At 38.4% G+C, this 144,179-nt stretch overlaps 1 long non-coding RNA gene across 1 annotated transcript; it reads right to left on the bottom strand.

Moving 5' to 3' along the window:
* Positions 1–27,713: 27,713 nt before the first annotated feature.
* Positions 27,714–111,928, bottom strand: LOC111094075. The gene is made up of 3 exons (XR_005384364.1): positions 111,715–111,928; positions 28,660–28,811; positions 27,714–27,867 (listed from the first exon to the last, which is right to left on the bottom strand). It is a non-coding gene; the product is annotated as an uncharacterized LOC111094075 (long non-coding RNA).
* Positions 111,929–144,179: the final 32,251 nt, after the last annotated feature.

The following is a 144,179-nucleotide window of genomic DNA, read 5'->3' as shown; positions in this document are numbered from 1 at the left end:
AAAGCATGAATAGTGGGAAGTGGCAGGAAATAAGGTGGACAGGAGATATCCTTGATACCATATTATAAAGAGCATTATATGGCAAAATCAGAACCTTGAGTTCAATCATGTATGACATAGAACATTACTGAGACAAAATAAAGAATGACCGAATAATGGAAGGAACAGTCCATATTTACAGATTAGGAGGCACAATGTTTTGTTTTTTTTTTTCACAATGGTTTTTAAATAATCATTCTTCCTAAATTTAACTATAAAGGCAAAGCAATCAAAATTGAAAGCCACAAAGTTTTAAAATCTCAGTAAGCCTATTTTAATATTTGTGTACAAATGCTAAAATCCAAGAATAACCAATATAAGTTTGAAGAAGCAGAGAAAATAGAGGTCTTACTCAAGATTTATTATAAAGTTGTAATAACTCATGGTGTGGTATTATCATAAAGATAACTAAATAGACCAATAAAATAGAATAGAAATTTTAGAAACAAATCCACAATTACAATATCACTTGATTTATAAAAAACACACCACTATACCACAGTGTGGAAAAGGTGGTCTTCTCAATAAATGGTACCAGGCCAACTGAATATCTGTATAGAAAAATGTAAATTTTACCCATAACTCATCCCTTGAATAAAAATTAATTCCAGATGGTCCTTAGATCAAAAAGTTAAAGATAAAATAATAAACATTCTACAAAACAACATCTTGTAAGCAGAGATTTTTTTTGCAAAACATAACCAAAACCTTGATAAATTGCAACACATTATAATTAAAAACCTACATTTACCAAAAGACCCTGTTATATGAATGATAAGACAGGCCACAGAGTAGAAAATGCTTGCTACATATATATCTGACAAAGGAATCATGTACCAAATACATAAAGAATTTCTATAAAAAACTAAGCAATAGCAAACAACCAAGTTTTTAAAAATGTTTAAGATGTTTCAACAGATATCCAAATTGTCAATAAGTATATGAAAATGTGGCCAATCTCCCTATTCAGTAAAAATTAAAGCCATAATAAATACAATTATATGCTCACTAAATGGCTAAGATTGAAGATACTAACAATACTAAGTGATACAAGATTTGGATAACATACTGGATCATATACTGCTGGAAATACAAATTGGTATAACCATTCAGGAAGTGTTTGGTAATATTTATAAAGACAAACGGTCCTACAATCTATTAATTGCATTCCTAAGGAATATACTCAACACAATTGCATCCATATTTGTACCAAAAGACATATTAAAAATGTCCATAATAGCCACTCTTTAAAATAGCCCAAAACTGAAAATTTCAAATGACAACCGACAGCAGATTGGATAAGTAAATTGTGATATATCCAGACAAAGGAATATCATACAACAATGAGAATAAGCAAATTACTGTTATATACAACAATATAAACAAATGTCAACTTTATAGTTGAGCAACAGAAGAAAGATACAAAAGTATATCATATTATAATTCCATTTAGATAAAGTTCAAAATACTCAAAATTAATTGATCATATAGAAATCCTGTAAGTGGTTACTTTTGAGTAGGGAGCATGAAAGAGTTTTGGGATTCCTAGAATTTTTTTTTCACATGTGGTGGCTACTCAAATGGGTTCACTGTTTGAAAATTTATTGAATTGAACATTGCACACTTCTGTATTTATGCTATAATTTAATATAAATTTTAACTTTAAACATTTTCACAGGAATTCAATTAAAATGGAGTACTATGCTATTTTCCAAAATGGGCCATAGCCTTTTCTAGGATTACATTGAAAGAAAACATTTTTCTGGACTCTTGTTTCCTCTTGGACAGCATTTTTAATAACAAATAACAAAGCCGTTTGCCTTAAAACAGAAAGAAGAGATGATTGTGTAAATGCAGGAAACAGACAAGGAGAGTCTAAATTGTGTGGAAATACAGACACTAGGCAGAAAAGAAGCAATGTAACACAGGAGGAAATCATAGGACTTGAAATTATCTCTAGGATGAGGGAAATGGAAGATAAAAATGACCCTAAGGTTTCTAGCTTGATATATTTGAATGATTATGTAGTTGAATATAATGAACCTCCTTTTTTATTTGAATATGTTTGTTTGGAGGTTTAGAGGATTATCTAAATGGATACAGTTTTGGGATCCCTGGGTGGCGCAGCGGTTTGGCGCCTGCCTTTGGACCAGGGCGCGATCCTGGAGACCCGGGATCGAGTCCCACGTCGGGCTCCCGGTGCATGGGGCCTGCTTCTCCCTCTGCCTGTGTCTCTGCCTCTCTATCTCTCTCTCTCTCTCTGTGACTATCATAAATAAATAAAATAAAATAAAATAAATGGATACAGTTTTATGTAATTGAAAATATGGGTCTGAAATAGTAAAAAGGTCAAGAGTAGAAATGGAATGGCTCTCTTCCAATGCATGTGTGTTCAAGATTTTGTTTATTTACTTATTTTTAGAGAGAGGGACAGAGCAGGGGGAAGGGCAGAGGCGAAGGGAGAGAGAGAAAGAGAATCTCAAGCAGACTACAAGTTGAACACTGAGCCCAATGAGGGGCATGATCCCACAATCCTGACATGATGACCTGAGCCTAAACTGAGAATCAGGTGCTCAACTGACTGAGACACCCAAGGTGCCCCTCTTCTAATGTATGTGTTATGTTTCAAATTTCTGTCTTATGAGTAAATCCCTTAGAATAGATGCAATGCCTCAATCCTGAGCAAAGATGTAATGAAGGGAAGGGAGAAAGAATAGCAGAAGTTGGGAGCATGATTCAGGAGGAGGTTTCAAGCAAGGAGCCCATTTGCTATTTAACTGTTTTTAAGCATCCCTGATGTATGTAGCTACACACCCAGAATGACTTAAGTCATTCTTTTACTCTTCATCCATAATTCTTACACTCTTCATTCTCCTTTAATATCTATTTTTTAAGTATAAGAATGATTTCAGATGCATCAGAAATAGTAGCTGGTATTCCACAAAACTTCATTTGTCACGCAGGTCTGAGCATAGTATTACCAGAAAACAATATTAGATTGTTATTATGACAGTTATTTCAGAAATACCTTACAACTAAAATAAAACGGATGTTGACATATCATGTCTGTAGCCTCCCAAGTGAATTGCAGACGTCTGAATCAGATATTCATAATAATCTCTGTAAAATTACTTTTGAGGAGACCCGCAGTTTTAAATCAACATGGAACATGAAATATTCCCAGGTTTGTATAAGATCAAAAAAATACTTATAAAATTATCCCAGTTGTTAAAAATATTATAGTTTTCTTCTGAAGTCTAGTCATCCATCATAGTTTAATGGAGCTCACAAACTATCTGCCGAATCTATACTAACAATACCCACTTAGGAGAGAAACACATTCTACATCCCTGTTTGTAAATTCATCGTTCCAGCAATCTATTGTTATGTAACAGATTACCCACAAAATTTAGTGGCTTAAAACAATCCCCATTTTATTAGATCTCACAGTTTTGGGCATCAGGAATGCTGACAGCACTGAGCTGGCAAATCTTCTTCTCCATGTGGCATTGATGGAGGTTACTAATGGTATTCAGCTGGCGGATGGACTGGGCAGAGGGTTGGAGAGAGATTTCTCTCACAGGTTTTCAGTCTTGGTAGTGATGACTGGAAGGCTGGGCTCAATTGTGACTCACTGGAGTACCTGCAAGTGACTTCCCTAACATGGTGGTCTGTGGTAGTCAGACCAGTGTAATGTCTCAGGGTTCCTGGAGACAGTGTGCTAACACAGAGGAAGTAGATGTGGCTAGTTTCTTAAGCCTCAGCCTAAAAAAGGGCATGACATTACTTCTGCTGTCATCACTTTGTCAAGCAGCCACAAACGCTACTCAGGTCAAGGAGAGGAAGCATAGACCTCTAATTCTTGAGGGGAGAAGTGTCAAACATTCTGAGGTTTTCATTTAATCCTTGTAATAATAATCCATGTAATAATAATACATCATTTATGATGCTGCATATTAAATATTTGTGTGTACCAACTTAGGCCCCAAATAAAATAAAAGCAAATCTGAAAATAGTTAAATTTCATGAGGTGTATTAATGTTCCTTCAAAATAGTAGATGATTGTATCTAGATGTGGACCAAGTCGCACCTGGAATTAAAATTTGAGAATAAAAATGAAATAGAAGTTTCTAGATACTTGTAGATGGCATAAAAATAAGTGACTGGGAAGAGCAGAGAGAGACTAGAAATAAACTCAATTATTTTTGATGACTTGATGTGCTGATAACCAATTTGGCCTCTTCCACTTAGAAAAACAAACATGATTCTTGATCTTTCTCTACTAATCATTGAAAAATATGCATTCACAATTTTTTTACATGTGTAATTTCCTGTGTATTTGGCTTTAATGCTTAAGTATTCTGGAAAGGAAACTCACTGCAATCGCATCCCTCCTATATGCTTAGCCTGCGTCAAGCACGCTTAACCTTCAGAACCAATCTTTTAATTGAGCATCACAGTCCTCATTGTATAGATGAGGAGACTGAGATTCAAAAAAGTATATATGTGGGGATCCCTGGGTGGCGCAGCGGTTTGGCGCCTGCCTTTGGCCCAGGGCGCGATCCTGGAGACCCGGGATCGAATCCCACGTCGGGCTCCCAGTGTATGGAGCCTGCTTCTCCCTCTGCCTGTGTCTCTGCCTCTCTCTCTCTCTCTGTGTGACTATCATAAAAAAAAAAAGTATATATGTATTATACATATGCATAAGTATAATACAATACTTGTATGTAATATATAATATGTCTGTATGCATTATACATGTATATTCATAATGTATATATGTGTATATTTATTATTATACACATTGTATACATATATGCATAGATACTTATTGAGTTATAATATATATCTTTTTATATATGTATATATAAAAATAATATATATAATATATATCCTTATATATGTATATTTAAGGGCATTTTAAAAATTAGTCACCCTCCTTCTGTTTCTTAGAATAGAAATGATTATTATGTAGTCTCTTGGATGTGTCATCTCACTCTGCCTAGTGTAGCATGCCAAAATAGCTTTTAAATTATGAAATACGTTTTCACATACATTACAGGTAAAATTTCTGGCTATCTCTTTTCTTCAAGCACAACAAAAATTGAATGAATATTAATTACTATCAGCAGCTTTTGATGTCAATACAACACAATGTAGTTCCAACCTGAGGTTTCACAAATAAATCTGTGCCATGGCACAGTTTGAGTTGCAATACTCTCTTTTCTTCAGATGATCAGCTCTGCTAAGCTGACAGCTGAGAGAAGCAGAGAAGATCACCATGACGTGATTGGCCAGGTCAAGACTAGTGTTGGCACGACACACAGGCCTGGTTTTCAATCATCTTAATAGCACTGTACAGAGCCAGAGCACAAAGAACCTGATTGGTATTTGTCTGATACTGATTAGAGATATTTGTGCAAGACCTTCGGTGACATTGTTTCTAAGGAGAAGTGACCTACCTAAAAGTAGCAGGTCGGGGGGTTCCAGATTCAGACACATTTTGATATATTGGGCAAGAATGTCATCTTGTATTCTACTTAAAGCATTTCACGGGCCCCATGATACCCCGAGGATTAAGTCCAAATTCCCTTCTCGGTATCCTAAGCACCTGGTCGGCACCTGCCTCTTCTGCAGCCCCATCCCTCACCAGTCTCCACACCCTTCCTCTGTGGCATGCTGTACCACAGCTGAAATGAAATTTCTCAGATATATTTGAGTGAGAAATTTTCACTTGCTTCTCACTGCAGGTATTCCCATTTAGTTGGGCAACTTGGGTGGTTCCTGGGAAGCCCAAAATAGCAAGTAGGTGTAAAGATGCCACAGACAGTGTTGAATCATATATAATGTATGCACAAGATTAGCCCCAGGCCTCAAGGTGATGGGTAGAAATAGTTACTACCCACTATACGGCCTGTGAGGGAGACTCTAGCCCCTACCTGAGTCCAGCCAGAAGAAGCTAGAGAAAGGAAGAGAACAGCAGTGCAGACACTATCCAGGAGATCCTACTGAAACCTTTGAGAGAAGGGAGTTGGGCATGAAGTAGGCATTTGATTAGGCTGCTGCCATAGCATGTGAGTTAGTCTGTATCTTCCCTTACTTCTGATTCTAAGACAACATTGTTCGAGCCTATAGAACACCTCTGAGAAGTCTCAGATCAGGAGGGATATTTTGGGGTAAAAGGTGTGTGTGTGCTTCTTGGGTAGGAGATGTCATGATCATACATCCTAAAACCATGAGATTCACCCCATAATATTGTCTGTATATGGTGAACCAGGTGTATCTATAAGGCTAGACGCTGCCTGCCCTGTATGAGAATCTAAACTAAACTATTGAAGTAAGATCTTGAATCAAAACAATTTAATTGAAACTGGTACATTCAGAAATACCTTACAACTAAAATAAAGCCACACCTGGGTGGCTCAGTTAGTTAACCATCTGCCCTCAGCCCGGGTCATGATCTCAGTGTCCTGGGATCGAGCCCTGCATCGGGCTCCCTGTTTAGCGGTGAGTCTGCTTCTCCCTCTCCCTCTGCCTGCTGCTTTCCCCTGCTTGTGCTCTCTTGCCCTCTATCCAGTAAATAAATAAAATCGTAAGAAAAAAAAAAACTGATACATCAGAGATGGCAAGCATGTCTCAAATGGGGGGAGAAAAAGGTAAATGATTTTCAACTCTGTAATTCAGGGGAGGATAAAGAAATGTTACCATCATTCACCAATACGTGATTAGATAGTTCTGTCCTTGAGAAAAATTGTTTATCTTTGTGAGCTGTTTTTATTTTATAAGTGACTACATTATAAAAGCAGAGCGTCCCACTTGGAGAGATGAAATACTGGACTGACATTTATGGGCTCACCTGATCTGCACACACTGGGCTTTTGGGGGTCTGAGAGGACCATATATAGAAGGAAAAATTAATATACAGACAGCCTAGGCCTGAGGGCTGCTAGACTCTTCAAGAGCCACAAGAAAGCCACGAGGGTTAGACATCTTCTAGAACAAGGGAGATGGGGGTTCTTAAGGAAAGTGCTAAGGTTATCAGATGGGGAAATTTGATAGAGAACTGCCTGCAGATAGTGGAATACCAGAAGAAAGACAGAAAACGTATCAGTGAACAAAGCATCTAAGAAGAAAATCCTGTCTATAAAGGCTTTAATTGGTAAGAGCTTTTCTCTCTCAGGCCCAAGCAATGTCTAGTTAGCCAGACCTTCAATCTTCAGAGCTTCTGGAGAGAAGTGGACTAGACATCATTGGCTGCTTTGGGTAGATTATTATGTAAGACCACTCCAGGTTATTGGCAAAGAAAAAAGTATCCGCTACTCAGGAAGCAATGCAGAAGACCCCATAATTAGACTGAACTCTTTAATTCTAGCATGTGGGTTAGGAAAAGTCACTCCTTGAGATCAAAGATTTCAGTTTTTAATGAAGAAAGGGGGCTTATTTTTAGTACTAAACTTAGTCCTCCTTGGGGAAACCACGTTTATTTTCTAAATTAATATTCATTTAAATGAATGTAACAAATCAAAGCTTGAAATTGCCTCGTCATCTACAACACTATCCAGAATCGTCAGTTGTGAGGTCTTGGTTTTCCTTTGTGCTATAGGCCTTACCATTATCATCATCATTATTATTATTAATCTAAGAAATAAATGAAATGAGAAATCTAACAAATAAATATCAAATGAGATGATATTTAAGAGTATCAGTAACTCAGTACCCTAGAAATCCCTGGACCACCCCCTCTCTAGCAAAAGGACCCTACAAATATAAGTGAGCTTTAATACATTTTTTTTCAGAAAATTGGATCAGTGAGCTCAGTGTAGAGGTATGAATTATTTGATAAAGGTAATGGCCATCACCCAAACTGAAGAAACAGTCACCAAATAGAAGAAGAGGAAGAAAAAGGAGAAACAAGGAATGAAGAAGTTCTCTGAAGAATTATGAGCTTCACTTCTTCCATCACTGTAGAAATGTTCCAAGGGCTGTAAAAATCCACAGATAAGAATAAAATTTTGCTTTATTACTCATTTCAGTTGGATAGAAGCCAAGCTTGGACTGAGAAACAGAAAATATTTCCATGTACGGAGAGCTGCCTCCTGAGAGCATCAGTAAAGAAAGGATGGATTCGGACCCCGGCATCTCGACTTTGGACTCCTTGTTATTCTAAAACCATCTTAGTTTATTTTGCCAACAGAGAAGTTTTCATTCTAGTCTCCCTAAAAGTAGGCCCTATGACAATGATTCAGGGCTCTAGTGGGTCGAATGATATCCCCTTAAAAGATAGGTCCATCCAGAACCTATGAATGTGACCTTATTTAGAAAAAGGACTCTTACAAATGTAAGTCTAGGCTCTTGAAATGAGATCATCCTGGATGAGAGTGGGCCTGAAATCCGATGACAAATGCTCTTAAAAGGGAGAGACGGAATGTTTTCTCCAGAAGAGAAGGTAACGTGATGACAGAGGGAAAGATCAGAATTATCCTGCCACCATCCCTGTAATACCCGGAGGCCCCCAAAAACCCAAGAGGTAAGCAAGGGTTCCCTGAATAGAAGGCTCCCCTAAAGTTGTTGGAGGCAGTATGGCCATATCAACACCTTCATTTCAGACTTCTGGACTCCAGAACTATGGGCGAATGAATTTCTGTTCTGATGATTTTTATAGCAGCTGCAGAAAACTTCAGTGATGTCCAGGTAGTTTACTTGGGCCATAAAAGAAAATATGACTGGGGATCCGGGAGAGGGAGAAGCCAGTCAAAAAAAAAAAAAAAAAAAAAAAAAAGACTGTTTAGGTATCAGTGTGAGCAACTGGAGCTTAATATTGTCGGGAGAGCCTGAGACCCTGCACAAAACCCATGCCTCAGAGCTCGTGGATCAGGGGAAACGGAGGGGGTCCTGGTATATCTACTCCAACTAGCTATTGACTGAGGGTTACTCTCAGAGGGCATTAGTCCCCCCAGTGCTTCCAGCTCCCATCTGAAAGACAAAGTCCGCACCAGATGCCAAAGAATGATCCCAAGCCAAGAAGTTGTAAGTCCTGTTAGCTGGAGGTCTGGCCACTACGTTCCTATCCTAACTAGACTATCTTGGGGAAGGTCTGGTGAAGCCAGGCAGAGATCAAGAAAGAGAAAGAGAAGAGAAAGAGAAAGAGAAAGAGAAAGAGAAAGAGAAAGAGAAAGAGAAAGAGAAAGAGAAAGAGAAAGAGAAAGAGAAAGAGATAGAGAAGAGAAAGAGAAAGAGAAAGAGAAAGAGTCTTCCTTTTTATTATGCTCACCCCTCCCTGCAGAGAACACAGCAGGGCATTCAGAGCTACTCACAAGGCAGATGGGAGAAGTGGACAACCACCTTCATGGTGGTTTCCGGGGAGTGGGGGGAGGAAATGGGCCAGGCAGGATGAAGAGCTCAGGATCGGCTATCTCTAGCTGTCTGCTACCTGGCCCTCAGGTGGTGATTAGGGCAGGTGGAATGGAGCCCCAGATGCAAGAGCCCAGTCAAGGAGGCACTTAGGAGAGGGGGCTTAATTGGCAGGACCAGAAAAGGAACTGACCGGCTTCCAACCAGGACCTCATAACTGGGTGAAGATAACATTAAAAAAAAACGTATTAGAGGTAAGGACTAGAAGGTGTGGGTAAAATGCCAACAAGACCATCATCACAAGAGAATCTCATCTGAGCATCCTGCAATAAACATGAGATCCAAATTTCAGTTACAAATTACTCGAAGCCCAAAGAAGCACTTGTACTTGGCCATTCATTCAGAGTCCCCTCAAATAGGAACTTGGGAAATTGGTAAATATTATTCCTTTTTGTCTTTTGTCCCCTTATCAAACTTTGAAAGAAATCTTTCTTTATAGATTCATTTTTTCAGTCCACGAATGTGTAACTAGAGTTAACTCTATGCTGAGGACCCACTGCTGAGGATGCCATGGGCAGAGCAGACAGGGGAGGATTTCCTCCTAGCACTTGGCATATTTCACAATGCAGGAGGGAGATGACCACGGGCAACTAAGTAACGATAGATGGCATGGCACATGATAATTCTTTGGTGATTTAAAGGTCTTTCCATATGGTATAATAAGAGCAGCACATTAAATGATGGGGAAAAGCATATTTCTTTTTTAAAATATTTTTTATTTATTTATTCATGAAAGACACAGAGAGAGGCAGAGACATAGGCAGGGGGAGAAGCAGACTCCCTGTGGGGAACCTGATGTAGATCCCCGGACCCTGGAATCACAACCTGAGCCAAAGGCAGACGCTCAACTACTGAGTCACCCATGTCTCCAGAAAAAGCATATTTCAACGTCAAATCACAAAGTCAGAACTTCCAAGACCTCTCAATCCACCAGGGTTTAGGCAAGTCCCACCTGACACCTGTCTTTAGAAACCTGCTGCATTCTACATGCCTCTACAAAGCCCATGTCTCAGAGAAGGTTATATAGCTTTAAACCCAGAGAGCAGAGGTAACAGATCCCATTTTAAATGGCTGCTAAGAGACCATTCTATATAAATTAATTAGTCAACATAACTCTCGTTTCAAAGGGTTAGGAAGGTCTCTCATCAGAGAAGGAAGGTTACTCCCTGTGATTGGGAAAAGACCATCCTAGGGTTTTTCCATGCACACCAGTACCATCATACCACAGAACATTTCTTCTTCTTTTTGTCTAGAGGCTTTCTTTTCTCCTCATCCTTTATTGTTTCCCATAGTTTAATTTATTCCTTCTTGGATTTTTTTTCTGTTTCTCTTTTTGGAAAAGAGGAAGGGGAATAGCTGAGTAATGCAGAAGGGTGAGCAGGTCTTCTTATCTTTTGAGAGGCAAGCTAAAGACAGGCATGTCTTTCCCACTAGAGGACCAACAGGCTGAAGGGACACAGTGTGTAAGAGTTTTCAACATTAACTTAAAAATGCCTGAAAAATGTGACTGGAGCCACACACCAGCCCAGGAAAGTTTCATCAGAGACTCCAAGATTAAAGATGATTTCTACAAAATCTCTGTGGAAAACAAGGGTTAGTTTAGAGAGCTAAATATATCTGCTGATATTTTTTAAGTATTGCTCTAATTCATTTTGATTTTATAAAGAGTCTAAAATGATGTTTAGATATCTTCATTTTTTTTCATAAGAAAACACATAACTTATTAGAAAATCAGGTAAAACTTTGACTGAGATGACTCATAGGAAGTCTAGCTATTGAGGGCAAAAAGACCAGGATAACATAATTGTTCATCTGATGACAGGTTAATTGAATTTCATGAATAATTATGAGAAAGAAAAAAAAAGCTTCTAGTATTCAAGTCTTGTAAACATTGCAGACATTAAAAGAAAAGCAAGGGAAAGGTAGGAAAAAAAAGTAAAGCCAATTTGTGCTCCCTCCCAAATGTATATTCTAATGCTGCCACATTGCTACGTGAGAAGAAATGACTGTATTTCTAAAAGTAAATGCAGGCAAGGCATTTTTACTCTCCGTATATTTTCTTCATAAACTAACTCAAAAATAAAAGAGGATGAGCGAGCATAGTCCTTTTCTAATTAAATATCAGGAAGATATGGTTCTTTTTATCCTTCCTTAAAGCTAATTCTCGGACGAGATGGAAAAGAGAGGGAAGATTTCCTAATATGTCAAGTGAAGTTCAATCTATTCAGTCATAAGGCAAGACTTGCAAACTCCAAATTCAAGTCAGTTTTGCACTTCAGATCTCTATTTTGTTTCTTTAATAAAGAATGGGTAAACATCATCTTCATGTCCTTCTCTCCTGCTGTCTACAAAATTCACCCTCACTCTCCTGACATGGTTTTGGTAATTTAATAGAGAGGTAGTCCGATGGGATCCCGAGAACAAGGCAGGGGAGACAACTGGACTGTTTCCTTCCCTCTATGCCAGTAATTACTGAAGGAAGGGAAGAAGCTAGCACTTAAGAGAGTTATTCTTCAAAAGAGTGAAGGATGCCCACTCACTGCTATTCAAAATGTATCTAATCAGGTACAAAATCAGGTTATGTGTACTTGTCTTAGGTTCAAAGGTTAGACTTTCACTCATTAAGATGCAGTCTAGAACATTAGCATGTGTAGTGAGACTTCTGAAACCAAAGGATAATATTGGGTATTTTCCTAGAACAAACTGGCACTAGATATTGGGAAAAAACATACATGAGCATTGTTGTCAGATTAATAACACAGTGCTGTGATGTTCCCACTCTACCTGGTTCTTTCTACTGGCTTTTGTGAAACTGGATGTTTACAAGTACAAACACTGGACTCCTGGCTTGTATTTTCAAGTGTATTTACCTTAATTCCAGTTCAATGGGTGATATCTCTGAAACTATTGACTATTGTCCTGGCCTATGCCAGAAGCGTCTCTGGTACTTAAGAAGAATAAATTAATGTCTAAAAAATAAAACCAAAAAGGTAGGAGGAGACCAAAGTAATAAGACTCTTCCCATCACTAAACTTTGCCGTGAACTTGGCTTGGTACCAGGTACATTTCTTGGTTTCTTCCTTTCCAAACTTTTTAGTCAATGGAGACCATTGTAAATTGCTGTTAAGTCACTGGATGAGTTCACCTGGAGGAAGGGTAGGTACTTTCCTACTCCAACCCTCAGGCCTTCCCTTCTCACTGAATTTAAGCTGCATCCACACAGGTGTGGGGACAGCTTGCTCCTGAACTGATGTTCATGGGTAAAAAATATATTAGGAGAGCCAGGGAAATGTTGGGCCACTAGCAGGGAGACAGGGAGACACATTTTCCTTTACTAAGTTGCCTTCCATGTACACAGAAGGTCATGTTCAGCTTTTGCTTCTCAAAGTAGAAACTCTCAGTTATTGGCTGCCTCCTTCTACTTTGTGCACGTTGCTTCCATGAGAGAACTTTGATGGTAGGGACATATGTCCATCTGCAAAATATCATAGGTCTTACAGCTTTACAGTGGAGAAAATGATTACACATTCATTTCAACAAACGAATACCCAGGGTTTAAAAAAATCCAACTGAAAATGAACAGGCATTTTTTCATTGCAAAATCGAATTTTTGCAGATGGATTATGATTATCAGACAGGTAAGAGTTCAATTTGCCCTGATCTGAAGAGAACTGTTTGCAGATACTGGCCTTCTATTTGCTTTAGACTTCAAAACCTAAGGAAAGTCCCCAGTCACCCGTGAGCAGTGAGCTATGCCTTGGCGCGGGAGGCCTGCAACACCAATTTATTAAATGCATACCTGCCTCAAAACAATCTTTTTCTAGCAGATGCTCTAATTGTGCTCTGTGTGGAGAGAGCCAGCCTGCCTTCCCAGGACGAGGGAGCTCAAACACGGGCGGTCCTTGGAGGCTGATAGATGATGGGCTCCCCCTAGGGGCAGATGAGCCTTCCAGAGGGAAGGCTCTGTGGCAGGTTGCCAGGAAACTAACCCCCTGGTGCTGCTAACAGCAAAACACAGGAGCAGAGGGTCCCCGTCACGCACTGTGCATGGGGAGGCGGTGTCATCTCTCTCTCACACACCTGGTGAGCATAGATCCTTTCTTAACTCTCTGAAACCAAGCAGTTCATCTCCATGAATCTCAGTGGAGGAACTTCACTATAACACTTTTTCCTTCTCAGAGGTGGGCTCCCCCCATTTCCTCCTATTCCCCAAGTTGGTTTGTCACTGTTGCCCTTGCAAACACAAGACGGAGCTGGCGGAGTGTGTTTGCAAGAAGCAATGGCTGAGCTCCAGTGGTCAGCACAGCAATGTGACTTAACAAGGATATTTTATCCTAATGGCTTCATACCTACAGAGCTCTTTTCCTTCTAAAAGCTCACAAAACAATTCTGGCCTTGATTTTGTCTCAGCAAGATGCCATAAGGTTTAAGAAAATAAAACTTCAAAAGAAGGCTCTAAAGAAAAATCATAGAGTACTTTTTGTGATTACTATATTTATGCAGTATTATAAGATACTGAGTTGTCAGTGTCTCTGAGCCAAATCTTCTATTATTCTGATTATCCTCTGAATAGTGTCCACGTGCTTCAGAAAATATTTCACAATTATTTTCTTTATCACCTTGGGTCTATGCTCCAGTGTCTCCTTCTTGGTGAGAACTTCCCGGATTATATATTTTAAAGTGCCATGCACGCCCCACCAGCATTCCCTCTGCCCTTATCTCACTTCACTTTCCCATAGTGCTCCCATGTTCCCACAATGCTCCTATGCACCAGGGTTCATAGGAAGCAGCACCGCCAACAATAGTATGGAATATGAATGCATTATAGGGCTAAGACCTTACATGAATGTGGGAGAAGCTGGGAAGCAAGGGAGCTGACAACAGAACTGGGAGATCAGAAGAGAGTCCTGTCCCAACCCTTCTGAAGCACGGTTGCAGACGGACAAGTAGGAGCTCCCAAGAGAATATGTCCAGCTGGAGCAGAGCACAGCAACACAGAAGAGCTGGTGGAAAAGCCAGCAGGAATCTCTTGCCTCTGCTTTGTTGGTCAACTTGAGGCTGCTGAGGCCATCAGAGCAGTAACTACTAGGGTTGGACACACAGCAGGAGAGGAGAGGAGCCAAGCAGAATCCGCTGGCTCCTCTGCATCTCTCACGGCATCGAACCATAGTGATCTTCAGATAGAATGGCTGCTGCTCAATGTCCACAATAGCCAAACTGTGGAAGGAGCCTCGGTGTCCATCGAAAGATGAATGGATATAGAAGATGTGGTTTACGTATATAATGGAATATTACTCAGCCATTAAAAACGACAAATACCCACCATGTTCTTCGACGTGGATGGAACTGGAGGGTATTATGCTGAGTGAAATAAGTCAATCAGAGAAGGACAAACAATATATGGTCTCATGCATTTGGGGAATATAAAAAATAGTGAAAAGGAATAAAGGGGAAAGGAGAAAAAACAAGTAGGAAATATCAGAAAGGGAGACAGAACATGAGAAACTCCTAACTCTGGGAAACGAACTAGGGGTGGTAGAAAGTGAGGTGGGAGGAAGGTGGGGGTGACTGGGTGATGGGCACTTGATAGGATGAGCACTGGGTGTTATTCTATATGTTGGCAAATTGAACACCAATAAAAAATAAATATATTAAAAATAAAAAAATAAAAAATAAGAATGGCTGCTGCTGCTTCACTTCTTGTTTCCCAACTTTGTATAAATTTCATTTCTGGCCAACTTTGACTGAGAACCATGCAAGGAAAGGGATTCTGGTAATGATGGTTCCACTTTAACCAACTGGACATAGTACAAAACTACCACAGTCTTTAACTTCTTTGACATACTTTAAACTTTAATTACATATTCCTTTTTTATCTCTGTATGCAAGTGCACACACACACACATGCACAATCCTCTCCTCTTATAAGATTTTATTTATTTATTTTTGAGAGAGACAAAGACAGAGAATGCACAAGTTGGGGGAGGAGCAGGGGGAGAAGGAGAAATAGGCTACCCACTGAGTAGGGAACCCAACACAAGGCTCAGTGCCAGGACCCTAGGATCATGATCTGAGCCAAAGGCAGACACTTAACCAACTGAGCTACCCAGGAACCCTGAACAATCCTATTTTTATGGGACTTAAACGTATTTGTGTCTAGAACAATGACTGACATAGTAAATATTCAATGAATAATGGTTGATTGAACTTTTTATATCTAGCCTTTGATCTATACCTGAGGTCAAAACCTGAGTCAGAATCATTCATTTATGATTGACAAAATCTAGGTTCAAGAAGTGAATAAGTGACCAGTACCAAGAAACAAAGTAAGTCACCAAGTCATCACTGGAGACCTCACAGTCTGCCGATGCATAAGATGGCCTGCTAGCATGCCACTGTCCTTTAAGAAATTGACTCAATTTACCACCAACGGTAGCCTTATTTCTGTCTTTAGGTTCAAGAAAGCTTGCAAGTGGTTCAGGGTATGAAAATAAGAGGGACTAATGTGGAGGAACCTAGTTTTGTCAGATGTTTACCCATGGAAACCCAGGAATTAAGCTGCAGGAATATGTGTTTTTAGCACATGGTGTCAATGTCTTGAGAATTCATTTGTTAAATGCCACACTTTCTCTTATGTTTCTACAGTTAGATTTTCTTTATAGTTGGCTAACCCTTAATAGACCTGAGTCCCACCCCAAAATATGTCCATCATGAAATGGTCTGGTAGCCTTATATTTTATTTTATTTATTTTATTTTTTTAATAATAAATTTATTTTTTATTGGTGTTCAATTTGCCAACATACAGAATAACACTGGTAGCCTTATATTTTAGCATTAGAAATTCCCTAGGTTGCTGCACGCACATCTGCTTTTGAGAGTCTTCTTACTCATGGAAAGGATCACACTTTGAAGCCTATCACTTAATCACTTATTTATAAGTGATACAAAAATCTAGCTAACGAAAAGCCCTAGAGAACCACGATTTGGGGTACACATTCTGATATAGGAGGCGATAGAGAGGAATAGTGACATGCAAACTGAATTTATTGCTCAGGAACTCCAGAGATTAAACAGATACACAATAATCTGGACACTAAGACCTACCCGAGAACCCCTTGATTGGGACTGAACCTTGATTCACGTATAATATGCTCCATGTTTGAGTTAGAATGGCTTTCATTGAAAATAGAGGCTGACACTACAGTGTTAGTAAACAAGGAGGCTCATTAGTTCATGTAATCGAAAGGCACAGCCTTAAGGCATGGATTGATCAGAGCTCCAAATGCATTTGTTTTGTGTTTTTCTTGTTCCTCTCTCATCCTTCAATTGTCCTCGCAAGATCGCTGCCCCTGGCGACTAAAGCTGTGTTTCCTCAGCCACATGCATCAGGAATAAAAGGTCCCTTTTCAAACACTGTTAGACAAAGTTCCAAGTATTAGGCTTAGGTGAGTACTCCTGAACTCATCCCTGTGTCCAGGGAAACATCCTAAGATCGTCTGGCTTAGGTGAAGGTTATCTGAAACTTTGTTGTGGAGAGGTAATGGGGTGGACTGCCCTGATACTCTAGGACAGGGACAGTGGGTGCTATACGAGTTTGCTAGGGCCTCCATAATGAAATACCAGAAGTGGGGTGGCTTAAACTACTGAAACTGATTTTCTCACAGTTTTGGAAGCTGGAATTCCAAGACCAAAGTGCCAGCAGGTTTGGTCTCTCCTGAAGCTTCCTTCCCTGGCTTACAGATGGCCATCTTCTCACTGCGGCCTTCATCTGGCTTCTCCCCTGTGCACATGTGTATTCTTGGCATCTCTTTGTTCAAATTTCCTCTTCTTAAAAGACACCGGTCAATTACATTAGGGGCCCCCCATATGATCTTATTTAACCTTAATTACCTTATTGATGGAACTATGTGCAAATACAGTCCTATTAGGGGTTAGGCTGCCAATGTATGGATTCGGAGACAGACACAATTTAGTCCATAACAGGTGCTAAGCATGGGGATGGTCCCTCTCAAGGAGAACCATGACAATATTGGGAAGGAAAAGAGATGTTGGAGAGTTAGCCAAAATGTCCATTACAATCTGCAAAACACCTTAAAGTCAATTTGTCCCTAATTTAAAAACAAAAAACACCGTTCGCAGAGTGTTGAGCTTCCCTAGGGCAGACTGCAGGCTAGATTTGGATCTCTTGGGCCTTATTGTTTTGTCTAAGCAAACATTTCCAAAAGTGTAGTCCAAGGAGTACTTGTCTGGTGACATGTTCTACAAAAAAAGTATATCTTGGTTCAATAAATAGTGGGAAGTCCTGCATAACATATTTATAAAGATTTTTACTTACAAATTAGCATATTTAAATGCCCCCATCCAAATCCCAGAGTTTAACACAATGTTTACCTTTATTTAGCATTGGACTTCTTTGGGGCACCTGGGTGGCTCAGTGGTTGAATGTGGGCCTTTGGCTCAGGGCATGATCCTGGGGTGGATGGGATGGAGTCTCACATCAGACTCCCTGTGAGGAGGGAGCTTCTCCCTCTATTTCTCTGCCTCTCTCTGGTGTCTAGCTTGAATAAATAAATAAAGTCTTAAAAAAAAAAAACCCACCGATTTCTTACACTCCTTGTCAGTACAGGATTTTCCCAAATATTACCTAAAAATCCCATGGGATACAGTCTAGGAAATGCAGTTCTGAGAACATGTTTCTTTTTATTGAAAGTAGGAAGAGAGAGACTGCAGGAGGGCAAACATAGCAGGTTGAGCGATGTCACAGGCATTGACATTAGTCTAATTTAGTTTTGTTTTGCTTTTCTCACAGAGGACAAAAGCCTCACGCTCTGAGAAGGGAGGCTGACCAATATCTGTGCCGCTCGCTTCACAGAAGCTGCTGGAGCCGAACACCTGAAGCATGTGGTCATTGCCTGTTGGCATTCATCGCCACCACAGGCTGGGAGGGACTGAAACAAGAACAATGAACGGTAAGGCTCAGGAATTACAGAGTGTCTGTGCCAAAACCATCGTACAACAAGAACTCCGCAAAGCAGGAAAGTGAGGATCCAGTGGCCAGAGAAAATAATCGGTGACAGCAGCGTAGAGACAAAGAAGAGGTCAGAGCCTCAATTTGCAAGGACGGCAGAGGCTCCTGTGCCAAAAGCTGAACTCCACCCCCTTGCTCATGGGACCCTCTTTCCAATTTTAAACACTTGGACACCATAAGGAGTGGATACTTCCACATATAACCCAAGACATCTGTTCAAGCAAAGTAAAAACTGAAAAACCTGAAGGTAATTTGGAGCCTTCCAAACACCTGTGAGTCAGATAACGCACACTCCTCCCCTTCTTTAAAAGCACAGATGAGCTTGAACCTTCTGGGCATTTTAGCAGTTTACCATCTGTACCGATAACCCTTTTCTGCAGTACAGAGAGTCTTCTAGGAGGATGTAAAACCCAGGAACCAAGATAAGGAAACATGTTTACACCTGCTACATCTGTTCAGTTGTTTACAGGCTCCACCTCACACTGGACTTTCTGAACAGGCACTTTTGAAATCATTCCTGTCTGCTTAAATTTCACATATGCTCCATAAAAGCAGGCAAAAAATAGGAAAACCAGCTTTAAAAGCTCCAGGGCCTGGGTTTGTGTTTCCAGGGAATACTATCTCCATTTTCCTCTTATCTTAAACAGTCATGGAATCGAAGCCATCGTTAATAAGGTTAAGTACTTCTCTAGAGGTAGGCAATGTACTCACAAAAGGCGGGAAGGAGGTGAAATCAGTTCTACCGGAAAGGAAAACCCAGAGACAAGCTAGCTGCAGTAAAGCAGTTCATAAAAGGAGAGGGTAAGAGAAAGAACAATAATAACCAAACCAGCTAGACAAAGAACACAGTCATCTGTCTTTCCTGCAGGAAGAATATAGCTCCAACCGGCTGTTTACTGTGTTGCCAGCAGAGCCAGACACGCTGGAATGCGCGGTGGAAAGACAATCAAGCCTAGGGAAAGAAACAGTGTGACCCGGACAAACCACTCTGTAACAGGGATTCCTTTACTGTGCTAAATGGCTGAGGAAAGAATAGCACAGGTGAAGGACCATAAAGAATCCAAGGGGTTTCCTATAAGACTCACATCAAAGAAAGTGAGGTGTATGCCACAGTGTGCTTTGAAAACCTTTGAAGGTGGGTTGGATGGCATAGGCCAAATCAGATAATGATTTTATAACAACATTCACTACCTCTGACCTGTTCAGAGCACTTAGACCATGACATTTGAGGACATTGACTGATACTTACACTAAAGGGACCTATTTCATATTATAAGAACCAAAGGGGTATTCATTATGAGAAGTTTTAGAGGTCCAGAGTCAACAGATGGCATGTAAGTTGGTAATGGACCCCACTCTAAGAGCAACCATAATTGTGTTAAAGCCTCTTTATGAGGCTCTATTTCTTCGCCCATCCCAAAATGGAATCGCCTCTAAAGCAGAAAGTGTTAAAGCTAGATCACCTAGCCCGGTGTGCACCCCCTCCTTCAATTTTAAAATAAAAACAACAAAGACAGAGAGGATTGGTCCAGGGTGTTAGAGACCATGGCAGAGTCTGAACGAGAAACCAGTTTTCTGCCTTTAGGTCCCAAGCTTATTCTGAGAATCCTTCTGGTTATGGTCCTAAATGGACCTAGTCTTCTCTACCCACACAAGTGACAGGTCTTTTCTCTGGAAGACTCTCAATTCCTAAAATTAACAATTCCAAAGGTTAATATTTTCTTTACATCCACTAAGAGATACATAGCTCAGGATCTATGGTATTATTTGGCCTAATAAAACTTAAAACTTGTGTTTCCCTCTTTCTCTGAAATGAAAGTTGTCCAACTAAATACAAAAAGGAAGAGGCAGCTTATCCTGTATCAGCCATCAGTATATCTGTACAAAACACTCTGTAACATGCTTTCCCGGACCCTAGAGAAAATATAGAGACATGATGCCTAATGACAACTCTTCGTATCCATATGTCTCCAAACATACTAGGATTTCAAATTTGTTATCAACCTATAATGATAATGCAGTATAGCATATACAGACCCAAGAGCAGACTTGAATTAGCTTCCCCAAAATGGTAGCACTAGAAGGTCTCCTACTTTAGGTCAATTCAACTCAGGTGGCTCTGATCCCCACTGCCAGTGCCACAGAGACCCCATGATGCATCCATGACAGAGGCAGGATAAGAACCTACATCACCCCCCTTCAAAGCTAGTACTCATTTTACCACATCTGGCTTTTTATCAACATCCTCTCCTAGTGGGTCAAGAGAGCAGCATTCTTTGGTACTGACTGCTGATCCGGGACCAGGCTTGGTCATATTCATATTATCTTTAAACTGATTTATAAAAGAACCATTTCAGCCTCGGAGGAACTGGAGAATGGAAAGGTAAAGATCAGGACCCCTGGAGTGACAGCTTCGAACAGACAACTCTTCTTGTAACTCATTAGCTGCTGCCACTACCCATGGTGGTGATACCAACATGACACTCCACATCTATACACATCTTTGCCTGTTATATGGTGGGCCACCATGTTATAATCCATTTAAGAAAGTTTACATCAGGCTGTACGTATTTGCAGTTAGACCTTCCTTTCCAAGATGTGAGTTTAAGGCTCCAAAAAGTCCAAACATCCAAGACTATCCGCTCCTCCCCCTATGATCATCCTGGCTTTGGGATGATGTCTCCGAAGAAGTCATTGTTAAAATGCAGATATCTTAATCTGGGTGGAGTAAAAAAAGATTAAGTAAATCTTGCTTTCATCTTTCCAAAACTTTGTTTTAAACACTAACAAATAAAGCTGACTTCAGCTTCTCCCATGGGCCATCCCTAACCCAACTCCATTCTGCTCACTAGAGTGAAAGGTCAAGCTTAAAGCTCCTATGGCTTATAGATTCTAACTTTCATCCTCTGATGAGGATTTTTTTACTCCAGGTCAACCACATCTCCCCATCCTTCCACAAACACTCATTCTTCTGAACACTCCTTTCTACATTCATGATGTTCTTCCTTCTTGCCCAATTGGTTCCCATCATCTCTACCTCTAAGGCTTGGCTTGACTTCTTCTGGCCACCTTACCTGTCAATAATTTTTGTTATATTCTGTATCATGCATTGGAGAATAAAACCACAATTTGTTTCTATTGTTCTTTGAAATTTCATTTTACGAGTAGGCTCCCTCTGTAGCTCCTTTCCATTTCCCCACACCCAACATACAGTAAAAGGCCTGAGTGTCTACAGGGCAATGGCCTTGAGTATTATGAGGGGGAGGAAAGAGAAACAGTGATTTCTTTAGCAGCCTTCACTAAGCACCTGTTATGAACAAACCATTTGTTATGTCCAAAAATGCTGGAGCTGGAGTAGGTTATCCGTGCGCTTTATCCTCCAAGGAACTCATTGACCACCAAAGGAGGCAGGAGAAGCCAAGGTGCCATAGCTAAGAACAATGGGACCCCCCCTGCCCCAGCCCTTCTTCTAGGCTTCCCTTCCCTGTGCAGCCACCATAGCTTTCACACTGAATTGGATTTTAGTCACTGAAATTTCTAACATGAGTGGCAATGGAAGTCCAGTGACATTATCATCCTCAGACACTTTTGCTGATGAAAACCTCGGAACTCACTTGGTACAATTTGGTGACGATGTGACTCAAGTGCTTGTTTTGTGCCAGTCATGGTGCTGGTGCTCTTGTTATAGATTTATTTGTTAAACCAAAACTGATATACTACATAGTGGCTTCATATAGTTTAGAAGATCAAACAAATAAAACAGCTCAATTAGAAATTTTTTCTTCACCCTTTATCCACTCCCAAATCTCAAAGTTGGATAATGTTTTATCTAAAAAAGAGAAGTTATGAAGAATTTTCCATTTTTCCTTCTTTTTTTTTTAAGATTTTATTTATTTATTCATGAAAGACACAGAGAGAGAGAGGCAGAGACACAGGCAGGGGGGGAAGCAGGCCCCATGCAGGGAGCCCAACGTGGGACTCCAACCCAGGTCTCTAGGATCAGGCTCTGGGCTGAAGGCAGCACTAAACTGCTGAGCCACTCAGGCTGCCCAGAATTTTCCATTTTTCTCTTTATTGTGTTAACTCTTGATATTCAGAACATCCAGCCCTTTTATTGTGAAATGGGCACCAGCTACTCATAACTTATTCTGATTGCATCTTCATAATAGGAGAGGCTTCAAGACATCGTGGAAAAAACCTGATTTTTGCTTCTCATATTGTGGATTAAAGTTTTAATCCCATAACTCAGTGAGACAGGTAGCCTCTGGGGAAATTAGGGAAAGGCATCCTCTTTCTCTGGGATGATATTACCCTTCATTAAGGTACATCATTGGGCAGCAGAACATAGAATGTGTATCAGTCCCAATTTGTTCCTTTCTTATACCAGATGCTGTTGTGCAGCACACAAACTGTATAACCATACATGGCAGCCCTGAGAACTTTCTTTGGTCATCACTTAAACTAGTTAAGGTTCAGCTTCCTAATCTGTAAAATAGGGGTAACAGATAGTGCCCTTCAAGACGGTGAGTAGTAAAGGGATAATTTACTGAAAATGATACTTGGTAGGCACACAACAAATATTTATCAAACTTTTTTATTCATTTAACTGTCTAGCTCATGCCTAAACCTGATTTTCTGAGGTTGCTTACTTTGTCTCTGATTCTCAGAACAAATATATATATTTTTTAATTCAGTTTTTCACCTATGGAATGGGATTTCTTTTTCTATTAAAATATTTTGAGACTTAATTTTGAATGCCATGGACAGCTGTAGCATACATACACAGAGACACTTCTATATACACACATCTATATAATTATACATACCCTTTAAATCAATCAAGCTGATATTAGCTAGTATTAATTGTCTCATTAAGATTCCTGTTAGCCAGAGCTAAAGTCAGGGATCCTTGAGAAATCTAATTGACTCAAGTTAATTGTAATTTTTCCTGGGGGTTTTATTATGATAACTCCTAAGTTGATTGTAATAGTCTACATTTTGCACAGTATTGAGCTTCTGGAAATGAATTCTATGTTGATGAAAGTCTTGATACTAAAGACAAAGCCTGTTGTAGTTCATTTGGATGGCTCTCCCCGGCTCCACCCCAATCTCTTCCCATTGCCAATGTTTGCTTCACATCTTTTCATTTTGTCTTTCTTTAGTTTTCTGTGGTTTATGTTTTGAATATATTTCTTACACTATCTCTTTGTTAACCAGATCTGTGTTATAAGGTTCTCATCCTCTAAAAATGTCTTGATGAGAGGTAGGGTAGCCAGGTAGAAAGGATGAATGTTCTAGAATCAGAAGGACCTAAGTACAAACTCTAGGTCTTTCATTTACTGTATAATTTTGGGAAAAATATCACTTGTGTTAATTTCTGTTTTCTCAGTTGTAGTGGTACAATAATCCTAGTGTAAAACTCAACACATACATGAAAGTAACTAATATAACAGATATAAATATGACCATTTAACATCCAGTAAGTTCTTTGGGGATATATGTATTCATACAACATTCAGTATGGATTTAATAGACTTTGAAAAAGATCTTTATGTAATAATTGTGATTTTTAATTTAATTTTGGTGAAAGCTGTCTTCTTACCTTTATTTGCTCTTTTAATGGCAAATGTGGACTTGAAAGAGTGCTCATCAAGGGGAGATCATGCAAGCTCTGTCTCTTAGCCAAGTGACATTAAACAAACCATTTACTGTCCTGAATGTGTTTCCTTACTTGTGAAACTTGTGAAATCAGAGTCAGAAAAGATCATCTCTATGGTATGAAAACTCTGAAAACTCTCATTGTAATTTTTCTTTACTGGGATAAAATACTAATTGGTCCTAATGATAAGGTGTTCAAATTGAGCTATGTTACAGCTTGTCCACAAATTCAATTTGATAACACATATTTAGAAAAAAAAAAACCCACTCCAATTACACCAATAAGCATCTTTAGTTATTCCTGATTTGGGGTTGGTTACTCAGTATTTTCTGCTTAGGCTGCTATGTATGTGTCTGATGCATACAGGTATCATTTCAAGGGCTGTCAACACGATAACTGCCCAATGGATATGTAATATTCCACAGCCAGAGCCCAGAGAAAATCCTTAGTGATAGATATTCCACAAACACAGTGAGGAGTATGCCTATTTTAATTTTTACTCATTTTTTTTTGCCAGACTCTAAATTCTGTTGTCTCACTTGATGTCTCCCTAATTTAGAAACAAACAGAAAGGAGCAGAGATAGAGTTTGTAACTATACTCTTGCCTCAATTATCAAAATTGACTTCACAAAATGGGCCAAAGTCCTCCATGCTTCTCTCTCCCCAGCTTCTCCAAAGCCTTAATATCTGAAATAATTTCATATTTCACATTCCATTTGGATAATTGTTGGATGGTAATGACGTGTCATATGTTTAATGTGTTTTCCAGATTGAAAATCATTTAAATATCTATATCTTAGGGCCAGCAATTTCCAAAGGTGATCACCCTAGTTTAATCTGTTACATTTTCCTTGTGTCTATTGCAGACAGAAGGAGACACTTGTTTGAAAATTTGGTATTAGGGATCCCTGGGTGGCGCAGCGGTTTGGCGCCCGCCTTTGGCCCAGGGCGCGATTCTGGAGACCCGGGATCGAATCCCACATCGGGCTCCCAGTGCATGGAGCCTGCTTCTCCCTCTGCCTATGTCTCTGCCTCTCTCTCTCTCTCTGTGACTATCATAAATAAATAAAATTTTTTTAAAAAAAAGAAAATTTGGTATTAAAGAGTATAAGTATTATTTTACATGTGCCATTCCTAATTTCCTAACCAAAAATGCATATGGGAGTATAGATACACATTGCATGCATGCTGTGTATGGTCTATAGTTTTTTGATTTGATACTGAAAAAAGCTACATTTATTAACATCCATGAAGATGCATAAGGCTCATGAAAATTGAGCAATTAATTGGAAAACTAGTATGCTTATCAGCGTGCTAAAAGACTGTCTGACTTCCCCATAGGTGACATGATGCAGCGAAAACATTGTGAGTGGGTGAGCAAACAGATGTCAGCTAGAATCTCAGTTTCTAATGTGGTAAATTTTGGAAAATTATTTAACCAGCTTAATTGTTTGTTCACATTCAAAATGTATAAAAAACAATGTCTCTAAGACAATTGTTAAACATGGTTAAATTCAAATGGATTGAGCAACATAAGTAGTATATGGTAGGTGCTCGATATATTAAGTGAATCCTTTTAAACCCATGCACTTATCTCTACCTTCTACTTGCTGGTATAAACTCAGCCTTAGATACATTAGCATGCCCCAATTAGAAATCATATAAAATCTCCATATGTTAATGTTATTGTGTCTTCTATATTGAAGATCTGAAGGAAAGAGAAAAACATCTTGTTAACAACCCTGCCATTTCAGGGTTTGCTCCATCAAGAAAGATGTCATAATGATTGGGGTGGATTGATTTACAGTCTGATGTTTGTTAATGCTTTTTGCCACCATCATTAAATCATGTTTGGGGAAACTAGTCATACGTTGTTTCTAATCAATGGGAAAGAGGAATAAAATGGTTTAATTATGAGAAATACAAAGTGCCCTCAGATAAGTGACTTCCATTTCATGTCACATGACTTGCCATGTACATCCATATCCCCCTGGCCCAAATAAGCGTCACATGCTCACCTAATTCCAAGTGGTCAGAGAAATGGGAATTCTATCATGTTCCCCAAAGAAGGGAACTGAAGTATCTGCAAACGATCCTAGTAAATACAGTGATTTCTGGATTTTTAGTGTGCTTAAAATTCTCAGAGGAACTTATTTAAAAGACAGCTGTGTGGTTGGACTCCACTACTAAAGACTTTCATTAAGTTTGGAGTGGAACAAATTACCAACAAATAGGTAATTTTAGAAGCCCTTCTGGTAATGCTGAGGCAAGGTGGCCCAAGGATATCCCAATGAGGACCACTTCTGTTAAAATTTGAGTTCCCAAATTATGTCTTAGAAATTTAAGGGTCATCCCAGTTAATTCACCAAATAACTGTGTCCTGATATAAATATCTACTACCACAATGGGTGTGAGGCGTCATAAACTCTGAGGCAACACAGGGAAGCAAACAAGGACTCAGTTGGACTGGGTTTGGAGAATTAGCTGCAGGGGCAGATCCTAAAGAAATAATCTGCAAGTGTTTTCAGACTTACTCATCTTTATAATCACACTATCGTGGAGGGAAAACTGGCATTATTATTATTATATTCCCCACTGCCATGCTCTACAGATGAAAAGATTAAGGTTCAGAAAGGTTATGCAATTGCCTGAAGACAGATAGTCCATGGTGGGACTGAGATTTTGTCATTTCAAAATGATATTGGTAAATGATAAAGAGAAAACCAGAAGTAAATATATTCACACGTTGAAATGTCTATAATGTACTAGTAGATATCTAGCCTGAGTTCATCCAGGGGCCATGCCTTATTTTTCATACTTATCACAGGATCCAGAACACATATGGTACTCAAGAAACACTTCTTGACTGAAGAACTATATCCTTCCTTATAATGCAAAATAGGGATAATAGACCCAGTTGGCTTTTTTACATAAAGAATGGGCAGCGAATAGTGATTGGTTTCTTTTCTTTTTCGGTAGAACTCAAACAACCAGAGAAATACTATTTTAGTAAAATGTTGATCTCTTTCCATTCTCTTTCCCCCCAGAAGTTCTCTGAAATCTGTCAATGGAGTTTGTTTACTCCAAATTACATCTTTGTTGCCTTTAAGTATTGGCATGTTTGAATGTTTACCACTCAAATTCAGCATAAAAGTGTTTTCTTTTTTAGGTAAGATCAGGCAAAGAGGTACTGAATGAATAACACTTGATTGGGAATGGTAAATAACCATGTAATTAAACTGTAAACACTGTGTGTGGTGATTTTAATGTAATTTGAGGACTTGTAAATTACATGGTCATAAAATGGCACTTGGGCTTATGCTTTACAAAAATATCCATGTTTGTATGAGATTAATTAGTGCAGTTTGCATAAAGACATTGACTAAAACACTTTCAGAACATTCTCATTTTTAAGGTTTTCTTATTTATATAAGGCCTTCTCAAGGTTTTTTGCTTTGTTTTGTTTTTTTCTTCTCTCTGTTCTTCCAGAAATTATTATTGTCCACAGATTCTGTAGCTGCAAATTGATCTGGACACAGTAAATAGTTGATAGGCTTAAGTTATGCTTATGAATAAATTTTATTTTAGTTCTTGAAATGGGTTGGTCATTTCACAAACTGATTACATGGTTACTTCTTTGGTTCAATTTATAGATGATGCCCACATGGGGCTTCTTTGCTGTTGGAGTGGTTCATGTGCATGATTCTGTAAATTGCAGACTCCATGCCCTAGGAAAATAACCATAGTAGAGTAGCCATTAGGTGCCCTTCCCCCACAATGGAAAGTTCTGCTCAGCAAGTGGCTTCTTTTGGTGTTTGTGATGGCAACTGTAGGAAACCCAAGATAACCCTTCCATCCCAGGCAGCCCTTATGCTTTTCCATCTCCAAGAAACGCTTTCACTTTGTAAATTCAGAGTCAGGCTACCAGGGTGCTATTAGGAATTCTCATAGGTTCATGTCCTGGTAAAACAGTGATAGTGATGATGATGTTGTATAATTTTTATTGATGACTATATTCCATATGCTCTGCTAAGTGCTTCATAAGCATTACCTCATTTAATCCTTACAACGATGTTAGTAAATTGATATTATTCTCTCTTTACACACGAGCAAACTGAAATGTAAAGAGCTTAAGTAACTTGTCCAAGATCCAACAGCTATGTAGTGACAGGGTTGAAGATCAACCCTGGTTTGTCTGATTCCAAAGACCTCGATCTTAACCTCTTTGTCACACTGTTTTAGTAGATTAGGGCTAACAATCCCTTGAAACCATATGTCTAGCCCAGTTCTAGGATTCTTTACATTAGATGCCTCACATCTTAAGTAGATTAATTTCTTAGCCAGAATTTGAGTTATCTAAGAGACGGGAAGTCATGGCTACTGAATTGTACAACTCACACACAGAGAGGCTAACATTCCTGATTTGGAGGATAGTTATGCAGCCAGTCTATTTGTATGTGACATAGATTTGGGCTCCTTTAGAGATATTCCAAGCTGTTGCAAGACATGTAGTTACTTACCTTCGGAAGAGATGGGAATGGCATATGAGATGGTCTAGTATATGCCACTTCCAGAAATCCAGGAAATACGGAAAGGCTTTCAATAGGAGAGGAAGGCATATGCAGTGGAGTGGTGGCTGAAACGCCTGCTCATATCATCCGGCAACATGATCCTAAATTATCATGTGGTCAAGAAACAAAAGGTAAGGAGAGGTAGGATTGGCTGCGGTCCCTGCTTTGGCATACTGAATATCTGGTCATTTCACCAAAACATTCCAGTTCTCATCATGACTACCTTGTAAGCTAATCTGAAACAGATATTAATTTCTAAATGCCTGGCTATTGATGCATTGCAAAGAAATATGACATACAGTGCCAGATTTCGATAAACAAAATTAATCATCCAACTCATTAAAGCAAACAAATAATTGAGCCTAGCCAGATATGTTTTAAAGGAAAATCAGAATTTAAGCAGGCCACAGATTTGCCATTTTCTCCATGTGTTCAGCATTTGAACATCATCTAGATGTCAGGCATCATGTTAGTTACTGAGAGCACAAACATGAATAAAATATAAACCCCAGTTTTGTCAGTAGAGAACTGCATATTGGTTCAGTAGTGACTATTACTCACATAACATATTGCATGGTCATAAATTTCAATAAATTGGGAAGAGTATATGAGCATAATTTTTTAGCACAGGTGGAGCTAATTATAGAGGGTTATTTTGACTTGGACAGCAACATTGCCTGCCCTTTCTCTGATCATCAAACTTCTGTACAAGATTCAACATACTTTCACCTCCCACATAGTGTTAGTTATTAAGTCCAGCTGCTTCCTTCTCTGTAACACACTTAAAAATATCCTTCCTTTTTAAGGCTTTACAACCACATCCTTTTCCTAGGCCCCACTGACCTCATTCTATCAAACTATAGCTGATAAAATAATATCATGGTGAGCAAAATTCCAGAGTTTTCTCCAACTTCAGAATTGTGAATATGCCGAACAAAAGTTTTGTTCTTTCCTTTTGCTTTAAAACCATGAACCTGTCACCCCCCGCCCCTGTTTTTATACTTTAAATTCTGAAGAAAACTATCACTTTTCAATATGGTATAAACACTTAGCTTCTGCTCACTGAAGCAAAATTTTCAAGTATTTGATGCTTTCTCAGATTATTGTACTCCTAGGTAAATTAAATGTCAGTGTGAGGGATAGCTTCACCCACTTCTGTAGCTGGCTTTATTCAATCCAAAGAAGTCATCAGAGAACAGCCAGCACAGCAAAGTGAGCACGATGAGGTAGGCTTTTTATCACATGCCAAAGCCTTTCCACCAGCATTAAGGCTGGTTTGCAGGCTTTCTCCCCCTGTGTGTGTCCTGTCCAACTAGAAATTCCAAAAAGAAGCCTAAAAATATACAATGGATTTCAGAAACAGGATTGAGCAAAATCCTACCTCCAGGTATTACATAGAAGAAACCACCCATTTTGGATGACACCAAGTGAAGCAAATAGCTCATTCTTTGAAAACCTTCATTCATTACACAATAAAGTTAAGTGCCACAATTTCATGGACTCTTAAAAATTAAAGAGAAGAGTGAAAGGACCAGAAATCTGGAGACCAGATGGGATATAATGAAAAAAATAGGAAAAGAAAAGTGGAATGCTCTGTTCCTTAAAATTCTCCCATGGGGCTCCCTTTCCAAATTATCATCCCTTTCCTACCATACTCCCCATCCCACCCACATAAGACTGGTTGCCAATTTGGGGAGATCCCAGCTGGTTCTCCATGAGAATCCAGGTAGGACACCTGCACATTCCAGCTAAACTGAAGTCTGAGCTCAGTTTGTACTTGTTAGCACCAGAGCCAACGCCAAGATCCCTTTGTGTGGGCAAGAACTCAGATCACATCCAGGTGTGTGTGAGATTAGCCCATCAGTAGAACATAAATAGAGCTGCTCATCAATCCTCCCCATCCTCCTCCTGCAGCCTCACACTCCCAGGCTATGTATTACAGGGACAGATATATCATCTGCAGTTTTCCGGGTTCATTTTTAGGAAACTTGGGTTTTCAGTGGAAAACGGTCTGCTTGGAGCAAAGTTCCTGGATTTGTCATTGCTACAGGCAGTTGTGTGAGGGAACACATGCTGGGAGGAAAGGGCTTCTTATTCAGAGAGGGACCCAGCCCCGCCCACCTCCCCATGAGGCTGCAAATCCTTCCCCAAGTCACTCTCCAACCCCGTCTCCTTCATGGCTCATTACTTAGGACCAGAGAGTTTGAAACTAAGTGAATTAGAAATAGGTAATGGGCCCTCCGTTGGAAATACCGTCAAAGAAAAAAAAATACTGATGAAGTAATAAGCTCTTTCGCATATTGCTTTTTCCTGAAGAAAAAAAGGAACATAAACAAGAAAATATCAGAAGTCCCTTCATTGAAAGCGAAAAACACAAAATACCCAAATTGGGGATATTTTTGGACAGAAAGAGCCTAATATTTTTAAGCCCTGGTTTGTACATCAATTGCACACATACTTTTGCATAAATTTCAGAATATTGAAGCATCTACGACTCCCCATAAAAATACTCAACTGTTAAATCCTGAAGGGTACTTCGGGTTTACCTATTCAGGCTGAAGAAGCTGACAACTAAAGCTGAAGTGACTTGTACTGGCAGGATATTCTCTTCCTACAAACACGAGCTCTTGGAACTTTGGTATGAAGAGAAATTCCAAGGTTTGGGTAGAAAGCAGCATGTATTGAAATTGACTTTGTTCAAAACACTTAGCGTAATTCAATGATCCATGAAGGAGAGCCATATCTGGGAACCGAACCAAGTTCCCCCATCAAACAAACTGGAGATGCAATCTGGTCTGTTGACACTAAAGGAATATACCACTTTTTCCACTGTGAGCAAAATTAGACCATTTTTAAAGCAAAATTAGACTCTCAGGCAGCATGATCTAGTCAGAATAGACTCAGATTCTTACCAGCTGCTCCTTGTGTTATTGCCATCCCTGGGCCAATAAGAGAGCATACTGCTGAATTTGAAATGCTCCTTGTCCGTCTCTGGACTGCTATTTTGGCCACTCTGAGGATAGATAGCTGATTTTGAAAACGCTTTACATCAAAATGAATCTCACATTAGTATGCACTTCATGTTCATAACTATGTTACCCTAAGTAGATTTTTAATATTTTATTATAATTAGTATATGTAGCTTTGTGCCCCTCTCAAAACTAAACTTTTCTTTTATTAACCCCAGCTGTTCTCTGATTCTGCAACAAAACTAACTCGCCAGGGGAAGTAATAGACTAATCAACCAGCCAATACTTATTGAGTATTTCTGCTGGTCATGCCACAGCTGTCCAAGATCAGGCCCAATGGTGCTTCTAAGCAGCTTTCTTCCGCCACTACCCCAGTGAGTTACAAGTGTGGATACATGAGCTCTATGAGACCAGATACTAGGTATTCCCAAGCGTTGGCACCTTGTAGCCACTCAGTGAATATCTGATCAATGAATGGAAGACCTGATGCCCAGTTAGAATTAATATATTAACCTCAAAGTCCCTCTAGCTCCAAACTTTGATTAGAAACAAGATGGAATATCCAGCTGTGTGACACATTCTCCTGGGCCCCATTCTGGTCCTCATTCATTCTCCCATCTTACCATTTAATGGGTGAAGGAAGATAAAATGGATTTCCTTTATTTCTGTGAGGTTATTTATCTCCCCTTATTACAGAAATCCCATACTCGCCCTTGAAGCCTTATTTTGGACTATTAGCAGCCCCCAACCTTCCATTGGCATCATGGGAACATGGATTAAGTATAAAGACTTTGAGTTGTCAGTAATCTTTACCCTAGAGTCCATAAATGGGTTTTAGGGAGTACAGGTGCTTCTGAGATCCTAAGTGCATTTTTTTTTTTTTTTTTTGGTTAACTGTGTCTTTGTTTTTTTTTTTTTTATTTTTATTTTTATTTTTTTTTTTATTGGTGTTCAATTTACTAACATACAGAATAACACCCAGTGCCCGTCACCCATTCACTCCCACCCCCTGCCCTCCTCCCCTTCTACCACCCCTAGTTCGTTTCCCAGAGTTAGCAGTCTTTACGTTCTGTGCATTTTTTTTTGCGTTTTTTGTGTTTGTTTTTTTTTCTGCAATGAGACCCACAGTTTCCACTAGATTTATACACATGACACTAAAGTCTACTGTCCTCCAAGTTATAGTGTGTGATCAACAGCAATTCTGTGCCTGAAAGACCTCTAGAACCTGTAAATGAAAATCTAAGACACTGTGTCCTGACACCCTGTGCTCTCTGTCTAGCTGGAAACAAGATTAATTTTATAAAAACTAGTTCATACACATCACTTTAAAAGGGGAGTCTTCCCCTTACCAAAAGAGTCACCAAGCTTCTCTTTACATTGTGATCTTTTAAATCTGGAATATGACCAAAATTGTAGGAAGATTTTCCAGTACACTTCTGAGAAAGCCATCTGATAAAGGGACAGTGTCTGTCTTGATCTCTGCTTGATACATAAGATGCACTTAATAATTATTTGTTGATAAAAACAAGGCATTGCTGCTTAAAAAATATTATTATTTGTTGACTGAATGAATGTGACAAAAAAGATGCATCTGCATTTCTATAATTGCTTCCAACATGCTGTAAAGATGCCATTACAAATAAAGTTTTGGGACTCGCTTTCATATTTTCTGCAAAGATATAACGTTGAAAGAAGGAGCTTGTCCACTAAATTTCACAATTCTAGAGCTGTTTGCATTATATGTGATTTTCCAAAAGCAATGGTTCTGAGTGTCTTTTAGTAATTTTGGAATAAATACACATAAAAATAGAAGACAAAAAATGAAATATGAGGAATTGTCAATGATTGAAAAAAATAGCACCACAGCAAAGCGGGGGTTTGGAAGCCATTAGAATGATATCTACCCTAACCAGTGTTGTTCTGTTGTTTAAAAATATCTAAAGTACATTGAAACTAGATTTTTAGCATTCCACTAAACTCAAGTCTAATTTTAAATGTCACAATAAAGACACAGAAGCCAGACAGCCAACATAAAGCAAGCCATGAAAACGATTAAAATTTTCAAAACCAACAGTAAAAAGTAAGAGTTATTGGACCAGAAGAAGAAAAGTGAATAGGGAATTAATAACAAATCTTCAAATACATCAAGATTCTCACTTAGAGATTGGTGCAAGCCTACCCTCTACCTCTAATAATCAGAAAAGAATAGATGAGCTAAATAGCAGGGGGAACTGAGATGAGACATACATAAGGATTAATAGACTTTGGGCTATGTCCTGAAATACCACATCACAAAGGAAATTGGACAAATTCCCATTCTAAAGCATGTAAGAAACCTAGACCCAATCTTAGCAAGACTGAATTGGTGATCTTTTGTCTCTTCCTTCATCCCAATGGATTTTTAATCTAAAAGAAACAAACAAGGAATAAAATTCTCTCTGGTAAATTTTTTTTTTTTTTACCTCATTGCTGTGTTCCTTCAGAATACATGAATACATGGCAAGAGTTGAAAGTATTTAATAAAAAAACAATCTACTGGTCACTCAAAGAGAGATCCCATATGCATTGGTAGTGAAAACCTGATTTCTTATTTCTAAAATGTGACCCAAATCGCTTATCTGGTTTTCTATGTGTATGATCGTTGCATTTCCGAGATTAGAGGTTCACTGTAGCAAAAGGCAATTAATTGAATGATGAGTCTGTGCTAATGTGCCTGCATGTGTGGACAGCAGAGATAACTTAATATGCATCTAATGTCACTATTAATTTATTTATCATCTCCTCCATTTAATTTTTGAAATACAATGATTTCTTAATGGCCAAATGCTCGAGAAAATATTTTCTAACAGTTTTATGAAAGAACAAGTTAATTATACCTAAAACTAATCAGTTAGAGTAACTTCATTCAATATACTTTTAATGTACTTTGGCCACTTAAGGACCACGTTTGCAATTGTTTCCTATATAAAGTCCATTTAAAGTCTATTTATCCATTTATTTTTAAAGATTTTATTTATTTATTTGTTTGTTTGTTTATTTATTTATCTATTATAGAGAGCACATGCAGAGGGAGAGGGAGAGAGAAAATCTCAAGCCGACTCCCCACTGAGCCTGGAGCCTGACTCAGGGCTCCATTTTATGACCCTGAGATTATGACCTGCACTGAAATCACCAGTCAGATGCTTAAGGACAAGCCACCCAAGCGCCTAATTTGTAGTCTATTTATGTTAGTCCATTTGCTACTATGACCGTACCTTGGCTTTTTCATTTAAAGTGAGGTAAGAGTTTCACAGAATGTAGCACTGAGAGCCCTTGTTATGCAAGATGTTTAAACCAGCCTCACTGTACATGTAAAACAAGCTCACCTTTAATTTCTCAAAAAAGGGAAAAAGCACATATAGTGTTCGTCAAAACTGCTATGTATGCTACTCACCAAGGAACTGTGGAGTTCGATAATCACATGACTCTGGTAGACCTTCTAAATGTAAGAAAAATTATTATGATCCATGTCTCTATCTTATGGATAGAGCAATTAGAACTGCTGCTCCTAACCAGTGTGCATATCTTCATACTTTACGTTCCTAACAGTTGTAATAGATGGGCTCACCATTCTCCTACCTCCTTCTCCTGGTCTCACAAGAGAGGGGTGGTGGGGAAGGTGTCAAAGTGCTTCTCCTCTAGCATAAGCATAGCTTCCTCTTTCAAGATCATTGCCTCCCTTGCTATTCCTGAATAAAATTATATTGTTTTTCCAATTTGGGTACCAATAAATTGTGTGACCTTTGTAACCCCAAAAGTAAATTTTTTAAAAATGCTTCTTTTTTAACTTATGTATTGTCTACTTTATGACTCTTCATTTTTTGATCTAGAGGAAGTGACTTTGGATTTAACATAATTGTATTTAACTAATACTGATTATCTAAATAGAAGCCTAGCACTGTTTTCTTTCTTCAGGAGATGAAGAAAATTGCTTAAAAAAAAAAAAAAAAAAAAAACTAGTCTCATGGAGAATTATGTTAAGTCTTAACATTTAAAAAATTAATAGTTTTTTTATCCTTTCATTTTTTACATTTTTCTATTTTATTTAAATTCAGTTAATTAACATATATCATTGGTTTCAGAGGTAGAGGTAGAGGTCAGTGATTCATCAGTCATAATATCTAGTGTTCATTCCATCACGTGCCCTCCTTAATGCACATCACCCAGTTATCCCGTCCCCCACTCTCCTCCCCTCCAGCAACCCTGTTTATTTCCTATGATTAAGAGTCTCTTATAGTTTGTCTCCCTCTCTGATTTTTGTCTCGTTTTATTTTTTCCTCTACTTAGCCATCAAAAAAAAAAAAAATGAAATCTTGCCATTTACAATGACGTGGACGGAACTAGAAGATATTATGCTAAGCAAAATAAGTCAATCAGAGAAAGACAATTATCATATGATCTCATTCATATGTGGATTTTAAGAAACAAAACAGAGGAGCATAGGAGAGGAGAGATTAGTAGCTTTTTTCTTAAAGCACTATAGATTTAGAGAAGAAAATGGAGTAAAAATTGCAGAGTTCCTATACAGCCACTTACACACAGCCCATCCCACCACCCAAGTTTTGCTGTTATTAATACCTCGCATAATTGTGGTCTGTTGTAATTGATGAACCAATATTAAGGCATTATTATTAACCAAAATCCATAGTTTCATTAGAGTTCACTTTGGGGGATGCACATTCTAGGGTTTTAACAAATATATAGTGTCATGTATCCACCATTGCTATATCAAAGTGAAGAGTTTCAATCCCCTGTATTCATCCCTTCCTCCCTCAACCCAGATCCTTGGCAACCATTGACCTCTTCACTGTCTCATCCTTAGTCTTGCTAGTCACCCCTTTTTTATTATCTGATTTTCCCATCCCCTTCACCCACTCCCCTCTTGCTATCTTCACTTACTTCCTTATTCCATTTAAATTCCTTAGCCACATCTCATCATCAGTTCCTTGCACACACCCTGCATGCCCTCATCCACGCTCACTGCATCACACTCACGTTGAGAAATGGTACCCTCTGCCCAGGCATGCTGACGTCCTGTGGTGGACCACATCCACCATTCTGATGTGAATTCATGATCATGAACCTCAGGTGAGCATCCATGCAACCACGCTAGCACAGAATATGGCCTGATCCATTCACTTGGTCACCCTCTAACTGGACTACTTCAGACCACTTCCTCATTCTCAGTCTCCCATATATCATCCTCTCTTCCCTCTCTAGGAGGGTGATGTTGCCCCTCCTTCGTTAGAGATCAGTGAAGCAACTGGAACTGCTGGACCTAACCAGCATGCCTATCTTCATATTGTATGTTCCTGCCAGTTATGATAGATGGACTCTGTTCTCCTACCTATGCTCCCTGCATTGTGCTCTAGATCCCAGCCTTCTCACCTGCTCCTAGGTGTATCAGTGCAAGGCAGCTGCACTGGCTGCCAGATGGGGCTCTTGAGAAGGGTGCAGCCAGCTGGGGGTGTGTTTGCACTGGCCAGAAGAGAGACTCTGGGTCCTCACCTACTCTACTTCCTCCTACTCTATTTTCTTTCTTCTGGAGGAGGGGGCGGAGGCGGTGGGGCAGTGGTGCGGAGGGGCTTTCCGGGGTGGGAGTGGGTGGGGCTTTGCTTTATTTCGGAGTCTTTCTTCTTCTTTCTTTTTCTTTCTTCTCCCTTCCTTCCTTCCTTCCTTCCTTCCTTCCTTCCTTTCTTTCTTTCTTTCTTTCTTTCTTTCTTTCTTTCTTTCTTTCTTTCTTTCTTCTTCTTTCTTTCTTTCCAACATAGTCCTGGATGCCTGGGTGGCTCAGTGATTGAGCATCTGCCTTTGGCTCAGAGAATGATCCTGGAGTCCTGGGATCGAGTTCTGCCTCGGACTCCCTTTAAGGAGCCTGCTTCTCCCTCTGCTTATGTCTTTGCCTCTTTCTCTATATCTTCTCAAAAATAAATAAATAAAATCTTAAAAAATTAAAAAAACAGTCCTTATCTCCTTTATATTATGTTTGCTAATTATGCATCACATTTTATCTCTACTGACTGTCTCTCCCACCAGCCTCTGACCTCCATGGGGTCAAAGATCTTTGTTTTGCTCATTGATATTCCCCAAGCTTCTAGCACAAAGCATGATACATAGTAGGTATTGAATGAATATTTGTCCGATAAAACCTAACTTTGCTCATCATATAGCAGTTCTACATGTTTCTCTATATTCTGTTTCCCTTAATTCTGCTTATCTCAAAAGAACCAGCTGCAATGGTGTCTCCCTTTCCTGCATTTTCAGAGCACTGGGGCTATATTATGTCTATTGTATCTGCATGTACCCATATATGCCAGAAAACCAAAGTGCTAGCTGACCACATAACTCTGTTTGGTGGGATGAAGACATTGCTGTGGAGTTTGACAAAGATCCATGATATAGGCCTCTGCTTTTCAGACCTAGAAATGACATTTTATCCGAGTTGATTGACCTAGAAATGCTAACTCAGGCTGGCAAAATTCATATAAGATATATCACATGTAAACTCCAGTGCTACTCGTTAACTTATAATAGGTGTACTTTCTCCAGAGCTTGTGCAAAGCCAGGTGAATTTGCTTGGCACATCGGTTGGGATTAGGTTCAGCTATAAGAAACCTAATATGGGGCAGTCTGGGTGGCTTAGTGGTTTAGCGCTGCCTTCAGCCCAGGGTGTGATCCTGGAGACCTGGGATTGAGTCCCATGTCGGGCTCCCTGTATAGAGCCTTCTTCTCCCTCTGCCTGTGTCTCTGCCTCTCTCTCTCTCTCGTCTCTCATGAATAAATAAAATATTTTTAAAAAAGAAACCTAATATGAAGGCTACACAAGATAATTTATTTTCTCTCCCACTTAAAATGTATACTGTCACAGGATAGGTAGTTCAAGTTCTGGCCAGAAGCTCTGCCCCATGAAGTCCTGGGACTCCAGCTCTTTCAACACATCCCCCCACTATCCTGGGTGGTCTGTGTTTTACTGGTCTAAGAAGTTGTTGGTCCACCCATAGCCCAGGCCACATACAGGAAGATGGGAAGGAGAACAGAGGACATGAACAGCATGCATGGCTCTGCTTTAAGGAATGTGCCTGGAAGCTGCTATATGAACATTCTCATTCACCTCCCAATGACCACCACTTAGTCACATGGTCCCATGGGGTTGCATGCACAGGAGCTGAGAAAATGTCACCTTTATTCTAGATGACCATCTGTGGCAGCAAAAAATACTGTAAATATACGGGAAAAAGAGAATGGATATTTAAAACAATTAGCAATTTCTTCTAAAACGTGTGTGTAATCTGAGGGAGGACCACCTCACCCAGGTCTTGGTGAAGGAGAAAGAAAAACACTTGCCCATGACTGATCCCATCCCTTTAGTGTCCTAAATATCAACCTCACTGTCCTCTGATCAGTGCTGGGAAACACTGCCCATGTTTATTTTCTAACTGCCTTTCTTTCTAGGTTCCTTGCAAACACCACCCTCTTCAACTCCTCTCTTTGCCAGGCTGGACACAGTACAATGGAGTAGGTTTCAACAAGTCAGTAGGGAGACACCAGGGCAGTCATACAGAGACCCCCGCACTAGGAAGGGTCACACTTGGTGTGTAATGCTCTGCAGTCATCATCTTGAAACTCTTGATAATGTTAATTTTGAATCTGTGTTTTGTAACTGAAGCCCAGTAGGACACTAAAACATGTCCCACAGCTTGAAGCCTCCCCTCATAGACAGTCCCTCCTTATGCTGCCTCCAGGAAAAAGATTCCCTGCCACCTACCTACTCTCCTGCCTCTTGGTGCCAACTTGTCTTGCTTTCCTGTTTCTGACCAGTGGCCACTGCCACTCCCATTTCCTGACACCCAGGGTCCCACCCAGATTTTTCCTCCTGGCCCTCACCCAACTTCTCATTTAACTCCATCCAGGTACTGAGTATGTTCCAGCACAGCAGCTGCAATCCTTTGAGATTGCACATGCACAGGGCGGCTGGCCTACGGGACCCAGCTGGAGCAGCATGCATCAGTCAGGTGGCTGGTACAACCAGGTACCCGGCAGGGGCCATGTGTTCACACGCTGAGCCATGGGACAGGACCCTAAGTGTCTGTGAGGAGTATAGTCACCCAGCTGGTATCCCTGGACCCCAGGAACAGGACATTGAAACAAAGACAGGACAAGAAAGAGAACATGGAAGAAAGAAACATGTCCACATTTTTAGTATTTAGTATGAAGTAAGGGCACGCTTTTTCCTGATTTTTGAACAAGAAGTCCTGCCTTTTCATTTTGTACCGGGCCAGGCAAATTATGTAGCAGGCTGTGGTTTCACGGTCCTTTAGTACCTTACATTCCAAGTTCCAATCAGGGCTTGTTCACACTGTTCCCTGTATGATGTCCCCCATGTCACCTGATGGACACACTGGATTATTATATAAACTCTTTCAAAACTTTACAGTCTCGGGTTGCTTCCACAGCTGAGGAATGGAAGACATTCTATTTCCTTCCTTTATATTCAGATAATAACTTCTCTCTCCCCCCCACGTACCTCTCTTGTGTTCTAATCATTCATGCATGTGCCTTTGAATCTCCCGGGCACCTGATCAGAACCTTCACGCAAAGTAGGTCTGCAATAAATGCTGAACGCACGAATGAATAGTTAATATTTCATGCATGAGTCAATCAAGAAATCCTTGAAAGTTTTCTGGTGTGTGTGTGTGTGTGTGTGTGTGTGTGTGTGTGTGTGTTGGGGGTTTTTCTTTGTTTGTTCATTTTTTGCCTTTATCCAGGCAGGAATTGGCTTCAGAAGTGTCTTTCTGCAGTTCACACGACCATACCAGAAGTAGGACGACTCCTGAGGAGTTCCATTCTGTGGTCCCAGAGTGGCTGCTTTGTCATCACCCACACACCATGCCCTCCGATCTCTCACCAGCTCCCAATCAATGGGCATCACACGGGAACACACAGCAAGCCCAAAGAGACTGGGCACTGTATCTCCTTGAGAAAGAAAGCTCTTGTTTATTCACCCAGGCACTTTCCTTTTGCATTCAAAAGATAAAGCAGCAAGCAGGGGCTTGCTGGGAGAAGAATAAGAGCTGCCAGAAGTAAGGGGAGGATGGGGCTCATTCTGTTGTCACTTGCAGCCCATCTTGGGTCTGAAGCATCTTTAGCCTCCTAATTGTCCCCCTCCCCTTTCTGTGTCTGCCTTGCACACACTGAACACTCCCAGACAGCTTTACAAATTGGCTCTGGAAACATTAGGCAGTAAAAATTCCATTGAGTCTGAAAAAGACACACTTCTCCTCCCCATGTTTATGAATCAGTTGCTATTTTATGCCCTGTCCTCATCCACCTTATTACGTTTCACGCTGCCCTGGGCGATATTGAGAAGTAGGCAAGTTCATCTTTGTCCTTTACGCTCTACATCCCAGTTCTATAGTCCTTCCCTTATCTGAAAAGCCTCCTCCTGCTGTCCGTTTCAGGGGTCTCTGTTCTCCTGAGTCCCTATCAGATTTATATCCTCTTTCCAACCAGGTTATGATTGACATAGTGTGTCATTCTTCCTGGGACTGTTTGCATTTTAAAATGCCTTACCCAGAGATGGTAATATCCAACCTAAAGGAATAAAATCTCCATTTGTATAATTTTAGATCCTACAGAAGGTAGATGAGGATGGTGTTTCAGGACAAAGGGATCCTTCAGAAGCCCTCCGATCATACTCAGAAGCTCCAGACTTTCCCACCTCCCCAAGCCCCCTTTTCTTCTAATCATTCTTTCTTCCCCTCCCATGGTCTCCTTTCTGGAAGGCCTGCGGTGACACTCAAATGCTCAAGAGATGCTTTTAAATTCCCTTACCTTGTGATCTCAAATGCCTATGCGTCCATTATAACATCAAATATATCACAGTGTAGTTGTTCGCCCTTCTGCTAGACTATTCACAAGACTGTGAGTTACTTGGGGTTTTTTGTTTGTTTTGATGCTTTGATATTCTGTACCCAGCACAGAGTCTGGCACATAATGGGTATTAAAATTTTAATAGGTGTTGAAAGTTGATGAGTTATTGAATAAACAAAGTTAAAACTGTTTGGGATTACCACATGCCTAGTTTCATCTTATAAGTGCAATGGGAACTTCTTTTTTAGATCTTAGAACCAGGGTCAGCAAACTGCAGCCTGTGGAGCAAATGTGGCACACCGCTTGTTTTTATAAATAAAGTTTTCTTGGAACACAGCCACACCCATTCATTTACGTATAGTATATGGCTGCTTTTGCACTAAAACAGCAGAGTCTTGAGGGAGATCCCATGGACCACAAAGTCTAAAATATTTACTATCTGTACTGTCTGACCCTTTAAAGAAAAAGTTTGGCAACCTTTGCCCAAAGGAAAAGGAGTAATGGAGAGTAGGGGAGATGTACATGATGTGGAGGAAGGGAAGAAGCATCCAGGAGAGGAGATGAGCAATAAAATGTGCTTACATCCTTCAATTCACACTTGGAAGAGAGGTCCAATTTTTAAATGCCCTCACAGAGTAGAAGCTCAGAACTCCTGAGCAAAGACAGGGAAAGTGAGAACAAATTCTCCACAGGAGCCTGGAACACAAGGGCATTGTTGTCAACTGTTTACCAAGGCAGAGAGAAGGGCAAAGCTGATCCCAAGAAGTTAGTAACAGCACTAATGCCTAATAATGATTGCAGCAGAGAGCATTTCAGGTGCCCCATTAAAAAGAGTGCTTTGTCCTAATAAATACCAGAATAAGAGTCTGTTTCTCAGAGCCCCCTTCCTGCACTTTATTCTTAATGAGTCTTCTAATGAGTGTGCCGTATTTATTTCCTTGAGAGACTCATCACTTCCCATCTCAGCCTGTTATTTAAATATATGGCATGGTGTGAAAAGCTGGGGGGAAAGTCTAAGGAGTCTTCTCTGTGCCTTTTCCAATGGCCTACATCACCCACGTGGGACAGAGGAGAGCATATGAACTGGATTCATAAAATAATGGGTCCCTGTACTTTTAACAAGGCAAAAATTGCAAAAGCTGAGAAGTTCTGCTGAACCCAGGATTGTTTGATAGATATGTTTGTAAAAGGAAAGGTAAGGCAAGGCAAGGCATGGCAAGGCAAGGCAAAACCAAGGGAAGGGAAGGGAAGCAAAAAAAGGAGTTTAGAGACTAATGGTTCCTTGCTTTGTTATTTAATTCTGAAAAAGACAATGGCGCTTTGCCCCTGAAAACAGAAGTAATCTGGAGTCAGTGGGTTTACCTTTGAGTTCAGGATTTACTTATCTTATTTCACTTCCCTTTTGTAACATTTTCTCTTTTTGTTTTTCAAAAAATAAAAATTGCCACAAGAAGGGAGTTACCCAGAACTCCTAAGTTATGAATCATTCTGAGTTACCAAAGTTTCCAGTTAGATAAGATTTACTCTTGTTTTTTGTGGCAAACAATTAAAAAAAATTCTTCCCATAATCACTATACCATTATCGTAGCTGCTTTAAGACAAAAAGAGAAAGGAAAGAACAAAAAAGAAAGCAGTAATTCTTTAATATCACTTATTATCATCAAATATCAATGTAGTGTTTAAATTTCCCCAATTATCTCCTAATTGTTAGTTAGAATCAAAGTGTGTCTTAGTCTCTCTCAATTTAAGGTTATCCATAATCCTATTTTATCCTTTGCAATTTTTTTCTTTTAAATACAAACAAAAACTGAGTGTTTATCCAGTAGAGTTTCCAACATTCGGAATCTTGCCAATGATACCCATGTGGCATCTGTTAATATGCTCTCCTATATTTTCTATAGTCACAACTAGAAGCTCATGATGTTAAAAAACAAAGTGTCCTTATCCTTTGAAGATGAATTCTGATGAAATATGTCTGAGATTTGCATCAAATGAGTACAGTGAGAGGTAGGACTATAAAGGGAAGGGCTCTAGATGAAACAAGATTAAGTACATGGATCATTGTTGAAGCTGGGTGGTGGGTACATAAGTATCTCATTCTTCTACTTTGGCATATGTTTAAAACTTCATATAGTTAAAAAGTTAAATATATTTTTAATAGTTTTAGATGAAAATCTGTGAAACACATCTCATACTTTCTTTCCTAAACATCTGATCTTAATATTATTGTTCAGTTTATGGAAGAAATTGTGCTAAATTCTTGGGTTTCATTTGAAATCCAGGTTTCTACATATTGAAGATAATTTTAAATGTCTACATTTTTGGTGAGTTAAGAATAAAAATTTTAAACCACCAATCTAGAAAAATATTTCTCAAATAGGGATCACAATTCCTAAGACAGGTGAGATTTGTATGAAAATCTACTAGAAAAGGATCTACTTCCACTAGACCCAATGTAACACTTGATATTGATTGGCTAGACCTACCTTTTTTTTTTTTTTTTTGCTTTGTTTTTATTAGTAACATGATAAATGGAGGGCCAGCAAAAGGTAGTAGAAAAGAGTCTGAGACTTACTGGTTGGCAGGAGTTGAGTTATGGTTGAACTTTCTATCTCAGCCCATGACTGAGATGAATTGGGGTCACAACTATCTAGTCATGGAGTCTTCCACCTCTAATTTTGATTCAGAATAGGGAAGATATCAGAGTTGGAGCAAGAAATAGGGCTTATAATAATTTAGGGGACAAAGGTTCACAATTCTAGCTATGTCTCTTGTAGGAATCCACTAAAAATGGTTCCAATAGAGTGGAATCTCTTTATAAATAAGTCTTAGAATTAACCATTGTTTTCATTCAACCATGTCAGCTCTAAGAAAGCCAAGAGAGCCCATTTGCTAAGAGGCACAGTTGCTCATACTTTTAATTTTTTTTTAAGATTTATTTATTTATTTTAGAGAGAATGTGCAAGTGAGAGGGAAGGACAGAGGGAGAGAGAGAATCTCAAGCAGACTCCCTGCTGAGCACAGAGCCCAACAAGGGGCTGGATCTCAGGACACTGAGATCATGATCTGAGACAAAACCAAGAGTCAGCCACTTAACCTATGGAGCCACCCAGGTGCTCTGCTCATACTTTTATTTTTAAATTCTGACTATAGCATTATTTCTCTCTGTTGTCAGTAAATCTTCTTAAGCTTATGTCAAATTACTTAAGCTTTTACATGTATTACTGAAGGCATTGTGAAAAAGTATCACTAATTCAATTTGCAACTGGACAATATTTTGCTTTCTTCCATAATTTCCTTTTTAGTTCAGGCCTATCTTTTGGGGACTCTGGAATAACCTATGTAGCTAAATTAACCTTTCACTTCCAATTTTCTTCAGCTCAAATCCTGCCTCCATCTCCTTTGTCACTAGCAATGCCCTTGCTGACCAACATCAGCACTAATTTTCACTTTCTTTTCAAATAATTTGGGGAAACACACTAGTCATGAATTGTCTATAACAGCACTGGCCAATAGATCATTCTCTGATGATGAGAACATACAGTATAGTAGCCACTAGTCACATATGGCTATTGAGTACTTAAATACTTAAATGTAAGTGTGAAAGAAGAAGTGAAATCTAAATTTAAATTTTAGTTAACTTTATTCTACTGTAATTTTAATTTAAATTAATTACATGTGGCTAGTGGTTACAGTTTTGAATAAGGCAGCTTTAGAATCTTCTACTCACCTCACAATTTGTATATGTTACTGTCACTGCTAAAACACCACCAAACACTATGCCAGATTGAAACTGATTTTCTAGTGGCTAATAGTTGCTTGAGTTTTGAAATTTTATACACATACACACACACTATTGTCAGATACACTATTTAAATATATATATATTTATAAAATAATATAATATATATATATTTCATGGGATCCTGGAGAAAAAAATGATTTTGACATCATTGAATACCTGTTCTTATTAGTGAAATGACCTTGGATTATTTCTGTAACCTTACAAGCTTCAATTCCCCCTTCTAGAAAACAGAGAAGATGCTATCTTTCCAAATTGTTGAGAAAATTAAATTAAATACATTAATTACATGGAATTAAATAGCATACATGAAGTGCCTAACATGCTGGGACCTATAAGTGGTAGACATTCAACTAGAGGAGGCAATTATAGACTAAGATGAGACATCACAAGGTCATGTTAGTTTAATTCCTTTACTGAATGATCTGGAGGGTAACCAAAGAAGACTTAAATTTCAGGAAGGGAGAGCTCAGGACATTTACTGTGTTAATAGACTATCAAGAGAGGCTAAAAATTTGTTTTTCTTGTGTTGTTTGAAAAATGGACCATATACAATTTTCCACATAAGATGTAAGAAAAAGGTAGTTAGAAATTACACATAGGATATGAGTTTAATCAATCAAGTCCATGGTGATAGAATTACCTTACACAGGAAAATCTCTTCTTAGGAAGAAATTAGGCTATGAAAATGTTACTAGAAGAAAGAATGACATTTTAGGCATGTTAAGCAGGAATTGTCTACTACACATCCATGTGGATTTAAAAAGTAAACAATAGGGACCCCTGAGTGGCTCAGTGGTTGAGCATCTGCTTTTGGCTCCAGGCCTGATCCCCAGGTCCCAGAATTGAGTCCCACATCGGGCTCCCTGCATGGAGCCTGCTTCTCCCTCTGCCTATGTCTCTGCCTCTCTCTGTGTGTCTCTCATGAATAAATAGATAAATAAAATCTTTTTTAAAAAAGTAAACAATTGGATATATAAATCTGGGGCTTTTTTGGAATAAAGATATAAATGTGCTAGCCTTCAGCAGATTTGTTACACCTAGAAGCCTGGGATTAAATTATTTTCTCTGCTAAGGAGAAGCTATAGCAATACGGAAGGAATGGACATAAGACATTGAACACTCTTAAATCTAGAAGTTAAGTAGAAGAAGAAAAGCCACAAAGGAGACTGAAAAAGAAGACACAGAGATGAGAGAAGACTAGAAGAATGTTAAAAAAAAAAAAAAAAAAAAAGAATGTAGTACTCTGGGGGTCAAGAGAATGTTTCAGAAGGAACAAATCGTTAGTTGTACAAAACGATTTGTTTTCAAGAAAGATGGAGCCTCAGCAGCACCCACTGCATTAAAACTAAGGAGACCAGTTGTGGTCTACACAATTTCCATGGACTTAGAGATGGGGGTTGGTGGGTGGGTAGATACCTGTTTGGAATGGATTAAATTGTAAATGAGAGAGAGTGGATCCAAAGTTAGAGGTAGCCAAATGGCACCCCACCTGCTGTACTTCATAAACTTTTCTGCACCATTCTCTTTGGAGGCCTAATGAACTGAAGTCAGATCCCATTTTTTTATCTATAAAGAAACACATACTATGGATAAAAGAGATGACATCAACACATTACTTTTGCTGCTTTGAATGTTTAAAATGTTTAAAAGAACAAGAATGTATTCTTTTGGGAGCACAGAAAACTATTCCCAAGGACAATCTTTAAATTTCATGATTTTAAGAATAGATCTTGTTCCAAAACCAAGAAGCATGGCTCTCCCCCAACTTGAAAATAAATGGCTAACAATAAATGGTGGCACCCCAGTAGAAAAAGGTAGGCTCACCCAGAGTTTTCTGACAGAGCCTTCATTGACTGTGTCTTTCTATTAATAACATATTCCAAAAATGGGATAACTTTCAAAGCATTTTTAAGCTTTTCAAGAATTTTCCAAGATTACAAACACCATTGGAATCAATCCTCATAGGAATAGTTTATCTTTAGCCTTATAATATCACTCAATGATTTCTGAAAGAATTCATAGATAAATTGAGTAAGAGAATAGAGAAAATCACCAACTAGTTTCAATACCATTACTTTTTAAGGCAAATCATTCACAGGCATGTCAGTTGGGAATCTCCCTATCAATTCAAGTCACAAGCCATGCACTGACTCCATGATAAACTGCACTTTGTTAACTCAAGTTTATTGGAGCAAATGCATAGATAATAAAATGCTCCCAATTGAAGTGTATACATCTGTTTCAACAAATACATATGCCTAAGTAACCAAAACTGATCAAAATATAGGACATTTCCATCACCCCCAAAATTATATATGTGCATGCCCCTTCCCAATTACCCTGACCTTAAACAAATCTATCATGGTAAATTTGGTCTGTCTATTCTAGAAGTTTCTATGAATGGAATCTATGTCTGAATTCTTTCACTCTGTTTTACGGTTGTTATTGTTTTAGTTGTGTTTTTAGAATTATCCATGTTACTGGCTATATTTTATTAATATTTACTAATATAATTGTCTATTTTTATCACATGCACAAATTTTATTATAAAATATTATGTACTTCTGTATTATAAACAAAATTAAATCTGTTTATTGATTTACCTGTTGATGGATATTGACTTATATATGCCTTAAGGCTGTTATGAGTCAAACTGCTCTGAACATTCATGCAAAAGTCTTTTGTAGACACACATGTTCATTTCTTTTAGTACTTAGGAGAGAATTACTGGGTGATATGGTACGTGTATCCTTAAGTTTAAAAGAAATTGCAGGGATCCCTGGGTGGCGCAGCGGTTTGGCGCCTGCCTTTGGCCCAGGGCCCGATCCTGGAGACCCGGGATCGAATCCCACGTCGGGCCCCCGGTGCATGGAGCCTGTTTCTCCCTCTGCCTATGTCTCTGCCTCTCTCTCTTTCTCTCTCTGTGACTATCATAAATAAATAAAAATTAAAAAAAAAAAAAAAGAAATTGCAGGGGATCCCTGGTGGCTCAGTGGTTTAGCACCTGCCTTTGGCACAGGGTGTGATCCTGGAGTCCCAGAATCAAGTCCTGCATAGGGCTCCCCACATGGAGCTTGCTTCTCTCTCTCTCTCCCTCTCTCTCCATCTATCATGAATAAAAATAAAAGAAATTGAACATTTTTTCACTAGCAGTTGTGAAGCTTTTCATTCCCACAAACAAGATATGAAAGTTCCAGTTGCTCTTTCAAGAGCTTATTGCAAATCTGTATTCATTTCTGTCAAATAATGTCAAATATTTCTGCGTATATTGAGATACGTGTGGGCTTTATAGTTTATTCTGTTAACATAGTTAATGATGAAACTGATTTTAAAATGTTAAATCAAAAAAATAATAAATAAATAAATAAATAAATAAATAAATAAATAAATAAAATAAAATGTTAAATCAACTGGATGTTATGCTATATGTTGGCAAATTGAACTCCAATAAAAAAATATACAAAAATAATAATAAAAATAAAATGTCGAAGGAAGGAATGTTGTAGGAAGTGTAGTGTTTTCCTCCTTTCAAACTCCTAATATGGGTAAAGTGTGTCTTCTTTTTTCTTTCATCAATCTACCTAGAGTTTTATCAATTTGAATTATCATTCCAAAGAGCCAACTTTGGATTCCATTTCTCTTGTGATTTCTTCTTTGACCTATGGATTATTTAAAGAGTGTTATTTAATGTGAAGTATTTGAAATTTTTTCTGGTATCTTTCTATTTTTGATTTATAATTTAATTTATTGTGTAAGAGAACATACTTTGATTATTTCAATCATTTAAAATTTTTTGAACCACTACATGGTCTCTCTTGGTGACTGTTTCACATACTCTTGAAAGGAATTTGTGTTCTGCTGGTTTTGGTGGGAGCATTCTATATCGGTCAACAGGTCAGGTTAGTTGGCAGTGTTGTTTGATCTTCTATATACTCTTAGATCTATTTACCTGTTATACACAAATACTGAGAAAAGAGTATAGATATTTCTAACTCTATGAACTTGTGTATTTCTCCTTTACATTCTATCAGTTTGTTTCACATACTCTTAACTTCTTTTATAACAGGTATAAGCATTTAGGAATATTATATCCTCTTGATGAGGTGACTCCTTTGTCATTATAAAGTTCCTATCTTTATTCTTTTTTTTTTTTTTTTTTAGTGAATCTTAAGATTTTTTTTTATTGGTGTTCAATTTACCAACATACAGAATAACTCCCAGTGCCCGTCACCCAATCACTCCCACCCCTCGCCCTCCTCCCCTTCTACCCCACCTAATTCGTTTCCCAGAGTTAGCAGTCTTTACGTTCTGTCTCCCTTTCTGATATTTCCCACACATTTCTTCTCCCTTCCCTTATATTCCCTTTCACTATTATTTATATTCCCCACATGAATGAGAACATATAATGTTTGTCCTTCTCCAACTGACTTACTTGAATATACTCCTTTGCAAAAATCTACCTTACCCAACATTTCATTTTTTTTTAAGATTTATGTATTTATTTGAGAGAGAGAGAGAGTGTGTGCAACAGGGGGAAGGAACAGAGGGAGAAGGATGGAGACGGGGAGAGAAGTTGACGTCTCATTGAGCACAGAGCTCAATGTGGGGCTCAGTCCCACAACCCTGAGATAATGACCCTTAGATCATGACCTGAGCTGAAGTCAAGAGTCAGATGCTTAACCTTCTGAGACACCCAGGCACCACTACCTGGCATTTTAATAGTCATCTCAGCATCCAGCATATTCTAATGTTTAGAAATCACAGGCTATATTTTCCCATTATTCTACTTCAGACTCACCTGAATATTTATATTTAATGTGAATTTTTATAAATAGTATATAGTTGGGTCTTATTTGTCATCTAGTGTGACAACTTCTACCTTTAAAGGATGCATTCTCACCTATTCCTTCACACTTACAGCATATTTGCTGATTACAGTGGAACTAAAAAAAAGAAGAGAGAGAAAGAAAGAAAGCTGAAGTATGATGAATGGTTTGTCTCTTGAAATGTTCTATAGTATAAAGGCATTAGTAGGCCATAAGCTCTTAGACCTCCCATATGCTAGTCTTTCCAGCTACACAACTCTCTAGATAATTGAACTATGACAGTTCTGCAGAAGTCATGTCCATTTTCTGGATTTTTTTGCATATGTATGATAATGGCAATGAAAACTATTAAATTAGAGTTGTTAGGGAACATTAGAGCCCCTCTGGTTCAAGCCCCCTTAGTTTTATAGACATAGAAGGTAAAACCAGAAAGGTTAAGTGACTTACCCAGGAGCATATAGAAGCAACATTTCTGAGCCAAGATGAGAGTGATGACTATATCTCAGTATATGTTGGGTAAACATTTGTCATTTTTGAGCTACCTAGCAATAAACACCAGTCCTCACTGTGTGAGTCTTGGTGAGAGGCAAGAGAGTCTATCTCCTAGTCTGGAATTGCATGGGTCATATCATCTTCCTCGCTCTCTAATTCAGCAACTTGCATGTGGGCATTTTACCATGACTCTATCAACTGGATGCTCCATCCTGAGACTAAAACTATTGAGGAAAGAATGGACCACAGAGGGAGGTAAAAATCCTGGCATTCAGAGTTCACAGACAGCAGCAGCACCATCAGGAGGCCAGAGGAGGTGACTCCGTCTGTGTTGTGACTACGGCCATGTTCTATCTTTCTGATCGCCCCTGGGTTTTGCATTTTCCATGCCTTATTCTCTAGCCTGCCCATGGATTCTCCAAATTTCCAGATACGGCTTTCAAAACTAACCTTGTCAGATTTGACTTCTGTTATTTGTAACCAAAAGGAGACAGTGAAAGCTGGGACAACCTTTCTCTGGACATTTGATAATGTGGCAACATAGCTGCCAATAGGCTGAATTTACCTTAAAGATGTGGTGGGGATATTTTTGGTCTGCACAGCCAATTTTAAAAAATGAAATACATTCAAAAAAATAAATAGAACTCATTTCAAATCCTGATCTCTGGCTTATCTTGAAGTAAGATTATATGGCACACCACATGACATGGTAACAACCTAGCTAGAAACTAGCAGCAAGCCCTGCCCTCTACAGATAACACAGCGGACAGGTCACCAACATCTCCACGTAGAGCCCTTACTTCATTTACACGACATGCTGGCCTGGTGAGTATCTGACCTGGTGACTTCTGCCCTAGCCAAACAGGACTCCTCTGAGTTCTTTATACACATCTTGCGATTTCCTAACTTCATGGCTATATACATGATATACTTTTGTCCCAGGCCCCTTCTAGGCCTGCTAAGTAATTAATCCGTATTATCATCCTTCCTAATTGTGACCAAACATCTTGTCCACTTTGAAATTTTTCCTGATTTTTCCAAGTAGGCGTGACATTTTCTCCCTCGACTCAGGGCTGCATCCTGTATATATCTTCTATTTTATCATAATGACTTCTTTATACACATGCTTCTTTCCATCTGGTGGCTTCACAGAAGTCAGAGCCCACAGTATGTGTGTGTGTGTTTACACACACACACACACACACACACACACACTTTCATTCCAGAGTCTCAGGCATCAACAAATGACTGTGAACTTGGTAAATCCCTCATCTATTACTTTCTTTATAAAATATTAGTAACAATTTTCACCTGCCTCACAGGGGTGTCTTAAGATTTGATTCACATTTACAAAGCACTTGGAAATCCTTGGATTTGAGATGCTGGAGAAGTGAACATATTATTATTATTATCAACTTGAGGCGGATAAATTGTAAAGAGAAGGCAGGGAACTGGGATTGCTTGATATTTACAATAATATAGGTCTCTTTGCTGGGAATGCTACTTCCTCAAAAATGCATATTATGAATTACATTTTCTTTCCCCAGAAAATAGTTCTTAAACTCAAGTCAGACCTCTGTGCTTGGTTATATTTTGCTTCATCTTTGGATTTATATAGCTCAGAGCAACAAATTATACAGCCTGCTCAGAAACACTTTGGATACCCTCAAGGTATATATAAGCATAGACAAATAGGAAAGGTAATTTCCTATTTTTATGAAGTAGCTCAATGAAATGTCATCCTTTTATACTAAATCATATAAAGCAAGCCTTCTGGATATTTAAAGTGAGAAATCAGAATTTGTTACACAGGTTTTCTTTTTTATCTCAGTCAAATTGTAGAGAGAAATGTGTCTGTGTCTCCAACACTTTCTCAGCCCTCTTTGAAGCTACTTGACTTAAAGGGAAAGAGCTCCACACCCCACATCTCTCTTTTTAGCAACATCCTCAAACTTCTCTCCTCTAGCAGTTTTCCAACATTCCACCACTGCTTCTTGCTCTGTTTCACCATTGAGGAGGCTTGCATTCTGGTAAACTCATGCGCAGGAAATCCTCCCCTTGTAGTTGCCAATCTATCCCTTGCACTTCCTGCATGGACAGTCTTCTTGAAATGGGTCTCCATTTCTGACCTCTCCACTCATATTCCATTTCAATGAAATCGGGCCTCCATCCCCCCAACTCCATTAAAACTTCTCTGGCAAATGTAGCTGGTGACCTCTGAATGAGCCAGACTATCAGGCTTCTGAGCCTTTGTTCATTCTTTTTTTTCTGCCCTTCCTTGATAAATCCTGGCTTTTTTCAAAAGTCATTATGAGGGGCACTTTCTTATAATGATGCCAATCAGGGCTTATGCCTCCAGCTTTTGCCCAGACTTGGCCAAACATCCCTTGTGTCTCCATATCTAATTCCATTGGAATACTTTACTGTTCTCATAGTTTATACTTTGGTCTCCTCCTATACCATAAACTCCTTTAGGTAAAGTATTACTAATTTCATCTCTGTATCTATAGGTTCTAACCAATTTCTCACACTGGAGAGAGGAAGAAACTGTTGATCAGAGTGACCCAAGTCAAACACCCAGTGGGTTATTGACATTAAAACTGGGTCTTCCAATTTTTTGCCTAGGATTCATTCCATTCAAAGGTGATGATAGAATTCTCAACTCTTTGGGTGACTATTTGTTCTTGGAATTAGATGTAAAAAAAAAAATTAAAAAAGGAGAATTTAAGAGAATTCATGGCCTAACAGACAAGACATAAGTGATAAGGACAATATGTGGTAAGTGTTATAATACAGAGAGATGATGATTGTGGTGAGGTACTGAAGGTGATGGTAGGAACCAAGCCATGGAGCACAGGTGACCAATTGTCTACAGCATTGTGAGGTGCTGTCCTACTGAAGTGGGGCATTCCTGGGTGCCAAACTTGGGAAGAGGAAGACTCCTGCGACCTACACCAAAAGCCCCGATTGACTCTACCTCTGAGTAAGGGTGCCTCGTTACCTATTTAATGAGAAACCAATGTATATTTATCCTGGTGAGATTCAGAAGGAGATTTGGACACTCCCTTGGAGCTGTTTAAAATTAAGACAGAAAACTGAGGAAACAGATATATATACAGAATCTATGTTTATACAATAAAAAAATGTGTGATGGAATTTCAAACTCCCAACTCATCACAGCTTTCTATTGCTGATTTAAGAGTCTTAAGTGTTCAAATATCCATTCTGAATAGTGAGTTCTACATATTTTTAAATATAATGGGTTGTAAGCTTGGTTTTCTCAAAGTTGGCCTATAAAAATGTTTCCTTTTCTTATTCCATTCCTACTCAGCTTGGACTTACCTTAGAACCTTTGGATAAAATCACTGCTTCCTACACCAGCTGTTAGTTTTCCTTCCTTGAGTATAATTCAGAAGGAATCAGAGGGCAGAGTCCAGGTGAAACTAATTTAGGTATTAGCTGGAGGGAACTACTTGTAGATCAATTTTACTCTGACAGATAAATTTGCCTTTAGAGATCCAATTATATACAATATTAAGACTAGCATGAATCACCTATCACACTTGGAAACAGCTGCTAATTAAAGCACAGAAATACTAGAACATCCAGAGTTTTAAAGAATTCAAAATAAAAAAAAAAGAGAGATTATTATTTATTTCTAGAATATCAATGCCAGCAACCATGTTTGTAGAAACTATTTGTGGGTTCAGTGAGCCACGGTGAAATTCATTTTTACAATTCTTGTTTTCTCTTTGATTTTTTTTCATTCTCATCCTTGCCATACAATATCAAAATTGTAATCTTCCAGCCAAGGAACCCATAAAAGTATTATTTTCCTAATATAAAGAGAGTATATGGGTGCCTGGGTGGTAGGCTCTGCACTCAATGGGGAGTCTGGTTAGGATTCTCTCTCCCTCTCGCCTTGGCCCTCCTGCTCATGCTCCTCTGTCTCTCTCTAAAATAAATAAATAAGTCTTAAAAGAGAGAGAAAGTATAGTAGAGTAGCTGAAAGCTTGGCTCCTAGCATCAGACTGGCTTAAAAACTCAGCTCTACCACTGACCCGTTATATGATTCTGTGTAAGTTACTTAAACGATCCCAGTCTCAGGTTTCTGTAAAAAACTGTAAAATGTAAGAACAGTAACTGCCTCATAGTGTCATAGAGAACATTAAATGTGTTATGTTTGTATAACATTCAACATAGTGCTTGAAAGAGAGTGCACATATACAGAAACACACCAAAAATACACACATAATTTGTTTTATTTCTTCTTTTTCTCTTGGCTTTCAGGGAAGAAATGAAGACTTGCCACTGCATTATGTATGTTGCTTTTTTTGACCCATCAAAAATTACACGATTTGCTTAGAGGTATCTGAAAATCATCAATTTCTATGGGATTTAAAATCACATGAATAATATGGATGGCAGTATTTTATTTTTAGGAAGAACAATGAAGAGGTAAGAATCTAAACTAATGAAAATATATCTGTACTGATTCTAACTACCTTGTTGTGTCTGGCATCCTTCACATCCCTCACCATCAATGCCACACATGAATCTTTTGGGCAAACATTCATTTATCTGCTCTACCAATAAATATTGACTTTTTCTAGGAGTCTGGCACTTACCTAGGCACTGGGTTTCAAAAATAAATAAAATATGATTCCTTCCTTGAGAATCTGTATCTTGTGACTCATACATATAACCCACTGTTTTCTCCACGTTCTAATTATACTAACGGTTGGTTCTATGACTTCTCAGTTCAAAGCAATGCTTGTCTCTCTCTCTTTTCTAATAGGAAAGTAATTAATTGAACAGATTTTCTCCCTTCAGCTTACTAGGAGCTCCTAATATCATGCATATTTGCAGACCAGAGTTTTTATGGAAATGTAATTATCAGGAGATGGGATCACGAGGGGTTTACTTCCTAAGAAGTACAAAATACAAAGCAAGTAATCAAAATGAGACATTCTTGATGCAGTCTGTGGTAGTTCTGGGGTCAGAGGAGAATGTGAAGGAGACAAAGATAGTTTCTTTCCGGGGAAACGATAAAAAGAAATGTCAATATTTTTACATATCTCATGATAAATACATTTGAATTAAATTATTTAGGCATATGACTTAGGAAGAAGGATAAAAAATTCGCAACATGTAATAAGGCTCAAAGTCTTCCTCATTGTTAAACCATCAAGATGAGTGAACTTGATAGAAACAGCAAGTCTAGCTTAGCTCCCAAGTTAGAAATCCTTGTCTTGGGGCGGAGGGATTGTCTGTGACTCAGGTGGTTAAATCTTCATTAAAAACGGATCACAACCAGGCATTGGTATTTACATCATTCTTCATGAATGAAATGAACCTTGCTTAAGGATTAGGACATGATCGTGCATGGTTCTTAGGACATTGGTGAGAAGGTTTTTATCACAGATGCTTTTGAAAGTCTGCTGAAAGAAGAACATATATACAAAGTTTTGCACAGGAGCTTCATAGGATCTCTTCAAAACCAGATCCAGGGCAGCCTGGGTGGCTCAGCGGTTTAGTGTCGCTTTCAGCCCAGGGCATGATCCTAGAGACCTGGGATCTAGTCCCACATCGGGCTCCCTGCATGGAGCCTGCTTCTTCCTCTGCCTGTGTCTCTGCCTCTCTCTCTCTCTCTCTCTCTCTCTGCGTCTCTCATGAATAAATAAGTAAAACTTAAACACACACACACACACACACACACACCCAGAGAAACTAAAAAGACCCATGGATACTTACAGAAGGAAAGCTATTCAGACTTTTTGTGAGTGTGTATGACTGTAATTGCTTAGCCTACAGTCCATTTGTGTTAAAAAATTCAATTTTGGTGTGTATGTTAACATCACAAATTAGTCAAAAATCTTTGGTTAAGACACATAAAGACAAATACTGTAATCGCACTTATTATATGTAGAATCTAAAAAAGTCAAACTCGTAGAACCAGAGTAGAACAGTTATTGCTAGGAGTTGGTGGGATGAGGGAAACGGGGAGATGTTGGTCAAAGTGTACAAACTTTCAGTGAAAAGATGCATATGCTCTGGGGAGCTAATGTACAACATGGTCATTATAGTTAATAATACTATATTGTGGACTTGAAATTGTCTAAGAAAGTAGATTTTCAATGTTCTCAGCATACACACAGATAAATGATAACTATGTGAGGTGATGGGTGTGTTAAACTACTTTGTGTTAATTTTGCAATGTATTCATGTATTAAATCATCACATTGTACATCTTAAGAATTCATGTTGTACCATCTAAATATACACAATTTTTATTTGTTACTCATTTCTCAATAAAGCTAAAAAATTAATATCTTAATAAAAAGCTAATCAAACAACAAAACAAAAGTTTGGGTTAGCCTCCTAACTCTGCCACTGCAATTATCTTGCACTAACACAGCTCCTGTTTTGTTAGTTTTTTAAAATTTTATTTGAGAGAGAGCAAGCATGAACAGGGGAAAGGGACAGAGGGCAAAGGAGTAGCAGACTCCCTGCTGAGAAGGGAGCCTGATGACATGGGACTCGATCCCAGGACCCCTGGGATCACGACCGGAGCCCAAGACAGATGCCCAACCAACTGAGCCACCCAGGCATCCCACACAGCTCCTGTCTACACCTAGTCTCCCCTCAGATACAAACACGCAAACTAAGTCCTATACTTCCTAGAAGAGCCAGCAGAGCCAACCACTGCTCAGTTGCTCAGCTAGTAATTCATCAAGGTCTCTCAGGGTTGTAGCTTCAGGGTTACAGTTGGGGTTGGGATCCATGAAAAGGGTATAAGCAGAAGTGGCACTCCTCTACACCACATTCACTATCTACCTGAGCTCTTTGAAATCCAGGAAGATTTACATGGGGAGTGGCACAGGAAAGCTCAGGAGAGAGGGAGAGACACCGCCGAAATCCTAGGTACATTCATCTAGGACCTGTCAGTGCAGTGGGGAATTTCTTTTAGGATCAATGTCTGACATTAGGGTGGGAATGAGGGAGGAAACAGCATGGTTAGCACAGAGGAGATGGCAATAGAAAGTGGCTATTATTTTTATTTTCTAAAGGGGCACTTGATGCGGCTCAGTTAGGTGACTGACTCGATTTCATTTCAGGTCATGATTTTAGGGTTTTGAGATCAAGCGCCACATTGGGCTTCATGCTGGGCATGGAGTCTGCTTAAGATTCTCTCTCACTGTCTCCATTTTCCCCCTCCTACTGTCTCTCTGTACATTTTTTTTTAATTACGCTATCATCATAGGGTGATTCAAAGAATTTATAACAATTATCTTAAATTGCATAATATTCCATATAGTGAGTAATTTATTATTTTGTTCTTTATATATTTGGGTGATATTTTCTTTTTTTTTTTTTTGAAATAGATAATGCTGAAATAAATCGATGATGCTCTTTACACAAATTGCCTTTTTTTGCCCAAATCATGAAATAGTGATTTCTTACAAACTGCAGTGTAGGCATGAACAAAAAATGTAAGGCTGGCATTCTCTCTACAAATAGGCCATTCAAACCAATCCCCTAAAATAAAACAAAACAAAACAAAAATCAAACAAACAAGCAAACAAGAAACAAGATAATTTCCTCTCTCTATGTAATTGATTATGGACATAACATGAAATCAAAAAGTTCATATGTCATATGATTTCCTCCTTGACACTACTTGGTCACCACATCAAGTGTATTCTTGTACATAATATATTTTGGTTATAAAATGTAGATTGCCTTTTCAAAGAGTTCTATGTCTGTAATACATAATATTTACCCTAATCTGTTAATACCACTGTTAATTTTTTAAAAGAGATAGAACTCTGTTTTTGGAATTTGCAGAAAACTGTATCCAAGTCTTCCAATTATAAATATGTTACAGGTATTCTAATAAATATTGGTTTCAAGTAAAAAAAAATCCAATATATGGATGGGAGACCAGACCTAGAAAAATGTGCCAATATGAAGCATGAATTCTTTTTAAGGCCACTTGGTTACTTAAGTATTTTGCCAACACTTAAGCTATAAAAATTAGACTTCCATGCTATAAGTATTTATTTGAAAACTGGAGAGACGCAATCTGTAGGATAAAAAACTTCTGTAGGAATCTGCCAGAGGAGCTCACAAAGTCAATGGTGATCTTGCAGAAGAATGGAAGAACCAGGAATTTATAACAAATACCTTGTTTATTTAGGTAAATAGACGCTGTCTAGAATTTCTACCTACTTAATTTTGAGAATAATTATATAATGAATGCTGTATGATCTTTATTCCTACCCCATTAATTTTAATCAAATTGTGACCTTATCTAAGTAGTTTTTTGGGGTGGCAGCCTTTCATGAATGTTACCTGAGATGACTGATCGAGGATAACTACATTTCTTTGAGTTAGGTTCCCAGAGGTGGGATTAATGAGGTTATAAGCATTTTATGACTCTTGACATATTGGTAGCAATGCTGTACCAGCAAAGCTTTTGATACTTTTTGCTGGATTGTTTTCCCAAAGGACTATACTAATTTATAATGCTGCCAGAAGTGCATGAGATGAGTGATTTCCTTTCACCTTCAAATGTTTGGACTTTGCCTTTAATTTTTTTATATATAAAAGTAGATGGAAATCTGCATAAAAAATTATTAAGAAGTGCCCTTGTCCCCCTGAAACCACAAAGGAAGACTCAAAAATTCTATCTCAAATTCTATCACATTACATTTTTAAATGTCTAGAGTGCCAATACCAAATACAGGTCTAATTCATGCACCCTTGGCCTGTCCTACCTACCCAGGCAATTTTAGGGTCTTTTCTGGCTGAATGTTAACATATCCTTAGATAACATAAGATTGTTTTACTAAAGAAAATGACCTTTAAAAAGTGACTGTCATATAGATATTTTAGTTATATATATAAAATATTTACTATTTTAATTAAAGGCAAAGATAGTTTTATTATCTAACTGTTCTTATTATATGTATTTTTGTTCTTTGAGGAAAAGCTACACACCACATGCCCATGACAAAATCCCCAATAATGTTGAACTACCTATTACTGCAAACATCTAAGAAGACTGAGAGAAAGCTCTTCATTCATTCATCAAATTCTATTTCCTATTCCTCCTTCCTGATTTATGGAAAACCATACTTCCCAATCCCTTTGCAGGCAGGCAAGGCCATGTCACCAGTTCTGGTCAATGAAATTTGGGAAGGAACACATGTGTCATTTCTGAGCTATGACAAAGAAAATTCTCTTTGTGCATCTCCAAGCTTCTTTCTCTTGTCTTAGCAAAACTCGAGTGGCAATGTTGGTGCCTGTGTCGGCCTGGATCCTGAGGGACCATGTCGAGGAGAGTATCTCTGCCTCCCCATTCCTGTACCTCCACAACCTGCATTAGCATGTGTAAGCAAGAAATAAACAACACTGGACTTATCATGAGATCTAGCAGTTAACTTGTTTTTATAGCTTCCTGAACAATGCCTCAGATGTAGTCACAGACTCTACTATTAAATCCATTCCCCCAACCCCATGGCTTGAATAGGTGGCATGAGGATTTCTATGGAGCCTAACAAGGGAAGTTTATACTGCCTTGACATGCCCAGTTCTAAGGGGACCCTCTGGCTGGTCTCTTGCACTTCATAAGCACCAAATACAAATAGAGATATTAAAATGTATGTAGAAGAAAAGAATCCTCAGAACAACAGTTTAGATTTATAATAACAAACTTCAGAAAACTCATAAAAGCCCATCTGTTCTGTGAAGCATTCCAACAAAATGACCACTTGGCGCTCACTCATCTGTGCCACTGCTTATATCGTATTTGTGTGTGTGTGTGTGTGTGTCACATTCCCCAGTGTGCCTCAAATTCAGGGCACTGTAAGGCAAGGTAATTCATTGTGTTTTTTTTGCCCAGTGCTTCACCTAAGATAAGTGAATGGGGGGGGAGGGAGCAAATAGAAAAAAAAAATAGATGTGTGTGTACTGGAATTTGAAGTTTACAAATAAATCAAAAGCAAAATAGTACATTTTCTTTGTCCTACGAAATTGCTTTTTTATAGGGCTTTTTACCCTTTCTATGCCAAGAAATGCTTTCTGATGGCAGACATAAAGAAATAAAGAAATAGTCATATAGCCAACCTCCTGACCCTTCTAGTCCAGAAATGTACGGCTTTGCCAACTGCTCTGTCCTAGGGGCTGTGGTTTAAAGGGGAAAGAGCCTGTTTTGAGGAGTGAAAAGGATTGTTGATGGAGACTAGATGTGTTACCTGAAGCAAGACAAAGGAAATGTGGGGCCACCTACCATGCTCCAACCTCTTGCTAAAACACTTCACATAAATTACTTCATTTAGCCTTCCCTAAATCCCTAAATTTTCCTCATCTATAATGGGGAGATGATAACAGAATCTGGGAGGATTAAATGAGATTAGGCACGTGGGAATTCTTTGTAAACTGTACAGGAGCACCACAGAAATGAAAATTATTATTTTCAAAAAGTTGGCTGTTTCCAAAAGATTACCCATTTTTTCTCTTGGGCACAGGAAAGGTGTTGCTTGCCTTGCAATGCTTAGTAAGTAGCAGCTACAGGTAAAAGAATATTCCTTTTCAAATGTTGCCAGATTTTAAATGATGTCTTCATGTGCTAAGAGAGAGGGAGGAAGAGAACCATGTAGGAGAGAGAGAGAGAAAGACAGAAACAGAACAGATGGACAACCACAGGGGAATAGAGGAAGGAAGGAAGGAAGGAAGGAAGGAAATAAAACATCTTAGAGGAAAAGCCAGTATATATATATATATCTTGCCTGTGTTAGCTTGAAAGATCCTGGCTATCATCTTCCATTAAACCTCCAACAGTTTAAGATGTCCTACTTAAGAAGTGACAAATAATATTCCTTTATACCTGCTGGGAGGAAGAAGTCTGGACCCTCTGGCTGGTCTAGGATTGGTCTGATCTGTGTGTACCTTTATATCTAGCAGCTTTTTTCAGCTTGTGCAGTGAATGGACAATACACAAAGGTCTCACATTGGGCAGGGGAAAGAATGGCCAGACATCCCCTGATGGTGACTGAGTGCTCAATGCCCCATCACTACTTCCCAGCACAGTCTGAGCCCCACAAGTCCTCCTCACAGGTGCCCTGACCAATCCCTGCCACAGTTCTGTGTCCTGAGAGCCATGCTGTAGTCCAGCCATGTGACACATCTACAGAAGCCCTTGCCCATGACGAGATCTAGGAGCATGCAGCTCAAAATCAGCGGCCTTCCCAGGATCCAGCTGCTCTGCGCTTACTTTGAAACCTATGAAATTGCTTCACTAAAAAGCCAAGGCTTCTTCTGGACCCCATCGTGGGCAAGGTTGACAATGCAGGCAAAACAGATGTAAGGCAAAACACCAGCTGTGTGTCAGGCCCGAGGCTCTATGCTTCCCAGGCTCATCCACTCTTCCCAAATATCCCAAGAGGGAGGTGCGATTACTCTTACTTTTCAGGTGAAGAAGCTAAGCTCAGAGAGTTGAACTTCCCTAGGCTACAAGCCTAGGTAGGTGCAAAACCCTGAGGTCAAAGCAGACACTCACTGCCTTTGGAGGCCCATTTTTATGAGGGAAGGGAGGACAGAGGAGACCATTCTTGTTCTTACCTTGCTACACAGTCACTGGTCACTGGTAACATAATGTGCACAAGCTCATATTTGTCGCTCTATATTTCATGATCTGGCATCAAAAGAGAAAGGGAACACTTTCAGGTGTTCAACCCATTGAGCATTGGGTGTCTGACTTTTGGTTTCCACTCAGGTCATGATCTCAGGGTCCTGGGATCTATCCCTGCATCAGCTCCTGGCTCAGCAAGGAGTCTGCTTGGATTCTCTCTCTCCCTCTCCCTCTGTCCCTCCCCCTTTTCACTCTCTCTTTCTCTCAAATAAAAAAAAAATCTTTTTAAAAGGAGAGAGAGAGAAAAGGGAGCACCTTTAGAAATATGTTTATTGGGGAAAAAAGACACCAGTAACAACCATTTTTCTGAATTCATATAAATGTTTTAAATGCCTGGGGTTTTTTATTTTGTTTTTTTTTTTAAGTAATAAAAAATGGCTCTGGCAACAAGTTCCCAAGGCCTAGGATGAAAATGAAAGATGAAATAAAGACAAGCTGTAACAGGGTAGTGACCAGAGAGGTTAAACACATGATACCTCCATTTACACAGAGTGTTGACATGACCCTCAAGACAGAAGGCTCATATTTAGAGATAAGTTGAGTCATGGAAAAGTTTCTACTTTCTGTGCCAACAGAGACTGGAGAAAGGCAGCAGAGGATGTTGAAGCAGCCGCAGGCACAGGAGACCAGCTTTGGGAAGTCTCCACCTAAGAAAGGTGTGTCCACTAAAAAGCCACTAGGACTCTCTACGCCCCTCTCCCCACACATGCCTCCAAGTGAAGGCAAGAAAGTTGGTGGTGGCTAAGACAGCTTTGTCCAAACACTTGTCCTCAAAATTTGACTCTTTACAACATTTAACAGATAGACGTTTAACAGAAAGAGGGATTCTGGTCCACTACATTTAGAAGACCCTTCCCACAATATCCCCCCACGAGGATATTCATAAAGAGAATTAGCACATTAATGACTTTGAGAAGTCCCTAACATAAGCGTATACCTATCAACTTTATTTAATCCTTTACTTTTAATATTTAAAAGTATTCTGCAAATACTTTTATCTACAGATTCTTGTTTTTCATTTAATCTTCCACAGAACAGAGGTTTGTTCAATGGAAATGCTCTGTAACGGAAACGTAGTGGAATATTCCTTATTTCCAAGGTTGCAAGGCTCCTGGGACCAGTCAGAACAGCTGCCCCTTTGCCAGCCAGATCTCTACATGGAGCTTTTCCATAGCTACAAATTGTAGTCTGAGGGAAGCAACATCCCCCCTCCCCCCCCCCACCCCATGAGCCAGCAGAAGTCCCAGTGCACCTTTATAAACAAGACAAAATTGATGCTCAAGTTTTCTGAATCACTGAAAAGGGTACTTGTTTCACCTGAATATTATTCTATACCTGTTCTACTTTTATGTAATCAAAGAGAAAAAAATATTCCAACGCGGTATTTGGGGGATAAAAAAGAAAAGAAGAAAGAAAAGAAAAGCAAAAAAGAAGAGAAAAGGAAAGAAAGAAGAAAAAAAATACCAGTGAGAAAAGTGTGTTTAAATCTCAGGTTTCTTTAATCTCATAGAAAAATGAACCTGCCAGAAAAATAGTTGCAAGGTCACAGGAGTTTGCATGGCTCCTGAACCACATTATGTATAAACAAGTACTTCTTGAAGGCTGGTGAAGGTGACCAGATTTTTACACACTGTAACTATAAAGCATAAATCATTCTAAGTAGAGATAGCTCAAACATGTTAGGTGAGTATGTCCATCTTATTTACATAGTTTCAGATGTATTTAAAGTAAGAGTAGAACACTATGAATTTCTTCCCTGGTGTTTAAATTTAGAACATAAATTTAAGGATTGGAAAGCCTTGTAACCATAGTCATTATGTCACCCAAGCTACCTGGGAAACATAACATCTTTCATGCTTATAGGGCATGGAGTTTTACTCTTTCATAATATTCTTTGAACTGTGGAGTCAGGTTCAAATATTAATCTACATTTACCAGCAAAAAAAAAAATTATACCTCTAGTTTCTCATCATTGTCCACATCCTAAGCCCTAATTGAAATATCAATATCAAAAGTACTAGTACTCTCATGTTCTGACTTTAAATTGAACTAGAGCAACTAAAAAGCTGTAGGGTGAAAACATTTTACATGGTAGAGTATCATGTAAGCCAAACAATTAAAATTTCTTAAGAAGTAAAATGGTCTATTATAATTTGCCCTACATATTTCAACCTAGCAAAATTAAATTAGCCATTTCCCTATCGAATGAAACAGTAGTTCTAACACACAAATATTTTTCAGGGGTCACTTTGGATTCTATCCATTAGGCATGAACTAGATTAAGTTTCTGAGCATAAATGGTCATTTCCCATCACAGAATTTAATATCACTTATGAATAAAACCCAAATATTGTCATGGTTTTTAGGCATTTTTTAACCATATAACTAATATAAGCATTTATTTTACAAAATCAAGATGACAGTTATGTCATTCAATAATAATAAATTGTTTATTGTAAGCTTACAAGCTTACAATAAACTGAGCCATCCTCTTTTGATTTCCTTTTTTTTTTTTTTTTTTTTTGAGGAAAAGGATCATCTCTGTGTTTCCCATATAGCCTAAAACAATACCTTGCATAAAATAGCGTGAAAACAATTCTTGATATATCTGGTCAAACACATATGAAATTAAGCAGAGTAAAAAAAAAAAAAAAAAAAAAGAAATTAAGCAGAGTATGGGTGGAATGAATCTTATAAACTGGCTCCCCCCAAAACTCCAGATAAAAGGTCCTAATTCAACCTGACAGCCAATAGCTCCCTACCATGACACAACAAGGCTGCCCCAAATTATCAAGGAGTCATAATTCCCTATTAATTTCTCTGCCATCATAAGACAGATTCAGATAGTAGAAACTCTGGTGGAGCCCACAACCTTCCTAGGTAGCTAGAAGCTGCAGGGAAAAGATGGCTTTCTCCTGGAACAGGTTTTGTTGCTCATGTGACAAATACCTTACATAAATCCTCTCCTCCCATCTGTGTTCTAGCTGACTCAACTTCAAAATCCAGGCAATGCTGCCACACTGCGTTATCAGTCTCCCAATGACATGACAGAGGGCTGTGTTCTGGTAGCCAGCTTGAATTAGGCACTGTAGGAATCAAATGACGCAAATGTTCCTAACAATAGATTTCTGAAACTAAGATCACTCTGGTTTATTCATAGAATCTAGAATCATAGAATATTGAATGTGAAGGACTTGTATACATCACTAATTTAACTCACTCCATTCAAAAAGGAAGAAAACAGGGGTGCCTGGGTTCATTTAGCATCCAACTCTTGATTTCAGCTCAGGTCATGGTCCCAGCATTGTGAATAGAGCCCCAAGATTCTCTCTCTCCTTCTGCACCTCCCCTTTTTCTCTCTCTCTCTCAAAAAAAAAAAAAAAAAAAAAAAAAAAAGTAAGAAAACAAAGTCCTTCAAAATTAAGGGATTCATCTGAGGTCTCAGAGGTAATTCAAGGCACAGCTATGGAACCAGGGCTCCATCCTTTAAAACTCTGGGGTCTTTTCCACCACCGTAAAAAAATTTCCTACAAAGCTTGTACTGCTGCATATGAAAGAATTATTCTAAGATTGACAAAGAGGCATTGATAAAAATGTAACTAACGATGTACTGATTTAGGCTTCTTTTTAATCCATCAACCCATTTATAGATCTTTGGCTTTTGTTTTTTTGTGTGTATCCACAGAAAGGTACAGACACCCAGAAGAGACACACACCCACATTCAGACATTCCTATTTGGGGCTTGCACATGTGGGTGGCTAGTTGCCTGAGCATGAAGAATTCCTTCAATTGGAAATAGATACCTTTGAAGAAATCTGACAAACCGATCCCTTCTGTCATGTCAAACTAAAAACCAGTGCATCAGTGATCATTATGATCACACGGTCTGCCCAGTCAAGAATCCATTCTTTACACAGTGGTAAGAATAATACCACCAGTCACTCAGAAGGGAAGTCCTTCATTCAGGAATCCAAGGATACTTACTCAGACATTTCTTTGGAACCATCTAAGAGCTATAGAATCTATTTCAAAATGCAAATTGATATTTCCTCCCTGAATTTATGTTTAGAGGAAATAAAACTTCACATTTCTTCTTCTCTAGTACCATCGTGCTGCTGGTTATGTAGTTTACCTCTTGCCATTTTATAGGGAGCTATGTTGTTGTGAAGTTAGTTCTATATGTATTTCTATTCAGTATGTTGCTGCTGTAAAAAATAAAAAAAAAAAAAAGAACCAACAGTAATGAAATACTGTGCAGACTGGAAATGACATGGCAATTACAAGCCCAGTTTGGGTTGATTTAGCTCTATCTTCCCATCTCCAGAGTCATCGAGAAGGTTATGACTGGCTATTGCTCCAAGTGTCCTAGAGCTCCAGGTCTGACCCCACCAAGACTGCAAGCGCAAGAACGGACTAAGGCAGTGTTGGCATAGTTCGGGGTCCTCCATCTTCAAACTCCACAACCAATATTACTCAACTCCCTTTCTTAGGTGATATTTCCTTTCCACTTTAAACAGAAGTTCATTTTCCTTTCCCTAAGTTCCTAATTACATAGATGTTTGGTCCCATCATTCTTATTTGCACTATACTGCCTTGTACTACTTTTTAGCAACTTATACCCCCAACATTTTTCCTCTGCCCTTTTTTGTTTGTTTGTTTAAGATTTTATTTATTTATTCATGAGAGATACACACACGGGTGGGGGTGCAGAGGGAGAAGCAGGCTCCATGCAGGGAGCCCAAGGTGGGACTCGATCCTGGGTCTCCAGGATCAGGCCCTGGGCTGAAGGCAGCGCTAAACCGCTGAGCCACCCGGGCTGCCCTTTTTTTTTTTTTTTTTTTTTTTTTTTTTTTTTTTTAAGCTTTTCCTGACCTCCCCAGTAAAGGAGCTGGCTCAGTTCTCAGAATCCCCATCTGGCAGCAGGACAAACTCATATGATGTGTGCATAATCCCTAATTCCTCCGCATATCCATCCGCCTCTCTGCCAATCCCTTGAAGGCAAAGACAACACTGTAATGTATCGTTGAGTCTTTAAATCTTACAATACTTCTCAGCACAAAATAAATATTTGTTTGATTAATTCATTGATACCATAAGTTCCTGCAGAGGCAGCCCTCACTCACTGGCTAATTTTCTGTGACTGCTGTCCTCAGGGTAGCTATCCCTTTTTCCTGTCATCATCCTGTATCAGTCACAGTCAATGAGGACGAGTAGTCTAGATGGGCACATGGATGTGAACATTGTTGTGAGTGTAGATGAAGTCAGAAATGCCGGCCTTATACACGAGAAGCCGAAATGCTAAGCTTATATATGAAATGGTCACTTGGATTAGCTAAAAGAGGATATGGGGAGCTTACACTCTTTCTCCCCTCACACAAAGAACAATGCTTCTCTGCCTGCGCTGGCCACATATCCAGAACAAAATGGTACAATGACTGTTCAGCTGCCTCCTTGATCAAACATTTCAGCAGCCTGGTGGTCAGACATTTGAGGAGTAAGCAGGAGATGTAAAGCATCCTTTTTTTTACTGAGGACCCTGGCTCATTTGAGAAGGATTTGTTGGAGAATCCATTCCCCAAACAGCTTGTTTTGTTTGGTTTGGCTTCCTTTGTATGTAGGCTGATTGTCTTAAACTGCCAAAGTAGGAAATAAATGGCATTAAAAATGTGTTCCTATGAAGAAGCAAATTATCTCTTTTACCCTAATATTCATCAGAGATTTCCTGAAATTTTGAAAACAACACAAAACCAAGTGACTTTCCGGTGATTCTTCCCTTGAACTGAGTCTAATTTCAGGTTCTTTCTCCCTGCACTTTAAAGTTGCTAATGTCTGTAGCAGTATGCGCTATCACACCAGCTTTAATTCAGGTGCAGCTAAAATTAGAGGTAAACTTACTGGTTAAGTGGTCTCATATCACATATCACACCGAAGCTCAAAGTAGACACTTAGGGCTACATTTTTAAAAGGGCTCTCCAAATTTGCATTGACAAAACCCTCATTGGTATGCATGAGCAGCTGTCTGGTTACCCACCCCACCCAATGCAAGCTGGTGACTTCCTTATCAAAGGCTATACAAATCTGGGGCTAGGACTATAATTGCAAATTGATAAAACATTGAAATATCGGCTACAAAATGCAACCAGGATGCCCTTACCCATTGTTGCTAGAATGAGCTATATCAACTATCAACCCTTCACACAATATGTGAACTTCTCTGCGATGCCTGCCTTTATTCTAACTCAGTGGTGAGATGTATGTTCTCATTCGATCAAGTATCATCACCAGACCATAACAGAAGCAACTCCTCTGACACCAAACCCAGCAGCTGGGGAATAAAGCACAAACAACCTAAATCTTCAGAGGCTGATTTGTAAACCAAATGATCTAACAAAATAGATATAATTTTTCCCCTCATTCACTCACTTTCCAGATGAAGATTGTTATGGGCTGAATATTTGCTCCCCTCCCTGCAAACTCATGTGTTGAAGCCCTAACCTCCAATATAAGGGCATTTGGAAGTGGGGTCACCCTTTGGGACCTAATTAGGGTTAGATGAGGTCATGAGAGTAGGGCCCTCATGATGAAATCCTTATTTAGGAAGACACACCAGAGAGCTTGCTTGCTCTCTCTCTCCTTGCCATGGGAGGACACGGTGAGGGGCACCTGGATGGTTCAGTTGGTTGAGCATCTGCCTTTTGCTCAGGTCATGATCCTGGGGTCCTGGGATCAAGTCCCACATCGGGCTCCCTATCGGAAGTCTGCTTCTGTGTCTCTGCCTCTCTCTGTGTGTCTCTCATGAATAAATAAATAAAATCTTAAAAAAAAAAAATAAAAAGGACATGGTGAGAAGGGCAGCCATCTGCAAGGAAGGAGAGAGCTCTTACAGGAAATCAAACTACCTAGCCCTTGATCTCCAACTTCCCAACCTCCACAACTGTGAGAAAATAAATTCCTATTGTTGAAGTCACCTGGCCTATGGTATTTCATTACGGAAGCGCGAGTTGACTGAGACAAAGAAATAATGGTAGAAGTGACCATATATACAAATACATAAGTAAATACTGACATTATAGCTGCGGTGGGATAGATATCACTGAATGGCTCCATGTGGATTTAGATCCAGCTGCACATCATTAAGTACACTTGCGGTATATGTCTTCAGCTGGCGAAAGTTTCTCTATTTAGCCCATTTGGAAAAGGTATTCCCTTTGGGGAACTATTTAATAAGTCAAAGGCATAACAGAAACAGTGTTGACCTCATTAACATAAGCTCCCTTCTCCTGTTTATAACTTGCCCATAAACCTTCATAACTGCTCAGTAAGAAAACCGTCTGGATGATAATAGTACTCAGAGGGGGTGTTGTTTGCAGATCAGTGAAGCCAGGCCACATGTCCCTCCACCAAAGAGCTTTAAAAGTGCTACTCTTGGTGAAAACAGAGCTTACTTTAAAAATTATTGACATATCAAGACCACTATATAGAGGAGAATGTGAGTGATACAGAATATAGAAGAGACTTTTCTTTATAACATCTTAACATGGGCTTACACAGGCCTGCAATTCTAAAATGCAATCGGTTGCAAGGCTCACCTTATATTCAAATTTGCTTTTGAACACACCCACATGTACAAAGTTATACCCATGGAGAGTGATACCTTTCCTAAAAATAATGATCCTAATAATCAGTGTTATGTGAAAAATGTGTCATAAAATTGTATAAATGAGTGACATTTATATCTTAATTATCTTTTCTGTGTGTGTATATGTGTGTGTGTTGGAAAGTAAGGAAGAAGGGGAAAAACTTTATTCTTTAAATTTGCTCTTATGATCTCTGAAGTATTGATAAGATGTGCAGCACACACACAGGTGAGGAGGAAATACAGTGAGATGACAAAATAGAAGGTTACAGAGGGTAAAAAAAATGAATCAAAAGGGAATAGTTTGGATACATGGGTGGCTCAGTTGGTTGAGCGTCTGCCTTCGGCTCATCTCATGATCTCAGGGTCCTGGGATCAAGCCCCACATTGAGCTCTCTGCTCAGCAGGGAGTCTGCATCTCTGTCTCTGTCTCTGTCTCTCTCTCTTTCTCTCAAATAAATAAGTAAATAAATCTTTAAAAAGGGGAGCCATTTCTTCTTTAATCCACACTGTCTCACTAGCAAATAATACTAACTTCAGTTTATTCTCAAAGATACATTAAATGCACTCTCCCAAGCATCTCATATCTTTTTTGTATTGATTAAATACCTACATTGAGTGTTCTATGGAACCTAAGCAATTCAGTGTATATACCATCCAAGTTAGAGTACAGAATTAATTGAAGTTAATTATGAAGTATGAAAACTACTGCCATATATATATATAGTCTTTTAGAAGTAAGTGAGGATCACCTTCACATAGTAGTGAACATCAGTGTCACTAAGGGTGGGTCAACAGGATGTGCTTCCTGTGTCTCACCCCTGAAACTGTCTTTCTAAAAATGACTGATGTGAGCCTAGTCGAAATTTTAGATCTGATTTTCAGTGAATAGAACAGCAGCCATGAGATGGACAATAAGCAAGGAAGCAATCTGAGAAATCCAGCTGATAGAACTTTCTGCAGGATAACCAGCCAGCTCTACTCAACAGGCATATGGCACAAGGGAAAGAGCAAAAGGAAGGTGCACCGAGTCCTCAGGAAAGGCTGTTAAGATACAACAACCAAATATGATGTGCGGACCTGAACTGGATCCTACTTGAAACACACCAACATTAACCGGTATTAAAGGTTAATGTAAGGATGCCTGGGTGGCTCAGTGGTTGAGCGTCTGCCTTTGGCTCAGGGCGTGATCCTGGAGTCCTGGGATCGAGTCTCACATCAAGCCCCCTGCATGGAGCCTGCTTCTCCCTCTGCCTGTGTCTCTGCCTCTCTCTGTGTGTCTCTTGTGAATAAATAAAATCTTTAAAAAAAAGGCTATTGTAGCAAATTTCAATATGAAACGGATGTTAGTAAGAATGTCCCTGTAATAATGCAATGGTTATTTAGGGAAAATGTCTTTATTTTTGGAGAATGCCTTCAAAAGGATTTAGGGATGAAATATCATAAGGCCTATAACTTATTTTAGATATTTCAGCAAAAAATATATAAAGCAAATACAATGAAAGGCATACAATTATTAAATTTAGCTCATGAATACATAGTTATTCCTTATACTATTGTCTTTACTTTCCTATAGGTTTGAAAGTTATGAAAGCAAATGAATCACATTAACAACTAACAGAGTCTTACAGAGATGACATTCTTTCAGTCTTTTTAAAATATTAAATAAAAGAATGTGACAAATGCACCTAAAGATCTATTAGTAGAGAACTGACCTAGTAAAAATAATTATTGTAAAATGTGAATCCCCGCTTTATTGTTTGGTTGTAACTTAACAGCTGGGCTCACTAGTAAATTAGGAGGAACATAACTCTTTCCTCAAAACATTATTGGGAGAATCAAAAGAAGCAATCACGTTTTATAGATTATATGTTGCTCTTTATAATCATAACTTATACAAATTCCACTTAAAACCCGAACTTCTAGGACTTGGTTCTTACCTGGCAGTCAATTTCCTAATTGCAATGAACTTATTAGTCCTTGACTCAGAAGAAGCGTACTCCTAGATTCACCATTCTAAACATTCACACCTTCAAATACATACCCTATATTTTCTATCATCTGGCAAGGAACCAAGCATAGTACCTTATTCTCAATAAAAGCTACCATATACAGGTCACATATAAAGTAATTTATGGTCACGGAAGACTGTTCTCTTGGCATATATTTTAATTTCTCCCCAACTTACTGTACATCCTTTCTGGACACTGCTGTGATCAGAGACGAACATTATCAAATCAAAAGAGACCACTGTCTCTGCAGCTTACAGGGGTATCTGGCAAGAGATCAAGAGTCCACATATGAAACTCTGTGTTTTGCAGGTCTGGGGAACACCGGGCAGATGTTCACTTCTAAAAATTCTACATCTCCTCATCTTTCTGCCTTAATTATTTGAACCCCATCCTTTTTTGTTATATTACTACTGAGGTGAATTTTTTATATAACTGATTGTGTGGCAAATGACTTAATACAAGTGGCCAAGTTTCTCAGAAATTCTTTTTTTCTTTTTTTTCTTTCTAGTTTTTCAGAAATTAATTTTTCTTCTAGAACACAGAGGTACAGGGACTTTAAATGTTCCTCCTGCTATTAAAATAAATAGGCAAATTACCAAATCATAGATAACTGAAATGCATTACAAGAGAAAATTAAGTATTTAAAATTGAAGTGAACCACCAAGGAATATTAGGAACTTAGAATCTTGAATTTAAGATGGACGTTGGTCTAGAGGATTCAGGAAATGTTGCTTACGATGTACAGATGGATATCGAATTCTGTGTTTGACAAAGTTTCCAGTACTCATACTCCTCTTATTCAAAGTAGGCTCCTCCCAATTCCCATGGAGCCAAAGTAGGTCAAAGAGATCTTGCTGGTAAATAGAACAAAACAAGCCCTCACCTCTAGCAGGGGCCTAGCCCAGCCTTGAGCAAGCACCTTAGAAGACAGGTATGAGCAAAGAGAGCCTGAAACAGCCACCTATATACCTCTCCTAGGTCTCCCATAATACCAACAAGGCAAGGAGAAGATTTGGAGACAATACTATTGCCCACTCCACCCACCTGCCCAAGATGGGTAGAGAATTAGCTATGAATTTGGAGTATGATTCTTGCCAGACATTTGCCATGGCAAGAGGCAGAAGGAGCTCATAACAGGGTATGCAGGATGCTCAATTTGACTCCAGGAGCCAGGTGGATAATATCATTGAACTTCAAAGAGTACATGAGAACTGACACAGGGCACCTGCCCAGGAAGGAGCCCAGAGCAGTCATGGTGCATCGGGTAGGAGCAATAATGTGTTCCTTCAGCTGGGGTTGCATAAGAGCCAGAGCCTGGGAACCACAGCCCCAGGTGTGAGGTGTTTCCACAGAAGCCAACAAGGACAGGAGCAAGATAGCCTGCAAAGCTGATACTTCCTCCTTGTTGCCATGGGACTTCTGACTCCCTGTAGCGTGGACACTATCCCAGAAGGAGAGGAAAGGACAATACCTGGGAGAGGAAAATTCACTGACTAGGATTTTAAAATAACTTAGGAAAAGTTTGGGAAAAAAAATGGTCTCAATTCTGGAGAAACATGGCCACCTTTCTGCACATCTGAGTTTTGCCTATAAATTTCAATCCCACTACCAACCACTCAGAACATCATGCCTGATTCTCTGCTTCAGACTTAGGGAGGCATGCTTTCTCAGTTCCTCAAGGCAAGAGAACTCAAAACTGCTAATAAAGAGCTACATTCTTTCCCCTGTTCTTTAACAAGATTTTCACAGGGTAAACCTTCTGATCCAGCTTCCCTGGCTTTCAGGACCATGTAAAATTGTCAGCGCCTGCCATTGTAATGTGTTTTAACACAGCAGGCTCATGCAAGGTGGCAGCTGGAAGCAGGTATAAGATGGGGGCTGGGTTGGCCAACTTCTAAGGAAAACCAAGGTTTTCCTGGCAAAGAATCTAAAAGCAAATGTACACTGCCATCTCCAGACTACACCAAAACCAGGAAACCACTTTTGACCTTAGTACTCAGAGCAGAAGAGTAGGATCAAGGAGTGTAGTAGGATTCAATCATCCACAGCAACCCACCAGAGAAGATAGAATTCAGAGCAGTTACCTAGACTGAGAGAAAAGGAAAGCAAGGTATTTTGTAAACCTTTTTTATTCTTGAAAAAAAAGAAAGAAAGAAAAGAAACAGAATTAGAGTGTTATTCTAAACAAACAGAATCAGATAATAGGATTTTGCTAACATCTGATGTTGACCACCTACACTCAACAACAACAACAAAAATTAAACTATCTCTCATGGATTTAATAAAATATGTATCTGTGAAAATAAAATGCATACTAAATTATAATTTACTTGTGAAGCATCCAAAGACTGAGAGAGTTTACTATGTATAGTCAAACCTGTCTGAAAAAATTAGGAACAGATATAAATCATCAAAAAGAAATTTGAACCCGCAGAGATAATGAATGATGGTGAACACAGATTTTTATCAAATATGTCAGTAACTTTAATTAATGTGCTGCATTAAAAATAAAACAAAAATCTAGGAGAAACAAATATTTTCAGAGAAATATTCAAGACAGAGGCAAAATGTTGGGGGATCCCTGGCTGGCTCAGCAGTATAGTGCCTGCCTTCAGCCCAGGGGTGATCCTGGAGTCCAGGATCGAGTCCCGCATCAAACTGCCTTCATGGAGCCTGCTTCTCCCTCTGCCCGTGTCTCTGCCCCTCCCCCCCGTCTCTCTCATGAATAAATAAATAAAATCTTAAAAAAAAAAAAAAGAGAGAGAGCTACAGCGGCAAAATGTGATGGGTCTTGTGTTCAGGAGTAGAAAAAGTACAGAAATACCCATACTTATTAACAGTGATTCTCAATGGAGTCTAAATGGGAATATACTTTGGAAGAAATCATTTTGTAAGTAAAAACTGAAATTGCTTCCCAAAAAGTTTGCTTTATATAGGGTAAAAACAATAAGCAAAGAAAAATCTTCAAAATCTCTTTTGTGCTATTCCAGTTTTTGTTGTTGTTGTTGTGTTTTTTTTTTTTGTTTTTGTTTTTGTTTTTGTTTTTTTTAGTAGGCACACACAACATGGCACTTGAACTCACAACCTTGAAATCAAGAGTCGCATATTGCTCTACCAACTAAGCCAGCCAGGCACTCCATAGCCTCATCATTCTGGTCTGCTGCCTTTTTTCAGAACACATTGAATCTCCACCTCTGAAATCACAATCAGCCTGTGAAAAACCCAATCATTCCCCCCTAACGTGAGGGTGGAAACTCGCTACTAAATGCACAGTTTCTTAAAACTGCACTGTCAAAGTTTTAGTCTCAAGACACCTCTACATGCCAAAAACTTATATGGGCCTCAAAGAGTTTTGTATATGTGGATTATATCTGTCACAATTATATTATATATATTATATTATATCTGTTACAATATTAGAAGCTAAAATTTAAAAGTTTAAATGTATTTGTTTACTTATTTAAAACAAATGGTGCAAAACTCATTTTTAAATGATGTATTTTTATGAAAAATAATTATATGTCCTAAAGAAATGATAATTTGTGAGAAAATGGCCATGTTCTTTACATTTTTATAAATTTCTTTAATGTCTGCTTAATAGAAACATATACAGGTCCATATTCAATCTGTTGAGTTATACTGCTCTTGATGAAGTATATGAAAGATATTTGACTTGACAGATATATACTTGAGGAAAGGAGGAGTATTTTTAATATCCCTTTCAGATAACTGTAGATATATTTTTAAAACTACACCAAAACTCAATTTTTTTAAGTTTACTTACAATGTGGAATTTTAAATCAAGTAAATAAACAGTTTTACTCTATACATTAAAATATGTTGGTTTATCTCATACACTGAAGAGTTCTTTTACCATACATGGTTTTGTGACACCATTCATTAATATTTTAGAAAATACTGGTTGACTGAGTTATGCTGATCTTCCAAATATTCCACATTTCATGATACAATACCAAAAAGTCACATTTTTAATATCACCGTTGGGCTCATCAGAAAAAAATCTTTAAGAATTGGGAAGCTCTCAAGCTCATGATGGATACAATTTTTCAAAACTTCAAATTTTCACTTGAGATTTTAAATTTTCTCCTTGGAAATGAATACTATAGTTTGTTTTTGAATTGACATTTGCAAGAATATATCTGGGAAATACACAAATTTGAGCAACCATAGTTGGTGTGGCAGTGAGTCTTTCAAGGAAAAATGGCATGTCATGCAAAAAGCCAGTATAGTTCAGTTCACAACTTAATTCAACCTCAAGACAACATCAGTACAGGGATGCCTGGGTGGCTCAGTGGTTGAGCGTCTGCCTGGCTCAGGTGGTAATCCCGGGGTCCTGGGATCAGGTTCTCTATCAGGCTCCCACATGGAGCCTGCTTCTCCCTCTGCCTATGTCTCTGCCTTTCTCTGTCTCTCATGAGTAAATAAATAAAATCTTTAAAGAAAAAAGACAACCTCAGTATAAAGCAGAAATGCTTTATGAATACTTCCCATTTTGTCATACAAAATATTAAAAGGATGTTTACCGAAGGGTCAAAATTTAATAAAATTAATAACTGTGGAAGGAGCCTCGGTGTCCAACGAAAGATGAATGGATAAAGAAGATGTGGTTTATGTATCCAATGGAATATTACTCAGCTATTAGAAATGACAAATACCCACCATTTGCTTCAACGTGGATGGAACTGGAGGGTATTATGCTGAGTGAAGTAAGTCAGTCGGAGAAGGACAAACATTATATGTTCTCATTCATTTGGGGAATATAAATAATAGTGAAAGGGAATATAAGGGAAGGGAGAAGAAATGTGTGGGAAATATCAGAAAGGGAGACAGAACGTAAAGACTGCTAACTCTGGGAAACGAACTAGGGGTGGTAGAAGGGGAGGAGGGCGGGGGGTGAGAGTGAATGGGTGACGGGCACTGGGTGTTATTCTGTATGTTAGTAAATTGAACACCAATAAAAAATAAATTAAAATAAATAAATAAATAAATAAATTATATTCCTTCATTAAAGACATTTTTTCTAAAAAAAAATAATTAAGAGAAACTAGCTTTTTTTTTTTTTTTCTTTTTAAATGCAAAGACTACAAGGACCTCTTGAGTTTGAGGCCACTGCATTGGTTAATGTTAAGATGCTAAACCTTTTACCCACCATTTCTTTTTCACCATCACTGCAAACTCAGTACCATGTAAAAGGCAAATAATATTTTGGACCTATTATAAAAATAATTTTGAAATTACAGACCCTCTGAATATATCTCAGGGGCCACTAGAGATGGATAGACCACTCTTTGAGAACCATTGCCCTTAAAAAATTAGAAAAACAGAATGACAAGGAGTAGGCCCTTATAAACATCTGCTGAGTGAATAAAGAAGCTGTAAATGTGGGATATTCTAAGTGCATTAAGGACCACTCATCAGTCAAATCTGCCAAATAAGTAATGCTTTCCCACCAGTGAATACCTCTCAGAAACTGAACAGGAAAGGCCCAAATTGGACCAGTGATGCAACGGTGAGAGAAAGATGTGAGGAGCCAAGGGGTCTTTAGAAATAAGTGGCAGATTTAAAAAGAAGAAGAAAAAGAAAAAGAAAAAGAAAGAAAGAAAGAAAGAAAGAAAGAAAGAAAGAAAGAAAGAAAGAAAGAAAGAAAGAAAGAAAGAAAGAAAGAAAGAAAGAAAGAAAGAAAGAAAGAAAGAAAGAGAAAATCAAAGAATCCAGGTGAACCTGGACTGAACAAATCAGTGTTGAATCAACAGTCTTTTCTAGAAGGGCCTTTTATATTGTTTAAAGTGTACCTTAAAATATTTCAGCATGGATAGTGTATTACAGTTACAGGTTAGTTTTCATGTATATCCTCTGGGCAATTAGTTAACAATTGACATATTTTAATTAGGATACCCACTACAGAGTGTTTAGTTAACATCTGAAAGACTAATCCAGAGTCCACACTGCAGAGAGTTACCAGTCTCAACTCTCTTGAAGGGTTTACCATGAAAGATTGTATGATTAGTATAAGAAATGGCTTTCCATTGGTGAAATGAGTTTAAAATTGACAGAATATCATAGAGGTACCTCTGCCTTTGCAGGACACAGTGTAAGGCTCTGAGGACAATGGCATACTACAACCTTTAGAAGGGGTGATTTGGGCCTAGGACACAGGTTTCTTTTTTTAATTATGTTTATAGATTTCAATTATTTACTCATGACAGTCACAGAGAGAGAGAGGCAGAAACATAGAGGGAGAAGCAGGCTCCCTGTGGAGGAGCCCGATGCAGGACTCCATCTGGGACTCCAGGATCATGACCTGAGCCAAAGGCAGATGCTCAACCACTGAGCCACCCAGGTGCCCGGACACAGGGTTCTGTACTCAGACTCACAATGATCCTGTCACCTAAGTACTTAATCTGAATCATGAAGCTAGAATACGTTCACATCTGTCTTGAGTGGTCTTTCTGCTCACAGTTGGCAGAGTGCCTTAAAAGGACAGAGCCAAGACTTTATGGATTTTTTTTTTAAAGACTTAATTGAATTTTGAGGCACCTGGTTGGCTCAGTCAGTTAAGCATCCAACTCTTGATTTCAGCTCAGGTCATGATCCTAGGGGTCATGGAATTGAGCCCTGAGGGGGATTCCATGCTCAGTGGGGAATCTGCCTGGGATTCTTTCTCTCCCTCTCCCTCTGCCCTCCCCAGTTCATGTACCTACTCACTTTCTCTCTCTCTCTCTCTCTCTCTTCTCAAATAAATAAATCTTTTTAAAAAATAAAATAATTTTTAAAGACTTTATTGAATTTAAAAAATATATTTTGCTAGGTCATTTCAAAGAGGGCTTGTGGAACCAAAAGCAAGAGCTCTTAACACTGAAGTTCTCCATAGGATGTAATGTTCACTCAATAGTTTCATCTTTTTCCTAAGGAAATGTAGGGCTTAATCACTCATATTCATAGTTGGTGATATGAGAAAGCAATTCAATGTTTTCAAAGTTTAAAAATATTTCTATGTTTAAAACTTGGTTTCTTGCCTGCCTGCCTGCTAATAAGGGTTTGTAAGTGTACCAGAATTCAGTCTGAGACTTGCCTTTGGACACATACCACCCAGTAGCAAGAGACCTCAAATCTTCATTTATCTCAAACAAAAAAGCTTCTGTTGGTTACAAGAAGAAGAAAAAAAAAGACTCTTAACATTTGGGAAAGACCAAAATCATTTCAGAATGAAGTGGCAGGTAACAATTGAACTAGTGAAACAGCTAAATAACCTGTCAACATTTTCAGCTGGAAGCATCAAACACCTAGGCTACAAAAGATTAACCTTGCCCAATGAATGATAGGCCTGACTTTCACCCTCGGCTTTTAGAAGGTAATCTCCAAGCTTTTGGAATGTCCAGCCTGATGAGAGTGTGTTGTGTGTTCACAACCTTGGGCCATGCCAGATAGTCTATGCTAAAGATATGATTTATGGCGAAGGAGCCTCAGGCCATGTAGTATCAGCTCCACCTCTGAAGAGGCTGGAATCTGAGGTCAGACACACAGGGAGTCAGCCATGTCTTCATGACTGAGCTCCAATAAAACCTGAGCTCTAAGGCTGAAGTCAACTTCACAGGTTGTCAATACTCTGTGTATATCAATATACATCATTTTCTATGACAAGCAAATGCTGCCTGCGTAATTCCACTGAGCAAGGGCAACTGGAAGATCCTCACTTGCAACTTGCCTAGGTTCTGCCCTATGCCCCTTCCTGCATGGCTAACTTTAATCTGAATTCACTTGCCGTAATAAACCGTAACTGTGAGTATAACTGCTTTTTCAGTGAGTTCCGCAAGTCCTTCATGCTAACTATTGAATGTGAAGGCAGTCTTGGTTATCCCCGAACTCACAACTGATGTCAGAAGAGAGGTTGGGCATTTGTGTGGCTCAGCAGTTGAACGTTTGCCTTCAGCTCAAGAGGTGATCCCAGGGTCCTGAGATGGAGTCCAGCATCTGGCTCCCCACAGGGAACCTGCTTCTCCCTTTTCCTTTCCTTTCTCTGCCTCTCTTGTGTCTCTCATGAACAAATAAAATATTAAAAAAGAGAGAGAGAGAGAGAGGAGAGGGTGGTTTTGGGGAATCCAAGAGTTTGTAGTACCCAAATGATTTTATTCCCCCAGAAGCAAAAATCAGATTAAAGGCAGCCTCAGAGTAGATAGAAAGAGAAAGTATACTGAGATGACCAGACCTTCCCTTGCAGGAACTGGAAACTGAGAGAAGGCTCTAAATATTAAAAAGAAGGACACCTGGATGGCTCAGTGGCTGAAGGTCTGCCTTTAGCTCAGGTCATTACCCCAGAGTCCCAGGATCAAGTCCCACATCTGGCTCCCTTCAAAGAGCCTTCTTCTCCCTCTATCTATGTCTCTGCCTCTCTCTGTGTCTCTCATGGCAAATAAATAAAATCTTTAAAAAAAAGAAAAGATTAAAAGGACTAGAGTAGAAAGAACAAATGTAACACCTTAAACCCAAACTAAAAATATTAGGTCACATGAGCTACTATATTAAATTCAATTCACCTCAACTGCATATACATGGAATCCTGGATTTCCCTCATATTTTTTGAACTAGAAGTGCTTGTAGAAATGAAAAGTGTAAAGAGTGGCCTGAGAGTGGAAAGCTGCCAGATAGTAAAGCAAAGGGGTCTTGGAGTCATGGTCCCAGATGGGGACAGCTCTGTCTTTTAGCTCTAGGAGATGGCTGCATGCAGTTAAGTTCAGAGCCACAGTCGAGGAGGGGAAGGAAACTGGCTTTCAGGCAATCTGATGACTTGAAGGCCCCCATGTCTCAGACAGCCAAGCTCCCAAGTTCATACCTCAAACAATGGCAGAAAAGAATGAAGTAAGTCAAAAAGGAAAGCCAGTGCCCGCAGGGCCTCAGCATGGCCATGGTATATATTTCAAAGTGAGAAGAAGTGTTTGGGAAACATGAGGTTTCTAACATCCTGGATATGAGAGTTATATAATATCTCAAAGAACAAAACATCAATTTATTTTCCCTTCAGGATATTCTGTTTTCCTCTCAACAGCTTATGTGTACTGTACACACCAGCTGAGGAAGGATAGGTAGGTGGGTTTCAGAAACCTGTTTTCTTGAAAGCTGAGAAGACAGCCATATTCAAAGCCGCATCTGTTGTAGGCAGTACGGTTGCCAACAATGTTGCTCTGCTTGGGACACAGGGCAGCCTCTGAAATGGAAGCCTGCCCAGTCATCCAAGGCTGTCAAGCTCCAATCCTTTCCTTTTAGAACTCATTGCCTTTTCCACTAAGACAAGGCTCTGACACACTGCAAATACCTAAGATATCACAAACAGACTGTTTTCAAGAACTATGTGTTCCAGAACCAAATAAGAATTTGGGGAGAATTACTGGTTTGACCCATCTGAGCTTCTGCTCTGTGATATTTTCAGAAGACACTCAAAAGGCTAGTGTGTCTCTGCTTGTTCCTCACATCTGTTTATCTTCAACCTTCCCACCTCCATCAACTCATTCAACAATCGTCTTTTTAAGTCGTGAATAAGCCCCTCATGAAAATCCATTTTGCAAAGTTCCAAATTTGCAAATCAAAGAAGTAGGTTTTTGTTTCATTAAAGAAGCAGGGCTCTGCAATTTATGGATCTGAACATTTTCCCAAACCAGGTGACTCCTTGTCATTTGACAAGCTGTGAGTGTTCTAAAAACTTTTCACACATTGAGAAAACAGGCAAATAAGATGACACTTGGGCTTAGGTGGGAAAGCACCAAACTCCATGAATCTGTCAAATGATCCTCAATTTTAAGGAGCTTCATTTAGTTTAGTAATAATTCATTTTACCAAGAACATTTATAGAAAATATATTTTCCATTAAGTAAGGCAAATCTTTCCTTGAGTTCTTGACATCCATTCCTAGCAATTTCTCTCTCTCTCTCTCTCTCTCTCTCTCTCTCCCTCCCTCCCTTTGTGTGTGTGAGAGAGAGACAGACAGAGACAGAGATCATTCTTTCCAAATGCCTACAAAGAAAATCAGATATGTTCCTTTATTTTGGACCACAGCTAGATTCTGTACTATCTCAGGAATCCAAAATCTAATCAGAGGAGAGCTAAGTAAGGGAAACTGATATTCATCTATCCCTTTATATTTATATATTCATTCTCATTTAAAAGAATATTGATCCTTGGGGATAAAATGGTGTAGAAGACTTGTAGTCTCAGCTCTTGTGAAACTTGGCATCAAATGAAGAAAACAGAAATCTTATAAGGCATCCAGAGCCAGTGTGATATTATGTTTGATAGGGCAGGTGTATGGTGCCCTGGGACCATACCAGAGGGTATAATACCATGAGTTTAGCAGAGGAAGTGACATCTTAGGTGAAAGCCAAAGACTGAATAGGAGTCAAGCAAGAGAAGAGGGAAATCTGTTTCAAGGAGAAATAACCACAGGTAAGGGAACGTGGTAAAATCTATGAGTGACGGAGACCCTTCTATAAGGAACATCAAGGAAAGAAATAGGACAGATTGGCACTGGCCAGACCCTAGGTGCCCTTGTGTGTGACTCCAGGGAGCTGGGATCTTACCCAATAGCAGTGGGCTTTCCCTAAAGGATTATTAACACAATTAAATTAAAAACTCTACAGTGGTATTAAGATCAAACCTAATTAATATCCTTAACTGGGCTAATATGGCACGAGGAAGAATAGCATCAGGGAATCAGACACACCATCAACAGATGCCTAAAGTAACTGGAAAAGAAATCCAGTTTGAGGCACAGCAGTGAACAAATACCTCATCACAGAAATGTGAGTTACTGGAAAATAAGGCCGCAGTTCAGATCATGACCAACAAAGACTAGCTTGAGGCTGAACTAAATCTCCAGACATGATCCCTTCTATCCCCTGTCCTAGATAACAATATCTACCTAGCATGAGGCTCCACCTAGAGTGTAGGAGACTCAGTTTCAAAGATTAGAAGGATTGGAGGGATAAAGGGCCATGGGTTCAGTGATTGATTCCTTCCTTCCTGAATTTATTCATTCAATAGGCATTCACAGTGGAGGCCATTCTGGGAAAGTATCCATTTCTGCTCAATAATTCAATATGTATGTAAATGAAGTATCAGATTACGGAAAACAGCTGACAAACTAAATGCACATACAATTTGTTTCAGGTGCCTCTTAAAGGTCAGATATTTGACACAATATCAGCAAGAGACAAATGGAGAACCAAGCAATGTTAATGGTCAAAATACTGTGACTTCACTAGCCGGGAATATCCTAGAAAACAACGGCAATGTCAGAATCAGCCTAATAACCAATGTATTATTCAGCATTATTGTATCAGCCTGCCAATCAGGGTATTTTATTGAACACCTACTATCATAAAGCAGATTCAGACATTAATGTTGGAAAATTAAAAAAGACAGAGAAATGCTGGGCCTCATTTCAAGAGATTATAATCTAATTGTAAATTATCTAAACATACAACATTGGAACATAAGTGCTGAAGGAGAGTCTCCACAAGGGATGCAGTGAGTGGACAGTGCAGGAGGTTTGTCAGGAGAGACTCTGTAAAGGTGGACGGACTGGACTCAGGACTGCAGATATGAGAAACTGTAGGGTTTAGCAGTGCCAGTCTTATAGAACTGGACATGGTTGCTAGTAAGATGTTGTCTTCTTACTTTGTTTTAATAAAAGCACATTCCAAAGTCAACCATATGCTTGAGTCCTGATCCAAGCACGCCATTGGCAATGTCGCTAGCAACCTGTTCCCAGGGCTGTCATACTCTCCAACTCTCTAACCAACTGTCATGATCAGACCCAGCCAACTAATACTCATTCTTATAAATTCTTTCTAGCTACTTCTCACCTATCATAATGCACTTTCTTAGACTGAGAAGCAGATAAGTGGATGTTTTCTTTCCTCCCTGCAAACAATGCTTAGAAGACTCTGGGGTAAATGGATTTCCTACAGTTTGAAACTCTAATAACTTTCAAGGAGTCATTTTAGGGACATTCCTAATATATTGGAGACTCTTAGATGATGGGGTAGTTTACCAGTAGCCTGAAATTTACTTGACCTATTCTTGAAAGGATACTTCTCTCACAGGCCAGTGACCCTGGGGACACTTCCTGAATCACACAACCTCTTAGAGGGTAGTTGTGACTCATAAGAGTCTTCAGTGACATCTCTATCAGATTTTTTATCTTCATGTCTGTTAGAAATTCACTCTTCAGTGTCTAACAATTACTAGTTTTGAACTCAAAACCACCAGTATACTTTATTGATAGCTCCTTATCAATTACTCTCCCCATTCATTCCCTTCAGAAGGCTATACTGGAGAGCATCCAATTTTCATCCTTTGTTCCAACTACAATGAAGTCTCGTTGCTATTACGGCTTCTGGCTTGACATTTAAGGAGCATATGAACCCTGTTTCAACAGCCTTTTACTTTCTCATGGATATTCCCTGAGCAAGGTGCCTCGTTTGTGTGCAGATAGACAGACAGAAATGCACCACGTCTCAGCATTTGGCATTTACAATTTGACACGCACAGAGTTCAAGTCAAATCTATGAAAAACAGCAGCCAGACCTTCTGTGGGGAAAAAAAAATCTGTAGAAGGGGCAGCATTTATATATTTCAGAAAACTGTTAGCAGATCTCCTTGAAGAATAAATTTTGGATCATTAAGAACTCCAGGAGAAGAAAATTTATAATACCATTCTGGGGATAGAGTACAAAGAGGATAAAATTTAATGAACCTTCATTTTATGTAAATACAACAAAACTTTGGATTTATAGAACTGATAACATCAGGGAACTCATTTAATTTTATATAACCCAAGGTCCAAAATTTAAGGAATTCATCTGTTAAAGTTATTACTATGTTAGTCTAAGGGCCAGTAACTTCATAAATATGTATGCCAAGACACCAACCTTGAGTGGCAGAGAGCAGATCAAAGTTTCAGCGGATACAATATAGGGGGAAATGGTTTTCTCATAAATGGAAGAGGGAGGACTCACTTGCAACAATGTCCCTGTTGTAAATTTAAAAAAGGGACACATGAGTTGCTCACTCTTACTATAGCTATAACTTGTTGGAACACTATCTTCTATCTTCAGGGACTGGTCTCATGGTGGAAGCAGACTCAGAGAACTCTGGGCAATGTCCTCCAGGAGGACCAATGTCCCCTACAATGTCCTCCCCTCCAATAGTAGGGGAGCGAAATTATTCCAAACATGACTGAACCAAGGGGAAGAAGCTAACTTTGCCCCAGACCTTGGAGCTGAGGGTAATATAAAAAAAAGCTGGTAAACCAAGATGTAAAAGCTGAATATGGGATTAAAAATGAGAGGAGTCAGAAGAGCAAATAAGAGGGTTGTAAAAGAGAGCAGCAAAGGGGGACAAAGATGTTTGGGAGGGAAGGGGGAATATCACAATGTCCTGCCAGAGGTGACAGCAGAGCCACTATGACTCCTGGGCAGTCATTGGTACTTAGAAGCAGAGAACAGGGTTAGAAGACCACCTTGAAACCTTATGAGGGACACAGACAATCTTGAAGCAACTCGTCAAGGGGATGAATAACCAGGCTTCAATCTCCTCCTCCGAATTTCCCACCACAGCTCCCCATTGACTGACCCTGACCAGAAGCCAAAGGGCATGGGAGCTCCTTTTTGCAGTTCATATGAATCAGCCTCTCATTGCACAGGGTGGAGAATGGAGGGGAGTAAAGACAGAGACTCCTGCAGAAATTATTTCCCTGTAAGTCTCAGACCTCCATTTGAAAACATCCAGCAACCCAAGGAAAATCATTCCACAACACATCAACCTGGGGAAGAAGGCTGGAGTCTCCCATAGCATCCAGGAGCAATGTTGGATTCAGGCAGTCCAACAGTTGTCCTCAAGTAGTTAATAAAATTTAGGGGCACCTGAGTGGCTCAGTGGGTTAAGCCTCAGACTTGGTTTCAGCTCAGGTCATGATCTCATGAGTTGTAGGGTCTAGTCCCTCGTCAGGCTCCATGCTCAGCAGGGTGTCTGCTTGAAGGATCCTCTCCCTCTGTCCCTCCCGCTACTCACTCTTTTGTGTACACATGTTCTCTCTATATATATCTTTAAGGAATAATTAATAAAATTTATTCCACACTGTGCTAGAAACTAAAGAGACTGTCATACTTCCTGTTGCCAAGAATTTTACAATCTAATCTGTTCAAATGATGAAACAAATATTTATCAAATTTCTTATATATGTTCAGGGCAGAGATACAAGCCTTCTGTGTATTACATACCTTTCAAAGGTGTTACATAATAGTAAGAGATTCACTTGAAAAAAAACAATAAAAATGTTATTATTAAATGATGAACATTATGAGTTCATAGAAGTGGAGTAAGACATGCACAAGAAGGAAGCATCACAATTCCCAGACACCTGACTTGATGCCCTGGCCTAGGTAATACCACTCCCACTGCAGCACTTTGAAAGGCTTCTAAGCAGGGTATGGACCTCTCGGTCCCTTCCCCTGTCATCTAGGCTTCATACATTCCTCTCCATAGAGATTTCTGAAAAATCCAGTGGAATAGCAGACAGCAGGCTTGGAATGACACTGTGTCCCCACCTTACTAACTTTTTTTTTCCACCTTACTAACTTAAACTACACTGAAGCAAGACTTCTTGTGCCTCAGTTTCATTGCCTGTATAATGCACCTTAAATCAGAAAGATTTCCTTTAGCTCTCACTTTCTGTGGCTCTTATATGATTAGAAAAAGAAATTGTGATTTTTACAGTGAAGGTGCCAGACTTTCTGTTTTAAGTATCTTCTTAGGCTATCTGTACAGTGTTAGTATTACTGCTTTAAGCTCTGTCCCCAGTCTCCAAAACCAGGCACCCCAATGTCATTTCCTCTGTTTTTCGTATAGCTGAACTTCTACTTCTGTGACTTCTATAATCCCCTTGGTGAAGGAGTTTTCCCTCTTGCCCTGTAAGCCACCTGCTAATTGGCGTGTGATGGAGCATCCCACCTGTACGATACCTCTCTCCTGCTAATAAATGACACAAATTAAAATGATCACACTTATCGTATATTCCACTTGAGATTAAATAAGGGAATGTTTTATTCTGTATAAGTATCTTCCAGCTGTAGGAAGAAAATGTTAATCAGACATTAAAGATGCCAAGAAAAATAAATTCAATATGTAAATAGCTACTTTGAGTAATTAGCTATTTACTATTTAATAAATGCTAAATAAGATCTCCCAGTTCACCACAACACTGGAGAAAAAGTATTTTGAAGGGCACCATAACAGGTTAGTGTTGACAAGAGCCTACAGCCCCAGCGAAAGGTCTAAAAGTTTAATCAGGTTCTTGTGGCAGTAAAGCAGCCCAGTAACTGAGCTTTATGCACATGGAATCAGTCTGGGTGGTTAGGGAGAAGGATAATGGGACAGCTCTGGCTCTGACAGAGGTCGCCAAATATGTGATGATCAATGACACCTCACTGTGGAAGAAGCAAAGAATGGGTTCAAATTCTGACAAGCGATCATTACTTGGGTGTGAAAGGCAAGCTTTGCTCTGATGGGCTAGTTTATCTTGTGCCAACTTACTGTTAGAACCTTGACACTTACTGGGTGTGATGGTTAATTTTACGTGTCAGCTTCAACCTGACTGGGCTAGGGAATGCCCAGATTGCTGGTAAGACGTTATTTCTGGGTGTGCATGTGAGGGTGTCTCTGAAAGAGATTAGATTTGAATCAGAAGAGTCAATAAAGAAGATCGCCCTCACCAGTGCCTTGAGCATCATCCAATCCATCAAGCGCCCACACAGACAAAATAGCCAAAGGGCAGATTTGATCTGTCTGAGCTGTGACATTCATCTCTTGCCCTCAGGCATCCAGCTCTGACTCAGATCAGAACTTTTACCAGCAGTCTCCCAATTCTCCAACCTTCGGACCCAGACAGAATTATACACCCAGCTTCTCCAGCTTGCAGATGACAGATAACAGGACTTCTTGGTTTCCATAGCTGTGTGAGCCAATCCCTATAGTAAATCTCTTCTTACATATTGGGTTTGTTTCTCTGGAGAATCCTAACAATCTAGGGTTTCACATCACAAAATTGCAAATAAAGGGAGCAAAACCATGAGAGCAATGGCTTAACTGGAGATGTTTACAAATGGAAGTGAGCTTAGAAGGATGGGAGGCATAGTTTCACTCACTGGTCCATCATGATGCCAGTATCTCATTGGAGATGAAGACTAGCAGCCTGCTGGTCATCCCAATGGTGAAGAGCTTCCCATCCAGCAATTTCTCCAAAGTAAGACCTCCACTGAGTATGCCCTTCAAGAGCCACTATCAATGCCTGATAAAGCATTACAACCCCACAGATGTTTGTGTGGCTAACCGTGGAGCTAATAGAAGTCCCTTTTGCTCCACATATTCTCTTCTCAGAGGAAGAGCACAAAATTGCAAAATAAGTAAGCTAATTATTTTCTCCTTCAAGCAACCGTGTATATTACTTAGCTATAGAATAGAGGAGACTATTCTGAAAAGGTTTTTCTCTCAGGCTCTTGCTTCCCATTTCCTTCACTAGTTCCCTCACCTGGTACTGGATCCTCACTGGTCCCCAAGCTGTTATTAAGAAACCATGTTACATCGTGAAGTGACATTAAGCCTTATTTCCAGGTGTGGAATAAGGGAACTGGGGAAATAGTATGTATACTGGTTATTCTCCAACTCTAGAGCCAAAGTGCTGCTGAGTAACCTGCTCAATTTCTGTCTTCGGGACCTTCAAGCACAAGATAAATAGATGCAATTAGGGTACCTATTCACAGATCTGTTGTGAGGATACAAAGAGTTCGTATCCATGAAGCACTGCCAACAGTGCCTAACACAGAGTAAGTAATTAGTATTTGCTATTGTTTCTTTATTTTTATCATTTATAAATAATTGCTGTTCATTATAAAAAATCCAGAGAAATAGAGAAGACAATGGAAACCATATCTAGTCCTAGCATCCAAAGATACCCATTTCAATATTTTGGAATAGTTAACAATTTAACTGATTCCAAATCAGTTACTGAATCAGTAACTGATATTTGGTAAAAATCTTACATTTTTAAAATAGAAATGGCATCATGCTATATAATTTTGTTTGCTGCTCTTTTCACTCAATATTATGTATATTTTCTTATGCCCTTAGTAGTCTTCCAAAGCATAATTATAATGGGTATATTATATACTACTCTATGGCTGTAAAGGATTTGCTTTGCAGTTGCCTGACTGAGCCTTAGGACAACTTTCGATTTTCTACTATTAAAAACAATGCTGCAGCAAAGAAAACTGGTTTGGTGGGGTTTTGTTGTTGTTGTTGTTGTTGTTGTTGTTGTTGTTGTTTGTTTTTGTTTTGTTGTTTATTGAGGCTTTTTTCTTTTTTTCCTTTCTTTTTTTGCTGCTTCATGATTGCATCTGGTATAGAAAGTGGGATTTGAGGTTACTTCTGGTTATCTCTAGCATCAGGCCCTTTGTGATCTAGGGAGAGTGCCCCAATATTCTGCTCAATATACACACTGCTCAATATACACACTGGTCATTGGGTTAGAAGCCAGGGATGGGGGCAGGGTTGGAGACACAGGTCAAAACACCTTCCTAACTGCTGTCAAGTGAATGGGGGTGCTCTGTCCCATGAAGCCAAACATGACCAGGCCATAATCCAGGTATGTTCCACCTTCTTTGGCCTAAGAATTAGTAGAAATTCTACTGCCAGTAGAGTCTGGCAACAGGATTTGTGTATTGTTTTGTCTTGTTCTTTGCTCATGTTAGTATTTCATTGGAAAATTAGGAGATGCTATGATCAAAAAATGATAGTTGATCTGTTTGATTTATATTTTATATGTAATATATAATGTGTGAACATGTTTGTGAGCCACAGACACATAGAATCACAGTAACCACATCTCTTGCTCCTAGCTAGCTACCACCAGTTCATGCAACTCCTCCTCCTTCTCTCCATTTCCTCCTTCTTCCTCCTCCTCCTCTTCTCCCTCTTCTTCCTCCTCTCCTCCCTCTTCCTTCTTCTTCTTCCTCCTCCTTCGCTGCATGCTCTTTTATCCAATCCCATTCCCTTTCCCAAAGACACCCATTCTCAAGTATTTAAGTATGTTTAGTCAGTATAAATTTCAGGCCCTTGTTTCTTATGTGAGTAGCTTTGAAAATATAAAACATTATAGTCTGTATAGTTTTTAATGTAAATTTTATTTTGCTACTCATTTCATATTTATCTTTGATGGTGGCAGCATGTTCCTCAAATCGGTTCATGCTTCCATTCCTGGATTTAGTTCAATCCACCTGACCATTATTCCTTTTTGCACACATGCCATATTTTACGACTCTATTGATCCCATGGTGGTTGACTACATTGTCTTCAACTCTTCAACTCTCAAGAGCTACTATCAATAGCTCTTCAACAAACTAGACCTTTGTACAGTTTTCCTGGCAGAAAACTGTACAAAGCCAGGAAAACTGTACAAATCTTCCCTGTAAAAAAAAATCCAGAAAAGAACTGTTGAAGCACAGAGCATTTTTACGTTAATTTCACTAAATTGCTCTCCAAAAGGACTACACCAGCCCTCATGACAATTAGCAGCTATTGAGATTATGAGTCTCCCTTCAACCTCGCCAGCACTTGATATTGTCCAAATTCCTTTTTTGCCAATTACATAGATGCCAACTGGTATTTTATCTTTATTTTCATTTGTCTCTTTGTCAGTGAAACTGAACATCTCTTCATATATTTCTAAGCCATTCAGGTTCCTCTTTTGTAAACTAATGATTCACTCACTTATTGGGTTTTCTTATTTTGTATATTTTGTAACTATTTCTTACATATTGTAAATCCTTTAACAGAGATGCTGCAAATAGCTCCTTGCAACCAAGCACCCAAACTCTATTTTAAATAATTCATACTTGTCTACTGTTGAAGAAATTCTAGTCAGTAAAAGACATTGTGTTGGATGTAACAGACATGTGGCTCCCTCACTTCCTTGCCTTTTCAGGACCTCTAAAACATTCTATCCTTGTATTTCTAGGTTTTATTTTTCAAGAGGAAAGTACCCTTTTTTACTATTTTTATGTTGCAACTCACAGCATTAGCAGGAATGGTAATAGTAGTCCTAACATGGCCTTTACTGCAACCACTCTGCACAAGAAAAATTACACAAACGGAAAACTGTCACAGGCACTTGGCATATTATGGCTTCTAGGTGATAGAAAACCAAAGATTACCTAGGTTTTTCCATGTCATTTGTGTTGTGAAATACTAATTCTTTCTTCTCATACCTATTATTTTATGTACATGTTGATTTTTTTTTTCTATTCCTATTACTCTTATTCTCTAAGGTGCTTGTGTTTGGAAAGATGGTCAGTTGACAAGGGCCTGCCAAGCCCTCATTCCCCATGGCCTCTCACGATTCTCAAAGAAGATTAGAGCAGGTGCTCTGGTGATAGGGAAGGTCATTACACACAATCCTAGCTTAGGCCCACAGCAGCTGCATTGTCCTAGCTCTACCTTCACTTGCACATGCAACCATTCCCAGCATACAGTGTGATTCAGCCTATGTTAGGGATAGGAAATACACTTTAGGGAGAGTTCCTGAACAGAAACTTAGATTCCAGCCCAGCAAGTTTTAAAAAGTATACTCATAGGAATTTCTCAGGATGCGAGGTAGTTGTAGTAGATATTTTCTCTCACGTTGAGGTTCCCTTTCATGTGCAGGGCTATAGATCAGAGTGGTATTCCTGGTCGGCATCCCTACCCTTTGCTTATCAGTGGGAAAGAAATTGCTTAGTAGTGATTGAGAAAGGAGGAGGAGAAACATGGTGGTATACCCAATGATGATGCCACTTCCTCGTGGGATCAAGATGGCCCTAGAGAACTTATATTCTCCTCCATTCCAGAAGTCTGTAGATCTATGGTAATGCCTATCTGGCCCAGCATTGCCCATGACTGAGAGAATGCTTTTCTAATTCTGGGGTCAGCATTTGAAAGCAGGCTTACACAACCTCCTCCAGCTTCAATCTTAAAAGTAACCAATGCTATATGCTGAGTCCATTTTTCTTATTTCTCAGAGTCGATTTAGAACTCAGAAGGTGAAGAGGGTCATTGAGGTTCCCAACAAGAACAAAATTTGTTAAATAATGCAAGTAATTAAATTTCATTTCCAAATATTTTGATTTAATATATTGAGGGTGGGACAACTCCTGGAAATCTTCATTTTTAACCAGATTTCCAAATAGTAATGCAGTAGGCTCCCATGATGACCCTGGAAATGTTGTTTTAAATATATTTAGGAACGGCTATTATAACACAGCATCAGGTGGACTCAAAAAAATATAGCTCTACAAATTCATGTAATAGGAATTTTATTTTTCGTTCAATTTTATGTAAAATTATTATAGCAAAAGTGATATTTATTGAGTACCTATGTTTAACAGTCCCATTGCCATGAGCTTAAGAGATGCTGTTCCAACTTTTAAAAAGGCATGAATTTATTACTGCAAACTTTTCCAGATGAGGAATCCAAAGTCCAGAGAAATTTCATGACTTTCTAAAGCTTTGAAAGGTAACTAAATGACAGATGAGGTTGGGACTTACATCTTTTGGGTCAATGTTTTTTCCACTATTCTGCTTTCTTATTTATATCTACATGTACTCATAAAGTGAACCATTAATCAGTGCACCCAAAAAGCGAGAATTCCCACTTACTTTCCAAAATGTGACCAAAAAAATGTCAGTTTTATTCCAATATCGTTATCTCCAGAGTGTTTGGCACTATAAAGCTTTTCAAATAATATAATATGCCTTCATTGAGAGGGTATGTATGAGTGAAAAGGAAATAAGTATGTGTGAGCTGACCCCATTTTCTCTTCCCATTAGTATATAATGGTGACTTGGTCATAATCTTATTTTCTACATTGTCATCGAGAGTAGGGGTGCCTGGGTGGCTCAGTCAGTTAAGCATCCCGCTCTTGAGTTCGGCTCAGGGCATGATCTCAGGGTGGTGAGATGGAGCCCTGAGTCAGGCTCTAGGCTGGGCATGGAGTCTGCTTAAGATTCTCTCTCTCCCTCTGCCCCTCCCCTCATCCTGTTCATGCATGCTCTCTCTCTCTAAGAAAAAGAAAAAAGTAAAATATATCAGTTGGAGAGTGCAATGAAAAGAACACAAAACTTAAAGTAAGGTTCCCTAAATCTAATTTTATCTCTTTTATTTCCTGACAGTCTGAGGTTTCCTCAACCATACAATAATAGCTTTGGTCAGGATCAAGGACGTATACCACCATTTCTCTTATTTCCTTCTGTAAAAATCTGTGCTAGTTGATCATGACATTTTTATTCTCAATTGACCTGCAAGCAGAGAGGTAAAGGCTTCTCAATCCAGGGCTCTCAAAGCTGGTAACCGATGGATCAGAGTCGGAATGCCATCTAAGCCTTCTTTACCATTGCTGAAATAGATGAAACCTAAAATCTTTCCACCTGTAAGTCGAAGATCGCTGTCAGTAGGGACCAAAGAGACAGTAGCAATTAGGCGAAAAACCATAAGCCAGAAATTAACATTCTAATGAGTTGAGGAAGACTGGCTTCTGTTGGATATAATCATTTGCATATAGCAATTTCCCCCAACCAGTGGTTTTTCTCCTTTCTGAAAATATATAGCTTGACATCTGGATGAGAAAAAGAGTCGACATCTTCTTCCCTGATGTCTCTCCATCAGGTGGCATAAAGCAATATAAGCAATGCCCACGCAGTATTTGTTAAGAAATCCAGAAGAAAAGCCAAGCAAGAAATACAATCTCATGTCTGTTTCAAAACCTCTGGGGAAGGAAGGACCCAGCAACTATGTCTCTGCTTTAGGCAGAGTAGGGACTATCCTGCTACAGGGAGTAACCACCAGGGCCTCGTTAGTGATAGAACATCAAGCTGTTACCTAGTAATACATCATTTTTCTCCTTCTTTCCCATTAAGTAACCCCTTCGAGAAATCACACCTGCTTGGTCAGGACTTTTGAGCAGAGAAACCTCAAAAGTCAAGAACAACCTCTAGGTAAGTGAGGTCTCAGGGAATGTTTGTCCACCAGACAGATACTCCAAAAAACTATTGCCGCCCCCCTCCAGGAATCAAGAATCCCCATGGCCAGGTTCCGCCACCCCACTAAACCTAGCTGATGACATTAAATGATTGAGATTTCTATACTGTATTCCTTGTGTTCAAATCCAAAGGTACTTCTGTAGGTCTGATCAAGATTTGGAGTTAACCCGTTCCTCACGGACACATGAACAATGTATATCTTCTCAATTGTCTCTGACCTTCTCTAGCCATCCTTATCAACCTGAGAAGCAGTATCACATGTCCCACTTCTGAGGGTTCCCCATGTGATAGTTTCCCTTTGGCGATAATAGATGCTTCCTGCCACCTGTGACCCAATAGGTTTAAGTGTTTGTTTGCTAATCGACTCCAAGCCCTCTCCTATTTAGCCCTGGACTTGACCCTCCATTGCCTCAGATGCTAGAGTCTAATAATTTCCCTTGAGTTCTAGTTACAGCATGCACCTGGTGTTTCCTTTATTACCAGAAGCTTTCCTAGCAGCAAAATCCTGCGCTATATCCAAAAGCAGAGACACACGTGCTTTAAGGATGAAAGTCAGGCATTCACAAAATGTAGAATTCAAGAACTCCCTGTCCTTTCCTGCCATACATATCCACATAGAACACCTTGTGTGTGCTTTTCCTGACAGTTTGAAAGGGCCTTTGAGGTTTAATCAGTAGATAGTGGCAAAAGGATAACACAGTGTTCATAGTGGGAATTCTTATCTTAATGCTCCTGCCGGCAGAACACCAAAGACTGCATGCTCTGCAGTTTATTTAGCTGTAAGGAATAGGGGTCAGGGTGATTCTTGGGTTGCTATATATAAAAATATTACTTTCTCAACTCAAAAGTGATCCCTAGGCAATGCGTAACAGCAACTTGTAAGAAGTTCAAGGTGAAATATTTCTTTTAAGGGAATACATTCCTTTCCCCTGTAGTTCATACTATAATAATTCCTGAATTACTAAGTGTGGTCCTTTTTTTTTTTTTTTGCATTCCTTTTTACTTTTATTTTAGCAAATGATCATCCCTAATCAAGTCATTGATGGAAAATGAAAAAGTTAATCTTGATTGATGCACCAGAAAAGGGGGAAAAAATCCATGACTTGCGATGACTAATCAAACATCGAAATTTTAGAGCAGTTAAGACTTAGAATCATAAAGACAATTTGAAAATTCTGTGAAAACACCTGACTTTTTAAATATAACAATTGTATACATTGAACATATTTACTTTGTAAATTTTATATAATTTTTGTTTAGGGTTCTAATGCTATTTAGCATCCCAATTATTTTATTAATTCAATTTTCCTACAAAGCATTTCAATTGCTTTCTGCTAATGTAGTCCTTGGACCTGCAGCTTTGATGTCACCTCAGACATTTTAGAAAATGCAGTATTTTGTACTCTGCCCTGATTGAAAATCTAAATTTTTCACAAGACCCATAGGTGGTTCAGATGTATGTGAACATGTAAAAAGGTTTTGGATGAAGAAAGGAGCCTGGTTTCTAGACAAGATCTCAGATTCAAGTTTCATGACTTTTGAAGTTAGACAAGTTTTCACATTTTTTAAAATATCATACTTTTCTCTTGTAGGAGCATAATAATTTATACATTACAGGATTGTCAAGAAGTTGAAGCTAGCTAATGCATATAAAGAATTTAATTAGCACAGGATTTAGAATCCAGAATTTTTCAATGAATGATCATTGTCACCTTTCCAGAGGTTATGGGCTTTCAAAATAGAATAATACAAAGTAAGTCCCTTGCCCTGCACATGCGATCTACATAACTTCTCCCCTTAAACTTCAACTCAGAATTATTATTGTGACATTTTAATGGATACTCTAGTTTTCTGTAGTAGTTTTAATCGTAATCTTAATCTTGATAAAGGAGGACCAGATTAATATAGAAAGTCCAACCTTTTAGGGAAGAGGGAAAAAACCTTTATAAGAAGTAGAGAAAAAAATTTTGGAGAAAAGTGCTATAGAAGAAGTCACTAAGTATTGGTTGCTTACCATGTATTCATTCATTCATTCATTTACAATAAACTTATTTATTTGCTACACTATACTGGATACTTAAACCACTGTAAATTTTTTAAATATACACTTTTTCTTTTCTAAACAGGTTGTACTAGGGATGCCTGAGTTGCTCAGTGGTTGAGTTACTGCCTTCGGCTCAGGTTGTGATCGTGGGGTCCTAGGAGGGAGTCCCTCCCTGCAGGGAGCCTGCTTCTCCCTCTGCCTGTGTCTCTGCCTCTCTCTCTCTGTGTCATAAATAAATAAATAAATAAATAAATAAATAAATAAATAAAATCTTTAAAAATGAAATAATATAAATAAAATAAAATAAATAAAATAACATAAAAAAACAGGGTGTACTACATGGCTTCAGGGTCAAGGGAAGAATAAGTGCTGGTCCTAGTGGAGGGGCTGGGAAAGGATGGACTGGGATGCCCTAAAGTAAAAGGTAGCTCAGAAAGGGGTGCCTGGGTGGCTCAGTGGGTTGAACATCTGACTCCTGATGTTGGCTCCAGTCTTGATCTCAGGGTCATGAGTTCAAGCCCCACATTGGGCTCCCATGGGGCTTACTCAAGAAAGGGGAGTGGGGAAGGGTAGCTTCCCTTCTATTCTATCCCTGAGAATAGAATCAGGCCCAAGGCACAGATATCTGGGGTTCTCTGAGGGCCAAGCAGAGGAGTCCTGGGATGAAGAACACCTGGATGCCCCAAGTACTGGCAGTCCCTTGTGCCAGCCTCATCCTAAGAGGCTAGCAAACCCCAGTCTACACCCATACCTCTCTCCCTGTCACCTGCCCACTCAGACAGAGTCACAGTGCAGTGCCACCTCAACCCAGAGGGCCAGCCAGGTGAAATACAAGTCTTCAGAGTGTCACATAGAAAGTAATTAGAGAAGCTTTCAATAATAAATATTCTTAGTTGATAAATTTATAGAATTCAGTATTTATTCAGAAAATGGAGATCCCTAACTAAGGAGGAAAAAAGATTCATTGAAGCCATGAGACAGGAGCTACTTTGGAAGATGAGCAGAGTGTGAATATTCATGGATATGGGGATGAAGGAAACATTCATACAGAGACATAATATGGTACCTAAGGTCTAAAATTGCATATGCAAGTGTTTTACTATTACACCTAATTTAATTTAATTTGCATTTGAGTAACTCAGCAAATTGGTAAAGACAAAGGCTGGCTTATAAAGTGTACATATGCTCCCTAAAAATGCCAAATTTCATCCCCAAAGCCTATATAATTAATTTTATTCTCCCTATTCTTATTTTAAGCTTTAAGGAGCTAAACTTATATCCAAGGCAATGCATCCATATTTCTAAGTTTCATTATTTTCAACATTTTTAATAAAAGAGTATATAAAGTATTTATATTAACTAGTCATGTAAATGAGAGCATGTCCTCCTTCACCCATACCATTTATGAGAGGTTGTATTATGCTACAGTGATAGTGATAAAATTCTAGATTTTCAATAGTTTAACCCAACAGAATTTATCTTCCTGGGTCTGAGCAACAATCCAAAGTTGTTCTCCTTTTCTTAGTATTCTGTCTGCTTTGATCTGTAGATGACTGTATATCAACGCATGATTCCGCAAATACCATAGCAGGGAAAAAGAGATCACAGAAAATATTATAGCAGTTAATTGCTTCTAACCACCACATATGTCACTTCCATTTATATTTCCCTGAACAAAGCCAGTCACATGGTTGATTTCAAAGGAAGAGGAAATAAGATGTTCTTTGTATGCCAGGGAGGGGAGAAAAATCGTTATTTTGAATGAAGAAAGTTTAATGAACAACACAATCGTGTAGTAATGAAAGTCTGTCTGCAGGGAAAACTATCATTTGCCAACATTTCCTATGCCTCTCTAAAAATGTTTGAATACATGTAATTAATTACAGAGTTTACTTTTATGATTATGTTTTATTTTAAATGAACTTTATCATTCCATAGGTATTGTTCTGCAACTTGCTTCTTTGATCCGTTTAATGGATTTTTAAGGTAGATATTGATCTACCCTATTCTTTTCAACTTTTTTCTTCCTACCAACTCTGAAATATGGAAATGCCAAACTGTATGTAACTTGATAAATATCTACTTTGCTTCCAGTTATTTTTTTTTATTTTTTAAGATTTTATTTATTTATTCATGATAGAGAGAGAGAGAGAGAGAGAGAGAGAGGTAGAGACACAGGCAGAGGGAGAAGCAGGCTCCATGCCGGGAGCCGGACAGGGGACTCCATCCGGGACGCCAGGACCACACCCCGGGCCAAAGGCAGGCGCTGAACTGCTGAGCCACCCAGGGACCCCCATTCAGTTATTTTTTTAAAGATTTATTTATTTGAGAGTGAGAGAGAGAGCATGAGCAAGCAAGGAGAGGGTCAGAGAGAGAGAGTGAGAGAAAATCTCAAGCAGACACCCTGCTGAGCATGGAGCCCAATGATGCAGGGCTGGATCTAACGACCCTGAGATCATGACCTGAGCCAAAATCAAGAGTCGGATGTTCAACCAACTGAGCCAACCAAGTGCCCCCTAGGTTTTTTATTTATATACATTTTGATGCTACTCTAAGTAGTAGTATTTGGTAGTTGGTAGAATGTAGAACTTCACTGAATATTTATATTAAACTTGTAAGTCAGAAACTTGCTAAACTGTTAGTTCAAATATTTTAACTATGAATTATTTGGGGTTATCTAAATTCACAACTGTGTTGTCTTCCAATACAACAATTTTACTTATAACCCCTGTACCATTGTCTCCTTGTGTTCTTGCACTGACAAGGACTTCCAGACCATAAAGAATGAAAATTGTGATAGTGATATACTTTCTCATACCAAATCTCAGAAAAGAATATTCACGATTTCACCATTAAGTAGAATATTTTCTGTAGATTTCTTAAGATCCTTTTTACCAAATTAAGGAAAACTTTTTCCAACCCTAGTTTGCTAAATGTTTTATGCTGAACACATGTTGAATTTAATCAACTGTTTTTTTTCTGTATCTTTTAGGTGATCATATGGTTTTCCTATATTTGATGAATATATTGATAATATTCAAACAACCTTGCATTTCTGAACTAAAATTAACTTTGTGGGGCATCTGTGTGGCTCAGCAATTGAGTGTCTGCCTTCAGATCAGGTTGTGATCCCAGGGTCCTAGGACTGAGTCCTACATCAGGCATCCCGCATCAGGCTCCCTGCAGGGAATGTACATATGTCTCTGTCTCTCTGTGTGTATCTCTCATGAATGAATAAATAAATAAAATATTTTAAAAATAAAAATTAAAAAATTAAATTAACTTTATAATGATATATTATCCTTTTATTTATAAATTTGAGTTGCTATTTTGTTGTTGTTGTTTTAGACTTTCTGCATCTACGTTCAGGAATAAGAATGACAGTTTAGCTGTAAGAGGCCTAGACAGGGTTTCCTTTTAATTTATTATACATGAGGAATATAGAACTTGTGTGTGTATGTGTGTGTGTTTTAGAGAAGGAGAGAGAGATGATGGGGGGGAGCAGGGTAGGCAGTGGGAGAGACAATCTTAAGCAGGCTCCACATCCAGCATGGAACCTGATGATGGGCTCTATGCAGGACTCAATCTCACAAATCTGAGATCATGACCTGAGCTGAAATCAAGAGTCTGATGCTTAATGTCTGGACTGAACCACCCAGGTGCCCCTACTCTAGAACTTCTAAATCTGTACCTTAATGTGTTTAGTCAAACTATTTGTTTTTTGAGTAGTTTTTTTCTCTTTCGTGGATTCCAATTATTCTCATTTCAAACATGTGTCCCACATGTCTCTCCTGTTTTTATCAGGATTTTCTATCCTTTTTTTTCAGAGTTTCAGTTTGAACTTTCTTCCCCCCAGGCAGAGCTTCTATACGGATAGTAAGTTTTTATTCTTAGCTATTGTAGTTTTAAATTTTTATTGTTTCCTTTTGATTTAATATTTCTTAGAACTTACAGTTTTCTGCTAACATTCTCTGTCTTATGTATGAATCTTAATAATTATAAATCTGTGGTGAACATTCCAATAACTTAAACTCCCATGTACCAACTTCTACTGTCAACATTTTCTCTTGCTTTTGTGAATTTTTGATTTCCTGGTATTGTAAAGTCATCAATTCTAACCACAATGATCATAGGTTAAATGTAATTTATTCAAAATTTCAACAGGATTTTTTGTTACATTGACAATTATATTCGGAAATTAATGAAAGAAAATAAAGTATTTAGGAATTAAAAAAGGAAAGAACAAAGCAGGAGGACTTAATAAGATAAGGAGATTTATTCTAAAGTTATAATTAGGACAGTTTGATGTTGCAAGTACATAGAGCAAGTACAATGGACTAGTGAAATAGATTAAAGAATCTAGCTTTGGGGCACCTGGGTGGCTCAGTCAGATAAGTGTCTGACTTAATTTTGGCTCAGGTCATGATCTCAGGGTCATGATCAAGCCCCACGTAGGTTCTGCACTGAGCCTACTTTGGATTTTCTCTGTCCATCTATCCTTCTCTCCCACCCCCAGTGTCTCAGCCTCTTTCTCAAAACCAGAGAAAAAAATCTAGCCACAAACCTATACATACATGGTCACTTGATTTCAAGAAAAAGGTGACCATGCAGAGCAGAGCATAGGCAATGTATTGTCTTTTTTTTTTTTTTGAAGATTTATTTATTTTAGAGAGAGATAGCAAGGGAGAGGGGCAGAGGGAGAGGAAGAAGAGAATCTCAAGCTGACTTCTGCCAATTGCAGGCCTGATCTCATGACCCTGAGATCAGATCTGAGCCTAAACCAAGAGTCAGATGTTTAACCAACTGTACCACCCAGGCACCTCTGAATTGCCTTTTTAAAAAAAATTTAAATTTTTTATTTAAATTCATTTTGCCAACATATAGTATAACACCCAGTGCTCATCCCATCAAGTTCCCTCCTTAGCGCCTGTCACCTAGTTTCCCCATCTCCCACACACCTCCCCTTGTGTAATCCTTTGTTTGTTTCCCAGTTAGTAGTCTTTCATAGTTTGTCTTCCTCTCTAATTTTTCCCACTCAGTTTCCCTCCTTTCCCTTTTAGTCCCTTTAACTATTTCTTATATTCCACATGAGTGAAACTGTATGATGATTGTCCTTCTCCAATAGACTTATTTCACTCAGCATAATAATACCCTCCAGTTCTATCCATGTCGATGTAAATGGCAGGTATTCACTGGATTGCCTTTTTAATACATGGTTCTAGATTAACTGGATATCAATATGAGAAAAATGTCTTGACCATTATCTCACTATACAAACAAAAATCAATTTCAAATAGATTACAGGTCTAAATGTGAAAAGTTAAAGAAGGGGATGGGGGCTTAAAAGGGAATTTAGGAGGAAATTTCATGATGCTGGTGTATACTAAAACAAACAGAACCCAAAATCAATAAGCCTAAACATTTTTTAAATTAATCAAATTACTATAAAATAATATGGCTGTTTATCAAAAGAAACTGTTGGGATCCCTGGGTGGCGCAGTGGTTTAGTGCCTGCCTTTGGCCCAGGGCGCGATCCTGGAGACCCGGGATTGAATCCCACGTCGGGCTCCCGGTGCATGGAGCCTGCTTCTCCCTCTGCCTGTGTCTCTGCCTCTCTCTCTCTCTCTCTGTGACTATCATAAATAAATAAAAATTTAAAAAAAAAAAAAAAAAAAAAAGCTTTTTAAAAAAAAAAAAAAAAAAAAAAAAGAAACTGTTAACAAAAGTATAAAGGCAAGCCACAGGGTAGAGGAAGAAATTTTCAATACCTGTATCTAAAAAGGACCAACATGAGAATACATAAAGAAAACCTACAGATCAATAAGAGAGTGTCAGGAAACTAAATAGAAAAATGGGCAAAAAACTATCACTTTACCAAGGAGGATATGCAAATTGTTGATAAGTATAGAAAATTTGTGTTTAACTTCATTGTTTAATAAAAAATTACAAATTAAACTAAATAACTTCTCCACAACCACTATAATACCAAAACAAAGGTAACAGTCTTAGTGATAATATAGATTTATAAGTGCACTTAAGTTGTATCCTTATAATTGTTTCATTTTTATGTATGTACATTACATTTCGATTAAAAAGTTAATTAAAAACAATTGCCCACTCATATAAAACTTCTTAGCAAACTAGCGATGTGGGTGTGGGAGGAAACTCCTTTAACCCAATTAGGGATACCTAATGATAAAAATAATAAGCACCATGTTTAATGATAAAATATAGAAAAATTGTCCTCTTAGATCTAAGACACTACATCTATTTGACATTTTATTAGAAGTCATAGCTAGTTGAAAAAGTCTTTAAAAAGCAAAAAGGAAGAACAGAAGGAAAAAATAGAACAATAGAAAACACAAAAAGGTCTATAGACAAAATATTGGCATTAATTCAAACACTTAGAAAGTTTACTAGGCAGAATGTAAATTTTTGTTTTCTAATATATAAAAAAAGTCTTCAGGTAAAGGATCTATACCCTAAAAACTATAGAACACTTCTGAAAGAAATTGAGGAAGACACAGAGATGGAAAAATATTCCATGCTCATGGATTGGCAGAATTAATATTGTGAAAATGTCAATGTTACCCAGGGCAATTTACACATTCAATGCAATCCCTATCAAAATACCATGGACTTTCTTCAGAGAGTTAGAACAAATTATTTTAAGATTTGTGTGGAATCAGAAAACACCCCGAATAGCCAGGGGAATTTTAAAAAAGAAAACCATAGCTGGGGGCATCACAATGCCAGATTTCAGGTTGTACTACAAAGCTGTGGTCATCAAGACAGTGTGGTACTGGCACAAAAATAGACACGTAGATCAATGGAACAGAACAGAGAATCCAGAAGTGGACCCTCAACTTTATGGTCAACTTATATTCGATAAAGGAGGAAAGACTATCCACTGGAAGAAAGACAGTCTCTTCAATAAATGGTGCTGGGAAAATTGGACATCCACATGCAGAAGAATGAAACTAGACCACTCTCTTGCACCATACACATACACAGTTTATCTTGCAGATAAACTCAAAATGGATGAAAGATGTAAATGTGAGACAAGATTCCATCAAAATCCTAGAGAACACAGGCAACACCCTTTTTGAACTTGGCCACAGTAACTTCTTGCAAGATACATCCACGAAGGCAAAAGAAACAAAAGCACAAATTAACTATTGGGACTTCATCAAGACAAGAAGCTTTTGCATAGCAAAGGATACAGTCAACAAAACTAAAAGACAACCTACAGAATGGGAGAAGATATTTGCAAATGACGTATCAGATAAAGGGCTAGTTTCCAAGATCTATAAAGAACTTATTAAACTCAACACCAAAGAAACAAACAATCCAATCCTGAAATGGGCAAAAGACATGAAGAGAAATCTCACAGAGGAAGACATAGACATGGCCAACACGCACATGAGAAAATGCTCTGCATCACTTGCCATCAGGGAAATACAAATCAAAACCACAATGAGATACCACCTCACACCAGTGAGAATGGGGCAAATTAACAAGGCAGGAAACCACAAATGTTGGAGAGGATGCGGAGAAAAGGGAACCCTCTTACGCTGTTGGTAACTGGTGAACTGGTGCAGCCACTCTGGAAAACTGTGTGGAGGTTCCTCAGAGAGTTAAAAATAGACCTGCCCTACGACCCAGCAATTGCACTGTGGGAATTTACCCCAAAGATGCAGATGCAATGAGATGCCGGGACACCTGCATCCCGATGTTTCTAGCAGCAATGTCCACAATAGCCAAACTGTGGAAGGAGCCTCGGTGTCCATCGAAAGATGAATGGATAAAGATGTGGTCTATGTATACAATGGAATATTACTCAGCCATTAGAAGTGACAAATACCCACCATTTGCTTCAACGTGGATGGAAATAGAGGGTATTACACTGAGTGAAATAAGTCAATCGGAGAAGGACAAACATTATATGGTCTCATTCATTTGGGGAATATAAATAATAGTGAAAGGGAATAGAAGGGAAGGGAGAAGAAATGGGCAGGAAATATCAGAAAGGGAGACAGAACATAAAGACTCCTAACTCTGGGAAACGAACTAGGGGTGGTGGAAGGGGAGGAGGGCGGGGGTGGGGGTGAATGGGTGACGGGCACTGAGGGGGGCACTTGACGGGATGAGCACTGGGTGTTATTCTGTATGTTGGCAAATTGAACACCAATACAAAATAAATTTATTATTATAAAAAAAATTAAGAAGTCTTCAAATAAATTTTTAAAATTAAGTATGCAATATTTTTTAATTATACAATTATACAAGCAAAATATTCAAATGGTCAAAGAGCCAAGAATATGTTCTCAATCTCACTATATGCAAGGGAATTAAATTAAAACCTCAAGAAAGTACACAGAATCAATTAGAATGAGTGCGGTTAAAAAGGATTGACAAAGTACATGGGAATGACAGTTTCTAGCAGCTCTATAAGTAATAGTCAAAAAGTGGACACAATCCAAATATCAAACAGATGGTAGAAAGAATGGATACATGAATTGTGGCATACCTACTAAGCAATTGGTATACAAAGAAGATTCTAGTAGTAAAGAGGCTTTAACTCTTATCAGTTACTTTTTTATTGCTTGTTTATTAGTGGTTAACAGGTATGAGAGCATCTGTTATGTTTTCCATTAAACAATTTTGTATTTAAGCCTTCAAATACCTTTTTAGTAAACCTTACCAAAATATGCAAATAAAATATATATTTAGAGCTTCCAAAACAGCAAGCAAAATACAAACTAAACAAAAATTGGGGTTTTAAATTAAAACTTCATAATTCCAACAGGAAACGGGGGGGGGAAGGAGGAAGGAAATTTTACCTTTTGAAGGTAGATCCTGAAAAACATCATGGTCATATTTTTCTTTTTAACTCAGTACATAATGCTTTATTTATTAACATGGAAATATATCCATGGAATACTATTCTGTGAGAAAAGCACATAACCAAACTCCTAATATTTTTAAAAAACAAGGTACTAGTTTTATAGTCAAAAAATCAACTATAAAGATATCATCATTAAAAATACAGATCAACACCTATGGTTTCCAGAACCTTTCTGTCCAACCCTTACTTCAGTCCATACAAAGCAAAGAACGGGATCAGATACTACAGTCCAATTTGCTAGCACTGGTTACAGACTACACGCTCCTCCTCAGAGTCCTGCAATTTTTTGGATTTTCCATTTTTTCTTCCTTTTTGGCCTTATGACAATTTTTGCTTCTCTTGCTTTTTGCTGGATTTCTGTGTCTAAACCCTAGCACTTGTAGATGTTTGATACTCCCTGGACCTCACTACATTAGGCAGATTCCAGATCCCCTCTGTCTGAGTTTATGCTGCACTTAGCCTAGTATGACAGGCTTTCACAGCTCTCATTCCCACCCCCTTGCCACTACCAGCCCCCTTAAAGTCACTTAGCAGACACTGAATATTTCCTATTGTCCTCTTTCAGAAACACAATACAATAATAAACTGTGCAGGTGTATTTATGATTTCCAATCTTTTTTCACTGATAGACACCACATACAGGTGTAGTTACATAAGAAAAAGAAATCTAGGGAAAATGTTGATAAGAAAGAATTGAATTTGAACTCTGTTTCTTTTGTGATCTGAGCTAATATTACCTTGGTAGAAATACAGCATTATCTGGTGGAGGTCTTCGGGGGTTCTGATTACAGTTCCACACAAATCACAATGCAATCCATCACATCCACTCACAGTCTGCTTCAGGTTTATTCTCTCAATTTCCCTTGAAGGTGCTGTTGCATACTTTTATTTTTATTGCAGCCATTATGGAAAAGGAGCGTTGTATGGTGCAGGCAATCACATTTACTAGAAAATGCCCTTGGCTTGCTTGTTTATTATATACACGGAGGTGAGGGAAGGAAAAAAAAAAACTCACTTGTTATTTCCCTCAACCTTGAAAAGAAAAAGAAAATTAATCTATAGAAACTTCTTTCAGTAGATTTCCCAGTACAAAATTCAGTGTCACATGTTTGGCTACTAAGAGGAAGGAGTCTGACCAGGAATGAGCATGTGGATCGCATCCTTAGTAGAGTCAGATTGAGTTAAGATCTCAGGATCTGTGTCTAGCCCAAATTTCAAATATGCTTATTATGGCTTGCTCAAATCCCATGTGCTGCGGGGTATGATAATTCCTGAAAAAGCAGTTCTTCTGGCAGATTAAGAGAACAGTTTGCTTTTGCCTCAGGCCATTAACATTTTAATAAAACGGTCGTCAACTGTGATAACAATTCATCTTTCGGGGACTTTATCTATTATTAACCTTATTAAATAACAAGTTTATTATTGCTGACATGTAGATTTTCCAGCCTTCATCAAGCATGCTTCTCACTCCAGCTCTCTTTCACTCTCTCTCTTTAAAAATTTAGTTCAATTAAGCTGAATTTCTGTGCCAAGTGCATATTTACAAGTTTGTTGGTTTGTTTTCCTTTGGAGCGATTTGAAAATTATTCTCATTTCCAATAATAGTTGATTAAGCTAAACACATTTTATGCGCTTTGTTGAGGACCACAATCTGCTAAGCAGGAATAATTTACTACTTTGATTTTGGTGAGAGATACAGTTGTCAGTCTTAAGAAAATATTATTTTAAGGAAAGAGTGGGCGATCAAAAGATACAAGTTAAATTTTATTGTCAGGTAGCAATAAGGTGTTATAATATGCAATTATGTTCCCTACCAACAGCATCATGTCCAATATATTTTATTGAAATAATCATAAATACCCTATTTAATCTATAATTGACAAAGGAAAATAAACCCAGTACTAATGTTCTAAAATGCACAAAGAACAGAAGCACAGGAATATGGTGGTCCAGGATGTGTTTGGAGAAAATGATCCACTATAATAATAGTCAAGGAATAGGCAGAGAGGGAACAGAGTGTAGAATTTAAAAAAAGATGTTTGGAATCAATTTTATAGTATAAAACATCATAAGTGTTTTAAAGAAAAAAGTCAGGAACGATGCTCTGATAAATTTATGTCAAACAGGGAAAAACCTCATTAGATCAGGATCTTAAACAACTCTGCAGCAATGTACAGAGCAGTTTTGGTTTAAGTCTGGGAGGCAGGTAAATTCTATTGACAGCAGTTGCAAGAGGCTACCCAAAAGATGGTGAGGACGTTGGTAGAGAAGGTGGCAAGGAGACACATGTGATGTACAATAGTCATTTCCGAAGAATGTTCAATACAACTTGATGAAGGAAGGATGAGTGATGTTTATGAGAAAAACAAATAAATCTGAGATTTCTAGTTTGAACAGCCAATGGATTATGTCCTCAGCCAGCAATTGTGACAGAAAAGTACAAAGATAAATGTCATAGTGAAAAGATACTGAGTTCTACTGGCATATGTATAGTTTTGAAGTCTATAGATGACATCAAGGTGTAGCAACAAGAGTTTCCAGTGAGCTAGAAATACAAAACTAAGCTGCCCTGTACATTCACATTTCTAGACTAAGCAAACCTCACCTTTTGGATTAAAAAATAGAGGTACTGGAGTTTATAGAGGACAAAACATTTTTCCAACTCCTACTTGCTTTGCATTTGTTCTTTCTAAAAGTATCTCTGATATACCTCTTTCTCTCCATTCCCATATTCTCTGACTTGTTCAGAACTTTGTCTTGCATGGTCTATTATAACGATCACTCATATGGTCATCCTGCCTTTAGTTTTGTCCCTCACAGATATGTTTGCTACACAGCTATCAGAATCATTTTTATGTATATTACAACAATGATTTCAATCACTGGCATTATGGAACATAATACCCCCTTTACATGAGATTGATTTTTGTAGTGTATTTGTACTGTCCTGAAGTAAAATTGACAGATATTTTAATTCATCAATCATTTAATTTCAAAACAAATCAGTAAAAATAATAAAGATGAAACAGCAGTAAGTTATAGTAAAATAATGTTTATTTCTTTTTCTAAGATTTTATTTATTTCCTTGAGAGAGAGAGAGAGAGAGAGAACAAGCAGGGGGAGGGGGAGAGGGAAAGGGAGCAGCAGACTCTGGGCTGAGCAGGGAGACCAATGTGGGGCTCAATCCCAGGACGCTGGGATCATGCATGACCTGAGCTGAAGGCAGATGCTTAACCAACGAGCCACCCAGGCACTGCAAAATAATGGATATTTCAATACGAAAATGTCCAGGCACCAATCAATATCAGGCACCAACTGGAAGACATAATGAAGTAAACTACTGCTTCTATGTAGAGTCTCCGTGGATAGACAGATGGGGGTCCAGTGTAGTTATGTGGGCTGCTGAAACTCTGCCATTGATGATATAATTTCCTTAATACATATAAGACTTATGGTAAAGTTGCCAATGCATGAAGTCTTTTATTTGCATTGTAGTTGTATTCCTGGGAAATGTGATGTACTGTTATAGCAAACAGTATGGCACAGAAGTATAAAATAGATTTAAGGTTCAGGTTCCAAGCATTATAATTCAGCTATAATTTAAATGAACGTCCAACGTGACATTTCAAAGTTGTGTGAAAGAAAGAGAAAATTCTTCATCCTGTAGGAAAGTCCCACATATTGCAGGGAATACAATCTCCTACTAGATACCAGCAGTGCGGCCTAGGTGATATAAAAGTCTAAAAATTGCTCTCCAAATTGTTGGATGGCTACCATGGAAAAGACACTTTATACCTTTCAAAGGTTCTACATACTATAGGACTAGATTAATAAGAAATGAAATTTGGAGAAATAATGGTGGGAAAATTTCCAAATTTGGTGAAAGTTACAACTTTCCAATTCAAGAATCTCAGCAAATCTAAACAGGTTAATTTCAAAGACACCCATGCCTAGAAACATCACAATAAAACTGTTAAATATCAAAGATTAAGTGTGGAAAAGAGCTTGAGAAAATATGATACATTACATACAGGGAAAAATGATTAATATAATTGTAGGTTTATTTTTTTTAAAGATTTTATTTATTTATTCATGAGAGACACACAGAGAGAGGCAGAGACACAGGCAGAGGGAAAAGCAGACCCCCTGCGGGGAGCCCCATGCAGGACACCAGGATCATGCGCTGAGCCAAAGACAGATGCTCAACCATTGAGCCACCCACGCATCCCAATATAATTGTAGATTTATCATCAGAAGACAGTGAACCATGTCTTTAAAGGACTATACATAAAAAGAGTCAGAGCATTACTCTATACCCATATAAGGTATCCTTTAGAAACAAAATCAAAAGAAAGACATTTTCAAAGTAAAACTAAGGGAACTTGTCACCAGCTGTCCTGCTTTATAAAGACCGATGAAAAGAATTTTCATAGACGAAGGAAAAGGACAATCTAGGACAATCTAGGATTTTCAGAATTTAAGAAAGAAGATCAAAACCAGTAAATATCTGGGCAAATATAAAAGAGTAACTTCAACTCTTTAATTTTAAAAATTCTCTATATGCATTTAAAACAAGATTATACCATTATCTAGTTGACTTGCCAATATATATGGAGTTAATTAGTATAAAAATTTTAACACAAACAGAGTGGGTATGGGGCCTTTCTGTTAGGTTTCTATACATATGTGATGTGGTACAATTTTAATTGTAAGTAGACTATGAAAGATTAGACATATATATCATATGGCCTAGATCAATCAATAGAAACTAATACAAAGAAATAGAACCCCAAAAGTCAACAGGTAAATTAAAATATTTAAAAATATTCAACTAGTCCAAAAGAGAGAAGGAAAATGTGAAGTGAAAGGAAGAAAAAAAAACCCAACATATTAAAATAGTACATTGACTAGAAGCAAGTAATTGCTACCTATCAGGAAAATTTCAAAAAATCAAAAGTAGAATTACTATATGATCCAGTGAATCCACCTCTGGACATATACCAAAAAAATTGAAAGTGGGGATTCCAATAGATATGTGTACACTCATGTTCACAGCAGTGTTATTTACAATAGCCAAAAAAGTGGAAGCAACCCAAGTGTCCATAGATGGACGCATGGATAAGCAAAATGTGGTATACACACACACACATTTGTCATCTTATTGTCGTATTATTGACTTTAAAAGTAAGGAAATTCTGATATATGTCACAACATGGATGAATTCAGAGGACACAATACTAAGTGAAATAAGCCAATTGTAAAAAGATAAATATGGTATAATTCGACCTATATGAAGTACTTGGTATAATCAAATTCATAGAGACAGTAAGTAGAAGGGTAGTGGCCAGGGTCAGAGGGTAGGGGGAACCAGCAGTTGCTGCTCAATGGGTTTTGCAAGATAGATTTCTGGAGACTGGTTGCACAACAATGTGAATGTACTCACTACTGAACTGCACGCTTAAAAATGGTTAAGATTATAAGTTTTATATTATGTGTATTTTGCCACAATTTCAAAAAAATCTCTTCCAATTTATAATGAGGATACAAACAACTCAGTAAAAAATGGTGAAATTATTTGAACGGAGACTTCACAAATGAAGACACACAAGTGGCCAAAGAATATCTGCAACATCAATGGTCATCAGAAAAATGCAAATTCAAGCCATACAAAATATCACCACATCCCATTATAATGGCTAAAATTAAAATTACTTACCATACCAAGTATTGGAGAGGATATAGAAATCCTGTGAAAATGTAATATAACTTAGAAAACTATTTTTCTTAAAAAGTTAAAAATACATCTGCTACTCCTCTACAAAATATATGTTTGAGCACACAAACACAATTGGAACTTATATACTGTGTTGTTAAAAGCAATAAATATTTAGATTGAAAATAAATATGCATCTTTATGTATTCATACATATTTTATTTCTTTCTTAGCACTTAAAATGCTGTTTTAGGTGAAATAATTACACCATTTTGCACTCATATTAAGCTTTTACATGGTAATTTATTGTATAAAATTAGAGTCGCAAAAAATTAATACCATTTATTGAAGCCCTACTATATGCCAGATCTCTTACATATGTTGTAACCTTTAATTTCTGCATTATACTATATTTGGCTAAAATTAATTGAGCACTTGCTATTTACTAAACACTTTAAACAGGAAATTTGATGTGGACGTTTCCATTATCCTCATTTTATTTCCCTTATATATAAGACCCCATTATACTCTTAAAAGCTCACAGTCCAAAATAAAGCTATGCTCAGAAGCCTTTAGACCAGTGGTTCTCACCTAGGGACAATTTTGTTACCCAGGGGACATTCAGAAACCTCTGGAGACATTGTCTGGTCATCACAATTGGTGGAATACTACTGGCATCTAGTGGGTAGAGGCCAGGAATGCTGCTGAACATCCTACCTATATCACACAAGACTGTCTCCTACAGCAGAGAATTAACCAGATCAAAATGTCAATCATGCCACCAAGTTTGAGAAATCCTACACTGGACCCATTATCCAAAACCTTTCTCTCCATTGGGACTATAACCTACTCACGTTTTTTTCTGTCCAGGTCCCATCCTCCTTCGCATGATTATATGGATATGGCACAAAGGAGAAAGAGAAAGGACACCTTCCCTATTTCAAGAGGTTGCTCTCATGCAACTCCCCCTCGAATTTTCCTGCTTTAGTCCTATCTCGCATAAATGGTGTGGTGTATTTGGCACTTCTCCTTTGATGGCTAAATACCCACTTCTACGAATCTCCATTCTCTGTGTGACTATTGGGATTTGGCTATGCAGCAAGGAGAGACTGACTCTTTTAGCATCTTACTATGCCCCTACTTATTTGTCATGCCCCAGTCTTTGTGATTGAACAATCAGCCTTTTGCAAGTGGCCTCCACCACATCTTCCCTTTGTGCACTATTAAGAAAAGTGATAAGGGGCACTTGGGTGGCTCAGTGGTTGAGTGTCTACCTTCAGCTCAGGTCATGATCCTGAGGTCCTGGAATCTACTCCCACATCAGGCTCCCCTGGTAAATAAAAATCGTTAAATAAGTAAATAAAATACGTTTTTAAAAAAGAAAGCTGATAAAATGTAAAGCCCTCAAAAGTATAAGAATAGGAAACGGGAGGTTGGTTACAAATTTATATCTAGAGAGTGCATTATTTTTTTAATAATACTTTTTTAAAGATTTTTATGTATTTATTCATGAGAAACACACACAGAGAGAGGCAGAGACATAGGCAGAGAGAAGCAGGCTCCATGCAGGGAGCCTGATGCAGGATTCGATCCCGTGACTCCAGGATCACATCCTGTGCCAAAGGCAGATACTCAACCTCTGAGCCACCCAGGCATCCCTAGGCAGTGCATTCTGAACCATTAACTCATACTCCATTTTCTCTCTTGTCCAGTAAAAAAAGCCTTGATGTCCTTTTTGGCTAATCTAGTTTTGACTCTACTTTTTATCAGGGTGACAGCAGCGATAATGGACTTAAAGTGGAACAGAATATTCTATGTCAGTATGCTGCTTACTTCAAGTTTTTATATCTATAAGTCTTCAGAATTGGAAGATAATTTTCTTGAATGCACTAGTATAAAGTCAGTATTCCAAGAAGTTCTTGGCTTTCTCCAGATGTTCAAAACTGCAGATTAAAATAGCAATCCTCTGTAATAGAACACTGCCTCCACCTGCAGTTAGAAAGACATTCACAACAAGAACCCCATTCCTTAAAAAAAATAAAATAAAATTCTCTAGCAAAGAACTTGGAAGAGGATGGTTTGTTTAGAAGATAACCATGAATTCTGAGTCAAATTTACACATCTCAGTGCTTTGGTATGACTTCTAGAAACAGTTAATAAGAACTAGATTTCTATCTTGTAATTGATGGATCATAAGTAAGTATGTTATTGCTCAGGTTTGGCTTAAATAGAATTTGAAGTAGAGTGAAGTTCCTAGGTCTTACCTGAAGTATCCTTGTTGGGTTCATTCAGTATTATCCTCATGAAATCATCTTTACTACATTTCTCCTTACATTTCTCAGGGGTTGACCTACAAGTCTTATTGGAGTTGTTTGCATGGCTTGGTCTTTGGTCTCCCGTGGCATTATCGATATGAGACCTGTGAGAAGGTAGCATGAACTTTTGAATGGCATCTTTTTATTCGATTCATATTGCTCTCAAATGCTTATGCTTGTTACTCCTGGGTTGTCAAAAACGGGACATCAGTGCATTCATGAAGAGTAAGTCTTGAAAATAAAGGGAAGAAAGCTGAAAGCCCAGAAAAGACTTGGGACAAACTAACAGTAGTTTTTGCTCATTTTGAAATGTTTTCTTTTCTTCTGACTTGAAATTTGTCATTTTAGGATGGTACAATTTCAGTGTGAGAGTGGGAATAGCCTAAAGTGACACAGAAAAAAAAAATAAATTCCCTATCTGGCTGTACCCAAGTCTTACTGGCAACGGAATAGCCAGAAAGCAAAGATGAAGGATATCTAAGATGGGAACAGAGTGATCACAATGGGGTGTGTAATCCAAGAAGGGCAACCACTGAAAGCTTAGATAATCTTTAGATTATCTCCTTGATGCAATCTCCTTGATACAGCATCTATTACTCTAACATCTATCTATCTAGCAACTATCCCAGTAGCAACCTGCCCACCTGGTGCCCAAATCTGGTTTTTAGTATTATTCTCCAATAAAGGACTACCTGGAGAAATGACTGATTCCAAGACTAGAGAAGGAAATACACATGATATTCCTGGACTGTCTTACAGTGCCAGGAATTTAGAATGTGCCAAAAACAAATTAAAAACAGAACAAAACAAAAACTCCACAATAACCCAAAGTAACCCAAAGTAAAATTGTGTTCAAAGTAACACAGGGACAAATTGTGTGAAAGAGCTCCCAGTCGGGGGGTGCCTGTGTGGCATAGTTGGTTGAGTGTTCCAACTCTTAGTTTTGGCTCAGGTTGTGATGTCAAGGTTGTGAGATCAAGGCCCACCATAGGCTCTGCGCTCATAGGGAAGTCTGCTTCAGGTTCTCTTCATCTCCCTCAAACCCTCACCCTTATGCTTGCCCCCCCCCTTCTCTCTAAAATAAATAAATAAATCCTTAAAAAAAAAGAAAAGAAAAAAGCAAGTAAGAGCTCCCAATAGTCAATGCTGGAACGATGTGAGTAACAAAATAAATAACAGTAATATTGGATTTTAACACATAGACTAAAATAAATATCCATTAGTCCATATTGATATGTTGTTGAATAAATAAATACATAGGGAGAATAGATCAAGAAGAATTCCAAATAATTTATGTAGCTCTTTCACACTTAAGGAGATAGAAGACAACTCCTCATTCTTTATGTGTGAGCTTTGCACAGTGACTTTCTTCCCAATAGTGAAGTATTGAAAGGAAGGAGAAAAAAGAGTAACTTAATGTGGAAAATTTGAAGAACACTACCTCAAACTGGGTGATCATGGTCAACATCAATCCAGGCTATATTGATAGCATTTACCCTTGATCTGATGTGATAAGAATAGCATCTCACCTGTGAATTTCCTCTCCCGTAATCCAGTCTAATCACGAGAAAGACATCAGAGAACTCCCAGCTGAGGGACATCCTACCAAATACCTGACCAGCTCTCCTCAAAACTGTCAATTAAAAACCAGAAAAATCTGAAAAACTGTCACAACTAAGAGGAGCATTGGGAGACATGACAACTAAACACAGTGTGGTACCTGGATGAGATCCTGGAACAGAAAAAGAACATCAGGGAAAAACTGAGGAAATCTTAATAAATTACAGACTTTAGTTAACACTGATGTATCAATATTGGTTCATGAATTGTGACAAATGTAATACACTTAGGTAAGATGTTAATAGGAGAAACTGACTATGAGGTAAACAGGAACTCTCCATAGAATCTTCAGGATGATTCTGTACATCTAAAACTGTCCCAAGATTAAAAGTCTATTTTAAAAATAATAGAATATTCTCATTTGAATCTGCTAAATGCTTACAAAAGTGAGCTTGCCCCTAGACAGAGACAAACATAGAAAGTTGTATGAAATGCCAAATTGACCACTTAAGTTCTCACTCCAGAACACAATCAGTCTAAGCTTGGTATCCATATCTCAGCACTTTTCCCTAACAGGGCTTGTTCTTACCAGTTATCAGACTCCTCTCTCCATTTCATGTTACTACTTCCTACACACTAGCCCTCAGCAAGTTAATCTGATAAGCAAATCTACAGTAACAGCAAAAGGTAAAAGATTGTCAGTTAACAAAGCAACGTGTCAACTGTGGTCATTGGGAGCCAAGACACTTTCATCCCTCATTGACTCTCATAGTGGGGTTGTCAGACAAGAAAGGTGGGGATGGTTTCAACAGCAGACGCTATTGACATAGGTGATACTTGGTCCCTCTTCCCTTATGCATAATTGTGCACCTAATGTAGGTCCACCTTTCTGGAAAGGCAATGGGAAGTCAGTCACCAGATTCCCCGTAATACAGAGGACCCGCCGGTAAGAACTCCTAGAAATAGCCATGAAAAAGACAAAATCACATTAGTCTTCAGGAGACAGCATCATAGACCTTGACTCTTTTATGGGTTTAGGTCTACCTGGGAGATCACTGCTGGGTGAATGCTTCCTATTAAGTTCGTCTATGAAATCGTGGCATTCCTATTTCCTGTATAAGACCTATGACAAAAACAGCCTCGTATTAATCATATTAATATACTAGGGAGAAATGGTACTCATAAGACTCTATGAAATTGTATCAATCGTATTAATATAGCAGGAAGAAAAGGTATTTAACGGACTCTGAAATACCAGGGCTGAATTACACTGGCTTTTGTGAAGCAGGCATACCTCATCCATTTCATCTCAAGCTAGTTATCCCAGTAGCTGCCTCTTAAAAAAAAAATCATTTAAATCAAACCACACTTTCCCTTACAGACAGACGAAATCACTTGCAGCTAATCCATCTCCTACTTTATTGCCCATAGAAATGAAGAACAGGTTGCACAAGCACGGTGGCTGGGAGACAGCAGTCATCCGTTTCCTTATAGTATACAAGTTTGATCGTGTTTGCCTAATTATCCCATTAACCTGTACCTAAAGATCCAATTACTCCAGCTGTGGGTGATTGAATAAAGGGCAATTGCAACAGATACCAGGCAGGGGACATGTGCATTCCTCATCTGTAAAGTTTGTAATTGCTGGTTCAGTCTTTCACCAAGAAATTCCTAGGGCAGCACAGATAACTGAAATGTTTTCAAAGCGCAGTTTCTAAATTGGCAAGTATTCATTTAAATTCTAAATGTTTATTATGAATCAAAGTACTCTTCCTTCTTATGAGTTCACATTTGTGCTATTCCCATCACTTTCTTCCTTCAAAGGATTTTGAAAAATTGAGCCTACCAAACCAGGTTCTTTCTTTCTAAGCACTATTCCTCCAATTCAGGTAGCTGTCATCAGATATATAGAGGTCTCGAACTCAAGATAGGGATGCATGAACCAATGATCTAAGCTTTCTTTGGGTGTGATTAAATGTGTGTAAATTATTCATTAAAGCATAATTTTCCCATAAAAACAATTCTACATTAAATAGCTAGCATAAACATTTAGCTATGGTTTCTGATCTCAAGTGGAGACCGTGCTGGCCACAAATCCTTATATTTTTTTCCAGTTAGGTTCCCCCACAGAAAATCATAAGATTTTATCTCCTCATCTTAAATATCAAATCCCATCATCCCAGCAGGTGAGCTCATCTGACCTCGTAGTGAAGCAGACATCACCATCCAAAGGCCACCACATGTCTGCTACACCCCTTCTGCAACACCCAAGGTCTCCTCCTTGCACCTTTCATCAAAGACTAACTCATTACCTAAATCTCTATCTCTCTTATCTTCCCAGAAACTATTTTACCCCATTGATGATCTTCTCATTCCTATATCTTCTGCTACTACCTCTCTCTCTCTATTGGCTTCTTCCCATTAACATTTATATCTGCTCAGGACATTCCTATCTTTAGAAGGAATTGTTCAGCTGACATTCTCATCCAGCAATATCACTAACACTCTCTTCCTTTTTACAACCAAACTTCCTACATGAGCATACCTCCTCATGGCTCAATCCACTCTAATGGAGTTTGTGCTTACATAGCTCCACCGGAATGGGTCTTGTTGAGGTCACCAACTGATCTCCATGTAGCTCTTTCACACTTAAGGAGATAGATGTTGTTAATACTGATTTTTGCCTCTAACTGTTGATTATTATCTTTCTCTCCACTTTTCTTGGCTTATGTGGCTCATTTTTGTTCTTCCTTTTCTGTCTTCTCTTGTCATTTACCTATTCTCCCCAGATATCCACATGGCACATTCCCTCACTTTCTTAAGGTTATTATTCATAAAACTATCTTTCATCACCTTATTTAAAACTGCAAATTCCCAACAGAAAACAAGTGTTATTGATAATATAGAGAAGTTAAAACACTTATACACTATTTGTGTAGGAAAGTAAAATGGTACGGCCACGGCCACTATAGAAAACAGTATGGAGATATATAAAAAAAAAAAAAAAGATGGAATTACCATATGATCCAGCAATTCCACTCCTCAGGATGTGGAAAGTAGGGACTAGAACAGCTATTTGTACATCCACATTCCCAACAGCATGGTTCAAAAGAGACAAAAGGTGGGAAGCAACCCAAATGTGCATTGATGAACAGACTAACAAAACATAATATATACATACAATGAACTATTATTCAGCCTTAAAAGTAAGGACATTTTGACATATGTTACAACATGGATCAACCCATGGGATATCATGCTAAAATAAGCTAGTTACAAAAAGATAAATACTGTATGATTCCACTTACATGAAGTATCTAGAGCAGTCAAATTTAGAGACAGAAAGTAGAATGGTGATTACTAGGGGCTGGGGGAGAGAGGAACAGGAAGATATTGCTTAATGGATATAGAGTTTCCATTTTTCCAGGTGAAATGAGTTCTGGAAATTGGTTGCACAACAGTGTGAATGTACCTGACACTATTGAATGCACACTTAAAAATGGTCAAGATGGTTAAGTTTTAGGTTATATATATTTTGCAAACTAAAAATTTTAAAAATTACAAATTTCCCTTTCCTGCTATTTTTACTCCATAGCATTATTACCAACTAATATTTATTTTCCTTATATCTTTTGTTTATTATCTGTCTCTTCCCACTAGAATGTAAACTACATGAAGGCAGGGATTTTCACATGTTTGGTATACTGATGTATGCCCATTGCCTAACTGTCTTGCATATATTAGGTGTTCAAGTATCTTTTGAATTTTGAATGATTTAATATATTTTGTTGGACTTTTTCATGTGCTTTCCCTAAATGTCAGTTCAGTTCTGTCATATGTCCTCTCAACATCTCAATCTGTTTGATCTCTATGGGAGGTTTCATTCATTTTAATTACTAACTACAAGTTTATACCTCTAAAAAATGTACCTACAGTTTAGATTTCTCTTCTGGGATTCATACCCTTATGTCTAGCTAAATATCTACATTTGGCTGAAGTCCCACTCACCTCAAGGTCAGTAGCTTTAAAACAGAGCACATCTTCTCCCTCAAATCAGCTCCCCTTTCTGTGTTCTTTTGCAACTAATTTCACTCAATTTCCAAGACAGCAACCTGACATTCATCCTTGACTCCTCATTCTTTCCTATTTTCCACAAAAAAAATCACTTGAAAGCCTAAAATTTATACCCTCTAATTATTTATTGAATCTGTTCGTTTTAGTTGTTTCAACTTTAGAGCTATTGCTGGTAGGGCTGCTATAAAATTCTTATGCATTGTTCTTTGATGAAGAAATAAATTAGTTTTTGAGGCTATATAAGAATAGAATTTCTTAGTCATTAGATATCTATATATTTGGCTTTGGTAGATATTGATGGATTTCCAATCTGTTTGTACCAAATTACATTCCCTCCAGCACTGTATAGGAACTCTTAATTGGTCTATATCATTTCAACATTTGGTATCATCAGTCCTTTTTAATTTTTGCTATTCTGATAGGTATACAATAGTATTAGTTTGTGGTTTTATTTGTACTTCCATGAATAATTAATAATATCAAGCAATTTTTGATATGTTTTGGGACTATTTTATATCTTTTTTTATAAAGTGCCTATTCAAATTTTGCCCATTTTTTATAGAGTGTGATCTATAGTTTTCTTAATGAGTTACAAAAGTTTTTGTATATTCTAGATGCAAATTCTTTATAGAATATATGAATACTAATATAGTCTCCCTTTCTACTGTTGTTTTTTTTACTCTTAATGATGGATTTAATGAACCAGGCTCTTAAATCTAGTGTAATCCATTTTTAAATTTTTATTTTATTGTCAGATTTTTTGTGTACTGTTGAATAAAATTTTGATTAGCCTAAAATCTTGAAGATGTTCTCCTATTTTATCATCTAGAACCTTTATGTCTCCCTTTCCCAGGCCAGGGTGTGATCCTGCAGTCCCAGGATCGAGTCCCACATCTAGCTCCTTGAGTGGAGCCTGCTTCTCCCTCTGCCTATGTCTCTGCCTCTCTGCCTCTCTCTCTCTCTGTGTCTCTCATGAATAAATAAATTTTAAAATCTTTAAATATGTATATTTAAAGATTTAAAGATTTAAATATATGTATATTTAAATATACATATATATATCAGGGTGCCTGGATGGCTCAGTTGGTTAAGTGTCTGCCTTAGGCTCAGGTCATAATCTCTGGGTGTTGAGATTGAATCCTGCACCAGGCTCCCTGCTCAGCTGGAAGTCTGCTCTCTTTCTCTCTCTCTCTCTCTCTCTCTCTCCCTCTGCCCCTCCCCACTGCTCATTCTATCTCTCTCAAACAAATAAATGAAATCTTTAAAATCTTTAAAATATATATATGTACTCATATGTACTCATATCAATAATGTTTTATAGTTTTCTGTGTAGAAGTTTGTGTAGAATGTGTAGAATTTTGAACAACTTTCAATAGATTAATTCTTTGTATTTGACATCTTTGTTATTATAAAAATATTATTTAATTTTATTCTTTAATTTTTTTAGAATACAGAAAGAAATACTTTGGTTTTACCTTGATAAACTTACTGTTTCATTCTAATAGGTTATCTGTAAATTTTTTTTCAGGTGATTTTCTACAACTGTGTTTTCTATGAATAACATAGAAATAGGCTTTAAATGTTTTTTTTCTTGACTTACTGTACTTAGACTTATAGTAAAATGTTGAGTAGAAGTTGTGGTGTCAGACATCCTTGTTTCTAATTCCAGAATAGTCTTATTTTTAAAAAATATTTTATTTATTTATTCATGAGACACAGAGAGAGAGAGAGAGAGAGAGAGAGAGAGACAGGCAGAGACACAGGCAGGCTCCATACAGGGAGCCTGATGTGGGACTCGATCCCAAGACTGCAGGATCATGCCCCGGGAAAAAGGCATTTGCTAAACTGCTGAGCCACCCAGGGATCCCCCAGAATAATGTTCTTGAATGGAAAACGCTCACAGAAAATAAGAGTGAGTGCATTTCAAAGCATGTTTCTTTTCTCTGGGATACTGAAACCTCAAATTCTGAATATCTTGATAACTCTCTAGTGCCTTCATACCGAACATTTTTTTATTTTATCCAGCTTGCCTACTTGTTCTTAAAATTTTCCCAAGCATAAGGTGTTCCACGATTACTGGAAGTAAGAATGTTAATAAAGGCTTTCAACATTACTTTATTCCTAAAGATTCCATGCTTCATTTTGCCTTTCTGGACGTTTTAAACACAGGCTGGAGAGAATTTTTCATTGAAAATATATGGCAATTGTTTCATACCATTTTAATTTTTAATTCAACTTATATCAATAAATAAATCCCACTGAATTTCTGTGACAAAATTTTGCTGAGAATTAGCTCATAAGATATCTAGAAATCTGTTCCTCTTGTTCCATCCATGAACACAGAGCAGGTTTTATTTTTTTTTCCTTCCCCTCCTCCCTTTTTTTTTTTTTTTTTTTTTTTGAGAGAGAGAGAGAGGATGGGGGTGAGGAGGAGCAGAGGGAGAGGGAGATGGAGAGAGAATCTTAAGCAGGCTCAACAGCCAGTGTGGAGCCCAATGAGGGGTTCAACCTCACAACAAGAAAGAAGAAAGAAAGAAAGAAGAAAGAAAGAAAGAAAGAAAGAAAGAAAGAAAGAAAGAAAGAAAGAAAGAAAGAAAGAAAGAAGAAAGAAAATAAAGAAAAGGAAGGAAGGAAGGAAGGAAGGAAGGAAGGAAGGAAGGAAGGAAGGAAGGAAGGAAGGAAGGAAGGAAGAAAGGGCTCCTACATTAAGCCTGAATCCTTTGCTATAATCAAAGCAACATCCTTTTGGTGCTCATTGATCTTCCATCTCTTAAAAGATATATAATACTATGAGCAGACTTTTAAAATGATTTTCTAGGAAATCATTGCCTGACTCTCTGAATGAAGGGAATAATGGGAAGTGATGTGCCTAGCCATAACATTACTAGATTTTGCTAATCTATTTCTCCAGACAGCCTTAGTATCCACATATGTCATCTAAAATTATATGAACCTTATCCAGATCAATAGTCCATTTATGCACAGAAGATGGCAAGAATAAAATATGGTATCATACAGTTTAAACTCAAAAGTAGGGATCCCTGGGTGGCGCAGCGGTTTGGCGCCTGCCTTTGGCCCAGGGCACGATCCTGGAGACCCGGGATCGAATCCCACATCGGGCTCCCGGTGCATGGAGCCTGCTTCTCCCTCTGCCTGTGTCTCTGCCTCTCTCTCTCTCTGTGACTATCATGAATAAATAATAAATAAAATCTTTAAAAAAAAAAAAAATAAAATAAACTCAAAAGTAATGTATATTCATATAGCACTTGATTTTACAAAGCAGCTTCACACATTATAATTGTTTCTTCACAATTACCCTATAAGATATATTTGACAATAATAGTAACTACTATTCATTGAATACTGCGTCCTTCTACTATAGTATATGTTTTTATAATACCAGTTGCTCCTAGGCAATTTGTAAATACAGGAATAATATCATTATAACATGGTAGTTTTTGTCTTGGTTCTAGTTCCTAGGTCATAAATAAAATCTGGAGTAGCAGAATTATAACTACAATCCAACAGAATGACACAGAAACTAGAAAAGACAAAACAATTGCAAAAAAACTTACACATTTTAAACTTAACTATAAAGCAATGGTAACCAAGATGTCATGATATTGTTAAAATCTAGGCAAATAGATCAGTGGAACAGAACATAGAGGCCAGAAATAGACAAACACAAACACAGTGAAGTGGTTTTGACAAAGAAGCAAAGGCAATTCAATGGAAAAAGTAATGTCTCTTCAACAAATAGTACTGCAACAACTAGATGTCTATAGACAAAAACATTAACCTCAACACATACCTTATACCTTATACAAAAATTAGCTCAATATAAATCATAGACCTGAATGTAAAATGTAAAACTATAAAAATTCTTCAAAAACCTATAGGAGAAAATCTGCATGATTCAGGATTTAGAGATGAATTTTTAATACAACATCATAAACCCAATCCTTAAACTTTTTAAAAAAAGATAAATTAGATTTTATTAATATTTAAAACTTCTGATCTTTAAAAGACACTATTAAGAGGATGAAAAGGCAAGCCACAGAATGGGGGAAATATTTGCCAATCACATATCTTATAAATAACTTGTATTCTGAATATATAATTTCTAAACTCAACAATAAGAAAACAAAAAGCACAATTAAAAACAGGCAAAAGATTTAAACAGACATTTCACCAAAATTTGGCAAATACATGGGCACATAAGCATTTGAGAGAATCTCACCATCATTTGTCATTAGGAAATGGAAAGTTAAAATCACAATAAGATACCAATCTACATATATTAGAATAGCTAAAATACTTTTTAAAAACCTAACAATATCACATGCTGAGGATACTGAGCAACAAGGACTCTCATCACTGGTGGTGAGAAGACAAAATAGTACAGCTATTTTGGAAGAGAGTTTAGTGGTTTATTATAAAGTGAAACAGATTTACCATTCGATCTAGTAATTGTGCTCCTAGGTATTTATTCAAGTGAAATAGAAGCTTGTTTTCACACAAAAACCTGTATGTGATGTTCTCAGCAGCTTTATTCATAATTACCCAGAACCGGAAGCAATCAAGATGTCCTTCAACTGATGAATACATAAACAAGCTGTTACATCAATACAATAGGATACTATTCAATAATGAAAAGCTATTGATTCACACAACGTAGATGGCTCTGAAATGCATCTTGCTATGTAAGAAAGTCAGATCCCGAAAGCTACCTGTTATCTGTCTACATCAGAAAAAAGCAATTGGATGGAAACTCATAGAGATGAAAAACATATTAGTGATCTTCAGAGCTTAGAATAATAGGAAAGGAGAGCTTAAAAGAGAGGCAGAAGGCAATTTTTACGGTCATGGAACTGTTCTCTATGGTACTGGACTTGTGGACCAAATCCATTCACCAAAACCCCTGGAAACATACATTACAAAGAGTGAACATTAAACATGAACATTAAAAATAAAATCAAACAGAATATCAGAGGGATCCCAAGATGGAATGCAGAGTATGACAAATGGATCCATGATACAAATGTATAAATAACTTCATTGGAGGGGTGGTGGGGAAAAAGGGGCTGACCTCAATAAGGAACTTTGAAAACAGTTTTTACAGACTAGAAACTGTAAGGTTAAGTACACAAAAATGGAAGAGTACATAAACACTGCACTCTAGTTGATAATTTTTTTCACATTATGGAATCAGTTAACAATTCTAAAACTGTCTAAAATGTGTACTAAAGTTAAACATATTAGTAAATGGATAGTGCATGATGAGAACCAGGTTTCTCATTGTCAGAGACAGAAGTTACAGATAATCAAGTGATAGGAGGGAACAAGAATGAACCATGTGGTAATGAATTACAGTCAAAGACATAAACTCATGTTTAGTTTACTATATATTCAGATGATAGCTAGAGATAATTAGGAATATAAGACATGTGTTAATATATATCCAGATATTTCATAACTCTGCTGAAAGGGCCTAGAGGGAGTGACACCCCAGTAGCAGTGAGCACACCTAATACCCAAATCTTGGTTTCTATTGTACTATTCTCCAATGACAGGAACCAAAGCTTCTTAGATGAATGATTTATTCCTGGATTATAATAGGTATATTAAAGTTGAGCCCAGATATCTTTGAGGGCCAGAAAGTAAGGAAGTGCTGAAAAAAAAATGAAGGCATGTCAAGGGAAACAGAAGTCAACCTAAAAGTGTCCCCAATGGCCAAAACTGAAAGAATTTGAGCAAAGAAATAAACTATACAATATGGTATTATAATTCAAAAAGTAAAATAAATATAGGTGAATCCATACAAACATAAATAAATGAATTAAATCAATAACTAATGGGAGTAAAGACCTAAATTTTCCTTATAAAAGGATTCCAAATGATACATGGAATGAAGCTTCATTTCTCCCTCCTCCTGGCAGTAGGCTGGAAGTTCTCACTGCTGGAGAGAGCAAGTAAAATTATAGTGGAGAAACCAATGAACACCAGCTGGTCATGTGGGTAATATGTGTCCCCCTGGCATGATGTGATGAGAATAAGAAGGGCACCTCACCTTGCTGTAGTCTTCCCCCAAACCTTTAACCACTGACTAAGTGTGACAAAGACAGCAGCAAACTCAGCTGAGGACATTCTGCAAAATACCTGACCAGTTCCCCTTGAAAACTCCAGGGTTGTGAAAAACAGAAAGACACTGAAATTGTCACAGGCCGGAGGATGCTAAGGACACAGGAAGACTAAATGCACTGTGGTAAGTTGGATTGGCTCTTGAAACAGAAAAGGACAGCAGTGGAAAGATGGCAGAAATCCAAATAAATTAGGAAGCTTGGTCAATTCTAATGTACCAATCTCGGTGTGTTGATTACAACAAGCATATCATGGTAATGTAAGATGCTAACATGAGCAGAAACTGGGGACGGCATTTGGGAATTCTGGTTATCTCTGCAACCTTTCTGTAAATCCCAAATTATTCCAAAAGAGAAAGGTTATTTTAAAATACCCTAGGTGTAGGGATGCTTGAGTGGCTCAGCGGTTGAGTGCCTGCCTTGGGCCCAGGGCATGATCCTGGAGTCCCGGGATCGAGTCCCACATTGGGCTCCCTGCAGGGAGCCTGCTTCTCCCTCTGCGTGTGTCTCTGCCTCTCACTTTCTGCGTCTCTCATGAATAAATAAATAAAATCTTTAAAAAAAAAAATCCTAGGTGTAGCTTAAAAAATAGGAAATGAAAAAACTCAACTGGACATAAATGTTTTTAACAGTTTGGCATTAATTGAGTCTAATTTCTGATCTGCCTCGTCATGTAAATTTTTTTTTTAATTTGAAAACATGAGTTTTCCCCTGTAAATGCAGAAAATCATGTTGGTGTATTATGTCGGGGTTTACACTGATGAATAAATATCTGACACTTGAAAAATATAAGCAAATAAAAACATAAGAAAATAATACTTTTAATTTTATATTTGTTCTACGTGTTATCTTTGATGAAAATACAATTTGAGAGACCTAAAATGCATTTAGTGTATTATTCTGGGTAGAAGCCATTACATAAAATTCTTGATTATAAGACAAACAAAATATTTGGGGAGGGGAGAAAAACAGTCAGTGCAAGGGCTTACAACTTCCTGCTTCTCTGCCTAAGATCTTTCTCCAGCGTCATGGGATCTAGATCAGAAAGTGCACAGAAAAGCCCAAAGCACGAGGAATTTGATACTCTCAGAGACAATCAGCAACTGAAGAGAGTCAACATCGGTGAATAAAGTTCCCCAGCTCTCCTGTCTCACCATGCACAATTCCTCGATGCGGACTGCACTAATGAGGGGCACTAATGAAAATGCATTCAGGTTAATCAGCTATTCTTAGAAAGGAGAAATAATTTCAGAAATGCTTCAGAGGAAAATAAACTAATCAACCTCCAAACGTGCTTTCGGCATAGAAACTAATTTCCTGTAATTGTACTACAGGTTAAAGAAAAATAACTTTATCATGAACATGTACAAAGGCAAAAGTGGAGGGAGGGTGTCTTTTGTTTTGCTTTGTTTTGTTTTGTTTTGTTTTGTGAAAGATATGCTTCCAAAGGGAACTGAGTCCCAGCTGTCCATGGTGCTGAGCTGTTCTCTGTCACTTACTTTTTGGCTTTTCCCCCCTTTCCTGTCTTGATTTCCTTGTTCTCTCCCCTGTGCTTCTTGGGATAACCTCCAGACAAGTTACCTACACCAAAATCCATTCCCAAAGCCTTTTGTGGAGAAACATCACTGCACTAGTAAGAGAACACTCAGATATGTGCAATAATAAAATTCAGCCAATTCTGTTGCTAATTGTTAACCATACTAAAGCCCACTGGCACTTTTATTTGTAATTCTGATGGTGCGTTTTTCAAGGTAGGAGAACAGACATATTTTATTTAGTGAATTTGTTAGCTACATATATATCTTTAAAAATACTTAGACATATAATGGGTAGGTTTTCTACTCCAAGCTGCAAAATGTTTGAGACAGAACTGTCAGTAGGAAACACTGAGTCATGTCTAGGGTTCTGACAGGTGATGAGCCTCTTGACCTGTCCATAGGTGAGGAAGCATCCATGGGCCCTTTCCAAATTATAGATTGGAGTTTTATAAAACATATTTAGCAGTAGTTCTTTTTTTAAAAAAAGATTTTATTTATTTATGAGAGACATGGAGAGACAGAGGCAGAGACATAGGCAGAGGGAGAAGCTGGTTCCATGCTGGGAGCCTGACGTGGGACTGATCCCAGGACCCCGGGATCACGCCCTGGGCTGAAGACAGCGCTAAACCGCTGAGCCACCCGGGCTGCCCTATTTAGCAGTAGTTCTCACTGGAAGAATAAAAATAGATGTCTTAGTCTGGTCATCAAAAGAGGGAAGGGATTTGCCGTGCCACTCTCCTAGGATCCAATGGCACCTGGGTCAGCATTCTCTGTCTCATAGCAAAGAAACTTCTGGAAAATCCCATGTCCCTCTCTACCAGCAGTGCCCTATATCTATAAGGAAAAATGTGCTGGATATCTCTTTTGAGGAGCTAAGGGAGTTCTGACTTACTGACTAGCATTTTACCGATAACACACCCTCTTCAAGCAATGTCTCCTTAAAAGAAAAAAAAAAATGGCATTCTACTCCAAGAAGGATCTTTCTATCTACATTTTGTTCATTGATTCATTCATACAGTAGAGACCCATCAATTTTTATATTATTTATCTCTTATTCAATGTGTTCTAATCCATTACATTACTAGTTTTGGTGCTCTAACCACATAAGGATTAGCCAGTGGAACTCTTTTGGGCCAGCTCTAGTGTCATTTTGACATGTTCCCAACATTCTCAAGAAACTCCATGATTTCTTGTTCCATGAGCCAGTCCAAGCTTATCTCAGTCTCCCACCTCTAGCCCTGAAATCAGCCATTCTTCAAGAATCCAAGCTCCTTGAAATGGAAACTAGTATTCAGAGCTAATTAATAAAGATGAAATTATGGTGTTAGAAAATCATGATTTGGCAACTACTGTAGTAACAACTGCTTCAGACAAGAAATCATCAGTGGATGCAAAAACCACTGGTGGAGGTCTGATAAAGGACAGAATATTTACACAGCTTCAGAGTATCTCCCCACAAAATACTTATTAATGACAGAGAAAAATAGTAACTTTAATGTAGCACTACAGGGGCATGTGGGTGGCTCAGTCAGTTAAGCATCCAATTCTTGGATTTGGTTCAGGTCATGATTTCATGGGTGGTGGGACTGAGCTCCGTGTCAGGCTGTGAGCTCAGCAGTGAATATGATTAAGCCTTTTTCTTTGCCTGTGCTCCTCCCCCTGCTCCCCCTCAGTCTTTCTCTCTAAGATAAATATCTTTTTTTTAAGTTTTATTTATTTATTCATGAGAGACACACAGAGAGAGAGAGGCAGAGACGCAGGCAGAGGGAGAAGCAGGCTCCACACAGGGAGCCCGATGTGGGACTCGATCCCAGGACTCCAGGATCATGCCCTGAGCTGAAGGCAGGTGCTAAACTGTTCAGCCACCCAAAGGTCCCCTACAATAAATATCTTTTAAAAAATAAAGTAACACTAATAATAACAGAATAAGCCTGTTAGACACCATCTTAATGAAGCAATAAAAAGTATCATCCAGTCATGGTTCAAAATGACCTCATGAGACTCCTGATACACCATGCTGAGAACACAGTCTCACTTTTGCAACAAGCTTGCAAAAATATGTAATCTAAGACTAATATTAAGAAAACATCACACAAACACAAATTGAAAGATATTCTATGAAATTACTGGTAAGTTCTCTGAAAATACATCAAGGTTATGAAAAGCAAAGAAAAAACAAGGGATTGTTCCAGAGTAGAGCACATAAGACAGAGTATGTATGTAATGCAACTCGTGATTGACTCCTGGCCACACATTTTCTCCCCATAATATGCATAAATGAGACAATGCCTAAAATTTGAATAACGTCTAGATAGTATATTGTCAGTGTGAGTGTTATGATTTTCACAGTTGTTCTGTGGCTATGTACAAAAACATGATTCTCTCTATTTTATTTTTAAAATGATTTTATTTATTTATTTGAGAGAGCAAAAGAACACAAGCAGGGAGAACAACAGAGGGAGAGTTTTGTACCATGTTTGCAACTGGTCTGTAAATTTGAAACTATTTCAAAATAAAAAGTTACAAAGATAAACACAAAAATAAACTCAAAATGGATTAAAGACCTAAATGTGAGACCTGAAACCATAAAAATCCTAGCAGAGAGCACAGACAGTAATGTCTCTGACATCTGCCATAGCAACATTTTTCTAAATATATCTCCTGAGATAAGGGCAATGAAAGCAAAGATAAACTATTGAGACTACATCAAAATAAAAAGTTTCTGCATGGTGAAAAAGAAACTATCAAAACTAAACAACAACCTATTGAAGAGAAGATATTTGCAAATGACATATCCAGTAAGGGGTTAATATCTAAAATACAAAAGAACTTTACAATTCAACATCCACAAAGCAAATAATCTGATTTAAAGTGGGCAGAAGACATGAACAGACAGTTCTCCAAAGAGGACATACAGATGGCCAACAGACACATGAAAAGATGCTCAAACATCACTCATCATCATTATCAGGGAAATGCGAATCCAAACCATAGCAGGATACCACTACACACCTGTAAGAATGGCTAAAATCAAAACATAAGAAACCACAAGTGTTGGCAAGGATATGGAGAAAAAGGAGCCCTCTTGCACTGCTGGTGGAAATGCAAACAGGAGCAGCCACTGTAGAAAATAGTATGGAGGTTGTTCAAAGGTAAAAGTAGAACTACTCTACAATCTGATAGTCACACTCCTGAGTACTTTAAAAATGCAAAAACACTAATTCAAAGGGATATATGTTTACAGCAGCATAATTTACAATAGCCCATTTATGGAACCAGCTCAAGTGCCCATCAACAGATGAATGGATAAAGACTGTATACACACACACACACACACAACACACACATACATATATATTTATATATACATATACACATCTATACAGTAAAAAAATGAAATTTTGTCATTTACAACAAAATGGATGGAACTAGAGAGTATAATGTTAAGTAAAATAAGTCAGTCAGAGAAAGACAGACAAATACCATGGGATTTCACTTATATGTGGAAGAAAACATTTTTGTGTTCCTAATCCTATGGCATTTAAATGTATCTGAATGAAATTTTCATGTGAAAATAAAATACCAACTTTTTGATTAATTTTTAAAGGATGAATTGGGGAACAATGAGTTATAATCTCAGCCCATAAAGTATTTTTGTTCACATTATATTAGTAATTTTCTCAGCCCTAATAACTTTGTGGGCATCTGATAAATTCTGAGGATACCTAGCAGATAGCTCGCTAAGAATTCATGCAGCGACCAAGACAGAGCCCTGATAAGTACTCATTTGAGTTAATCAACTATTATTAGAAAGGAAAGTATTTTCAGAAAAGCATCAGAAGGAAATAAGTGGGGCAACCTGTAAACATGCTTTTGGCATAGAAATTTAATTTCCTGTATTCAAGTGGAGCAGCTTCTTTTGGCAAAGAAAGCAAAATTGGTTTTTTTGAGTTGAACATTTCCCTTGTTTCTAAAAATATCCATGGTTAGGATCATCAGACTGAGTCCCATGTTATCCTCATGTTCAGCGAGGAGTCTGCTTACACACACACACACACACATCACTGATGTATGTATATCGCATATATATATACATATATCAGTGTTATTTCCCACAGTCATGATTAAAAACTTCATAATAGTGGGGAGCCTGGGTGACTCAGTGGTTGAGTGTCTGCCTTTGGCTCAGGATGTGATCCTGGGGTCCTGGAATCAAGTCCTGCATCTGGCTCCCCACAGGGAGCCTGCTTCTCCCTCTGCCTATGTCTCTGCCTCTCTCTGTATGTCTCTCATGAATAAATAAATAAATAATTTTTAAAAAAACTTTCATAGTGGTGAGATGGTCACTCAAAGCCTAGGTAGATCTGCACTCCTTCACAGGTTGGACAGGGAAGAAATCAAAAATCACTTCTGCCATTTTGCTGTATTTCCACTTTTATTCACTTTGATGTTAGCCACAGGATTTGGGGTCATAGGCATGGTGGTTTCTTCACCGACCATTTTCTGAGAAAAGAAAGCAGCTCTGAATTTTCCAAGCTTGCAGGAAGCATTAATAAATCAGATGGCAAAGGCAATGCATTTAAAATGCTCATTAACTCTCCCTTTCTCTGCCATCATGGTGTGTGTGGGTTGACCGTTCCCCACCATGTCTTCTCACAAGACATTCGGGATCAAGCCATTCCAGACCAAGACACAAAAGCGGGATCATCCCATTTCCCAGTGGATTCAGATGAAAACTGATAATAAAATCCCATACAGGTCCAAGAGAGGAATTGTAGAAACAAGCTGGATCTCTAAGGGATGACATATATTTATGCTGTGTGATGGCCATGTGCTTGTATCCCTCTGTAAGATCACTACTATCTAAACAGTAGACACATTTTATTGGAAAAATGACTTTTCTCTGTTACTATGCTTCTGCACCAGTAAGTTGGTTTGGTAATAAGTATGTGAGACCTTTTGTTTGAAAATTAATAAAAAATAAAACAAAATGAAGTCTGTCATTAAGTGATCTTTGTTCAAAGAGAGGGAGGTTTGAAACTACATTCTCAATTGTGAATTCCCCAAGACTAAATTGTACAGTGGTTCTCACCTGAAGCTCTGAGAAAAAGGCAATTTTAGACAAGCTTCTCTTGAAACTATTTTGGACCACTCTGCTCTTATATTACCCTTGTCTACCTAGTATTTCATTCTAGTCCTGTAATGTTTAAATTTTTCCTATCTCTGCCTATTGCCTACCTCTGCTTCTATTACCATTAAATTTGTTTTTCACCCTTGAACAAAATCCCAAGTAGTATCACTTTATTCTGTGTTTCTTTCATATTTGTTATAATAAAAAGACTGATTTACATTACTCTATCTTACTTAGTGATTTTACTAGTAGTAGGCTCTGAATCATTAAAATATTAGTATTAATAGTATTATCAGCAATTGTTATCAATGGAAAATGGGAGCCTGTTCTTAAAAAGCACCTGCTCTTTAAAAAATAGCATTACCATGGGGCGCCTGGGTGGCTCAATCAGTTAAACATCTGTCTTTGGCTCAGGCCATGATCCCAAGGTCCTGGGATCAAGCCCTGCATCGGGGTCCCTGCTCAGCGTGAAGTCTGCTTCTTCCTCTCTTTCTGCTCCTCCCCACCTGAACTCATGCTTTCTCCCTCTCTCAATCAGATAAATAAAATCCTTTAAAAAAATAAAAATAAAAAAAATAAAAGACAGTATTGTCTGTTTAAAGATTGAAACCATATTTCCCATCTCAATGGATCTGTTAAAGCACATTCCTCCTAAAAATCTGCATAATTCACATCTCATAGTTTAAAATCCGACTCTAAGGAGAGTACACCAGGGCATTTCCAGGTTTGCTTTCATATTAAGTCATTGATGCTCTATTAATGTTCTTTTCAGGAGCCTTGAGGGGGAGACAGGATCCTTTGTCTAAGGCATTGGTCCTAATGTGGGAGGGAGTTAAAAAGGGATTTAATCCCTCAGGGGATATTTGGTCAGGTCTGGAAACATTTTTGCTTGTCACAGCTAGGGGAGAGTTGCTACTGGCACCTAATGGATAGAGGCCAAGGATGCTGCAAAACGCCCTCAATACACTGCCCATCACCATCAATAATTTTCCTGCCCAAGATGTCAGTAGTGTTGACATTGTCAATGCAAAATGAACAAAACTTTTAGAATCTCTAAAGTGGAAAGGGAGCTTTATTCAAAGTTTAAACGAAGTTTATGTAGAGTCATGCTGACTTAGAAAGAAATCTAAAGTGACTTCCTTTATATCTACAACCTGTAAAGCATTTTTTCTCTCATCAAGGTTGAGAAACTCTGCTCTAAAGAAACTTACGTTGGAGAGATCCATAAAACTCTCTGGCAATGCAGAGTCAAAATACTACAGGTTGAGGGAATATATACTGAAAAGGAACAAAGTATAATCAGCTGCTGTCATTCTACCTATTGAGTCCCACCCAATTGTTGAAAGAAAGTTGCAAGTCAGCACATGTAAAATGGCAACCACAGGCCATTTGTATATGTGAAGATACCAGCACACCATGTCTTTATCAATTCCAGGTATCCACAGAGGATTACAAAAGTCACATTCTCTGAGTTTCACGGAAGTTGCCTGTTTGGAGACCTGCTCTCTCGTGAGATTAGTCTGGAAGAAATTCACTGGTCCGAGAAAAATCTCAGGACATCACCTCCTAACACTATTAGGAGAAAACACCCGATAATGGACGCTTCATAGTTATATGGGAAATATAGGAGAAGCTTTTCTTTGACAAATATAGACATCTAGCCTGTACTTCATTTCCTGTACCTAAACCCATAAAAGAATAGTTCACATTTATTCAAAACTGACTGGTGAACTATTGGGTATTATTCTGTGAAGTATTCCAGGTATCCTGTTGGCTGACACCCAGCTATTTAACAGACTGTAGCATTCAGTGCAACACTGTGACAAGCAAGCCCGGGCATGTTTTTATTTGTATTCATGTTATTTGAATAAGATTCAACTACTGTCACTTTCATTAATTAATGTGAAGTTCATTAGTCTTGGCGCTATTATTAGAAATGTTCCCCTTCCAAGTCATTCAAACAATGCGCTGTCTCATTGCTGCTACTCATTTCTGAGCCATCACAGCAGATGACAGGGGGATAAAGGAGTAGAGTACCAGGTCCCTGATGGGTCTGTTCTCTTTTCAAAATATTTCCCACAAATTCCTATCTCCTGGGATTTCTTACATTCTTCCTCACTGACCACTGGGCACACAGAGAAGTAGTCAGAGCACAGTGGAAAGCACAAAAGTTGTTTTCTCTAGAGGAATAGAAAGCGGTGTGCCTAGGTGGCTCAGTGGATTAAGCATCTGCCTTCAGCTCAGGTCATGAGTACAAACAGGGTCCTGAGATCCAGCCCTACATAGAGGTCTCTGTTCACCCGGGAGTCTGCTTCTCCCTCTCCCTCTGCCTGCCACTCCTCCTGCTTCTGCTCTTGCTCTCGCTTTCTCTCTCAAATAAATAAATAAAATCTTAACAACAACAAAAAAGAAATAGTGAAAGCATCATTGATGGTGATGTTTGATGATGGATATAGGAAGGAAGTTGTTCATACTTTAAGATGTATTTTAAGAAATGTAACCAACTATGTAGGCCAAGAGTCCTACATTGCAAATAAAATGTAAAATGGAACACTTCTATTGGACACAAAGAAAAATATGAAATAGCATATAAGTTTTAGCAAATACTTCTAAAGAACAAACAACTTGCTTCTTAGTCTGGGCATTGAAAAAAAAAATTGTCCAGTCTAAGTATCTTTGTCTAGTCCAGATAGATAATCAGAACTTTAAATTCCTATCCAATATTGGGGTACGGGTGGCTCAGCGGGTTAAGTATCTAACTCTTGGTTTTGGCTCAGATCCTGATCTGAGGGTCACGAGATCCAGGGTGGTGGGATCGAGCTCTGAGCTCAGCGTGGACCCTGCTTCAGATTCTCTTTCCCTCTCCCTCTTGCTCTCCCTCCTCAAATAAATAAATAAAATCTTTAAGATAAATAAATACATAAATAAATAATAAAATCATATCAATATAAAAGTTTCAGGTACGCAAAATGAACAAGTCCTAGAATCTGCTGTACAACATCATACCTGGGTTTAACAATACTGTATTGTGTACTTAAGAATTTGTTAGGAGGGTTAGTCTCATGTTAAATGTTCTGATCATAATTTTTACAAAATATATTCTCCCTCCCATAGCTCAGGCACCCTTCAGCCTGAGAAATTGATGATGAAGTCAGAGCACCTTCAGTTTCTTTCTTACTCAACCCCAACCCTAGTTCTAGACCTTACTCCCTCTTCAATCACAAAGTCTGGTTTCCATCCCTCCAGGGGACAGACAGCAATCCAGCAGCTAAAATGCTAGAAGTGCAGGCACTGAGGGGATAGCTGCACCCAGACAAAAGAGATGCAATGGGTCCTCCAGAAATGTACAAAACTGCCCAAAAGACAGACTCACTTTTGGACATCTGCCATGTCGAGGTGACACCAATGGCAGATCACAGGGGTACCAGGCAGATAAGATTCTGCTCTTCCCTATAATTCCCTCATTATCCTCTCCAAAGCCAGAGGTGTCAAAAATCACAGCTAGGAAGTACTGAGGAGGTGGCTCTGCCCTTTCTCTGTACTCTAGAATGCCAGCCTGGGTCAGGCCCAAGGTGGGGAAGGTTTACCTGGATACACATTTGAAGTCTTGATTAATATTCTGGACTGGACTGGAGTTGTGTGATTATTAGATGAGGTTGAAGTTTTAATCCCCAAACAAGGGACCATTTGTTTATCATCTGGGAGGCGAGACCTGCCTAAGGGTTCATCCAAGGGCAGGAAAAGAACTAATCCACAGAGCGTGCTTGCAGAAACTGGAGATGCAGTGTGAGGGGAGAATTATGCTCTTTTCTGTTTGTAGAGCCCCAATTATACACCAAACCAGTTACGCTTTTATTTCATTTTTGGTGCAGTGCCTGCCACCCCAAAATAAAAGCATACCCTCTCTTCATTTGCACTCCCCCAACAATATCTCCCCAAACAATTTTTCGCAGAACAACTCCTTTAGAAACCCACAACAGTATGTCTTTACTTTGTCTTTACAACACTAAGGGCAGGTTTCAGGCTAAGAACTCCAATGCATTAAGTGGATGGTCGCCATAGAAGTACAGAATGGGGAAGTTAAAGGCTGCCTATAAGTTTGTTCTGGATTAACCGTATTTACCATAGATATTAGGCTAAATATGCATTAAGACATCACCTACTCAGCTTGACCATGTTACAATAAGGAAACTAAGGCTCAGCTAAGGAAAGATGCTTGCCAAAGCATGCCCAGTGGGGCTTTGGGTTTCCTATCCTAATAACCTTGCTCCTGGCCACCTCTCATCCTTTATTGGCACACTTTCGGTTTTTATCTTCTCTTGCTTCTTGCTAGGAGTGGTCAGCCTGGACCATGCCACATACAATAGAATATAGAGTGACCTGATGCAGAAGTAAATATATCCATGCCTGCCTCCTTTCCCGTGGTTTCAACAACTAATATTTTCAACACATCATAGTGGAGATGGGTTTGCCAAGGAGCCCCTGTGCTCCAGCCACTGTCATTAGAGGAGCACAGAGTGCATTAGGGCTGCCATTGAAGATACAGTACATTATGTGCGCATATGATCATTTCTGCGCTGGGTACGCTGTAAATCTTGCCAAATTAGACTTACTTAGTGCCAAGTTGATAGGTATTGCCAATTTCTCTCTTACCCTGGAAAATTATGGGATTTTTTCCCCCCACTGAAAGAAAGCACTCGTAAGCAAAACTGTAAGCACCTGCATCCTGGTCTTGGACTGCCTCTTGCCTTGAGAACGGCTTTAGTCGGCCTGCAATACCTGTGGGCACTCCAAAGACCATGGGCTCTATGGACATTATATCTTAGCTGCTGCTTTTGGAAAAATTAAAAATACAAACTGCTTTGAGGAGAAATCATTTCTTTCAAATAATTGAACATCAGGGGATTTTAGTGGGGCATTTGGTACCTTTAACATCTTCAAACAGAATGTCTCCTCCCAGTTCATTACTGAAATAATATGCACAGCAATTTATAAAGTGATAACAGAGCAGCTCTTATGCTTGGAGACAGAATCCTTGACTGGATAAATAAGTATACCTGAGGTAAGTGCAACATCAGTCTTCCTACTCTTTAATACTGTAAGCCACTGATCTCTTGGACATCTTTAAATTTTCATGTATTTGGACTGGGGCCATTTGGTTCAGGTAGCCTTGTTAAAAAGGGATTTTTCAGGTCTTTGCAGTGTTACAGCCCTGCCAAGTTAGAATAACTCAAGACAAGGTCAATGTCTAGGACTCTCTTGTATTAAATCAGCAAGTAAGCTTATATGCATTGCAGATTCCTTGCCCATGAGATCTCTTGTCTAAAGCAATCTGCTGAAAGGTGATAGGGTTGAAGCATGGGCTAGACAACATGCATATGGCAGAGAGTTTGTAATATTCTAAGTGGCATCAACAGAGTCCCCCTGGGTCGAAGGAGGAACAGTATTGGTAAATCAATAGTTTAATCCATCTGAGACAAGATTATGTATCAAAACTCTTTCTTATTAAACAGAATTCTGCTAAACAAAATCCTTTGCTGACTGGGTTGGCAGGAGCCATCTTGCATCATACGGCAGATCCTACTCACACGAAAACAGTAATCAACAGCTATAATCTCCCGTATTTCTGTTTCAACAGAAGGTTTGCTAAACAGACCAAGTGTTTCCCTTATGCTTAGGCACATGGCTATTAAGTAAATTCTGACAAATTGAATTGTAATTATGGGAGATTTGGAGAGCTATGACATTATTCAAATATTAAGTCATAACTGAAATCATTAAACCACATGCAACATTTGAAAAATTTGGCTGAAATCGGTAACTTATCTGTACCTTTAAAAGAAAAATGTCTTTATATAATGCTTGGTCAAATATACAGAAAGAGAAATGATTTAAACAGTCTTTATATTGGAGCCTCCCTGGTTTTTTGTTTTGTTTTGTTTTGTTTTGTTTTTTAGCAAATGAAAAACAAAGAGATGAAACTATCGGTTCTCTTTGGGTTCTAAAATATTCTGTAAAGTGAATGAAAAACAAAACCATTAGTTGTAGCACATCGGAAACCTTCCCTAAACTCTCACCTTCTCTCAAAAATAAAAGAGAGCCTTACTGAGATAATAAGGTGACCTGGTGACCTTCTCCACGAAGAGCAAGTGTCAGCAGCAGATTTCAGAGTAGCTTCATCTCCTCACATGTCACAGCACCTCCCATGCCTGATGCCCACAGCTGGGAGCTACAATCCCTGCCGAGGGATGGCATTGTTGTACCTTCTCCAAGGTGTCACTCCTTTGAGACACAGACAGAAACACACCATAGTCATCCCATCATTCTGCTTATGGGAAAACTATTCTCTGTGCTTCCAACCTCATCCTTACAGCTTCCACTCAATAAATATTTCTCAACAGGTAGGTGTTTTTGTTCAGGGGCACCTGAATACTAACTCTGCACTTGCTGCCTACATGAGGCTGTGGGTGTCACAAGAAGGCACCTGGTTCAAGGATTAGAAGAGTGTGATGTCTTGAAATATTCCCTTAAATGGAAGGCAGATGACTCACAGAAATTCATCAAAATGGAGATATTGAAGATATAAGCCTGAACCTAATAAGACAATAGCTAGCAATTCATCTTCTCTCTCAAACCTGAAGAAATTATTTTACCTGCTTACAATATGTTAGTAATCACACGATGTGGAGACAGAGGAAAGGCTTTAGTCATAGGATAAGTTGCAGCTGTCCAGCCTCCTCACTCATGGGAAGCTCTGTAACCTTGGCTAAACAAGCCAAGTGTCCTTAGCATTTTATGCTAAATGTATATGTTTGTGATCATGGCTCTCTCTTCAATCCATAAACCATCTGCCTTGCAGCAGTAGGTTAAGCTTAAGAACACTAGAAGGAAAAACAGGTCCAAAGGCTTCATGCATTCTTGAAATAGGGGCATGAAAGAGGAAAGATTCTGTTATTGGGCAAGGCTGTAAAGTTGACTGAATGAGATCCTTCTCAGAGTATGTTCCATCTGTAAGCAAAAGTATCTGTTGCTTCCAAAAAGTACTGGGGCCTTGGTTGGATTTATGGCGCCCTGTGGAGAGGTCTGTTCACAATACAAGAGTCAACTTGAATTTCTCAAGCATGTGTGATCAATCTTATCACCATCAATGGTATATCCTAGGACAGACCCAGACTCACAGTTCAGGAACTATCCAGATGGGAGACTAATTGAAAAGAAATAATTTGAGTATTTCAAACTTGTATCCTCTGAGAAGCCTGCTAGAACAGAGTTTGAGGATTAGAGGGAGGACCTTGCTATCTTTTCATATCTCCACCATCAGCAAGAGAGGTTCTAGCCACTAATGCTTTTCCATGCCTGGGTCTTCCTAGTCACTTAGGCCTTTCTGCAACCTGAGCTCAAACTGGAACATTCCAGCAGTCACTGAGCACCAACACCTGGGCAAACACTAGCACACTGTCAACAAATTACCAGGTCTTAATAACATTCAATGACCAGTTTCCTCCATTTTCTGGTCCTAGATCCTAAAACAAGCTGAGGAATCAGTTGTCACTGGCAGTGTAGCAATAAATGTCAGAACTATACCCGCCTGCACTCATGTAATATGTCCCATCTACAAAGTGTGCTCACAGACATTTTCTTGTTGGTTCATCACAAAAATTCCATGAAGTGGATACTATTATCTCCACATTTTAAGGACACCAAAGCACAGACCCAAGAAATTTGACAAGAACCTTGGAGCTCTTTCGACTCCACTGCAACTGCCTCACACTTCAGAAGTCTTTATTTACAAGTAACTGAGTCCACCGTGGCTTGTGCTTAGTAGAGACATGATTCTAAACTGAATTTTCCCTGGTGAAACTTGGTCAAAGCTTCCCAGCTCTCTCCACTCTTAGCATGTGTTTAGGTAATGCAAGCAAATGTATTATATCAATATCCTAAGCAAAACATAATCAAAGATGAAAACTTGTTGAGAAAAAAAAAATGATCCTTACAACGCACGAGAGAGCTCATCTGACATTTACATTGGCAGCAGGTGTAGAAAAGATGAAATTCCCTCCATGAGAATCTATACCTCCAAAACATCTCCTAGAATTTGTGCACAAACCAATTCATCCATTGATCATACACTGAGAAACTTATTTTTTTAGAGTGCTGTGCAGAGCGCTAAGGTATAAAAGTGAATGTGACACAGTTCCTGCAATCAAAGATCTGTAGACTAATAATTAGACACTTGGAGTGGGGTAAAGGAAGAGGTTGCATACGAGGGATGACCATAGGGACTACAGGTGGAAACAGAAGGCTCCTATCCAAGTCTTTGAGGGTCAAGGAAGACATGCCCCCCAACAAGCCACATCTGAGACAGAAGAGAGGTAGTAATTAATGTGGCATGGGGAACAGGGAGTGGTAAGCTGAAATTCTTTCAGCTTGGATAATACTCTGTGGCCCTGGTATTTCTCTCTCGGCTACACTCCAGCTTTTACCAGCCTGCTTTTTTGATTCCCATTCTACAAACTAAAAAAGGCACATTCAGAGAATTTGAGAGACTTTTCCAAGGTCACATAGCTTGTGAAGGTGATATCCAAGAGCTAATGCCAAGTCTGTATGACCACTATGGTTTTAGAGAAGAAAGAACATCGGAGTAGAAGTTAGGCAACTGGAATTGTATCCTGTACCAAATCCCTGTGCGACTTCCACAGGTCACCGAACAGCTATGCTCTGCTTCCCTTTTTTTATTTATTTATTTATTTAAATATTTATTTTTTTATTTATTTATGATAGTCACAGAGAGAGAGAGAGAGAGAGAGAGAGAGGCAGAGACATAGGCAGTGGGAGAAGCAGGCTCCATGCACCGGGAGCCTGATGTGGGATTCGATCCCGGGTCTCCAGGATCGCGCCCTGGGCCAAAGGCAGGCGCCAAACCGCTGCGCCACCCAGGGATCCCGCTCTGCTTCCCTTATCAGTAAAGTAAGAGGATTTAAACAAGATGACCTCCAGAGTTTCTGAGTTTCAGTCTGATAAAGTTAACTCTCTTGTCTCCTGCTCAGATCAATTCAAGTTCAAGAGAGTTCTGAGATGGTTTTCAGGACACCAAAAGGTAACTATTTAAAATTAATAATAATCATTGTATATGTAGAAAGCCAATCCTCTCCTGGACATATATAGAAGGGGCAATATACCACACCATTCTCTAGAGCATAATGAAATTTTTGACATGATAAATGTGCCATTTTGGACTAGCCAGTCTTTCAGATTAACAGAAGATTGCAATGTGACATCGACTTGACAGTATTACACCTCAGTGGCTTCTTGGGGGTGGTGAATGGAGGATCATATCTATTAAGGGATTTTAGTGGCTACTTTTTGTAAAATTATTTTTTTACATCTTGCCATGTTTTTATTTTCTAGTTATTGTGCAGGCTATGGGAAAGCCCACATTCCAAGTATAATGAATGAGGCATTCAAGTTTCCTTGGGAAAAAACTCACAGACTCAGGGAAAGAAATTATTTAAACACATAAAAATGAAAGAAGGCAGAAAGTGGACTGTTTAAGAATGTTTATGAAGTGCTGAGTTTTCAGACTTCTACTAGAGATAATTTGTTAAAGCAAAAACCTTGGTGTGAAATATTTTTTAGCAATAAAAAGCATCTCTAACAGAGTTTTCAGTTTAGCTTTTTTTTGTTTTGTTTTTGTTTTTTTTTGTTTTTGTTTTTGTTTTTTTGTTATTTTGTTAACACCACCTGCTTTAGAGTAGTTCGTTTTGGATATATCTTGAAATTTAAAAAGGTAATGTCATCTTATTTCTATACCCATTTCTACTGGTGTAATATATGTCAGAATATTTTTCATTTATATGATCATTGTTGAACCTCGTAATATCATGTACATTAGGTAGTATATTAGTTTCTTCCTGTAACAAATGACCACAAACTAGATAGCTTAAAACAATAGAAGTTTATACTTTCCCAGTTCTGGAGGCTAGAAAGCCAAAATCAAGGTGTCAGCACGGCTATCCTCCCTCTGGAACTCTGGGCAGAACCCTTCCTTGACTGTTTGTAGCTTTCAAGGGGTAGCCTCCAATCCTTGCTGTCTCTTGGCTCACAGACAGATCACTCAGATCTCTGCGTTTGTGGTCACATGGCCTTCTCTCTGTGTGTCTCTGTGTCCATATGTCTCTCTTCTTATCCAAAAAGCAGTCATACTCAATTACTGCTCACCCTATGGCCTCATTTTAACTCAATTACACAATCAAAGATCCTTTTTCCAAACAACGTCACATTCACAGTTTCACATATTAAGTCTTCAATATATCTTTTTGGAACTTACAGTGTAACCCACAATAGGTTGTCTTGGTATGGTTTTTATTTCCATGTTGTAGCTAAGGAAACCAAAACATGGAGCACTCAAGTGGCTTCTCCCATATTCTGTATGACCTTAGAGAAGCCACTTGAGTGCTCCATGTTTTGGTTTCCTTAGCTACAACATGGAAACAAAAACCATACCAAGGCAACCTATTGTGGGTTACACTGTAAGTTCCAAAAAGATATATTCTAAGGTCATACAGAATATGACAAAATTCATGGGATCCGGGGATCCCATCCTTAAACAGTTAAACCAGCCTTATTCTAGCAAAGGAGTATTATGGTTTTTGAAAATGATTTGCCTAGAATCAGAACTTATATGACTCATTCATCTAGACAGCTGTCTTGCCACACGTCCAAGTTGCTTTAGTCTCTTAAGGGATGCTTGGTACATGCTCAGTTATTACTTACCAAAATCAAATCCAATTGCCTTAAGGTGTAATTGTACCTCGTTATATAACTTTGATAGGGAGAATAGTTTCCTTTCTGAAAGAGATTTCATAGTGTCTGCTTTCAGCTAACTTAGGTGCAAAAATAATAGGCCATTCTTTGACTGCTTCCATTCAGAACCCCAAACATTCTTTGGCTGCTGTGAATGGTGCTGAAATAAACCTGGACTATTCTGTGGTAAATGGGACATGCTGGAACCTTTCTCTTATGTGCGTATGCCAAGAAATACTTCATTTGGGGTCATGGGATAAAAGAAACAAAATTAAAACAGATTCTTCAAGTGCCAACGTAGGTGTCCCAAGGAAACCCAGCCATTGCCCGCTTCTCAACCCTCTGTCCTATTTGTCAACTGTGTCCCATAGCTAAACAACAGGCTTCTTTTCACAGACGGCCTGCCCCATACTGGGGTGGTATTAATTTACTGCTGCGTTGGTCCAGCTATGGAAAAAGGATGTAGGCCAGGGTAAAAAGCATAAATTAAACCATCCCTTGGCCTTTCCTCTCTAACTCACATGATTTTTTTTTAAATAAGAATCTGTTTGTGGGGAATTCCCTTGGATCCTCTTTGCAAGACCAACCCCCATTGGTTGAACTAATGATTTCTGATTGTATGGAGCTTCCCTGGGGTCCTTGATATCAGACACTATTCTGGGACTGTGGATGCAGTGCTGAATGAAAGAGACAAAGGCCTTCCCTTTATCATGGTAGACATTTCCCATTCCAAAGAAATATTATAATGGCCCATACGCAGTGTGCCTTCTGTTCCCTGGAGCACAGGTAACTTGTTTACAAAGTGAGAAAAAGGGATAAATAACCTTTAAGTCTTCCTCCAGCCCCCTCTCCATTAGTTGCTCTTCCACCCCATCCCCACATACCAGACCCATCAAACTAGTGTGAATACCTGGAGCCGACACTAAAGATTCCTCCAGAATGCAGAAATTAGAGGAAGAATGAAGCCCTCAGAGATCTAAGTTTCAGAGTCAAAGCACACTGAAGTACAACACAGGTATGTAGAACCCGTCCTTCAGGAGAAACAGCAAGCACCAGACTGGTATTTCTTGACCACTATAACAATATTAGCTGAGATACTAGCTTTGCTTAGAAGTAACAGAAATTCATAAATATTTTCTACATAAATGAATGACCCTTCAATTCTAACATTCAATGATATTACAGCATTGCATGAGATAGCTTTTCAAAGGAAGAATTTCAGGGCACCCGGGTGGCTCAGTCAGTTAAGCATCTGGCTTCGGCTCAGGTCATGATCCCAGGGTCCTCGGATCGAGCTCTGCATCAGGCTCCCTGCTCAGCAGGGAATCTACTTCTTCCTCTCCATCTGCCAATCCCCTAATTGTGCTCTCTGGCTCTCTCTATCAAATTAATAAATAAAATCTTTTTTAAAAAAAAGGTTTAAAAAATAAAGATTTCTTTCAACAAAAAAATATATTTTTCATCTGAAATTTGTTACCTTGTGAAATAAAAGATCACACTATTTCACTATTCACTCAAATTCTTTTTTTTTTTATTCACTCAAATTCCACAAGGAACTGTGTCAATCTTTTTCATTGTTAGAACCTCAGACTTAGGACAGCCTCTGGTGCTCAGAAAATATTGGCAGAATGAATGAATTAATGACAACTAATGAAAAAACTGTCATTCACCAACAACATCCTGAAGGCAGCTTGATCCAGCCCCAGGAGTCAATGTTCGCTTCCAAAAGGCCAAGACAATTTTTTTTTTTTGCCAAAA

This window comes from Canis lupus, chromosome 35 (assembly GCF_011100685.1).
Source record: "Canis lupus familiaris isolate Mischka breed German Shepherd chromosome 35, alternate assembly UU_Cfam_GSD_1.0, whole genome shotgun sequence".
NCBI lineage: Eukaryota > Metazoa > Chordata > Mammalia > Carnivora > Canidae > Canis > Canis lupus.
Note: the sequence above shows the minus strand (reverse complement) of the source record. Positions and strands in the feature narration are given on the sequence as shown.